The following is a 143505-nucleotide window of genomic DNA, read 5'->3' on the forward strand; positions in this document are numbered from 1 at the left end:
ACGTTTGTTTGTTTTCAGATCATGTGTAACAGTTCCATCCACCAACCCTAGCTGTAAAACAATGCCTTTGTGGACCCCATTTACCCATCAGTAACTGTTTCCTGAGTCCCTCTGTGTGTCGGATACTACTCTCTGCCTTGGTGCCTCAAAAGTCTACCTTGTTTTTGGTTTTTGTGTGCTGGTGCTGGACTTATCCATGCAAGAGAGGCACTCTACTACTTGAGTCCTTTCTCAACCACTACCGTTTTTTTTTTTTTAATAAATTTTCAATTGTCATTATAAAGGTGATATCTAGAGGGGGTAAGTCAGGTGATGAGTACATTTCTTTCTGGACAATACCACCCCTTCCTCGATGGTTGCTTTTGTGGGTTAGATCCGGTGAGATTCAAATGGCTGGAACAGGTGTAGGGGATGCAGATCACATCTCAAGACAGGACTGCCTTTCTCGAGAACTAAGTTGAGGTCCTCAAGAAGATCACAAGTTTCTTCTAAGGCCGGGGGGGGGGGGGGCCCATTTGCTAAGGATCTCTCTCCCACTTGACCTCACCGCTTAAAAGTCCCCACCACATCTCTTTTCCACACTGGGGGCCAAACTTCTTCTACTCGAGTCTTTGAGTAGTGAACTCATCCAGACCATAGCCTACAGGAAATGACCACTTATGTCCTGGAGTGGCAGATGGAGAGTGGCAGACGGGTGAGTTGTGCAGCAAACACGTCACTTCTCCACGTGGACACAGAAGTGAACTCCATGTCCCAGGATCCCTTGCAGCCCGAGGATACCATGCGACTGAATTCTGGCCAGGGAAAATGATGTCCAGTATGCCCTTCTACGCATGGCCCTAAAGCCTGATATCTACCCCCCACCATGTCATGCTGGTGTCCTCCTTCAAATAAATGCTGACTGGACAGTGAGGCCTCTGGGCCTGGGGAGGCCTGGGGGCGGAATGACTGCCCGGAGCCGAGTCCCTGTCTGCGTTGGCCCAACAGCCACCGCGGCTAGGACAGGGGCTGCTGAGGACAAGGGAAGCACACTAGGTCCCGGTGTCTGGGACAGAAAGGGGCTCACCTGCTCACCTGCTTGGTGGGTCAGGAGAGCTGCGCCCAAGCTTATGTCTCTCCAGACCTGCTAAGAACAGGCCCACGTCCTACAGCTAATCAGCGGGGATCCCAGCCTGAAGGAAGCCCGGATGCCGGGAGCTCTCAGCAGCCCCTGCGGGAGCAGAAGTGAGGGTGGAGGCCGAGGTCGGGGACTCAGCCTGGGTCCAGTCAGAGCAGCTGTGGGTTTGGAACTGGGGAAGGAGCCAGGCCCATGTTGGGTGCAAAGCCCATGGCCAGGGCCACGCGCCCAACTGCGCCCCAGGGAGGCAGACATTGTCATTCGTCATGTCCTACCGACTCCCTGTGTGTGTCCAGACCTGAGCCGGGGCCAGGCAGCCGGGCCAGCGGATCTCCGTTGGAGGGCGTGCAGAGCTTGGACGGAGGCGGGAGACGGGGCAGAGGAGGGCCCGGGAGGTGAGGTTGTGGACTCTGAGGCAGCTGTCTTGGATCGCAGCGGCTCCCCAGAAGTGAACCTTGGCCTTAGCGTGTCAGAGTGGGCGCACGGGCTCCGGGCTGGGCTTTCCCCCTTCCCCCCTCCTCTGCCAAGGACACCGTCCTGGCTGGGACCCTTGGTGCTCAGCAGCCAGACGGTAAATGCAATACAAGTGCTCGTTCTACTGCGTTTATGCCTGCCGGTGAGGGGGACACACGCACACACACACACTCACGCACGCGCGCACACACACGCACATGCACACACAAACGTGGGGTCTGGCAGATGTAATTAGCCTCTGGGTCCCTCAGAATTAGATGCAGGTGGCTAATTGTCCATGCCAGGAGGAAACGGTGGGCACAATTAGTCATGTCTCTAGCCCCCACTCGGGGCTAATAATGGGCAGACACTGGGGGAAGGGATCCCGGGGGGCCCCCCCCGTCTGTCTGTCCATAGCCCTGGGCTGCAGTAGCAGCATGGGGGGCTCTGCTCCCACTTTGGGGCTGGAGAGCACTGTGGTGCGGATGAGGACAGGCAGGGAGGGGGGGCCAGCTCTTGTGAACGTCAGGGCCCCGTGCTGCCCCCTTCGCCTCCCCACCATGGGGGCGGGGGGCAGCACACCGGAGGCGGGCCCCTCCCGGCCTGGGTTCAGCGCCCTTTGCTTCCATCGCTGGGTGGAAAGCCCCACACCTGGAAAGGGATGGTGACGACATCCCACGCCCAGACGAGCCGCAGGGTCACACCTGGCGGTTGACAGCCAGTCGGTGTCGGGGCCCAGGCTGGCCTGCTGCCCGGCCCGTGGCTTCCTCTTCCTGTCTTTGTCTCTCCTCCGTACCGGCCCTGTAAGGAACCCTCCAGTGTACCATCTGGTTCTCGGGGTCACAGTGGCCTGGGGCCCCAGAGAGGTGGAGAATGGAAGCCTAGCACCCATCTTGTGAGAGGATGCTCCCCTAAAAGTCCAGTGACTTGGCCACGGGGCATTGCTGTTGCCTTTCCGGGCCTCAGTTTCCCAGGCTGTTAAAGTAGGGGCTCCAGTCTCAGTGGTGGCTCCGGTTCTATCCGGTTTTTCCGGTTGATTCCCAACGGGGCTGCGGACTTGAAAAAGAAGAGGTGACTTCTGGGTGGGGAGTGTGGAGGTGGGGAGAGTGGGAGGGGGGAGTCTGGAGTAGGCATCGCCTGTAGCCACAGGGAAAGGGGTGGAGCAGGCCACACCCCGAGGGAGGTCGGGCTCCCTTCAGCCTGCGGCGCCATGGGCGCCACGGGGAATACGCTGGGTGTCAAATGGTGGTCCCTGGACTGAGAGGACGGCTTCCCCGCTCACCCAACCTCCAGGACTCACACCCGCGCGTAGGGGGCCCGGCTGGGGACTCGGAGAACGTGGACACAGGGTCACACTCGCTCTGGGGAAGGCCCTGCTGGCCTGAGGCCTCCACCCTGTGAGAAAGTCCAAGCAGCCATGCGGAGGGAGGGCTGTGTGCAGGACAGATGTCTGGTCGCCGCCCGCGAGGCTGACAGACATGTTAACAGACATCGTCTTTGCTCGGCTGCTGTCAGGACACAGAAAGCAAAGCCAGAGACCCCCAGCAAGAACCCCCTAGCTCTGCTCGCCAACCCACGGGGCCAGGCAGGAAAGAGCAAATTACTGCGTGAAGCCATCCATTTTAAGATAATGTGTTTTGCAGCGATAGGGGATCAGAATACATGTATTGTGCCAAAGCCCAGGTCAGGCTTGCTTCAGGTACAGATGAATCCAGGGGCTCAAGTCAGGGCAGGTCTTGTTTTGTTTTGTTTTCTTCTGTCTTTCTTCTGTGCTGGCTTCTCCCCTAAATCCTCACTCTCCACTGGTGTCCCCTAAAATCTCTACACTGCTACAGCTCCTGCTTCCAGCAGTATGAGTGGACAGATTTGCTCAGCAGTTCCACCTCGCTGGTGGGGTGACGTTTTCCCTCTGTGAATGGGGGGGAGGGCCCTGCGAGGAACACCTGTACCCTAGACGGTGAAATGTGTTTCAGCCCTGCCAAAGTCAAGTCTTGGGCATGGGGGTAGCTCCCCTACACAGTGAACCAGAGGGGCCGTTCATTACCAAAGAAGGAAAAATGAGTCAGCAGGACGGGCTATCCAGTTCTGTGACCCTATTCAAGACATGCTGTTTTCCTTAATCTTTCCTCGCGGTTTAGAACAAGTCAGGGAATGATTCTTGTCCTTGTCTGTGGCACCGCGAGGGCCGCACACGAGAACACTATAGCCCAAAGCTGTGAGAGCTGAGGAAGAGGTGACCTTCGCCACCCGGGAACCACCTGGGGACGCTCAACAGAGGTGCTTAACAGAGGCCGGGTAGGGTGGCACATGCCTGCAATCCCAGCTGCTTAGGAGGCAGAGCAGGACGATTGTGAGTTCAAGGCCAGCCTAGAAAATGTAAACCAAAGGGGGCACGACTCTCATGGTAGAGCACTTGTCTAGCACACGTGAGGCTCTGAGTTCAATTCCTACTATGAAGAGGGGGAGGAAGAAGAGGAGAAGAAGGAAGAAGAGGAGGAGAAGAAGGAAGAGCAGGTGGGGAAAGGAACCAAACTTAAGAGCAGGCACCAGTTTGTGCACCCCAGTGAGAAAGCCCTGCCCAGGTTTCCAGATTGGGGCTTCTGAGGACTCCAAGAAGCAAAGGTCTGGGCTAGGCTTGGTTGAAGAAAATGGGACAAGACTTGTAGGTACACAAGCTCCCTCCCGAGACAAGGCAGAGGTCACTGCTAGCTGAAAGGGCCCTGTACCTACGGGTGGTCAGAGAGACCCAGGACAGGGTGGATCTAGCATGTTCAAGTCACTAGAGGGTGTATTGTCCCGCTCTATTGATTATTGATTGAGGATTGAACTCAGGACCTAGGGGCTGTCCCTTAGCTTTTTCACTCGAGAAAGATGCTCTACCGCTTGAACCAAAACTCTACTTTGGGATTTTTGCTAGTTAAATGGGGATAAGAGTCTCATGGATTCTCCTGTGTGGGCTGGTCTTGAATCATGATGCTTCGATCTCAGCCTCCTGATTAGCCAGGTTTACAGGTGTGAGCCACCAACTCCTGGCTGCAATCAATTGGATATTCCCAAGGGTCCCCAAACATTGCTAAAGAAAAGGGGCTTTCCCGCTGGAGAGGGACACTGGGTAGAAACTCAAAGCAATATTATCACAAGAGAAACGACGTACTGGAAGTCAAAAAACAACACGGTGAAAAGAAACTTGAGTTCACAATTCTTCAACGCCGGGGGGGGGGGGGGGTGGGTGCGATGTGACTGTTATACTTACATCCCTCCACCTGACAATAAATGGTCTCATTCATTTATTCACCCAGCCATTTACCCATGGTTCCATTCACTCAACTATCCAACCTTGCTAGCCATACTAACATCAACCAGAGAAAAACTGCAAGGCCTGGGAGAGGCCTGTAGAGAAAGAAAAAAAAATCTCAGAGTAGGGAAATGGTTAAAATAAATCAAAATGAAATCGGAGTTGGCTGTGTGTTTGTTCTTAATGACACACAGGAAGCGATAAACCAGCCATGCTATGTAATTGACCACTGAGGGTTTTCACTCTCCGTTTGAGATGTACCGAATCCAATATCCTATCAGTGATTTGATTTGTTAATAATCAAATTGCAAATACCTTTTCATTTGGCTTCAAAAAGCAAACAGCCATTCGGAATAATTTTTATGGGTCTTGGAATGCAATATAAACTTAAAATATTGTGTTTGCAAGTCCTATTGGCATGACCGTATTATAATTTATATTGGCCTATTTTGATGTACAGTAGCATAATGAAACTTTAAAAAATAGATTCTGCTGAGCTGCATCTGAGTCCAGGCCTGCATCCCAGATTAATGTAAGAACATCATGGGGATTCTTTGAATTTGCTTAACAGAAATTTCTAGAGAAATCTACTGGAAAAGTTTAACTAGAGCAGAGTCTTTTACACTTCCACAGTTCCGCCCCATGTCCCCTGCCCCGGCAGGCTGCCGGCTGCCTTCTTCCCGCTTCATCTGCTGCCTCGTGCAGCCCACCTTGCCATGCCAGTTCCCATGTCCGAACCTGTCAAGAGTGCACTCGTCTGTATGTGGTTGTCTGTTTCCTCTGTCTGTAATGCCTTCTTCTCTTACCTGTTTGGAGACTAACCTAGACATCCTTCAGCCCCTGGCTAGAATGCCACCCTTGCTCAGAACTTTCTCTGACATTCCCAGGAGGTATCACATCTAGTCTCACAATTGGGGGGGTGGGATGCCATCACAGCTTTTATCACAGCATGCTACTGTTTCCCGTGAGTTCCTTGATGGCCTCATCAAGATAGGTTCAGTTCAAAAGCCTCAGCACCTACCACCATGCCTAGTGCATGATACATGCATGTCCTTCAAATGTTTGCTTTCTGGTGCTGTAGATGGGTGGATGGATGGATGGGTGGGTGGGTAGAAGGATGGATGGATGGATGGGTGGGTGGATGGATGGGTGGATGGGTGGATAGATGGGTGGATGGATGGATGGTTGGGTGGGTGGATGGATGGATGAGTGGATGGATGGATGGGTGGATGGATGATGGATGGATGGATGGGTGGGTGGATGGATGGGTGGATGGGTGGATGGATGGATGGATGGGTGGGTGGATGAGTGGATGGATGGATGGGTGGATGGATGATGGATGGATGGATGGGTGGGTGGGTGGATGGATGGATGAGTGGATGGATGGATGGGTGGATGGATGATGGATGGATGGATGGGTGGGTGGATAGATGGGTGGATGGATGGATGGTTGGGTGGGTGGATGGATGGATGAGTGGATGGATGGATGGGTGGATGGATGATGGATGGATGGATGGGTGGGTGGATGGATGGGTGGATGGGTGGATGGATGGATGGTTGGGTGGGTGGATGGACGGATGGGTGGGTGGATGGATGGATGAGTGGATGGATGGATGGATGGGTGGATGGATGATGGATGGATGGATGGGTGGATGGGCGAGTGGATGGATGAATGGATGGATGGATAGTTAGGTGGGTGGATGGATGGATGGGTGGATGGGTGGATGGGTGGATGGGTGAGTGGATGGATGGGTGGGTGGGTGGGTGGATGGATGGATGGGTGAGTGGGTGGATGGATATGTGGATGTAAATACGGATTGGTGAATGGATGGATGAATGGGCAGAAGGATGGGTGAATTGTTGATGTATAAATACATGATGGTTTGTTGATGAATGAAGGGTGGGTAAGTGGATGGAAAGATGGACTGGTGGATGGATGGGAGATGGATAAATATATGGAAGGGAGGATGATAGAGGAATCAGTGGATGCATGGATGGAGCATGGGTGAATGGAAGGAAGGAAGGATTGGTGGGTGAGCTGAAGAAGAGATCGTCCTGGAAGGTAACACTTGTCCTGCAGTCCCATTCAAGCATTGGCTTTATAGAGATGATGGAGTTAAGCAAACTTCTTAAGTAATTTCCAACCAGAGAGCTCCTGGGTCTGCTGCTTTCCTTTAAGGGCTATGCTTCAGCCCAGAAATGCAATAGGCCTACTTTACTTTTAGAGCCTGTTTTTTAAGGATGGGTCAGGAGGGCCTCTGTAATAAGACAATGAGACACCTGAGGTGGGAGCTCTCCTGGCGAGGAGCGCAAGGAGAGGTTTGACACCTCATACCCCACATAGGCTGCGTTGTTTTTATGTCGCTTAGAGAGCCCGCCCACCGGGCATTCTAAGGTATGTTTTCCTGTATTTTGTCCCTGTGTCTTTCCAGTTTAGAATGTTACTTGGAGCTCTTTGACTTGAATCTCTTTGACTAGAATCTATTATTGCATATGGTATGAGCTGAGGCTCTAAAAATATTTCTTAAGAGGCGAGCCATTATCCTGGGGTCACTCATTGAATAGAACATTTTCTCTTTTTGTACCACAAATGAAATTGTCATTTGCACAAGAGTTCTTTTTTTCCCCCCTCTCTCTCTCATTTCATTGATCTTTGTCAGTTTCTATTAGAACTTTAACCACGGTAACATTATTATGTCTTATATTTTTATTTTCCTTGGTTTCCCTCATGCTTTCTTGTATACACAGAGTTAGAAACCAGCTTATCAAATTTACAGCAATTTTGGAAGAGTAAATATATAACATTAAAAGATTGATTTGGGGAGCAGTGACATCTTTATAGTCGAGTACAATATGTTCTTTCTTCCCAAGACCTTCTTCCATCATTGAGAAAAGCTTAGTCTTTTTCTAAACAGGACATGTACTTCCCGGCAAAGCCCATTCCTATATGTCTGCCCATTTGTTTGCTATTGTTGTTTTGCTTTTGGGGAATAGGATTTTTTTTTCCTATTTTATACATTTTTTTTTCAAACTTCTTTTCCACTGTGCACCCCAACTCTGTTTACAGCACAGAGGGGGGACAGTGGCATCGAGCCGCCATTTGCTCTGGCATTGGGGCCGGAGGGGACAGGCCTATCTCATTTCCTGATTGGTCATGGGAAATCGTGTGTGTGTGTGTGTGTGTGTGTGTGTGTGTGTGTGTGTGTGTGTGTATGAGCCACTTATTAAAATTCATTTTTTCTAGTACTTTTTCCAAATGTGATCATATTGCCTGTATATAAAAGATATTTTCTCTCTTCTCTCTCCTCTCTCTCTCTCTCTCTCTGCTCCACTTTTGTTTTGTTTTTAGGTAATTGGAGAAAAGAGTCTCACAGACTTTCCTACCCAGGCTGGCTTCAAACTACAGTCCTCAGGTCTTAGCCTTCTGAGTAGCTAGGATGACAGGAATCAGCCACCCGCTCCTGGCTGATATTTATAATTTTTATTATTTTCTTCTTCTTGCCATTTGATTGTTGTGGCCCAGTCAGCCGGCAGTGTTGTGGTTTGACTCTGAAAGGTCTCACAGGCGCGTGTGTGAAAGGCCTTTGGCCAGGTGACAGAGCTCTTTGGAAGAGAATGGTTCTGAATTAGAAGAGAGGACTCTGAACAGCCAGTGGAGTCCTGAGGTGGTTGTTGGGAGGTGGTGGTGATTGAGGAGGCTGGGCCTCAGTGGCCGAGGCAGGCCATCCGGGGCGTGGCTTCGAAGGGCAGATCTTGCCCCCAGCCCCTCTGGGGTCTCTCTGACCCCTGGTCAACATGGAGGGTGCAGCTTTGCTCTAGCTTGTGCTCCCCCCCCATGATGCTCTCAAAAGCCATGGAGCTGGCTGACCACTGTGAGTGTAAAGAGAGCTTTCTTCTTTTAAGTTTTATTGATTTATTATGATTTGAACTCATACCCTTGAGCCATGCCCCTAGCCCTTCTTGCTTTTACTTATTTTTCAGATTGGGTCTGTGCCTTTTCCCCTAGGCCGGTCTCAGATCACGATCTTCTTACCTCTACCTCCTGAGTGCCTGAGAATACCAATGTGCACCGCTACACTTGACCTTTTAAGGGTTTTTGTTTTGTTTTGTTTTGCAGTTATTTGTCACAGTAACAGAACACGGACTCATAGAGCCAGCAAGATGTGGATTGAATAACAAAGATAATACAAAGAAACTTTGTTCTTCCTGAATGTAAAGAGAATTCTTCTAATGACTCACCACTGGAAATTATGTTGATGGTGATTTCTGGTATTAGTGGACGAGTTAAGGCACAGGGCTACATGGTATGACCAAGAAACTCTGGCTGAAAGAAGGTAGCTGTTAGTTTCTCTCTTGCATGAGAGCTTGCAGTAATAGCCCTACATGTAAGCAGCCTAGAGTTGCCACTGCTCTCCCCAGGTAGCTTCTGGGTTTGCTGTAGTCACTGACATTTCTCAGCCAGCTAAAGTCTGGGGCAAACATCATCCTCTTGGAAGCAATGGCAAGGCAATTCTAGATGTCACTTCCGCTCACAGCCTATTGGCTTGAACTTGATCATCTGGCCACACCTACCTGCAAAGAATGCTGGGAGTGGTAGTCTCTGATTCCTTGGCTATTGACCCTGCTAAATGTAGGGGTGAGGTCTAATTGCAAAAAGGGCCAAAGGAAGAAAGAATAAAGAAACTAGAATAATCTCTCACCACTCTCTACCAACTTAATTTCCTTCTCTTTCTAGTTAATAGGCAATCTGTTTTCACTTAGTCTACTCTGAGATTAGAGACTTGATTTTGCCAGAATATTTTCTCTGAGGTGAGCATAAGATTCTTCTCCTTTAAATTGTAAGTGAGGGAAATTTTCTAGTATGAGTCATATTTGCATTTACAGCGTTAGACGCTATTCCAAGTTGCATGGTTTCTGTGGCAAACCATTGATTATATTTTATGTAATAGTTGCTTCTATGTTTACAAGTGATATTTATCTGTAGTTTTCTTTATTTTTGTTTTTAGTGTCAGGGTTATGTTAACTTGGAAGGATAAACTAGAAAACTTTCTACCCTCTTCGATGTTCTATAATAGTTGACATGTCTGAAAGTATTTTTTGAAAGTTTGGGAGAATTTGTTCTTAAAACCATCTGGCATGGTGGTTTTATTTAGGGATAGATCTTTGGAAACTGTGGCAGCAACAGCTAATTGTGCTCAATATTGGTCCCCACCCTTTTCTGAGATAAGAGAATCCTGGATTTGTAGTACACAAATGCCTGGAATGAGACAGTTTTCCTGACTTTTCTTGTGATTAGCAGAGGCCAGATTTGGAATTTCAGCTGTGATGGAAAAGGGAGGTTTGCACCATGACTCTTGGCCAGGCCTGTTTTCTCTTTTTGCTTTTGATTGGTCATGAGACTTGAACTCAGGCCTTGGGGGCAGAACATAAGCTCTTTTGCTCAAAGCTAGTGCTCTACCACTTGGAGCCACAGCACCACTTCTGGTTTTCTGGTAGTTCATTGAAGATAAGAGGATGATGGACTTTCCTGCCTGGGCTGGCTTTGAACTACAGTTTTCAGTTCTGCCTCCTGAGTAGCTAGGATGACAGGCATGAGCCACCGGTGCCCAGCCTGGCCAGGCATTTATTTAAATGTGGATGTGGTCCCCTTCTTCTCTCTATCTTTCTCTCCATCTGTTCCCAGGAGGAAGGCCTGCAGGTGAGCTCAGCAGAGCATAGGGTGGGAAGGCAGATCCCAAAGCAGAAGAAGCCTGGGTCCTTAGAGCCCCCGGCCACTGTGCAGGCCGCAGGGCCGTTACTGAATGCAAAGTGTCTCCTCTTCTGTGTGAGTTATCTGTTCTGTGGTTTGTTCTGCCCACTGAAGATACCTATAGTTAATGTAAGCCATGTTAATAACACCTATGCCTGTTGGCCTATAATTGTCTGGGTGATACACACATTCTCTCTCTCTCTCTCTCTCTCTCTCTCTCTCTCTCTCTCTCTCTCTCTCTCTCTTTCTCTCTCTCTCTCTCCTGGGGATAGAATGTAGGTTCTTGTGCATGCTAGTCAAGGACTCTGCAACTCAAGCCACCCCTCCCCAGCAGCCCTTTTGCTTGTAGTCTTTTTTTTTTTTGCCAGCTCTGGGACTTGAACTCAGGACCTACATGCTATCTCTGAGCTTTTTTTCCCCCTCTCTCAGCGCTAGTACTCTACCACTTGAGACACTGCTCCATTTCTGGCTTCCCCCCACCCCGTTTTTTTTTGGGGGGTGCTTAATTGGAGATAAGAATGTCATGGACTTCTCTGCCCAGGGTGGCCTCAAACCACAGTCCTCAGATTTCAGCCTTTTGAGTAACTACAATTACAAGTGTGAGCCACCAAAGACTTTATTTATTTATTTGTATTTACTTTTTATTAACCCTCGGCTTCTATTTGCCAAGTAGCTTGGATTTCAGCTGCATCCCACCACTGTCAGATTTTTTTTTTCTGTAGAAAATATATTTTTCTGTAGAAAATATATTTCACCTAGACTTTCAAATTTATTAGGCTATATTTGATGAAGTGGCTATAATTTTACAGTAAGACCGCTTTCACAGTCCTCTAATACATTTACTCTTTCTCCTTGCTCCTCTGTATTTCTTCCTTGCCTCTTTTGCAAGCACGTGGCTTGCTCTTCCTTGGGATATTTGCCCTTGTGGCTCACTCTTCTGGGTATCTGCTTGGCTTCTGGGCTTTCTGCACAGGCTCCATCTTGGTGAGGTCTTTGCAAATGAGCCCCGGCCCAGTGTTCTGTACGGGTCAACGGTGCTGTGTTCCTTGGCACAGTGCTCACCATCTTCAGACGTGTTTCCGTTCTCTGTGCAGTGAGTTATTGCCAGTCAGAGGACAGCAGAGTGCAGCTGCTCCTCAAGTCTTCAGTGAATCCGCCATGACACATACTTACCCAAAGTAGGTCTGGGATATGGGTCTCTTTGGGTGTAAGCTTTCATTTTTACTTTTATTTTTTCCCTATGTAATCCATTTCTGCTTTTATGTTTGTTCATTTCTGCCTTTGACCACCTTTAGGTTTATTTTATTATCTTCCCACCTATTCAGGTTCCTAAGTACTTAGCTCACTTAGTTTTTATCTTTCTTATTCCAAATAGAAGGATCAAGGCTGTAGCTTTTCCTTGAAGTATTGTTTAGGCTACACACCACGAGCTTCCATTATATAGTATAGTGCTTTACTGTTCATGTCAAAATAGTTTTTTTCATTTCAGTTTACACTTCTCTCTATGAGTTATGTAGAAAGGTATTTTGCTATTTCAAGGTAAAAAGACCTTGTCAATCTATCTTCATTGTGACTGTTGTGTGTTCTTAGTTTTATCGAATTGTGGCCAGAAAAGTGGTATCATGTCTTGGTTTTTGTTTATAATAAGCATTTTATAAAATCTGACCACATATCAAATTTCATGAGTATTTCATGGCAAGAAGATACATACTTTTTAAAAAAAAAGACATGTTATCTGATTTCTAGGCTCAAGATTCTGTTTCTCTAGTATATCAAGCTTGTGAATTGTGCTATTTAATTCTTCCCCATTTTCTTTCTTTCTCTATCCATTAATCTTTGAGAGAAGGGTATTAAAGGCTTCTATTATGATTTCATAATAGTGAATTTCTTGCTTTTAGTTATAAATAATGCCATATGCAAAAAAATCATAACTACCTTGATATACTATACTTAAAAATCAGGATGAAACATTCATTTTCTTGCTTCCTATCTGGCTTTCCTGTAACATCACCACAAGTGTGTTCCTCTCCTGACTATGACAACATCTTTCTCTTGTCTTTATTTTCAGTCTTTTCTTCTCCCCTTCCAGATGTGCCCCCAATAAGTGATGTATGCGTGGATTTAGAAAGCACTCCCTCTAAACCCTTGGATTTTAATATAAGAATTTAATGCATTCACACTTAGTTCTCTACTAATGGAATTATTTATTTTCTAGTGATCATACTGTGTGGTAACCCCTCCAGCCTTTAATTGGAAAGCCTGTTATTGCTTTTCCTTTTCTTGGCACTTAGAATTCTATGTCTCATGCATATTCATTTACTTTTGCCCTTTCACTGTTACCGCGTATATGTAAGCTTACCAGCCTCGAGTAGAAGGAGTATTCTCATTCCTCAGATAGAGCTGTTGTCCATCATGAGTGGATCCTTACAGAGCCTTTCTGATACTTGAGATTCATACAAGCCTTGCCCTACCTGGCACAGAATTCCTAGACGGGTCTGTGATGACTCTCTCATGTAGAAGGAACCCGTGTGGCCCTGATGGCGTGAGATGGGCAATCACGCCTGTCGCTGTGTCGCTTTGAGTGGCGAAAGGCAGCCTGGTTCTTAGGTAGAGCTTCTTGCTTTGTTCTCATGAGGGGGCAAGGAAACTTTGTCAGCCTTTTTTTTAAATCAGGGCACTAATTCTGAAGTGGGGGTGGTGGCTCTAACCCGTGCCATCTTGGCCACGTGGTGGATAGGGAATTGGGTCTCACTGGCGCCATCTTGTCTTTCTGGTGGAGAAAGGTGAAGTCCCACTGCCCAGGTGATCGGTGTGCCTGAATTCCTAGAGGCAGGGGCGGGGACTTGGACAATAGGTGACTGGATCTGTCAGTCCTGTGCCTTGAACTTGGGGTGCTCTCAAGTTACTTGTAGTTTGTTCTTTCTTTCTGTCCCTTCCTTTTTCTTCCTTCCTTCCTTCCTTCTTGTGTCAAATAGGTTGATCTATAGTATATATGTATACATACATATGTGTAAGCTACGGGCGTGGGTCAAGTGGTAGAGCACCTCCCTGGTGAACACAGGGCTTGGAGTTCACCCTAAGAAGAAAACAATACACATATACTATTTTGAGTGCCAGTACTGGGTCTTGAACTCAGGGACTTGTACTCTTGCTTAGCTTTTTCATTCAAGGCTGGTGCTCTATCCCTTGAGCCGTACCTCCACTCCTGGCATTTTGCTAATTAATTGGACATGAAAGTCTCTTGGATTTGTCTTTCCAGGGCGGCTTTGAACTGTGATCCTCAGATCACAGGATCCTGAGTATCGAAGCTTACAGTCGTGAGCCACAGTGGGCTCCACTTACACCTGTTCTATTTTGAAGTACCAGCGCATTTCCTGTGGGCTCGGGACAGGAGCCACCGCTCTGCTGTGACTGTCAGCTGCATCTGCTCGGCTTGCAGGTGGCCTTGCCCTGTGGGAAAGTCGGCTTCCAGCAGGTGGTGGACCCTGTGGCCCATCACAGGGGGGAGCGCGTTGAATCCACACTGCCGCCACCATCGCCGCCCCCCCCCCCCCGCACCGCCCCGGCCCCGCCTCTGACCTTCTGCACCCACCAAGTGGACATGGGGGAGAGTGGGGGGTGGGGGGGGTTCCACAAAAGCAACCGAACTCAGCAGGGCTCCAATGGCTCGGGCCTTGTCCTCGCTATGCAGGAGGCTGAGATCTGAGGATCACGGTTCAAAGCCAGCCAGGGCAGGAAAGTCTGTGAAACCAGCAAGAAAAGCTGGAAGTGAAGGGTGGGGCTCAAGCCAGCACCGGCCTTGGGTGGAAAAGCAAGTGAGAGTGTGAGACCTTGAGTTCAAGCCCCAGTGTTGACACAGCAAAAGGAAAACTACTATTTGAACCACCTGCCTGAGGATTCATCTGCAGCTTCTAAGGCTGGCGGCTAAGACTTGGGGGATTATTCAACTTAGAAACAAAAAGAGGCGCGGGGGCTAGGGAGAGGGAGGGGGAGTCAGAGCTGAAGCACCTGGAGAAAGTCGAGAGCCCCAAATTGTGCCGTTTCTCCCTGGCATGTTTTACTTCTGAGACTGGTGCACAGGAATAAACAGATCTACAGCAAGGAACTAATAAGTAAAATGAGGTAAATTAACATAAAAGAGCAATTCACAATAGGCCTCTATTCCACAATACAGAATAAGTACAAAGGCCCCAGGTTATAGCTTTCATTCTGAATTTGTGGCTCTATAAGAATAACCTATATGAGGCTGGAATAATTGAAAATTCCCAATTACGCCCGATGCGTGGGGTTCCCCGCCTTTCGTGAGTGACGTTCCAGACAGTCTGGCTCACCCGTCTCCGAGGGAGGGGGCCCTGCCGGCCCCTCCTGCCTTTCTTCCCCAACAAAAGCCTCGCATCCCATTTGGAAACACAATATCAATCTTGCCTTATCCATATTACTGATGGGTTGTGGGTATTCTACTGTAATTATGTAAAAAAAAAAAAAAAACAGCAACGAAATATTTCAAAATGTGATTGGCAGGCTGATTACAGTAATGCATGTGATTAAACCCAGGGCTTGCTCGTGCAACCAGAGAGAATGTCAGTGACAATTAACTGTGTTTTCTTTAAAGTTTGCCAAGATTTCTCTTAGTTTTCATTGTGTTGTAAAATAGCCCACCGAGGCACCTGCAGTCCGCGTCCTTAGTACTGTCCCTTGGAGGAGCTGGGGGGGGGGGGGGGTTGGGGGAAAAACGATATTCAAGTGCCAGACAAACTTTGCCAGCTTAAGCCAGGGAACAAGGGCTGTTGTGCGTTTGTGTTTGTGCGTGTGGACATGAACATGTGTGTGCCCGCGTGCGTGGGTGAGTGGAAGTTGGTGTGAGCAGCAGTGAGCACGTGTGCAAGCCTTCCTACGTGTGGGGTAGGTATGTGTGGGATGCTGTACATGCACTTGTACACGTGTGTAGCGTGTGGATGTCATTCTTAGCCCCTCCTTCCTTCCGTCCCTCCCTCCCTCCCTTGCTCTTTCTTGCTTGCTCACTCGCTCGCTTTCTGTTGGTAGTAAGGCTTGAACTCAGGACCTGAGCATTGTCCCTTAGTATTTTCACTCAAGGTTGTCACTCTGCTACTTGAGCCACAGCCCCACTTCCAGCCTTTTGCTGGTTAATTGAAAATAAGAGTCTCGTGGACTTTTCTGGCTTAGTCTGGCTTTGAACTGGGATCCTAGGACCTCAGCCTCCTGAGTAGTGAGGATTACAAGTGTGAGCCCCTGGTGTCTGGCTCACCTCTGACTTAGAACCTGTGTCTGTTGTGTTGTCTCTCATAGGAGGACCTTATTGTTGCGGCGTGGGTCAAATTCCTAGTTGGCCTCTGTGGGGAGTGCTGTAACCCCTTCCCTCCCACGGCTGGCGCATGGCATTGGCCACAGATAGGGTAAGTGACCAGGAGGTCCATACCCAGATGACTAGTTGTGTCTCATTTCAGCTCGAGCAATTTCAAAGAACCTCCTACAGCCCAATACCCACGCTCTCCCGTTTCTGTGAATGGAGACCTTGCCTGCCCCATGAGGTCGGTAAAAGACCGTCAGAATTCCAGATACCGGAGAAGGACCCTGGTCCTGTCTGCACTCCTCCTCTGTAGGAGAGAGAGAGCGAGCTAGAGATCCCCAGGGTAGAACAGACAGAAGGGGATTATGGAAGAGGCACCTCGTGCTTCAGTCCTGGCTGACTAACCCTCACACCTCACCTCTGAGAACCCGGCCTGCCTCCCCTTCTTTGCAGGGCATGGCCCTGTGAATGCATGCATCTCTTGCTTTGGGCGTTGCCCTACTTGGGCTGGCCCCAGAGCAGTGCAGAGCAGGGCTTGAAAGGGAAGAAGTGTGTTCTCACGCAGCCCTCAGGCCGCACCTCTGAGAACAGTAGCTGGCGGGCACAGCTGGCTCCCACGAAGCCTCTGCTTGGCTTCTAGGCGTCCTCCTCTTGCAGTGTCTTCCCACGGCCATTCTGTGTGAGTCCCTATCCTCTTCTTAGAAGGATACGGGCACCCAGAGCCCACCCAATGGCTTTGTCTTAGCTTAACCACCTCTAGAAAGACCCTACTCCAAAGACAGCCATGTTCTTTGAGCTCAGTGCCTGGGAGGTGTCCCTTAGCTTTTAGGCTCAAGGCTAGCTCCCTACCAGTTGAGCCACCCCTTCACTTCTGGCTTGTTGGAGATAAGAGTCTCCTATGGGTTTTCCTGCCCAGCCTGGCTTCGAACTGCAATCCTCAGATCTCAGTCTCTTAGGTAGCTAGGATTACAGGAGTGAGCCACCAGCACTGTGCCAAGCACTGTGTTTTGTAATCTGCACGGTTCTGTGGGGGCAGGGCTTGCAGGACAGCCTGTCTCTCTCTCCCAGTGGCCAGGCCTCAGCGAGGCCTGCATGAAGAACTAGAGAAGCCTGGAATCTCAATCTGGGCTCTGAGACTTGACCTTGGCTCCTGGCCGCTGTGTGCCTTGATTCTCCAGTGTTCATTCAGGGCAAGATTGACCAAGACGGTATAGGCACTGATGGTTACACTGTGACACCTGGGTGGAAGTCTCCACGTGGCTAGCTGGGGTTTCCTTACCCAGGATGGGCTCAGGTAAATGGGCCAGCAGCCTCTCCCTGGAGAGAATATTCTGAGGACCTAGGTACAACCCACAAGGGCTTGTGAGCTAAGCTTGGAAGTTACACGCAGTCCCTTCTCCTACGTTCTACGGGCCAAGGAAACCAGGTAAAAGAGAAAGAAATTCTATCTTTTTTTTTCCTTCTGCCAGTACTGGGGCTTGAACTCGCAACCTAGATCCTTAGCTTTTTTGCTCAAAACTGGTGCTCTACCACTTGAGCCCAGCTTCATTTCCAGCTTTTTGGTGATTAATTGGAGAGAAGAGTCTCATGGACTTTTCTGCCTTAGTTGGCTTCCATCTTTGATCCTCAGAGCTCAGCCTCTTGAGTAGCTAGGATTACAAGCGTGAGCCACCAGTGCCTGGCTAGACTCCATCTTTTAGTGAATCAATTGCCAAGGAATTTGCAAGTTCTTAAACCTTTAAAGCACATGGTGCTACTAACGATGGACAACCATTCTAAATGGTTAAATGGTTGGTCCAAGATCAATCCACAGGGCCATAGAATCGCTGCTTCTTCTTCTTCTTCCTCTTCCTCCTCCTCCTCCTCCTCCTCCTCCTCCTCCTCCTCCTCCTCCTCCTCCTCCTCTTCCTCCTCCTCCTCCTCTTCCTCCTCCTCCTCCTCCTCCTCCTCCTCCTCCTCCTCCTCCTCCTCCTCCTCCTCCTCCTCCTCCTCCAGTCCTGGGGCTTGAACTCGGGGCCTGGGCACTAGGCACTGTCCCTAATTTTCTTTTGCTCAAGGCTAGCATTCTACCACTTGAGCCAAAGTACCATTTCCGCCTTTTTCTGTTTAGATGGTACTGAGGAATTGAACTCAGGGCTTGATGCATTCTAGGCAAGCACTCTGCCACTAAGCCACATTCCCAGAATTGCTGCTCATAACTCCAAATTTAATGGTAGCCCTTAAATCTCACCCTACCCCACGGGATATACATGTCCTCACTCTTCTCTTCCCATCCTTCTTATACTTTCTTCTAATTTTTTCATTATTAACTTTTTGTTTATGTGGTACTGAGCAATTATACCCCAGGCCTCATGCATGCCAGGCAAGCACTCTACCAGTAAGCCACATTCCCAGCCCCATCTTTGTCTCTCTCTCTCTCTCTCTCTCTCTCTCTCTCTCTCTCTCTCTCTCTCTCTCTCTCGGTCATGGGGCTTGAACTCTAGGCCTGGGCACTTTCCTTGAGCTCTTCAGCTCAAGGCTAGCACTCTACCACTTTGAGCCACAGCGCCACTTCCAGTTTTCTGGTGGCTAATTGGAGATAAGAGTCTCGTGGACTTTCCTGACCAGGTTGGCTTCGAACCATGATCCTCAGATCTCAGCCTCCTGAGTAGCTTGGATTTCAGGGGTGAGCCACCAGTACCCAACTTCTTTATTGTTCTTTGAAGGATACTTATGCAAGTGCTTTGACATGCACGGCTCAGGAAATACTTCATGGCCTGGTACTCACTTATCTTTCTATCCCTTGTCCTCTACTCTTCATTACAATTTAATTACTTGTAGTTCCACAAATCCCTGTTATCTTCTTCCTGGGTCTTTATACAGGATGCTTTCTGCTGTCTTTTGCCTTTGACTGTTTTCTAAGGGCAGCAATCTTGCTTTGGGAGATTTCTCTCTACCCCATCCCACCCCAGCCCTTTGTCCTTGTGTGTGCTCATGTGTCTATCAACCCCTTAGACGTGAATGTTCATGTGTGTATCTTCCTCTCTAGACGCGTGTGTATCTTCCCCTTTAGACAGTGAATTCTTTGCAGCCACAAGTTGTGGATTCGCAGGGGTTCTCTCTCTCTCTGTCTAGGAGGGTGCATGGCAATAGAGTGATGTGATCAATGTGGACTGCGTGTATGAATGGAGAATAGTGAACGGTATGGCCTAAAGAATGGTTTCATATTGGAATACCCAAAGAGATGTGTATGAAGAATTGGTGGGAATAGCAAAGGTGAGAAATGGCTCAGAAATTGCATCTAAACCCCGGACTTTTGTGGCTCTGCTCTTTCACTTGTCCTCTGCCTGCCTGTTAGTGCTGTTGAAATGGTGATAGACGTCACTTGGGAGAAGGAAGTCCTGTGATGGAATGTGTTGAGAAGGTCTACAGTTAACCAAGATTTATGTTCCCTCTTTCACTGTAGAAGTTAAATCTGTCTATGAGGGTTGGAAATCTTGCAGGAGGTACAGAGAAGTAATGTCTCCCTTATTCCATTTGGGAATGCTAGCTGGATCACTAGTCCTTAGTACAGTCACTGGGGAATGTTGCTTGATCTCTACAGCTTCATAAACCTTTCACAGGATACTCTTGTCTCTAGGCCCTGTTGGCGAGGGCTCCAGTCTGCCAAATGTCCCTGGCACTCAGCTATTAAAGAATGGCGGGGATCCGTGATCAAGAGTTGCTAGTCATAGTCTCTTTGTCATGCAGGTAACTGAGCTGCAAGGTCACACGGAATTGAAATTGCAGGTAGCCATGTTGGTCTGGACAGGCCTCCATGTTGGTCCAGGCACCATGTGAATATCCGACCACCATGTTGGTCCAGGCACCACATGACCAGCAGGCCACCATGTTGATCCAGGTACCGTGTAAATGACAATGCCAGTTCAGTGGACATTCAGATAGCCCCTTTGAAGGAGGACATGAAGGCTCGAAGAGAAGAATGCGCTGCCCAGGGTAAAGCTGAGGGAGCCTGGTCTCCCGCTCTAAATGAGGAATTCTTTCCATTGTACCGCTGCCTTAATGGGGTCTGAACCCCTCAGCCACTGAAAAAGCCCACCAGCCAGAATCAGAGAGCCTAGATTCATTGAGTACCCAGCAGACTCAGGGTTCTTAGCCATGAAATTAACAGACTCCTCAACAGTAGACCAGGCGCTGGTGTTACTGAGCTACGTAAAGATACACATTGGAAGTAATCAGGTGAGCTGAGATCAAGTGTCATGGGCTTGTTGTGAATAGCTCAAGCGTTTTTGCTCAAAGTGATGTGCGTGACGAAGTCTCTTAGGGTCTGTTCAGAAGGTTTTGATATCTTCACATGAGCACCCAGAAAGTTTAGTCCCTGAGAAACCATCCCACTACACGCACCCACTACAGCCCTGTTATGGGACTCACTACCACACAGGCTACTTCTAGAGCAGCCTCCAGGGAAAAGGATCAATGGCGAAATTGGTAGAGCCAGCAAGGCTTCTTCAATAAAAGCTTTTTATGCCACTTGTTCAAAGCATTTAAGTGCCTTTTAGATCACAGATTGAACCATCGGCATTATGCAGTGGAACCTTTTAATACCAAAATACACTTCCAGAGTAAAATTCCATTATAGAAAAAAGCATTTCACGGCACCAGCCTAGATAATAATTCTCTCACAGGTAATAGGATGTATGAAATGTTTGATGATAAACAGAGTTTCTCAGTATTGTAATAAGACGATTCACACTGCTCAGTGTGTACATGCACAAGTATTGTGTGTGCAGGTATGTGTGCATATTAGGTATGCATAACAAGTCACTTTGTTACATGTGGACTTGTGTGTCTTTGTAAGCAGAGGGATTAGATCTGGGGGTTTGGGGATTTCTTGCTGTCAGATCATGTGGCAAAGCTGTTTTTACTTGTTCATCCTTAAAACCAGGCTTTTATAACAACTAAAAAACTTAGATGAACAGGGTACTTAATGTGGCTTAAGTGAAAGCAGGTGTGTGTGTGTGTGTGTGCGTGTGTGTGTGCGTGCACACTGGTACTGGGGCTTGAACTCAGGGCCTGGACGCTGTTCTTTAGTTTAGTTTTTTTTTTTTTTTAATGCAAGGTTGATGCTTTACCATTTGAGCCATACTTCCACTTCTGGCTTTTGGTAGTTATTTGGAGGATGTTCCTGATTTGAAGACTGGCTTTGAATCTTTTTTTTTTTTGGCCAGTCCTGGGCCTTGAACTCAGGGCCTGAGCACTGTCCCTGGCTTCTTTTGCTCAAGGCTAGCGCTCTACCACTTGAGCCACAGCGCCGCTTCCGGCCATTTTCTATATATATGATGCTGAGGAATCAAACCCAGGGCTTCATGTATACAAGGCAAATGTTCTTGCTACTAGGCCATATTCCCAGCCCATGGCTTTGAATCTTGATCCTCAGATCTCAGCCTCCTGAGTAGCTAAAATTATAGGTCAGGTATTAGCTACTGGTGCCAGCAGTGTTTGCCTATTAGGATTACTATTATCATTCAGGAGGCTTGAATTCAGGGCTTGGGCGCTGTCCCTGGGCTCTTCTGCTCAAGGCTAGCACTCTACCACTTCAAGCCATATCTCTACTTCCTTTTGTTTGGTGTTTAATTAGAGATAAGAGTCTCACAGACTTTCCTGCCTGGGCTGGCATTGAACCGCAATTCTCAGATCTCAGCCTCTTGAGTAGCTAGGATGACAGGCGTGATCCCCAGTGCCTGGCTAGTGTTTGCATTTTAGCAATGAAGTGTAGAGAGCCCTGTGGCTCTGTAAACATAGTCGGGGGGGGGGGGTCAGGGGGGTGCCAGGCCCTGACTTGGGCCTGCATTCTAACCTTGGCTGTCGCATGTGACATGGTCTTAAGCGGCCGATCGGACCTTCTTTGGCCTCTGTGGAACATGGAGGCCTTCCAAGGTGGTTGTGAGGAGACTCCACAGCAAGCATGGGCCAGAGCAGCTTCAATCTGATGAACAGGGAGCAGCAGGAAAAGCAGGGCCAGTGGCGTGCAGGGGCTGGGAAGTTAGAACTGTCTCTTCTCTACAATAGTGGGAGTACACCCACTACGCGGCCGGACCTAGACATGCCCTTGTTCTCATTACACGTCCTGCGAAATGGGACATAAAGTTCTTGACGGGAACTCAAGCTAGAAGAGGCTGGAAGTCTCCTAAGGCCTCCGCAAGAAGGACAGCTCTGCTGCCACCTTCATTCCTCTGGGGGCTCAGCCAGAACCTGTGGTGTAGTCACAAAGTTTGTGTGACTTACCTGTTAGAATTCCATGCAACCACTGGCCTGGATTCGGAATCCAAGGGAAACCTTACAAGATCTGTAGGCCTGACCCAAACCGCCTTTCCAACTACAAAAAGGAATCCTCTCTCTGTCTCTCTCTCTCTCTCTCTCTCCCTCTTTCCCCTCCCTCCATTCACTCTCAGCGTGTGCCCTGTCTTGATTACCCGTGGAAATTTCCCCTACTGAGCTGATTAATCAAAATACTGACTCACTCATATCACATTTAGAAAATCCTGATCGCGTTTAAAAATAGTTGGTAACTGATATGTACAAATAAACCCAGCTACAAGCTGGAATGATTATTGGTGATTTAATTCACTCCAGGATCCCAAGAGAAGTGGGGAGTGGGGGGGGGTTTGATGTGAAATCATATGGCAAGAATGTGTTTTTAATGATATGTTTTTACTAATAGAAAAGACAATATACATTCTACGCGCTTGAGCTTTGGTAAGTGAGCCATACCAACCTCTTCATTCATTCATTCAACAAATGGTTAGCCAGTGTGTGCCAGGCACCGTGTGTGTGTGGGGGGTTCTCTCCTGAAATCTTCAGGCCAGGGCCTAGAATAAATAATGGATAATGCAACGACAACCGGACGCTGAATTTGACGAGCAGGGTGATGGCAGATGGACACAAGTGCTGAGAGAGAAGAGAGCCCACTGCGTGCCAAGGTTGCGGGCCTGGGCTTGAGCCAGACTGGCTGGGTTTGAATCCCAACCATCCAGAAATGCCTTAGACAAACCACTTGACAAAACCCAAGTCTTTGTGTCTTAGAACCCGGATGTGAATGCTTCCTGACTTCCCGCTCCCCCACCTTTTTTTTTTTTTTTTTGCCACTTCTGGGGCTTGAACTCAGGGCCTGGGCACTCTCCCTGAGCTTCTTTTGCTCAAGGCTAGCGCTCTACCACTTGATTCATGGTGCCGCTTCTGGCTTTTTCTGTGTATGTGGTGCTGAGGAATCGAACCCTGGGCTTCCTGCCTGCGAGGCAAGCACTTGACCGCTAAGCCACATTCCCAGTCCCCCCTCCCCACCACCATTTTTTGGTTTTGTTTTCGTTTCAAGGGATAGCCAGACATGTGCATTCAGTTCCTCTCAGTAGGAGAGCTCGTGTCAAGACCCCTAACGTAATTGCCTCAGCAACCATCTTATTTTCCAAGAAGATCACATTCGCAAAAACCTGAAGTGAGAACGCGGACATGCCTTCTAAATTCCGCTGCAGACTCGGTCTCCCTGGTAGTGGGTTTGTCAGCCTTCCATTTGCTACTCCTCCCTTCCTCCCAGCCCCCGGGGGCTTCTGGAAATCTTGCTTTTGTACGCGGAATCCACTAATCAGCCACAGATTTGGGGGGCTGTTTTTAATGGAGGATCTCCGGCTACCCCTCGTGGCTCTTTGCATCTGGGACGTTGACTTCATTCCTCCATTTCCAGCTTTTCCAGCATAGTGTTCAGAACTCCGTCCTCTGACTCAGATTTCCTCCCTGCGGTTGCAGATTGGCCTGTGAACTCGGTGACCACGAACAAGGGCCCCTCGGGGGACTCTCGCTCAAGGTCCGGTTCCCTTCGCTTCTGCCTGCTGGTGGCAGCTGCCATAGCCGGTAGGTAGTGTGACATCACTCACTCTGCCACCACTACCATATTGCTCCCCCCTGCCTCCCCCGTCCTTCCCTTCTACCTTTCCCTCTTCTTCCCTTTCTACCCTCCCTCCTCCCTCCCTTTCTCTCTCCTTCTCCTTCTTTCCTTCCTTCTTCCCTCTCTCCTTCCTTCCTTCTTTTATTCCTTTCTTCCTCCTTCCTCCCCACCCTCTTTTTCCCATCCTACCTTTTTCTTCTCTCCCCTTCCTTTCTCCTCTCCCCTCCCACGGTCCCTTCTTCCTTTCCTTACCTTCCTGCTTCCTTCCCTTCTTTCCCAACCTAGCCCTTCTTCCCTTCCTTCCCTCCCTTCTTCCCTCCCTCTCTCCTTCTGTCCTACTTTTATTCCTTTCTTTCTCCCTCCTTCCTTCCCACCTTCCCTTCTTTCCCACCTTACCACTTCTTTCCTCCCATTCTTTCTTCTCTCCCATTCCTTTCTCTTCTCTCTCCCTCCCTCCCTCCCTCCCTCCCTTCCTCCCTCCCTCCCTCCCTTCCTCCCTTCCTCCCTCCCTCCCTCCCTCCCTCCTCACTCTTCCCAGTCTTTATTTCTCCTTTACTTTGGAGGATAAGCTCACAGGACACCAAGGTTGCTGGACTATTTCTTGAGATGCTTCCCCATACTCTGTCTTCTGTGAAGCCTCGGAGAATTTGGACATCTTTCTTTCATTTTCTTCTCTAAAAGCATTTATATACATACATATGTACATACATGCATATTTTCCTTCTGGCTTCTTTCTTTCTTTTTTTGACCAGTCCTGGGCCTTGGACTCAGGGCCTGAGCACTGTTCCTGGCTTCTTTTTGCTCAAGGCTAGCACTCTGCCACTTGAGCCACAGCGCCACTTCTGGCCGTTTTCTGCATATGTGGTGCCGGGGAATCGAACCCAGGGCCTCATGTATACGAGGCGAGCTCTCTTGCCACTAGGCCATATCCCAGCCACCCTTCTGGCTTCTTTCGAGAGTTTTGTTTATTTGCAACGTTCTGCCACCTGACTATGCCAAGCCTATTGCTGTTGTTGCTGTGTGCCTGTGTCCTGCGTGGAGCCTTCCTGGCACACTCCCAGATCATTCTTCCTCTGCACCCCCTTCTTGGAGAGCGCCCCCCATTCTCGAGGTGTCACTCCCACGTCCTGCGTGCCAGCCAGGCGCTGATAACCTCCCATTGCTGCTCCCACCTCTGAGATCTGCGTGGGTTGATCCAAACACGAAGAACCTAGAGAGCTTGGAAGCGGAGGCCAAGAGAAGCGTCTGACGCTGTGGAGGAGCTTTCTGAGAAGTAGTGAGAGCTAGGGCGGAGCCCGGAGAAGGAGGAGGAGGGGAGGAGGAGGAGGAGGAGGAGGAGGAGGAGGAGGAGGAGGAGGAGGAGGAGGAGGAGGAGGAGGAGGAGGAGGAGGAGGAGGAGGAGGGGAGTGAACCACCAGACACAGACTGTGACAACAGAGCTGGGGTGTGTGAAGGGGCAGACTTTAGTAGAGGAGGGGCAGAGTGTCACAGCAGCTGAGGAAGTGCACACACACACACACACACACACAGATACAGATACAGTAGTATCAGCCCTTCAGCTTCTGGAGGTTCCAGCTCCCCCCAGCCAGACACTGCCTGAAAACATCACATAGAAAGTTTCAGAAATAAATGTAGTTTTAAATGGCATGCTGGTCTGTGTATTGCAAAGATGTCTCTAGACATCTTGCTCCATCCTACCCAGGTCATGAACCGTCCACACGCTATATGCGAGCTGCTTGACGTGGTTGGGGCGCCCTGATCCAGCGTCACCTGAAGCAGTGTGTGCACTGATCTCGAGACTTGAACTCAGGGGCTAGGTATTGTCTCTTAGCATTTTTTTTTTTTTTTTGGCCAGTCCTGGGCCTTGGACTCAGGGCCTGAGCACTGTCCCTGGCTTCTTCCCGCTCAAGGCTAGCACTCTGCCACTTGAGCCACAGCGCCGCTTCTGGCCGTTTTCTGTATATGTGGTGCTGGGGAATCGAACCTAGGGCCTCGTGTATCCGAGGCAGGCACTCTTGCCACTAGGCCATATCCCCAGCCCCGTCTCTTAGCATTTTTGCTCACGGCTGGTACTCTACCATTGGAGCCACAGTTCAATTTTGAGCTGCTTTTTTTTTTTTTTAATTTTGTACTGGTTAATTGGAGATAAGAGTCTCACCGACTTTCCTGTCTGGGTTGGCTTCAAACATTGATCCTCAGATCTCAGTCTCTTGAATACGTAGGGTTACTGGTGTGAGCCACTGGCGCTTGACAATGGTGTGGCCTTCTTAAGGACGCAATTCCATCTTACCCATCCAGGCTTGAGAGTCTGGCGCAGTCCTAGGGTGTAGTAGGTGCTCAGAAAATATTGGTTCATAAATGGACGAGCTTCCAATTTAACATGAGCACCACCAAGCTCTGAAATACATCTTGAACCCCCTCATTAAAGTAGCTTCATTGATTTTTAACATATGTGGGGCTTATCTTGATGTTAAGGGAGGACTAATGACAGCTATGGGAAATAATGATCCGTTGGTTTATATTTAAATTCCCAAAGATAAATGTTACCTCAGGTAAATCAGGCTTTATGCCTCTGACACAGGTGTTCATGTAGGAAAGTATTGGCTGAGCTCAGCTCCCTGGTGTGGAATGCAAGTCCTGGGAAATTCAAACCTAATTGTGAGTTGTAACCTGGGTTTCTTTTATTAATGGTCACTAATAGTCTGCAATCAAGCCACACCTGTGAGAGGCGAACTAACAACAGGCTTGTTTGCCTGAAATGAGCATACTTCACCAACCTGCCGATTCTTGTTCTCTCTCTAGGCATTACCCAGAGACACTTGTGCAGGAAGGAGAGAAAAATGCCCACTTATCCAGTTTTCGTAGGCAACGTGGAGTTATCACGACCTTGGAGTCCTGCTGTCTCAGCTGTAAAACCTCACTCTGTCACTAACCGGCTCGACGAGTCTATTTTATGTGACCATTACACAATACCCGAGGCTTGGCATTGCATGAAGAAGAGAGTTTTACTAGCTCCGAGTCTTGGAGGCTGAAAAAAATCAAATGGAAGGGCGCTAGCAGGGGTTCCCATGGCTACATCGCCTCATGCCAGGAGGCATCCAAAAGGTGATGAAGACAGGAAGAATTCCAAGACAAGAAGTCACCGCCTGGAAAGGGGGCAGCCATGTTTCTCCACGCCAGCCCTCTTGTGAGCCCTCACTCAGGGTCTTGCCCTACATCAGCCCTTTCGCAGGACGACGGTCCCAGCCCCACCTCCTGTTTGTTTGTTTCAGCACTGAGGTTTGAACTCGGGACTTTGCACTTGTTAGGCTAGTGCTCTACTATTTAAGCCATGCTTCCGTTATTTTTGTTTTCAGGGAGGGTCTCACCTTTTGATTTGCCAGCCTTGGGCCATGGTCTTCCTACCTGCCCAGCTTGGATTATCAGCACGAGACACCATGCCCAGCCCCAAAGCGAATAAGTGTGTGTGTGTGTGTGTGTGTGTGTGTGTGTGTGCGCGCATATATAAGTAGACACAGGGTCAGTACTTCAGTATGTAAATTTGGGGTGGTGTGATACAATTCAGCTCATAGCACTACAAAATCATTGTCTGAGGGACAGTAAGTGGCTCAGTGTCCAGGAGATGAGATGAGGCCGCATATTCTGAGGTACATCCAGCGTGTCCCATGTGGGGGTCTAGCTGCACCACTGTCTGGGGCTTGCTTTCAGGGTGGGGCAGATACACCCGGAAGTCTTCTTGGGTAATTCAGTGTTGCCACCCTGTCATTCTCCTCCTCCCGCTGTCTTCCACTCCGGGAAACATCCACGGGTGAATGGACAATGATCTGAAAGTTTTGCTCCATTCTGGCTTTTCCTCCAAAGCCCTCTTCCCCTTTGGCCTCTACTACACCACCTTCCTAATCAAGAAAATCTTGAATTGCTCTTGTTTCTGCCATGAGTTCCCAAAGTGCATTTTCAGAGTCCGCAGGTGAGAAGAGCTGGGAGGAGCGGCTGGTGTGGTAGGCTGCCTGCCTAGCAAGGGCAAGTCCTTGAGTTTGAGCCGTGGGTACCAAAAGCAGAAAGTCTAAATTAAGAACTGCCGTCTTTGTCCCCTCTCTTGTGGCAGTGCTGGAGGAGGCCACAGGGTCAGAGCATCTATCTGCTGGGGAGATAGGACAGAGACACGGTAAACCACAGGAGCAAAGCCAAACCCCAAGCCCTGAACTCCCCAGTGAACCCTGCTTCACTGAGATTCTCCACCCTTGATCTGTGACAGTGCTCACGGCTGGGATGTTTAGGTGATCCATTACCCCGGGGACTGCACGATGGACTTTTAAAGATCATGCAGCCGTGTTCGTTGTGTAATCTCATGGGCCTTTGACCCAGAGGGAGACCAGGATCATTGCTCTCACAGCACTGAGTTCAAATCCAGCCTCAGTCCTCATTAGCTGTATGGGTTTGGGAAGTTTACCTTGGATCTCCAAAGCTCAATTTCCTCATCTGCAAGTTGGGCCGATAGTGGTACTTTACCCTACAGAGTTGCTAGAAGGACAGAATGAGATGCCAGCTATTAGGTACTTTGGACCATGCCAGGCACGAGGTATGTGCAAAAAAAAAAAAAAAAAAAAGCATTAAATCTTATCACTGGAAAAGATCTTCTCATATGTTATTGGTAGCATTTGGTTTAGCTACAGCGTGATGATGGCGATGTGTGAAACAAAAAATAGAAAGGAAAAACAATGTCTTTTCCAGGCAAAAGCTATATTTAGCACCAAGCCGAATTCTCTTGTAAGAAAAGGACTTTGTTTCGCTAGAGTCCCTTTGAGTTTCATAATACTGCTTACATATATAGTGCCTTTTGTCGCAGAATCTTGGAGCAGCCCTGAAATCAAAACATGACAAGCATTGGATGGTTGCAAAGATAAAACTGACAATTTGCTTTTGTTTTTGAACAAGCTCTTATCCCTCTCCCTTTAAACCAGGCAGCTGGGTATGAACGCATAGGTATATTTGGCCTGAGTCTGGGTCCAGCCACTGACAATAAATCAGGACAAGCTATTTGCAGCTCGGCTGCTCTGCCATGCTGTTCAGGAGGACTGGAAGAGAGGGCTGCATAGAAAGCGAGGAATCAACCTGCACTGCCTCCTAAGGACCAAGCATTTTACATAGGTTGAATGGTAACTCCTCTGTACAGCTACTTAAAGACAATAAACATATAATTAAAAATAATTTTATGCTTAGGCCTGGGAGCTGTTCTCATTTATGGATGAGGGGTTGGGAATCATCAAGGTTAATAATTACACAAGGTCACACAGCAATGAAGGGGCAGAAGGAGGTTCTAGGCTGAGTTCTGGTTTATTCATAAAACTATGTCTCGTCACATTGCCACACAGCTTCTCTTTCTCTAAGGATGTTTGTGATCTCTTGCAAAAAGTATGAAGCAAGACAAAAGAAGCAAGCTTCGGACTATGGGGGTTTGGGAATGCACAACATGGGGAGTGAAGTGAAGACGACGGAAAATCGGGAGAGATGTTCTAACAATGAAAATCTAGAATTTCACGTCTAAGACTTCATGGAGGGTACAAAGCCCTCTTGTTTTATGTGTTATCACTAGAAAGACAGTAAATCCACTACCAGTTACGAGGTATGGATTGCAAGACATAACCAGATTTCAGAAGGATTAAAATGTGAAGAGCTTGTATTTTAGTTGTCTATTGTCCATGTGTGTGCACCTGTGCACCAGTGCTGGGACTTGAATTCAAGGTCCTGCTTGGCTTTTATCTCTCGCGTCACGTCTCCACTTTTGGCTTTTTGCTAGTTAATTAGAGATATGAGTCTCAAAGATTTCCCTGCCCAGTCTGGCTTCAAACTGTGATCCTCAGATCTCAGCCTCCTGAGTAGTAGCTAGGATGATAGATGTGAGACACCAGCTCCTAGCAGCTTGCATTTTACAACGGATGAGCAATTGCATTTATTTGGGCCAGTCTCTCCTGCATCAAAGTTTACCATGGATCACCATAAACTCTAGGTCTTCTAGAGACTTAGCATGGAGAGTTGATTGCCTGTGAAATCCCTGAAGGCCTGAGCTAGCAGGCACTCACTAGAATACTGCAGAAGCACTGGAAGTCTGTGGGCCTCCTGTTAGCTCTGACCGCATCACATTTCCCAGCACGAGCAGCTGTGATTGGTAGCAATGGATTTGGAGTAGCTAGCTCTGTTGATTACTAACAGAGTGACCTTAGCAGTTAGATGGTCATGCATCTATCTGGTCACTGAGCTATTGTCTACCTGCAGGGTTGTGTGAGATGGTCTTCCCACTGCCTGGATCTCCACCAGGTGAGAAATGTATTGAGGCTAAAGGTGAATAAATGCAACAGTGGTATTCACTAGACACTGTGTTGAATGAACTATACAACTGTGGGTGGGGATGGGAGGGAAAAACTGGGAGAGCAAGAGAAGGGGTGACCTTGTCCAAAAGGAAAGGTACTCATTACCTGACTTATGAAACTATAACCCCTATGTACATCACTTTATTTATTTTTGCCAGTCCTGGGGCTTGGAACTCAGGGCCTGAGCACTGTCCCTGAGCTTCTTTTCGCTCAAGGCTAGCACTCTACCTTTTGAGCTACAGCGCCACTTCTGGCCTTTTCTGTTTATGTGGTGCTGAGGAATCAAACCCAGGGCTTCATGCATGCTAGGCAAGCACTAAGCCATATTCCCAGCCCCTGAACATCACCTTTATAATAAGAATTGAAGAAATGTATTGTGGACTTGGTGTCTACACGTGGTAGATGCATAAAAGTAAAAGGACTGTGGAGAGGGTGTATCCCAGGGACAGGGACTCAGGACACCTCTGAACACATCCTGCTCCTCACTTCCTTCTCCTTTTTTCTCTGGAGGTGGCACTTCCTTGGGATACCAAGATGGCATCCTATGCATCTGAGGAGGCAAATTGCTGGTTGGTCCAGGGTAATTGTTCCCATTTTGCAAACGGAAATGAGGGCAGGGATTCATTACCTGACTCACGGTGGACTCGCAGGCTTCCTAGTGACTCTCTTGTTTATTTGAACCTCGCAGCTGGAGGTTCTGCCACACTGGAGATCATGCCAATCTCCCCACATTTCCCAAGTGCCTTTACTCTCTGTTGTGTCTCCAGGCCTTTATGCTAGAATAAACAGTGTTGAGGAGGCTCCAGAAAGAAAAATGGTACCCCAAGGCCTCGCTATGGGGCAAAACCAATGCAGAGTCCACATCTAGAGAGTTTTGGTTGGTCACCCCTTGCTGGGCACTTGGAAGATTGTTTACAGTGTCCGTCTTTCAAGTCATTCTGCTTTTGCCATCTGATCCCTTTCCAGGAATCCCGCTACTTGGCTATGACAGTATAGCGCACAAGTCTCTGTGCTGAAACTTTCTTTACAAGAACTGTCCTCATCTACTGAGGCCCTGTATGAAAAGAACATTTAGAAATAGATCCAGGGGACTAGAGTCACATTATTTGATCTGTTTTCTTCCCTGTCAGAACTGGGGAGATAATGTGTATGCAAAAAGCACAGTGCCTACTTAAGGTCTCCTTAAATAACAGTTAAAACGAGAATCCCTGTAGTTTATTTAGTCCAGTCCCTGGCTTACAGGAAGTGCTTGGTAAACATTTGTTTGGAGTGGACTGGTGTTTCTAATACATGACAGGATAATATTGTGAACTACCCCTCCCTGTTTTTTTTCTTATTGTCCCTAGTTCCTTGCTCCTGACCAGTCAATCTTTTGCACAACCCTGGTCTTGATAGTAAGCTGTCAGCGGGTAAAACGTTGCTGAGGGTGTCCTAAGTCCCAGCATTGTTTTCTCCACCTACAGCACACAGACGCGTGGTCTCCATGACTGCAGCCTGGGCTGATGTCCTGCAACGCTCTGCACTGGTAGGACATCTCGGCATGTGTGGGTGGTGTTGGAGGTGTTGGCAATTGCTTGGGAACATAGCTGTATTTAAGCAGCATGTCACTGTAAGCCATCCATGGAGGGTGCCAGAGCCACGAGCCCTGGAATAAATACATTCTCTTCTCACCTCAGGCTCTGTTGCTGATTTAACTGTGCCTTAAGGTCAGCCAATTGTCAACCCAGCATGGAAGCTGTGACTTTTCTCCTGCGTGTCTCTAGTGGGATCAAGGGGACATGGTTAAGCTGTAACAGCTAAATCCCATTCCAAGTCTTCTTAGTGTGTCTGCACATGCACATCTCTCTCTGTCTCTGTCTCTCTCTCTCTCTCTGATTTTTTTTTTCCATTCAATGGATTCTGGCAGCAGAGTCTTTCTGGGAATTCTATACTCATGGGCTGTGTGAATCTTGAGACCCCTTGGTTGACAACTCTTCATCAAGCGCTTACCTCGGGCTGTGTTTTCATCAGGGTCTTGACGGAAAACAAACGACACAGGAGGAAGAAGTTAGTTTGATGAAGGTTGGATTGCAAGGTGACTGTTCACAAAGGTGTATGTTGGGAGCCACTAGGGACGGACAGGGGCAGAAACTGGAGGCTCAGCAGCAATCAGCTGTTTTCATCTCTTGAAATCACATATGATGGGTAAGGCAGACAAGGCGACCCACACACTTACAAAGAAGGGGCTGATGTCACTCACTGCAAAGCCAAAAGAGGCCCAGGGAATTGTGAGCTTCTGCTGAAGGACCTAACGACCTGGAGGTGACTCTTTGTCTTTCCTTCCAGTCCCCTGTGGGGTCCGTTGTTCCCCTCATTCCCCCCCCCCCCCAAACACAATAGAAGTTAGGGAGTAAGGATCACTTGTAGAGAGGCCAGTCTCCTGGCTGGGGGAGCAGGGAGGGTCTGTCTGAAGGGTCAGCCTAAGACATCGGGGCAGAAAACAGCACTGTTCAATGGACAGGGAGATTGAGGTCTTTAAGCAGACTGAAATGTGCCCAGTTTTGGGGGGCATCTATCTACTTTAGGAAAAACACACAAAAATATCTTGCCTTGGTACACAGAAACCCCTAAAGTCTCTACAAACATCCAGTTAAGACTTGTTCCAGGGCTTCCGGAGGTGTAAGTGGTTTAAGAGCACCAGTGCAGGTGCTTTAACTTAAAGCCTGGCGTTTGGTTTTAAGAGCTTTGTGATTTTTAATCTAGAACCGCCCCAGTCCACAGGAAGCTTACTTACAGTCTCATGGGTGACATTCATTCACAAGTGAATAATAAATACAACGCAAACCGGTATGAGAGAATTACAGCTAAAATACTACCAGGGGTTAGGTCGGCTTTGAACGTGGGAACCTTCTAACGGATCACGCCATTCACCACGCGAGCAATGTTAACTTCAGTTTCTAGGGCACGGATGTGGTCGGAAGGGCGGCACGGAGGCTGTAAAACTACATTTCCCAGAAGCCATCGGGGCCCCCCCCAAAGGGACGGCATCCTACTTCGCCACGCAAAGACTCTATTTCCCAGCATGCAGCGGGCGCGCGGGCAGCAGCTCCCGGCAGGCCTTGGGAGGCGGCGGGGACGCACGGCCCCGCCTGATCGCTTTCCGTTCGTCCCGCCTCCCCTGTCTCTCAGGGCCAATGGGAAGGCTCCGTACTGGGGAGTGTGGGGGAAGCCGGCGTCGCCGTGGGGTTACGAGTCGGCGAAAGCGGCGGGAAGTTTGTCCTGAGCGGAAGGCGACGGGTCTTCTCCAGCTGGGGTAGGCTGGCCGCTGGCCGCGGGAAGTTCGTCCTGGGCGGAAGGCGACGGGTCTTCAGTAGCTTCGTGAGGCTGGCCGCTGGCCGCGGGAGGTTCGTCCTGGGCGGCAGGCGACGGGTCTTCCCCAGGTTGGGTAGGCCGGACGCTGGGCGCGGGAAGTTGGTCCGGGGCGGGAGGCGACGGGTCTTCTTCTGCAGCCTGGCTAGGCTGGCCCCCGGGCGCGGGAAGTTCGTACTGTTCCTGCTCGGCGGAAGGCGACGGGCCGTCTGCAGCCTGGGTAAGCTGGTCGCTGGCCACGGGAAGTTTGTCCTGGGTGGAGGGCGACGGGCCTTCTTCTGCAGTCTGGGTAGGCTGGCCCCCGGGCGCGGGAAGTTCGTACTGTTCCTGCTCGGCGGAAGGCGACGGGCCGTCTGCAGCTGGGGTAGGCTGGCCCCCGGGCGCGGGAAGTTTGTCTTGGGTGGAAGGCGACGGGTCTTCTGCAGCTGGGGTAGGCTGGTCGCTGGTCACGGGAAGTTTGTCCTGGGTGGAAGGTGACGGGCCTTCTGCAGCTGGGGTAAGCTGAATGCTGGGCCCGGGAAGTTTGTCCTGGGTGGAAGGTGACCGGCCTTCTGCAGCTTGGGTAGCATGGCCCTTGGGCCTGGGAAGTTTGTCCTGGGTGGAAGGTGACCGGCCTTCTGCAGCTTGAGTAGCATGGCCCCTGGGCCCGGGAAGTTTGTCCGGGGTGGAAGGCGATGGGCCGCCTGCAGCTTGGGTAGCATGGCCCCTGGGCCCGGGAGGTTTGTCCGGGGTGGAAGGCGATGGGCCGCCTGCAGCTTGGGTAGCATGGCCCCTGGGCCCGGGAAGTTTGTCCGGGGTGGAAGGCGACGGGCCGCCTGCAGCTTGGGTAGCATGGCCCCTGGGCCCGGGAAGTTTGTCCGGGGTGGAAGGCGATGGGCCGCCTGCAGCTTGGGTAGCATGGCCCCTGGGCCCGGGAAGTTTGTCCGGGGTGGAAGGCGATGGGCCGCCTGCAGCTTGGGTAGGATGGCACCTGGCTACGGGAAGTTTGTCCTGGGTGCAAGGCGATGAGCCGCCTGCAGCATGGGTAGCATGGCACCTGGCCACGGGAAGTTTGTCCTGGGCGGAAGGCGATGGGCCGCCTGCAGTTTGGGTAGGATGGCACCTGGCCACGGGAAGTTTTTCCTGGGCGGAAGGCGATGGGCCCTCCGCAGCCTTGGTGGGCCGGAGGCTGGCCGTGCGAACTTCGTGGTGGGCAGGAGGCGACGGGCCCTCTGCACCCTTGGTGGACCGCAGGCTGGCGGTGCGGGACTGGTTTACCGGGCGGGGCGCGGGGACCGGCGTCTGGGACTGGCGGCGTGAGCCTCGGGATCCCGTGCGGCCAAAGCTCCTCCGCGGCGTCCGGCTATCCCGGATCGACTTCCCCGGGCGACACGGTGTCCGGGCGACCCGCGACCCTCGCGATTCCCGCAGGACCAGGCGGCCCCGCAGGGCCATGAGGCCCCGCATGACCAGGCGGCCCCGCAGGGTCAGCCGGCCCCGCAGGGTCACGCGTTCTTCTGCCCCGTACCACGGTGTCCCGGCCCGCCCCCACAGCCCCCGCAGGCGCAGGCGGCAGCCGCGGCTCCTCCGCGGCGCCCCGGCATCCCGGTCCTCCCCGAGGGTTTGGCTGGACTTGGGGCCCCCACCGCCGTCCGCGGCCCGGGTCTGATCGGGGCCATGGGGGCCGCGCCGCCTCGCGGGGCCTCGGTTCCTGGAGCCCCTCGAGGAAGATGTGCCCTCACTCGTCCGCGGGCCCGGCGGCGGCCAGATGGTCCGGGAGGACCCTGCGGCGGAGGTGGCCGTGGTCCCGACCTGCTCCGGCCGCCGCGGAGCAGCACCGGCCGGCCGGCTTCCCCCCCTCACCCGCCCGATGGGGCGCGCGGGGCGGCGCTTGGGGGCAGAGCCGCGCGCGCCCGGGTTCCGAGCCTCCTCCTCCGCCGGCCCTCCCGACCCGACCCGCCGGCGACAGGGGCCACGCACACCCGCGTCTGCCTGGCACCGAGGGAGTTTTTAGCTCCCCTCTGAAAACTTGAGCCGATTTAGCTCGGTTTGACCAGTAAATAGCTCGACTGTCAAAGGGGGGAGACCGACCGACGGACAGACCGACCGACAGAGGGATGGACACGTTCCCACCGAGCCCACCCGTTTTCTAGTAGCATCCCCTCCCCCTTCAGTCTCCCTGTCCCGACCCCAGTCACTAGGTACTCCCTGCTTTGTTTTTGGGAAGGTGGTGGTTAAATTTAGGCCAACTGTTCAGGATTAATACGTTGTTCGTCTTTTTTCTTTCTTTTTTTAAAGGCAAGAATTGTCCCACTTTTTGCAAATCATATGAAAAGTTAAAGAAGAAAACCCAGACCAGCATTTGCTTTAGAGATTTCAGAATAAGGGCGCGCACGCGTGCTCGTGTGTGTGTGTGTGTCCACGCACGTGCCCGGGCACGCGTGCTGGTCCTGGGGCTCAGTTGAAATCAGGGCCTGGGTGCTGTCCCTGAGCTTTTTTTTAAGCTCAAGGCCTGGTGCTCTACCAATTGAGCCACAGCTCCACTTCCAGCTGTTTCTGAGTGGTTAATTGGGGATAAGAGTCTCACACGACTTTCCTGCCCGGGCTGGCTTCAAACTGTGATCCTCAGATCTCAGCCTCCTGAGTAGCTAGGATTCAGGCGTGAGCCGCCCGGCAAGTAGTTTCCTTTCCTGACAATGCCGAGCATTGAACTTTGTGGGAGAAATGAATCTTCGGTTGGAATTAGGTTTTCTGGTCAGATAAGATAAGGCTCATCTTCTTGCCAAGGGGAGTGCAACTTCTTGTAGACAATAGTAGCTTTCTGTGTCGTTGCAGATGGTGCTCTGTTCATCTTACCTCTGCCCATTCCTGTTCTGTGTTGCTACAGCATCGAAGGTCGAATTTAATAATAAGCTTGTGTTAGGCATTACTGACCTAGTACAGTGCTAGTGTCCAGTCCAGTCCTGTAGTGTGATGAATTTTTGGGCTCAGTGCTGCAAAATTAGGAGTGTATTTGTTAAACAAATGAGATTAATGGAAGGATGTGTTAAACATAAAGCCTGGCATATAGGAAGTTAGTTAAGTGCCCAGGAAATGGTTATATGGAACGTTTTTGCTAAGTTTTATTCCAGTATGCAAATGTATATTTTAAAAATAACAGTAATGCAATTCAAGATGTTGATAGACCCTAAAATTAAATTTCTTAAAGGAAATAGGCCAGCCTTTTTTTTTCTTAAAGTTTGAGAACTAATGTGAAATAGTAAATAAATGCATGTCCCAGATGTCTAGAAAAGGAAAAAAAAAGCAGGGTTTTAATTTTGACAATTATATATTTTTTTCCCTAAAGGAGTCCCTTAGTATATACATATATACATGTACACACATATATATGTATATACTATGAATAGGACTTTGATTTGAAAGATAAAACTTGAAAAAATAGTTTTTATTTGAAAAGTGAAACTTGGAAATGAAACAAAGCTTTGAAATTTACTGTAAGTGGAGTGAAGCAGGATGAGTCCTGGATTTATGCAAATGTGCAAATGCTCTCATCTCCATGTACAGGCAGCGAGCCTAATGGGGATTAAATGCTGCTGCTTTGTGTGAGGAGAGTGAGTGAGGCTTTCAGAAAATTGGTCTTGATGGGTTCTCAGACTCATTGGTAACTGAATAGCACCAGAGAATATTTTGTAGAGTTTTTTTTTTTTTTTTTTTTTACCTGCTGGGCCAGGTTATTTTTCAGTGAGAAGAAATGGACTCTCTTATTCAGCAGAAGTCCTTGTGCCTACTGTTGACCAGGAATTGTGCTAGGTGCAAGGTCTGTGCTTGCGATTTTCATGTTTCCTTTGTTTTAAATTAATTCGGACTATTCTTCTTGACTTCACTTAGGTCCAGCATACAAGCAGTCAGTGTGTGTGTTAAAGCACATACTTCACTATGATGAAGTGTAGGAAATAGGGAATTTTAATAGGAATGGAAGACTAATTTAGGAGGTTGTAGAATCTGCGTTTATTTTCTCTTTGTGGGTTGGCTGTCTAGCTGCTGTTTGCATGCCAGCAGCTTTATCTATTTTACACTTAGCTCCTGGTTTTAAGAACCCAAAAGAGACTACATCATATAATTGTCAGTTTTCTCTGAGATTTTTTTGTAAGAAAGCTTGAAGTTAAAATCTTACAGCCAAGATAATTATAGCTTTATTTCAGGTTTTTATTTTATTTTTGTTCTTCCTTATGCCCTTCTCCCCACTTTCATTACCTGACATGAGTTGGGGAGGCTACTTACATTTCCACACACTTACAATATATTTCACCTCTATCATTCTCCCTCTTTAAAACAATTCCAACAGGTTTCAACAATCTATTCTACCTATCCTCCTTGTTAGTCCAACTCCTCCCGCTAGGACCCTTTCTTTACAGAACCTATTTTTCTTTCCCTGTCCTCAGGTTGTCTCAAATTATTTCACCAAGTATCAGCTGAATATGTCATGTTCTGATGATACTGCATATTAGTGCATTGTGATCACATTTCACAACACAACTGCTACTAAGTACTATTAAACCTCTAGTCTTCACAGACTGTGCCTGGGGGAAAACACTTAATGTTGCTACTCAGGGCATGTAGTTTACTGTGTAATATGGTAATAATCACCAGCATACAGGTTACAAATAATTATGAATTCTTATAAGCAGTAAAAAAGACAATTTGAAATCAGGATAGTTTTAAAAATTTATCTGTAAATGGTTGTACATGGGGCTTACAAAATTTGACATGTCCATTTTTGTGCGTAGTGCATCTAGATCATTCACCTCTCCCTCCTTCCCACTCGGACTTTTCCCATCCCCCATCCGTCACGTTTCCCACCTTTTCACATCGGTACATCAAGTATTACAACTGCATTTGTGTGCCATTCACTATTCCATTCACCTGCTTCCTCCCACTAACCTCTTCCCGCTTCATGTTTTAGCTTCCTGATACTCACTTTGTTAAACCATGTTAGCTGCTCAAAGGGTTCACAACATGGCGTTTCACTTCTGCATAGATTATAGTCAGCTTGGTTATGTATGTATGCATATGCTCTTGTGCATTTACATTGGAGGTTGAATTTTGGGCCTAAGACCTATATATGAGAAAACGTGTCCTTTGTCTTTCTGGGCACAGTTTACTTCATTTTACTTTTTCCCAGGTTCATCAGTTTCCCTGTGAATGATACCATTTTTGGAACGAGAAATTAAAAAAAAATTTATGAAAATAGTTCAGGTTATAATAGACTTAGTCTTGTTTTTTATAGGCTTGTGGAAAATATTTTTGAAGTAATAATTACTAAATTTATATTTCATGTTGCTGATAGGAATATGAAACTTCATACAAGTATAGCCACTCTGAAAATTAGTTTTACAGTTTGTAAAAAGTTAAGCATGTACTGAACGTATGACCTAGCTCTTTCACTCTTGAGAACTTACGTTAGAGAAATAAAATAATTCACTAATGTAAGAACGTATACATGGATGCTTGTAGCAACTTTATTTATAATAACTCCAAGCCAGAAACCATCCATGTCCTTCCATGGATTAGTGGTTAAATTGGATTTCATACAGCAGAAGGCACTCATCAACAAAATGGAATCAGCTACTGATGAAGAGGCCAGTCACAAAGGTTGTGTGATTGTGGATCTGTAACTGCACACAGTGGTAGGTTTGCTTTTTTAAAAAAATTTATTTTATTTTACTTCCAACAAGGAGAGCATCAGTTTGGGTTTGCAAAACTTTTCCAGGAGCAAAGAAAACAAAGGACTCTTACTGGGGAAATTACCCATATTCATATAGGGAAGACTCAGTACTTATGGAGAGGGTACATTCCTGGCATGCTCAGTTTGAGGTCATAATCACAGTGTCAAAAAATATGCCTCACAGCAACAGTTCTGAGCAGAGAATTTAGTATTATCATGAGCAAAATTAACTCCACATCATTAAAAAATGAATTGATTCTGTGATTTTTGGTTGGTTTCTTGTAAGTTTCTCTAATGCGCTTAAGGTAAAACCAGAAGAAAAACACTGTTGAAGTCTGTGAGGCAGTCTTAAAAAGGGTCAGCCCCCCATCTGCCAAAATTATAAGAGCTTATCCCTAAAAGTGGCACCCACCTATAATTCTTGCTATTCAGGAGCCTGAGATCTGAGGAACGTAGTTTGGAGTCACTGAGCAGGAAAGGTGGAAGTGGGCTATGACTCAAGTGGTAGAGTGCTACATCTTGAGTAAGAAATCTCAAGGACAGTGGCCTAGCTCCCGAATTCAAGCCCCAGGACCAGCACACACACACAGACTGGCTGTGTAATGGTTCCAGTTACTACATTCTGAGGATGACTTTAGAATGGGAACAGAGCAGTGTCTGTTTCTTTGGGATAATGGAACAGTCTTGTATTCCTGATGGTGGTGATGACTGCAGAGTGTGTGTGTGTGTGGGGGGGAGGGTCAGAAGGTGGTGTATATATGTACACACACTCTAAAAACTGACATTGTCCATTTCCTAGTTTTGATAGTTGTACTATGCCTGTCCACTGTATAACATTTTATGTAATCATTCACCCATTGAAGGACATGTGGGTTGTTTCTAGTTTCTGGTGATTACAAATAAAGCTGCTGTGAGTATTCATTTTCAGATTTTTTTGTGTGTGAATGTATGTTTCTATTTCTTCTAGGATAAATGCCTAGGAGTGTAACTGCTGGGTTGTGTGGTAAGTGTATGTTTAACTTAGGGAACTGCCAAACTTCCAGTGTAGCGACATTTTACAGTCCCATCATCACTCTACGAGAGATCCAGTTTCTCTCTGTTGCCACCGTTTGGTATTGGTTTTGTTTTTATTGGTAGTGGTCACTTTAACGTGTACCTTCCTAATAGCTAATCTTTCCATGTACTTACTGCTATTGTATCTTCTTTGATGACTTGTCTGCTCAGATCTTTTGCCCTTTTTGTCAATGAATTGTTTGTTTTCTTATTGCTGAGTTTAGAGCTTTAAAAAAATATGTTCTGGATAGTCCTTTGCCAACTATATGATTTGTTAGTACATTTTACTCAGTCTCTGGCTTGTCTTTTCATTCTTGTACAGTGTGGTTCACTGCACAGACATTTGATAAAGCCTAGGTTGTCCGCTTATGGATGTGCTTTGAAGCCATGCACATTGTAGATTTCAGTGCCCAGTCCTTTGTTAGGAAGATGGCCTTATGTTTTCTTCTAAGTGTTTTCTATTATTATGTCTTACATGTATATCTGTGATTCTCTGGGAGTTGATTTTTTTTTACACAAGATGTGGGTTTAAATGTTGTTTACTTTTCTTTTCCAATTATAACAAAACCATCTGTTGAAAATACTATCCTTTCCCATGTAATGGCTTGTTACACCTTTATCAAAACATTTAGTTGCCATTTACTGTAAACAGTGCCACAGGAAGAAATGAATGAACAGTTAAGTAAATGTGAATACACATTCATCAAGGTATGATGTGGTTTGAGTTTGGGATAAGAGGGAAAACATTTTAGAGAATAGCATGAGCAAAGATATGTCCTAGACAAATAGGAACTGGATGTTTTGGGGAATCAGGTGGGCGAACGGGGTGTGGAACTTAAAGATAATTCTGGACTGTTGAAATTGCTGGCTGAAGAGTATGTAATTAATTTCAGTAGTGGCTAGGAAGATACTGGTTTTGAGCAGGAAACAAATGGTATTTATTTAAGAGAAGTCATTTTAGGTGTGTACAGGGCTGTAAGAGGTTGGTAGAACGAGTGGGATACATTCATAACCCTTGACTTATTACTTTGTGTTCCACCAGTCTGCCAGAACGTGATGTCCTTTCACAGTGTTCTAAGTTGAATGTGTGTGTTTGGCTTTCTGTTACTGACACACTGTCTGACATGATCAACTTGTAAGGGAGAGAGGGTTATATTTTGGCTCCTAGTTTCTGGGGTTTCAGGTCATGGTTTGTTGGCCCTGTGGCTTTTGAGATTGTGGCAAGGGAAAACCTCAGGGTGAGAGTTATGATGGGGAAGCTGCTTACCTCATGGCATCCAGGAAGCAGAGAGCCAGGAGAGGATGGGTTTCCCTATACCCCTTCAGTGGCAGGGCACACCAGGAGCCTTACTTGCTTCTAACAGGCCTCACCTTTACTAAGAGTGCCACAGGCTGGCGATCAGGCCTTTAACAACACAGGCTTGCAGTGGGTATGGTACATTCCAGACTTTTGCCACTCTTCAGTGATAGGTATTGAGAATTCTGTTAGACTTTCAAACTCCTTCAGAGTAATGGTACTTTCAGCAAGCTGCTCATGTGGGAGAAAGTGTAGTTTCCATTGGCCCATTGTTGATGTGGATGGTAAATTTTTTTAGTCAGGCCTGGAAAATGTCTTGAGTTGAACAATGAAAGTAATTAAAAGAAGAGTTGATAAACTGGTCCAGTGAGGAAAAGTTAGTGGAATAAGAATCATTTATCATGGCAAAGAGGGTAATCATTGTACTTATACTTAGGAACTGCGGAGAGAATTATGATATGAACTGTGCAGAGAATTGAGGACATGCTGCTCTGCAAAACCCCTAACAATGAATGGTTCAAATCACAGTACTAGGGTTTTAGTCTTGGGAAAGCGTTTCCAGATAGTTGTCATTCATACCAGCGATCTAAGAGGTTTGTAAGGGCAGAATAGTAACCTGGATGTAGTTCAGAAACATTTTGTTTATAGTGAGGGGGTATGATAGGTAACAGTACAGATCTGCCCTTGGGTCTTAATTTTTAGATTTGTGACTATACACCACACACCTATATATACACACATACATATATACACGTGTGAGTGTGTGTGTGTATTTTTTTTTTTTTTTGGGTTGGTTGTGGAGCTTGAAGTTGGGACCTAGGCGCTATCCCTGAGTTCTTTTGCTCCAGGCTAGTGCTCTACGCTACTTTGAGTCACAGCTCCTCCAGTATTTGAGTGGTTAATTGGAGATAAACAAGTTTTATGGGGACTTTTCTACTTGTGCTGGCTTTGAATTGCAATCTTTACTTCTCAGCCTCCTGAGTAGCTAGGATTACAAGTATGAACTACTAGCATCCAGCTTAAAATATATTTGTTTTCTCATCATCACCCACTTGAGTTTTTTCTTTCTTTTCCTATACAAATTAATTATTTAATCCATTTTGCATGTGGGAATCTCATTTACCTTCTGCATGTAAAAGACAACACAGAAAGCGGATATATGTAGTACAGTGGATGTAGAATAAACTTCTGCCGTTTAAAAACCAGCTAGCTGGGTGTCGGCGGCTCATACCTGTAATCTTAGCTAGCTGTTCAGGAGACTGAGATCTGAGGATCAAGGTTCAAAGCCAGCCTGGGCGGGAAAGTCTATGAGACATTTATATCCAGTTCAACACCAGAAAACTGGAAATGGCATTGTGGCTCAAAGTGATTGAGTGCTAGCCTTGAGCTGAAGAGCTCAGGGGCAGTGACCAGGTCCAGAGTTCAAGCCCCACGACTGACAAAACAACAACAAAAAACAGAACAACAACAACAAAAAAAACGGCTGATGAATAAGAACCTACACTCTATGAGGCAGACTGCAATCAGTGCATTTTTACACTTACTTGGGACATGGGAAATGACTTGTTGAGCGGGGGATTTTATGATGACATGTAGAAATGCAGGGTTGGCAGCGTGAAAGCTCAACTGCGAAGACTCACTTGTTCTCAAAGTACTTTTTGTTTTGTTTGATTTAACTCCGTAGTTTGATTCTTTGCTACTAGTGAATTTTTTTTCTGTCTAATCGTGGAGATTGATCAAGACTGTATTACACTTGTGATTGCAGCCCTTCAGTCATACCACAGAGGAATTTTTTTCCTACAGAAGAGCAAGCTCTTACAGTGCTATGCAAGCTGCCCATTTAAAACTATCATTGCTTGGCACCTATGCCCTAGTGACAGTTTGACCAACATGTGAGCAGGCACACTGCCATCCTGACAGATGGGTGTGAGTAGAGGCAGCCAAGAAACCATGTATCTGCATCTAGTGTATTTGTTAAGGGCAGGATTCCCAGTCAGGGACGTTCAAACGTCTGTCCATCCTGAGCTTTCACTCCTGTGGATAAAGGGATGTCATCATTAATCCCAGCTCTGACTGAGATTCCATGGATATGTAAGAGCTTCTTGGCACTTACAAAAGTAGGCAATTGGGGACAATCAGGATAATTGTTCTCTCCTCCATCACAGGACTACTTCAGATAATCCTTTCCTCTTTCTTGTAGCCAACTAGATTTGTAAGGAGTATAAACCTGTTTAAGTATTGTCCTGATACATCTGCAATATGTGTTTTTTTATGTGTTCTCTAGAGTATGAAAGCTTTGCTAGTGATTTAATATTTATCTTTTGTACAAAAGTATATAATTCTAGCCAAGTAGATCTGAGTTCTAATATTGACTGCTGTACAACACTAGGGCAGTATAATTTAGCATCAAATCACTACCTTTGATACAGGATTGATGTGAGAACGAAATATGGATTATGCATATGCCATTTATATAAAGGTCTGGCCCACAGTAAATGTTCTGTAGATGTCTTCATTACTTTAATATTTCTTTAGCACACTTGGAGGTAGATTTTCTGTTGAGTGGTATCTGAAGCAATATCTTTTTTTCAGCTCCTTTCAGTCCATGAACGTTACTTAGTGGACCTTATGCAGGCATTATATGGAGAATAATAGTAGGGGACTCCAATGATGCAACTCATGTCTAGGGCTGTTAGGAAGTTCTTTTTAAACAAAAATTTAAATTGTTATCATAAAGGTGATGTACAGAGGGGTTACAGTTACATAAGTCAGGTAAAGAGTGTATTTCTTTTTGGACAGTGTCACCCCTTCCCTTGTGCTCTGTTTTTCCCCCATCTCCTCCACAAGTTGTAGAGTTCATTTTCAACATACTGTCTAGTGAATACCACTGCTGCATTTGTTCACCCTTTGTCCCTCCATTTCTGTCCCCCCCCAACCCTTCCAAAGACAGATAAACAAACACACAAGACAAAAAACCCTCATATTTCCATTTCCTGGAGTTCATTTTGATAAATATTCTTTTATATGATCAGATAAACACTTTGTGTTCCTCTCCTAAGAGTGTCTTCCTTTGGTCTCACTGTGTATGAAGGCCTAGAGTCCTGTAAGAAAGTTCTTTCTTACTGTGAGTGGAAATCTTATTTCTTCTACTCTATCATGTGGAGTCCTATAGAACAAGCCAAGTCCATCTTCCACGGAGCATCCTTTCAGATATGTAAAAACAGTATCAAGTATTCTCAGCCCCTTTGAGTTGAAACATCTCCAGTTCATTACCTGTTCCTTACATGTCACATTCATGTCAGATCTCCACATTGGTGGCTTTTCTCTTTTGAAATTTCCATTTTTAAACTATAGCTTATAGTTTAAAAATCATGGCTTGATGAGTAAAAAATAGATATATCTCTTGTGGATATATCTCTTTTTCTGTTAGTGTAGTGAAGAATCTTGCCTTTCTCTGCATACTCTTTTTATTAATAATGGCTACTTTCTGTTGACCACACCATGCTAGAGGTGAATAAAATTCCTCTATCTACTGAAGCCATCTTTTCATGCTGTTGCTCTGCAGTAATTTTGGGTAGCAGTCATGGACAGAAATTATGTTTTACCATGCTGGAATTCTTTTTATTGGCTAGCTTCAACTTTTTAAGATACTTTGGAAACCTTAGTCTCAGTCAGATCACAAGTTACTAGTTTGAAAGAACAAATATGTGGTGATGTGATGCCATCAGCTGAGATGGGAAATACAGGAGGAAAAAAACGTGTGTGCAGAATGAGAGGATTGAAGATGAAAGCCTGCAGAGTACCCAGGTTTAAGATGCAGCAGGGCAGAAATGTGGGACCATGGGACATCTAGAAGGTGTGGTCATGGCGGTATAGTGAAAACAAGAATACTGTTGTAAGCTGCAACGGTGGTCAAGAACTGTGATAGGTGTTTGAATGCAAAGTGAGCAAGGCATGGTTTCTGCTGGTTTTTTTTTTTTATTTGCCCCATGATTTAACTGTTGAGTCAGTGGCAGTCCTTAGTCAATGGTGCGCATGGAGGTGTCCCTTATTTCTCCTCTGTGCACTTGGATCTATTTGGTTACTAAATTCTATGACTTAATCAATGGATCTATTGACAGATCATAGTAATGAGGTTTGAACTCGGGACCTTGTTTTTTCAGGGCTGGTGTGATAACTGCTGAGCTGTCCTTGCAGCCCTGTTTCCACTGGTTAATTTTAGAATGGGATCTTCCTGTTGAGGCACGTGCCTGAACTTACTGTTGCTGGGATCACAGGCACGTATTACTGTGTCCACCTTTCCTGCATGAAAGTGTCTCTTGGGCTTTTCTGCCCTCCTGGCCTGGCACCGGACATGTGTCTTCCAATCTCTGCCTCTGACTCAGTTTAGGATGACAGGTGCACACCACTGAGCCCAGCTGTGAGTTGAGAAAGGGTTTTCTGAACTTTCTACATAAGTTGGCCTCAAGCTTTTGATCCTCCCATTCTTAGTCTCCTAAGTAGCTAAGATTAAAGGATGAGCCATGGACACTCACCTAGCAGGTTTTCTTTTAAGTGTAACAGAAACATGTACAAATCTTACCTAACAGTGATTTTTTTTTTAAACATAGTAATAACTACTAGGCAGATGTCACTTTTCTAACACTCCAGAAACTCTGTTGTGCCCCTTTCTTGTAATTTCTCCTGCTGAAGGCAGCTGCTGTTGTGAGTTCTGGAACTGTAGATTAGTGATGCCTAGCTTCAATTTACCTGTATACGGGTAATGTCCTGTTCCTACCTTTCTGCCAGTATTCATCATGGTGTCTGAGGTTTACTTTTGTTTTTAAGTAACTGGTTCTAGCTATCCATTACTGCAAAACCCACTAGTTTTGGTCATTGAGGTCCACCTCACACATTGGTGCAAAGTCAGTGATGCAAAATAACATGCATTTTATCCTGATTATGAATTGTCTGGGGGTTGGGAGTTTGGTGGGGATGGCTTATCTACAGTGGCTGGGCTTTGAAAACGTTTAGCGGCTTCTTCACCCCTATGTCTGTTGCTACGACTGGGATAAGTGGAAGACCGGAATCATCTAGCTGGCCTGTTGGCTGGAGCAGCCGAGCCTCCCTGTGGGGTCATGAGGGCTTGGCTTCTCATGACCCTCGTCAGAAGTCATGCCTTACGTCCACCCTTCTCTCTTGGTTGAAATAGACACTAGCCTGCATGGCCTCATGAGAAAGGAGCATAGACATTTCATCCTTACAGATGGCACAAATTACATACTAACATCAACCCATTTTATTTTAGGTACACATGGAAGTAGTATATACTTCGGAGTAATTGTGAACATGGCTCTAGTTTTGTTTATATCCTTTGGTACACACGTGTTAGTTGGGGATATATCTAGGAATAGGACAAAATGTCCAGAAAACCTAGATGTAGTGAGACCCTTGAAGCAGTGTCTCTTAGGGCCCAGAGTTTGGTCTTTGAGTACCGTTATCAACTAAAAAGAAACTCAGAGGTTCTTGTATGAGTGACTGATTTTAGATTTGGAACAGGGAGCTGTATAGGGGGAACTCAGAGCCTCCTTCACTAGGAAGCAAGAGAAAAATCTCAAAGACGGTTGTGAACCCTTTGAAAGGACACGGTGGCCGGCTCCAAGGGGCTTCTGTGAACTAGCGTGAGACAAGGGAGGGCCCTGACATTGAGACATTGGCTTGCACTCACAGGGACATGTTGGAGAAACCCAGTCTTTTTAAAATCTTGATTCAGGCTTTATTCTCAAGGAATAGTCATCCCTCCTTGTCCAACTGCAGGTGTGTGTCCTGGGTAGTGGGTAGTCTTTGGCTGAGGGAAAAAAAAAATGTTAGCTGAGCAACAATTAAATAAAAATAGGGATTTTTGGCATTATGAGGTCAGAGTCAGCAAAATTCAAGACGAGAGGAATTTTGCTGAAGAAATGCAAAGAGGAAGAGAAGAGAATAGGGAGACCGCACTCCTACAGAGATCTGAAGACACACCAGCCAGCTGCTGAGACTAGTCTTTGGTCGTGAGTATAGGAAAACACGTCAAAGGGTATATGACAAAGCTGGGGAGATTCGAACACTTACTAGAGGGCATGAAGAAAGTATTGTTAATTTTGTCAGACAGTGATATAAAGGTATTGGCAGGGAGCAATACTATGTCTGAGATGTGTTGAAGATCACCGCAGCAGGGCTGGTGGACTGGGACAGTGGGACCTGCTGGCCAGGTGTTGACAGGTGTTGACTTGGGTGATGAGCATGTAGGCGTGCATTGTGTCATTTTGCTGCTTGTTTGTATTAGAAGAGTTCTATAATTAGAAGCTGTTGTTCTTAAAAACACTGTGTTGCTTTTCTGTGAATTTGTCCATATTGTTTTTCCAGTTTGGTTGAACTTCTGTCCTTTTTTTTCCCTTAATACTTTGAAGGGAATTTTAGTATAAATATAGTCTTTTTTTTCCTCAAGATATTTTGTACTTATCTTTTGAGTTCATGTGCTTTTTTCCTTAACTTATGGACTAATTCCCATTTTTATTTTTTTAGCCCCTCCCTCCCTCCCTCCCTCCCTCCCTCCCTCCCTCCCTCCCTCCCTCCCTCCCTCCCTCCCTCCCTCCCTCCCTCCCTCCTCTTTCTTCTGGTTTCTTTCTTTCTTTCTTTTTTTTTTTTTTGCTGGTTCTAGGGTTTGAACTTGGGGCCTGGGAGTGGTCCCTGGGCTTTTGTGCTCACGACTAGTTCTCTACCCCTTGAACCACAGCTCCACTTTTGGCTTTTTGGTGGTTAATTGGAGATAAGTGTCTTATGAATTTTCAGGGCTGGCTTTCAACCACAGTCCTCAGATCTCTGTAATCCTGTGTAGCTAGGGTTACAAGTGTGAACTACTAACACCCAGCTACCAGTTTTCTTTATAGTTTAAATGTTTTGTATCTTGCTTAGAAAAAGCTTTTCTCTGAGATTCTGAAAAGTTTTTTTTTAATGAACATTTTAGTGACTATAGTTTGCTGTTGATGTACTTTCATTATTTGATCATCCTACTTTTTTCAACATATTTAGGAATATTCTCTAGAGCTTTGCCCCAGGAAAGTATCTGGGAAAATGTCCAGTCAGTTGGTGGGTTAAATAGCGACCGTCCAGAGAATGAACAAAGTTTGATTATTTGCAAAAAAAATTGAAAGGGTTATATGAAACAAGAATATAGATCAATATTTTACAGATGATGTAGTGTTTGCTCTACATAATTCTTATCTTGGTGTATGGCAGGACCCCTGAGTCCCCCCGCTCCCTGGAAGCCAGCATCCTTAGCTGGCTTCTCATCAGTGGACTCTTGTACAGGCATTTGGTGTCTAGTTACCCTAGTGCCTTCTTCACTGGTAGGTAGAGTGTGTGGATGGGTCTGTCTTCCTCTGCATCAGGTCAGAAAGCATCCCGAGTCCCTTCTCTGCAGGGAGCGGTGACAGTGAGCTGGCAGGGGCTCTTGCATGTGCTCTGTTGGGTGCCCCTTGTAGAACTTTAGACATCATTTAAGGAGCAACACAAGTTGGGGATGTATCTGCTCTATCAAACATTTTTCTCTCCCAGAAATTTTTACAGTCTAATGATAATTAATTTTCTAATTCACGTGAAAAACTGTGACTGGGGGAAAAAAAAAAAGACTCCTTGTCTGAAGATAGCCGCCTCCTTTTTCAGAGTTTGAAGCGTGAGTCTTCACCTAGTTCTTTCCAGCTTAGGTGTGAAAGCATGACGAGTGTGACAATTGCTGCTAAAGATTGTGTCACAGTTTGAGTTTAGCCTAATGTTTTTTAGGAATAAGTCTATGAATTTATAGGTTCATTATCTCTGTATTCTCATGGTTTGTGTTGTGTTATATTTTGATACTTGGTTAATGTTACAAAAGGTACCATATAGCTATGAATTGTACTTTTATTGATTTACATGGTCCTCTGAGTAAAAGGGGACTGATTAGGTGTCCTTAACAGGAACCTAGAGACTTTTGTTTAACTTCCTGGTGCCTCAAATTTTTATGTTAAATGTATTAGTGATAAATATAAATATTTAATCTTTACCGAATAGTTTTACAGTTCTGTCTCAGTGGTAGGATTTGCAGGGACAAATCAAGAAAATAAATGAAGGCTCTTACTGGAAATTGGCTCGGTACATTCAGAATTCTGCCTTTTACTTTTCAGATGATTTCTTAGTGTTAATCAAACGCATTAATCAACTTCAGATTAGCTGGCTCATTTTGGGGGCCTTGTCTTTAGATGCATTGATTTCAGATTGTTCTTGATATAATTTAGAAGAGAGGCAGTGAAATTCTTTGTTGACCAATTATATAATTTGATTTTGTTCTTTTACTGTAGTTTGGCAGGCAGCCATTTATACCAAAATATGTAATTTTTTTTTTTTGTTTGCCATTCCTGGGGCTTGAACTCAGGGCCTGAGCACTGTCCCTGGCTTCTTTTTGCTCAAGGCCAGCACTCTTCCACTTGAGCCACAGTGCCACTTCCCGCCTTTTCTGTTTATGTGGTGCTTAGGAATCGAACCTAGGGTTTTATGCATGCTAGGCAAGCACTCTACCACTAAGCCACCTTCCAAGCCCTGTGATTTCTTTTGTATCCCAAATAAATTTGAAATACAAACGAATTCTTTTGGCCCAGAAGTATGATGGGATGGGGGAGAAAGCCTTATTTTTGACTTTTCCTGAATCATTCACTCAGTAATTTATAGTTTTTACTTTACTTCTAAGATGAACTTGGTGGAACTTTTGTTAAAATCTCCCAGTAGAGTAGAGGTGTAAATAACAGTAGTCGCACAGAACATAACAGTGGAAAAAGGGTGTGCCAGAATGTCTAGCCTAGTGGACCACCTTGTGCACTCTGCCCTTGTATATAGCACTAGGATGTACAAATCTCAGGGCCATTGTGGAGTGGGACCTTTGTTTTTCTAAAATGCTGCTGTGATTGTGGTAGATGCTAGGATTGACAGCTCCTGACTTAGATAATAGTAGTGATAAAATCGACTTTATAATTTTCCTCCAAACGTCCTGGCAGTCATTGTAATGAAGAGATAGAAGTTTCCAGGCTCTTGATAATATAGAAACCCGACACAGGGGAAGAAGCACTTTATTTCTCCTGCATAGATCTGATATGCTTTGATTTTGTAGATGTGTACAACTGTTCCCTGTCTTTCATAAATAGATGGTTTAAGAATTCAGAAATATTCTTTACCTGAAAGGCTTTGTTGTGATCTTTGTTTGAAGAATGGAATACTATTAAATCATAACTGATGTGATGGTGGTCTTCAGTGGAGCTAAGTGCAGCATCTTGAGGCCCAAGGTTGCATTTTACCATCTTTGGATTTCCAGTCTCTCGCCGTCTCTTGCACATGCTTTGGAAGAATATGCCTTTGGAGTAAATGGTTCAAGTGTTGAATTTCCTGGTGAACTGATTTGCTAAAAAGAGAGCTTAGCAAAGCTAGAGTAAGAGATGATTAGCATGCTTCCTAGACCATCTGTCACTAATATCAATTGTTTCTGCTTGGCACTGTAGACTTGTTTTTTGAGGGGAAAGGCAGCTTGTCTACCGTTAAAACAGCTCTCTGAAGTTATTCTGTACCCCTCTGTGAGTGGCTAAAAGTCAGCGCAGTTATTTTTCAGTGACTTTCTTATTCAGTAAGAATGAATACAGTCATTTCTTGTTCCAGTAGCAGTGCCTTTGTATAACAAGGGTCTCTACCTTGCCCTTTACCAAGGGGTCCTTTTAAAATGCAAGTGAGAACAGGGTATGTCCCCTTCCAGTGTGATTTCCCTTCTTACCCAGACTTACAGTCCACCGGTGGCCCAAGTGTGGCCATACTGTCCACCTTAGTATCCTTGTATGTGTGGCCGCAGTCCCTGCTGTCATTTCTCTGGCTGCATGGCCGCCTTACTGTTTGCTCGGCAAGTCTGGCACATTCCTACCTGTGCACTTGAACATTTGTTCCTGTCTCAGTGAGGGATGCTCTTTCTTCAGAGCATCTGCATGGCTAGCTCCTCTCATTGCCTCTGCTTAAATGCCACTTTCCTGTGCAGTTTTAGGAGGCCATGCTTTATATTCCACTCTATTCACTTCTCCAATTTCTACATATGCCTTTCCCTCCTCTTAGCTTTTGTAACCCCTTGGACATATGACATGTGTTAGTTAAAAGTGTGTGTGTGTGTGTGTGTGTGTGTGTGTGTGTGTGTGTGTGTGTTCTGAGTGAAATACAAACTCCATGAGGACATTTTGTTTATTTTGTGTTTGGTGCTTTAGCCCTGTGTTCTAGAATAGTTTGTTTCACAGTATGCTGTCCATATATACTTGTTGATCAAATGATAAATGGTGACACCATATACATAATAAATAATTCTGTGGGAATTAATATTATGTTTGTTTTAAAGTTAAAAACAAACAAAAGTATTATAGTGTTTGCTTTTTGTCAAGCAGTTGTAAATCATTCATTCCACCAGTGCTACTCAATTCCTGATACTTAAGTTAAAGGAGAATAGGGTCTATACCTAGTTTCTACTTTTCAGGGATCCTTAGATCTTAGCTTCCTGAATAGCTAGGATTACATGTGTGAGTCTGTAACAAAGGTGCCTAGACTTCTTTTTTTTTTTTTTTTTTGCCAGTCCTGGGGCTTGAACTTCAGGTCTGAGCACTGTCCCTGACTTCTTTTTGCTTAAGCTAGCACATTACCTCTTGAGCCATAGCACCACTTCTGGCCTTTTCAGTTTATGTGCTGAGGAATTGAACCCAGGGCTTCATGCTTGCACTCTACTGCTAAGCCACATTCCTAGCCCCTGTTTGTTTGTTGTTGTTGTTTTTCAAGGTCAGAATTTCCTTCTTTTTTAAGGCTAAGTGCTATTCCAACTCTCTCTCTCTCTCTCTCTCTCTCTCTCTCTCTCTCTCTCTCTCACACACACACACACACACACACACACAATCAGCTGGCTTTTGTGATGTGGAGGCCACTGATGCTCTTAGCAAGAGCTCTGGGAGTGGAGTCTCAAGGGAGGATCCAGACACAGTGAGCAGAGTGTGTGAGGAGGGAGGAAGTGCAAGGGCAGATGTTTATGGAGACATTGATATTGGAAGGGTGCTAGTGGAGGGGGAGTGAAAAGCATTTTTTCTTTTCTCTCTCTCTCTCTTTTGTCTGGTCGTAGGGCTTGAACTCGGGGCCTGGGCACTGTCCCCGAGCTTTTTTGCTGCTCAAGGCTAGCGCTCTACCACTTTGAGCCATTGCAGTTTTTGAGTGGTTAATCGGATATAAGAGTCTCATGGGGACGTGGGCTGGCTTTGAACCGTGATCCTCAGATTTCAGCTCTGCACTGAGCTAACGTTTTTTTCTCTTAGTGAAGAACTTGGCCTGAATGTGAAAGCTGAGGGGAAGGACACAGTGAGAGATTGCTATGTACGTCTTAAGGTGGCGAGTGGAGTGTGAAGTAAAAGTGATGGACTTGGTATTTGTTAACTTCCTCAGTGTGAGAGGAGAGGAAGAAAGCTAGGGTTCCATGCTAAGCTGGGTTTGAAGTAAGTGCAGTGGTTTACGTGGGAATTTATTTTTTTGAAAAATCTGTTTCTTTTGGGACTAGTATTAGGCATCTGTTGAGAAAGGAAGGGGAATTGCCGTTTTGAGGAAAAATAATCATGGTCCACCATTGTCCATATAGAGTGGCTGCTGAGCTTTTTAATAAGAGTGGCAGTTGGTGAAGTTGGACACCAGGTACTTGGATGAAAAACAAATATGTTTATCAGAACCAGGGAAGGGAAGGTGAACAACAATGGAGAGACAAAGGGTAAAAGATGAACCAATGCAACAGCAATACTTACAGAAGTATATGCTGTAAACCAACTGTACAACTCAGGGCAGGGGGAGAGGGAATCGGGAGGTGGAAGGTAGGAGAAAAATGAAGGAGGAGGTAACAAGTGTGATAAGAAATGTACTCTCTGCCTTACGTATGAAACTGTAACCCCTCTGTACATCACTTTGACAATAAAGAAATGAATTAAAAAAAAGACAGACTAAACCAAAACCATCATTTTACTATATAGTTTTAGAAATTATTGAATACCTAAAAAGTATAATGTATTGTAAATAAGACCAGTCTTATACTAAAGGTGTTTATAAAATTATAGGGACCATTTCTTGTTTCTTATGTGCAATGAGAGACTGAAACAGTGCTAGAGAGGTCCCATCTAACTGACCAGATAGCTGTTGGGTGTGAAAGAGATTTCAATAGGCATGTGTCGTGTGTTGGAGACAAGGCCAATGGCAAGAGTGGAGATAAGAGAGTTGGGAACATACTAATGAGATCGTCAGTAGCCACCTTGTCCTCAGTTATCCTTGAGTCAGATGTGATGTGATTCTGTGCAGTAGGAGACATACCAGAGAAATTAGGACGTTAGAAAAATAAATGACCTCCTTATAAAAGAGCTTACATGCATATCTGTTTTAGGATAGTTTCTGAACAGTCATCCAGTATGTAATAAGTGGTTTCTGGTATTGTCATTTCCCAGTGTGAGTGTGATGAATTCGTTGAGCTCATTAAGTGTATGTGTCATTGTTGTGATTCACTCAAGCCTTTTGTCCTCTCTAGCAGAAAATTAAAAAAATTCCAAATTTGAATCCAGGACTTGAAAAAATGCCAGTTGTCTAAATACAGTACCATAGTGTGATAAATATAGCTATTGAAAAATTTAAAAGTCTATTCACAAAACCTTATTTTAATATTCATAGCAGAACTTTTTTGGAATGTTATCTGAAAAACAAGACCATTTTATCATCAGAGCTGACTATTAATTAGGGTATTGTTTCAGATATAAAAGTTGATCTGTCACTGAAATTCTATTTGAATATGTATAGACCCAAGCTTGCTTTGTGTATTTAATAACTTTAGTACCATAATTACTCTTGTTTACAATTAAATTTTGGTGAATATGCTAATACAGAATATAGTAGTGAGTAATTCCAGCAAAGGGCAGTATTGATCTGCATCTTGATGTACTTTCCAGTTGCATCTGCATTTCCTTTAGTATCACAGGAAAAGAAGTGGTCAGGCTATGTAGTGGGTTATGTGATGATCAGTGATCTTTGTACTTGAAACTCCTCTGGTGGATTGGCTACTGTAGTAGTAGATTTGAGCCAGCTGGGCTGAAGTTATATGCAGGGAGATTTTATTTGGTTTCATTTTGTACCCTCCGATATATTCTTCAATAGAAACCTTCATGCAGGGATTGGTGGCATTATTAGAAGAAACCTAGAATGTACTAAAGCAGTCTTTAATTCAAATTAGTATTTTAAGTTCTTTAGAACCCTCACTAGCTTATTAAGTCAAATACTGTGGTCATGTTACTATTGGAACCATGGACTTCTGGTTTTGAATAATTCCCCTTTTCAGAAATTGCCTGAAAAGCAACAAGATTGAGAAACAGTTTGAAATTCTCGGAAAGTAGGAGATTTCTTGTAACCCTTGCCCAGAAAATAAGATCATGTGTATCATGTGACCAGAGTATCATGTGACCCATACTAAAAGTTAAAATGCTCAGGTATTGACACACATCTCAAAGTTGGCAAAAATGGTGTGTTCTCCCAAATTCATCTCCTGAGGTGAATTTGTTTAGGAGAATGGGAGTGAATCTTGAGAGAAAAGGGTCTTAGGGAACTTTATGGGATCATGAAGTGGTTTTATATGCTGTTGGGCAAGTGTGTGATACTTAAAAAATACATGCATGCTTATACTGGCATGCGATGACTAATAATTTATTGCTTCTCAGCTCTGAACTTAACCTGTCTTTGTTCTGTTATACTTGAGTTAAACCTCGTAAACCTTTTCTTTCTGGAAAGTGAGGTGAGCAGGGGAGGAATATATCATTGAGGAAGGAACTTCTCCTGGCACTGCAGTGTCTTTTTCTCCCCCCCCCCCCCCCCCCGCTCCCTTCCTTTTTAATGTTGGCTTGTTTTTTTCTGTCACAAGGTTTGACTGCGGGCTGTACTGTACTCTCCTGTCTCCTGTGAGTTTCGTCAGCTTTGTAAAAGGCGGCTTCTTCTCCCAGTGTTGCCGTGGGCACGCAGCAGTCATGCGGCCCCACGCACCCCCATTCCAGAGAACTTCTTGACGCCCAGGGGACTGTCACCACAGCTTGTCCAGCAAAGCGTTCCTCTTTTGGCACCTCCCTTAGCCTCAGAGATGGTGGCTGCACCTTGTATTTGCTCGTTTCATATTTCTTTGAGTTGTCTTTTACTCCTTTGAGTAGCTGATCACTTATTAAGTCTTTTGTTTAAATTCTTTGTATGTTTTTTTTTTCTTTTTGTCACCCAGATGGATCCTGTTCAACCACAGGACTTGTGTGATTTACTGTGTTAATTTTACATAAATAAGCAGACAACTTAGTTTTAAGAAAGTGAATGCACAGTTTAAGTACCGCCAGGATTGGGATGTAGAATACTGCCAGAGTCTCAGGACCATGGCTGCTGGCTCCTGCACCTTCTTCCAGCTCTCCGCATTTCTGCCCCAACGCCATCTGCGTACAACTGTATCTATCTCCAGTGGTCATTTCTGATCCCTTTGGGGAATGTTAACGATTGGAGCAGTAATGCTTCTAGTGTTTAAATGTGACACGATACAAAAAAAGTTCTCCCTCAAGCCCTCTCTCCTCATGAAAGTGATGCTTATGGTGGGTGCTCTCTCTCATCCCTTGCCAGGACTTTGCAGCACAACTCATGTGCTTTCCCAAGTCACTTCTAGCTTTGTGGTGGTAACCACTGGCCTGTGGTTTAGAGTTGCCTGCTTTTGTTCTGTTTTAGATGTGTTTAAGGACTTTTTTTCTCCGTGAGATGTGTCTGATTATGTAGCCTAGGCTGGCCTTGAACTCCTGGTCTCCTTTGTCAGCTTTCTGAGTACTGGGATTATAGGCATGTATCAGTGTGTCCAGTTACAGTACAGCTTGTGTTCTGTCTGTCTGTCTGTCTGTCTCTCCTTCTCTTTTCCTCTCCTTTCTTTCTTATACCAGTACTGGGGTTTGATGTCAGGACCTGGGTGCTAACTCTGAACTGTTTTTTTTTCTTTTTGCTGAGGGCTAGCACTCTACTACTTGAGTTACAACTCCACCTCTGGCTTTTTGGTGGCTAACTGTAGATAAGGAGTCTCATAGACTGTCCTACCCAGGCTGGCTTCAAACCCCGATCTTTAGATCTCAGCCTCTTGAGTCGCCATTAGCACCCAGCTGAATAGGCATTTTTAACTGAACCAGTTCTTTCTCTTATTTCTACCTCCCATCGTCCATATTTGAATTGTGATTTTTAGGGACACAGGAGATAAATAGAATGTCAACTGATATGGTAGTCTTCCTTTGCCCACACAGAATCATTCTAAGACACCCAGGAACTGCCATACACTGTATACACACCAATAATGAGGCCTAATTTATAAACTAGGCATCATAAGAGATAATGAAATAAAACAGTTGTAGCAGTATACTGTGATAAGTTATGTCAATGTGTTTTTTCTGTCTCAGAGTCTCTTACTGTGCTGTACTTGCTTTTCTTGTGTTGATAGGTGGTGTGGTAAGTGCTTACCTAGTGAGAGGAAGTGAGGTCAGTGGTGTGGTGGTACTGTTAGGCTACTGTTGACTTCTTCCTTGAACACAAACACTGTGATTTGACATTCAATCTGACAGCTAAGATGGCTGCTGTGACCAGTGGGTGGGTAGCCTATACAGCATGGATGCTCTGGGCAAAGGGACGAGTCATGTCCAGGATGGAGCTAAGGGAGACAGCTCAAGGTTTCTATGCTGTCCACAATGGCCTTCAGTTTTAAAACATAAGATTTATTTCTGGAATTTCCCAGTTAGTGTTTTTTGGGCCTTGTTTGGTTTTTGGCTAACTAGAGGTTATGACTGGCATTATGTGCATTATTCCATAGTTGTGCACACAGTACCCGTGTTAACAGAGTGTTGGAGGTTGCTGTTTGGACAGATGTTCTCCCCATTTTTATAGTTGTGCTGTGTCAACATAGCCAGAACAAGGGCTTGGTGAATATTCTCCTTTGTAACCCTTTCCCAGTCTCAGGTCTAAGTAAAGATGTGTGTTTACTGTACAGGAGTACTGATGTTTCCTTAGTGTCCTTGCCTGTTCTCTAGTAGGTTCTCACTTTTTCTATGTTCACAACACATAACTTCAGGTTTGTTTTTTTTTTAAATAGGGAGAGTGCCTTTTCTTCTGTGTTTTCTTTTGAAATAAGAATATCTTTTAGCCCCTTTTGAATTTTTTTTTGGGGGGGTGGTACTTGGGCTTGAACTCGGCCCTTGGGCTTGCTAAAGGCAGATGCTTTACTACTTGAGCCTTGCCCCCAGCTCTTGTTTTGCTTTAATTTTTCAGATAGTGTGTCATGTTTTTGTCTCAGGAGCGCCCCAGTCTGAGATCCTAATACCTATGCCTCCAAGTGTGCACATGTTCAAGCTCAGCTTTGTTGAGATACGGTCTTGCTAGCTTTTTGTTTTTGCCAAGGCTGGCATCAAACTTGGGTTTTTCCCGGTCTCGGCCTCTGTGTGGCTGGGCTTTTGAGATAGTCTTGCTGTTTTAGCTCTTGATAGCCAAGAGCTCACGATCATCCTGCTGTAGACTCTGGTCTAGGATTCCAGGCCTGTACTACCACCCCTGCCTTCTATTTCGATTCGCATTGACTTTTTCAGTTAAAAGGTTTTATTCACTTCACGCGCGTATGTATGTATTTGTGCTGGGGCTCCAACCCAGGCCTTAAGTACAGCATGCTAAGTGAACGTGTGGTCTTGCCACTAAGCTACTATCTAAATCCTTGTCTTTTGTTTTTGGTTATTTTCTATCACTTAATTCTGACTTTTTTTTTAATAATTCTGATTCTTTTTTGTCTTTGTGTATGAACAGTTTTGCCTCATTTAAAAATATTTATGACTTAACTTTTTTAAGGCAATGTTTTTTCAAGGCACCTTTTTTTTTTTTCATAATCATCTGGCATGCTTGTGGGATAAGGCTGTGGTTACTTTCAATTTCTGTGATTCACAGGTGGCTGTTACCCAGTGTGTAGGCTTAGTTTTAGTTGGCATTGTTCAGGCTGATGTTATGGCATTGCCTGGTACTTGCTCTTCATTTGGTTTTGGGTTGTGTTCCAGAATCTGGAGGTTAACTCGCAGAATTCACTTTATTTGTGTTGTCCTTAGGATGCTCACTTTGGGTGATTTCCCTAGCAGGTTGTGTTCAGAGTGAGGCTTTGACCTATGTTTAAAGTCACACAACACATGCATGTGTGTACTCACGAATACAGAGTGAGTTCCTTTCCACAGTGGAGTTAGTTGACTTGAGGGGACTTGAAACTTAAGAAGTGACTCGATCAGGATTTCCCAGCCACAACCAGTAACATACTTGGGGATTCCAGTCCAGGTCTCCCCCCGCAACACACACACACACACACACACACACACACACACACACACAGAGTAAAAGCATTGCTTTCTCAGAATGCTGTGGTATACTTACCTTTGTGAGAGAAAGTGGGTTGAGTCGTATCTCTTGTTGAAGCCATAGGGGGAAATGAGCGTAGGAATGCTTGTGTCACCAGCTCTGCCTGGTCTGTGGGTCTGAACAGGTTCTCCCCATCACTCCTGGAAGGTCACTTCCAGGTGTGTGGACCATGTGGGTGAGGCTGTAGCATCCCATAGTTACCTGTATGAGTTAAGCGTGGATGGTAATTCTGTCTTCACACAGCCTCGGGGCTGAACAGGGTCCTCCCTCCGCACCTCCTCTGAGTGTGTCTGCAGGCTCTGTGCTGTGTACTGAGCACTGGAGGGTTGTCCTTCGTGAGGGCCTCGTTGTACTGAGGAGTGTGTTGTCATGCATGTATTTTGCTCCTGACCTCAACACATTAAAAAAAAAAATAGCCCTTCAACCGTACACGATATGTCACTGAAACTTTAAATATTTTCTGGAAAGTAATTGCATAGATTGCCTTCTTTATTTCTTTTGCAAAACTAAGAGATAAGCAAATAATACTTGAGCCATTATAAATCAGAATTAGCTGATACCCCTCTCGTAAATTTTGGAGTAAGTCGGAATTTGAACATTCACACATCAGCTTTATGTAAGGAAATTGATTGGAAGCCGGATGGAATGATAACTCCGAGTATTGCTTTGTTTTGTACCACAGTGAAAATGCCTCGTGTAAAAGCAGCTCAGGCTGGAAGACAGGGGCCTGCGAGGAGGCGCCTTGCAGAGCAGTTTGCAGCTGGGGAGGTTGTGACCGACATGTCAAAAAAGGAGTGGAAACTGGGATTGCCCGTTGGCCAAGGTGGCTTTGGCTGTATATATCTTGGTAAGTTCCTGACTGCCTCTGTCATTGTTACTCCAAAGGCTTACTGGCTTTCTTAGCAAGGATGATTCCTCCTTTGTGAACTGTTCCGAGATGTTTCTTATGACTGTCAGTCTCCTCATGTATGATTGCACAAAAATTCATCTGACATAGAGGAGTAGAAAAGTGTTCATTTAATCATAATAGAAAAGATTAAATTATATGTAATATCGTCATAGCGGAGCACTACAGCTATAGATTTCTAATGTATTTATGACCTTAATGTCTTTTGAGATCGAGCAGAAGATGTGCGCATCTTTCCCCCTCAACCTCCACTCACATAGAATATACTTTTTGGCTAGTTTAATAGATCTTCTATAGGTCTAGATTTCCTTTTTCTTCCAATACTGGATTTAGGAGAATGGCCTAGGCAAATGCACCATTAATTAGCATACTTACCTTGGAAGGTTTTGGAGACCTGTGCAGAGCTGTGAAATCAGAATGCTAACTAAATTGTTGATTTCAGAAGTACTTTGCCTGATTGCTTGCTAAAGCTGCTGCTTCTCTGGGAGCGTCAGTGCCTACTTCTCTAAGAGAGTCAGTGAGGCTGCAGTGCAAATTGGTATTTACTTTCCAACTTTTCTAGTTTCTGTTCTTATTTCACTTCTCATCTTGATGTAATTAGTTAACTGTTTAATTTCTCTCATGGAAGTTTATATAGCATTTTATTTTTAGCACTGAGTGGAACTTTTTTCTTTCAAGGAGTATCTTAACCTACGATACTAAGAGTGTAGTATCGATTATTGCTACCTGGAAACTTGTTAGACCTGCACCTCCCTGGACCCCATCTCAAACCTGAACATCCAAACCATATCAGTGGTGCTCACCTGTTCTTCTGGCTACTTAGGAGGCTGAGATCAGGAAGACTGAGGTTCCATGACAGCAGAGGCAAAAAAAGTTCAAGAGATTCTCATCTCATCAGAAAAGGCGAGGTGTGGTGGCACACACCTATCCTGCCAGCTTTTGTGGGAAACATGAATAGGATCTGGTTTAGGTGAGCCCCCTGGCACAAAGTGAGGCCCTATGTAAAAAGTAACCAGAGCCAACAGGGCTGGAAGCATGGCTGAAGTGGTAGAGTGTGCCTGCCTAGCAAGCCAAAAGCCCTGAGTTTAAACCCTCGTACTGACTGACCAAAACAAATGAACACCTTAGGAAGAGGCCCACCAGTGTGGGCCTCCAGGTGAACCTGGTGCGTGTCCAGGTCTGAGAACCACTTGGGTAAATAAAAAAGCAGCTGCTTTTACTCAAGGAGCCTCACCATACCTCATCACCTGTGGGGCACAGTTCGTCCACTGCACTGTTTGGTCTTGTCTTCATGAAACATAGCTTCTAAAATTCAGCGTTTGCCTGTGGGTTTGTGTCACTTGCCTTTGTGAGAAATAGGTGTTGATTCTCAGTCCGGTTTGGAGCCAAACCCAAAGCTAGTCTATATTTGACTTCAGTAGAAAATCTTGCAATTGTCAAAGAGTAGTAGCTATACTAGATGTATGTTTTTGACTGCGATTTTGAGGAGATGCTCGATTGTATAAGTTGCCTCTATTGTGGAATGTTTGAACTTGTGACATGTTAGTGGGCACTTGTATCTAAGTAACATGACTTAATTTGCCTTTGTAGCCTCCTACGATGGAACTTACCATGTCTGTGTGCTAGCTGTTTTGTATTTATTACTAAGAAGTACTGTCTGACAGTGTTTTTAATATCCTGTGGTTTGACAGTTGTTCATTACAAGCTTTGCAAGTGCTCCTATAAACTTGCATTGATTAGCCTGAAGAAGGAGGGATTTGCTTACGTATTGTTGCCCACAGTTTATCTTTCTGTCCGCAGATATTCAAACGGCCATTTTCAAGATCACCAGCAACTCCTGTTAGCGAACTAAAATTTTACTTTGAGTTTGCTGTATTTATTGGTTTACTTTTTGTTCATAGCATTTGATACTAAGTATCTTTCTTTCTCATAAAAATTGCTCCCATTTCTTATCTTTTTGGTAACCATCCCTCCCTCATGCTTTTCTCCTCTGGCTGTGCTTTGTCTTTTTTTTGTGGGCTACGGCTGTATTCTTCAGCTTTCCTTCCCTGGCCTGATTTTTCTTCTCTCCAGTGATGTCACTCTCTGCATTGTTGACTTTGGTTATCTTTTGTCTGCAAGGAAGACTTGGTCTCTTCCATCCAGGCCCGGGGTTTTCAGCAGATCTCTTCTTAGACGTTCCCAGGCACGTCTGAAGTTTATTTTGTCTTTCATTTTGTGGTCCTTTTATAATTAGAAGGTGATCTATGTGAGTGACACTTGTTAAGCTAGAAATTGGAAAACTGTTCTTGAATATTCTTTAATGTTCGCAGCACCAATAGTCCTATTGTTTTAACTGTGATTGTCTCAAATCCATTTCTCTCCTACCACTACCTGGGTCAGGGTAGCCTTACCATGTCTTGTCTGGACTTGTATTATAGCAGTCGATGTTCTTCTTTGCCCAGTTTATGCCCTTTGGATCTCCCTGGTCATGGTATGGGGCCTAAGTGATCTCACATGGTAATCAGACCATCTTATGTAAACCCCTTCAATGGTTCCTGAGTTCCCCCAAAGCCAAACTTTTAATAATGATGTACAAGACTCTTCCTATGTAAGTTCAGTTTTCTTTTTTTCAGCCATCATGCCATCCCTTTGCCTCGATCTTTGTATAGGCCGCTGTTCTCTCCCCCCCCGCCCCCCCCTCCCCCCGCACTAAGGTTTGAACTCAAGGTCTCATGCAAAGAATTAAAGCTTGGCATCAGAAATAATAGTATTTATAGTTCTAACATAATCAAAAATCATTCTTAGAACGTAAAATTAGAAGAATTTTAAGAGTTTATAGATTATGGAATCTTTTGTCCCTACTAAATGGCTTTTTTTGGGGGGGGGGTGTTGGTTGTGGGGCTTGAACTCAGGGCCTAGGTGCTGTCCCTGAGCTCTTTGGCTCAAGGCTAGCACTCTTAGCACTTTGAGCCACAGCTCCACTTCCTGTTTTCTGGTGGTTAATCTCATGGATTTTTTTTCTGCCCAGGCTGGCTTTGAACTGCAACTGTAATGACCTGGGGTGAGAAAATCCACTGAGGCACAGTTAAAGGCCACAAAGGAGTTTTATTAGTTGGTCTGCAACTGCCTTGCCCAGGCTACCCTGGAAAATAGGAGCAACTGCAACCTCCAAGGGAGGGGGGGGGGGCGATTTTTTTTTCTTCCCTTTCTTCCTCTCCTCAGGCATCTCCTTCCACAGGCCTCTCCACAGGCCTCTTGCGAGGCCTCTGGAGCTCTCTCCGCTCCACAGGTCTGGACTCAGGCCTCTGTTCTCTGCAGGCCAGGACTCGGGCCTCTTCTGTCCACAGGCTGGGCTCCAGGAGAGCCAAGGCACTGCTCAGCTTCACGAGGTGCCCCTTCCCGCCTTCCTCCCTTTCCTCCTTCTTCCCTCCTGTGCCTCTCCCTCCTCCACTAGAACCTGGCCCTCTCGTGTCCATCCTGACCCCCTCCAGTGGGAGGGCAGAGGGCCACTTCGGTAGATCCCCTTTCTATACCCCTCAGGTTATCACACAACCCTTAGATCTCAGCCTCCTGAGTAGCTAGGATTACAGGCGTGAGCCACTAGCAACTGGCCCTACTAATTTCTATTTTCAAGATTTAGTGTATTTGTATAAAATGATTCAATTTTTTTCAGTTTGGGAGAAACAAAGTTAATACATTTCTTGTCTTCAAGTAATGGGCAGAGTGATTTAAAAAAAAACCCTCAACGAATAGCATGCTGATTAGCATGCTAGATCCTTTGTTTAAACAATATATGCAACATAATTAAGACATTTTATGTTATTTTTTATTCCTAGAAAACATTATTGTAGTTCTACTTGAGATATAATTTCCATACTACTCTATAGTTCAGTATAGTTCAGTGAGTGTAGATATCAGTAAACACCTGTGACTCTATTACAACAATGCACCTAGTAAACACACTGTTACTTCCAAAAGTATCCTCTTGCTTTTTTTTCTTTTTATCTTTTCTTTCTTTCCTTTTCCCAAACCAAGTATAGGGCAGATACTATATTTCCTTTGTGTTTACTTTCTCCAGTAGTTTCTACAGTGCAGTGAAATTACTTTTCTTAATTCCATATTAAACTTGTTTTTGACAGTGGGATAGCTCGTCTTGTTTTCTTTGTTGCTGGCATATTTTGCAGTAAATACCATTTGAATGAATTATTGAGCTTCCTTTCCTTCCTCCTGTTCTCATTTGAATGTGCAGTATTACTGAAATGCTATCTTCATTTTCATATTTTGTTAAAAAATCCCAACTGCATTATTACTAATTCAGTATCTAAGTGATGTTCCTTGGGGCTGTTTCTCTCTTTCCCAAATTAGCCATTTTTATGGGTAGACCTTTCTTCTTTGGTTTGAAGTACTTTAACTGCAGCCCTTCCAGACACTGTTGCTTCCCAGCTGATTGGCAGGCAGTGTTTTGGGTTCCATTGCTGCCTTCTTCATCTCTTCTACTTCTATGGGAGAGTGCCTTGGGCTTAGTTCTTCTTTTCTTAGTCTACCTTCATTCTCTAGGGATCTCTCTCACTCTTGAGGCTTTAAATATATAAGGTTTTTAGATTTTATTTTTTTTGGCAGTTTTGGGGGTTGAACCAAGTACCTTGTGTGTGAAAAGTATGTACTATAATCACTGAGTTGTATTTCCAGCTCTCAAAAATAGCTTCCCTCCTTCCCTCCCTTCCTCCTGTACCTCCCTCTCTCCCTCCCTCCCTTCCTTTTTGTTGCTGTATTGGGTATTGAACTCAGGAGCTCCTTAGGCAAGTGCTCTGCCACTTGAGCTATGCCCCTAGCCCAGTAAATAGCTTTCTGTATAGACAACACTCTCTCACTCTCTTTTCTCTCTCTCTTGCTCGCTCACTCTGTATGTGTATATGGCCATTTTCACACATATAAACATGTGAGTATATATGTGTGTGTATACATACATACATTTTTTCCTTTTACCCCCTTCTTCCCTCACCGCCTGTAGCAGCCTTCACTGAGCTTCCTTGTGTCATCATATGCAGACACTAACTGCCTTAATATCTGAACAGCATCTCAGACTTCAGACACTGTCAAAATGGATCCACATCCAGTTGTCTTCTGTCAGTAGCAGCTACCTCGTTCTAGTTGCATAGGAGCCATCCATACCTCACCAGGGCGAAATTCTCATACTCTGTAGGGACTCTATCAACAGATCCTGTTGTCTGTCCTTTGAGGGTCTGGCCATAATCTGACTAATTGGCACTTCTTGTCTGCTTTCATGCTGGCTTGACTAAACCACCTTTGCTTACCTGGAGTACTGTTCAACTGCCTGTTCTGCCCTTGCCCCTGTATCCATTCTCCAAAGGGAAGTCTTCTAAAAGGTTGTATTTTAGCCCTGCCCCTTCCCCAAACCTTCTAGTGACTTCTCATCTCCTTTACAGAACCAGCCAGAATCATGGTATCTGTCACCTGGTGAGCCCATTGTGTCTCTTCTTTGCTCCCTTGTCCTCCTGACTTCAGACGTTTCTAACTTGCCCCTGCCACAAAGCCTGTGCTCCAGTCATCCTGAAATGCAGTTCTGCCTGTCTTCCTAAGGTTATGAGAGTACTGTTTCAGTAATCCCCTCTCGGGAGACCAGTACCCCCCTGCCACCCTGCCAGCCCTCCTTCCTCCTTAGTCCTTCCTTCACCGCACTTAGACCAGCACCTTCCAGCTTGATTTGTTGTCTACCCTACTTCTCAAGAGGATGAGGTTTGTAAGAGTAAAGATTATTCTTTCCTCTGCACCGCTGAATCCCTGTTTACCAGAAACTAGCATAGAGTAGCTATTTGGTAAATATTTATCAACGCGTATGAGCAGCCTTTCATTCCTAATTCAGCATTCTGAGGCTACTGTGCCGTACTTGTATGAAATAAGAGAGAGCCACATTAAGATTATTCGATGGCAGAACTCCCAGCGCTCATGTCCTGAAATACTGTTCTTGATGAATTTTTCCAAAACTAAACTGGTACTTTTTAGAACTTCTGTTCCAGATGTTCCTTTTCAGGTTGTATAGTTTTTCAAAATTTAAGAAATTGTGTTAGTTACCATTTTCTGGGGGTTCACTATATATATATATATATATCAGCATATCAAAGCCCATGAGTACTTTTGGGCTAAAGGAATGCTTAACTTTGTTCAACATGGGCCTTTCTGTAGATCACTGATAAGCTAATAGGAAGAAACAGAACACGAGATGCCTTCCAACTTCAATATTAAAACACTAGAAGAGGATTAAAATTGATGAGATACACTTTAATAATATTCTGAAATGTATTTGGGAACTGGAATTTATAAAGGTGTTACAGACATAGGGGTGTAAATATGCATACAATATTCATAATAATGCTTTTTCATACTATGTATTTCGCTTTTTAAAACAGCGGATGCAAATTCTTCAAAATCAGTTGGCAGCGATGCACCCTGTGTTGTGAAAGTGGTAAGACAATATTTCAGCTTCTTTTTTCCTTTCTTTTTTTAATAAGTTAATATAGTATTTATTTTGTAAACCATCCTTTGATAACTAGGCTTAATTAAACCATAAGGTATTACATTTTTAATAATGTTTCATAAATAGTTAATGAGACACGAAAGTAGCTTTTACAGTTTTAAATAACTTGAGTTCAAAAAGTCTCTGTGTTCTCTTGGGTTAGAGTGGCATTAATGTTTGGGGCAAAGTCACTGGAAGTGTAGAGGAGCTGAGCAGTTGTGGTTCCTGCCTGTCACCGTAGCTACTCAGGAGGTAGAGAGGGAGGGTCAAGACCACCTTGGGGAAAAAAGTCCACAAACAAGACTACCTCCAAATTATCCAGCAGTGAAAAGCTGTCCTGGAGGAATAGCTCAAGTGGTAGCGTGCCAACTGAGCAAGCAATGCTGAATAAGCATGAGATCCTGAGTTAAACAAAAAAAAAAGTGTACAGGTATGCAGATGTAGAACAAAACACCAATTGATCCTTTCTTCCAGCTGTTTCAGTAGGTGAGATGGTGTTTGTATTATCCTGCAATACTATGCTAATTTGGTTTAATTCTATTTTGCATTTGCTTTTGGACTTTCTGTTGGTTTTCTGTTTATTCCTAGTTTTCTTCCCTTTAGTAAATTTAGTTACTTATTTGTGATTTAATTAGTTGTGATTGTTGCATTTACTATACTCAAGTTGAAATTAGCTCATGATAAGGAAAGATTAGCAGCATCCTATTTAACATGAATGCATTTTGAATAGCCAGGCCATTTTAGGGATCTATCAAATAGTGGACATTTTAATTATTTAAAAAAATCTATTATGCATCCTTTTGTGTACTAACATTTACATCTCCTGTCTACTTAGTTCTTGGATACATGTGAAGAACTTGTTTGTTAAAATAGAAAAGAAAAAAAATTAAAAGAGCCAGCAGAATGTCCTATTTGGGGAAATTAACCATTAAGTCCTGTTCCCCTATTCTTCTAACAGTCTACATAAATCAAGAATTATCTCACTGTTTTGTTGTGGGCTCTTTTCAAACAGAAGTATATTTGACCCTTAGGTGCCAGTTTCTTGGTGTAGAATTGTTTTAGTGATTCATTTTTTTAAGATTTTTTTCCTAGAAATAGTTTGAAGACTTCAGACATACACATGTAACTGTTTAACCCTCACTAAGATACAGAACATTTCTGTCATCCCCAAAAAGATTTCTTGTGTCCTTTGCAGTAGAGTGTCTATTTTCCATTCCCACACCCTTTAGAGGCAATTGTTTGTCTGAGATTTTTTTTTTTTTTTGCCACGGATCAGTTATCCTGTCCTATAGAGTTACAGAAATTGCACTATACATATACGCTTCTTTATGTTCCCCATGATGTTTTAGAGGTTCATGCATACTTTCGGTGTATTAATCATTACTTCCATTTTACTGCTCTGTTGGATAGGCATTGTTTACAGTTTGGAGCTATTATGAACAAAGCTTTATAAACATTCTTATATAAGCATTTTTTTTTTTTTTTTGGCCAGTCCTGGGCCTTGGACTCAGGGCCTGAGCACTGTCCCTGGCTTCTTCCTGCTCAAGGCTAGCACTCTGCCACTTGAGCCACAGCGCCGCTTCTGGCCGTTTTCTGTATATGTGGTGCTGGGGAATCGAACCTAGGGCCTCGTGTATCAGAGGCAGGCACTCTTGCCACTAGGCTATATCCCCAGCCCCTTATATAAGCATTTTTGTAGGTTTTAAAAAATTATCTTGAAGTTTGAATTGTTGGTTTAGAGGAGAAAAATACATTTAAACTTAAAAAAAGTTCTGTAAAGATTTCCAAGGCAGTCAGTTTTTCATGTCCTCAAGAATGAAGGGAGTTGTCATTGTGTCCTCTTCAGCATTTTCTGTTCTCTGGGTTTGTTTCTTTGTTTTCTCTCTCTTCAGTGGATGGAGCATTGTGGCATTATATAGTTCCTGTCTGCATTTTCTTGACAACCAGTTTGAGTACATCCTTACTGTATTAACTGGCCGTTCATATTTATTTGTGTCTGTGGAGGAGCACCTGCCTCTTTAGTCTTTTGCCCAATCTCTTTGAAATGATGTTTTAAAAATAACTGAATTTTTTTTATAATTGTGTAATTAAGAGTTATTCTGAATACCAGTCCTTTTTCAGATATGTGTTGGTAATATAATTCCTCCAGTTTATAGTTTGCTTATGTGTTTTGAATGCTTTCAGTGCATCTTTTGAGATGGATCATCCTTTTATTTTTATCCTGTTACTTGGTAGTTAAGTTGATATTTGAGCCAAGTTTGCATTTATAATACATGGTCTACTTAGTCACATTGTATCTGCTTTTTACGGATGCTGAAATTGCTTTGCTAATACTTTGTGAAGGATTTTCATGTTTTTTATTCATTAAGGAGTATTGCCCTTTTAATTCCCCTACCCCACTTAGTATTTCTAAGTTTAGAATTTTCTAGCCTCAGGGCTTGGTTTTGGGTATCAGGATGGATTGGTCTTCTTTGTACCCTGTGGTCTTCTCACTCTTTGAGCCTCTAGGAGAAAAGCCAGGGCTGTCAGGAGGCTCTCTCTGTTTCATGTCTTGTAGAGGAAAGGTCCTGGGCTGGGAATATGGCCTAGTGGCAAGAGTGCTTGCCTCATATACATGAAGCCCTGGGTTCAATTCCCCAGCACCACATATAGAGAAAATGGCCAGAAGTGGTGCTGTGGCTCAAGTGGCAGAGTGCTAGCCTTGAGCAAAGAGAAGCCAGGGACAGTGCTCAGGCCCTGAGTCCAAGGCCCAGGACTGGGGAAAAAAACACCAAAAAGGAAAGGTCCTGAACTACCTGTTGTCTGATTTGTGAAAATAGTACTTTCTTATTTTATTCTCCTTTGATATTTATCCAGAAGGTGATCAGGTTTTAATTTTGTGATTCAAGTTTAGTGCCTGGACTTTGTGTTTCCTGCCATTCTCCTTTCCTTGGTGTCCTTTTGCTTTGGATTTCTTTTCACTGTGGAATAATGTTTGTTGAACTATTCAGTTTGCTGCTGAGGCAGAGGAACTAAAGTTCTTACTATTAAATTGTTACTTGCATGGAATCTCAGAGAATATTATCCACATCTGATATATACAACAAATTAAGACTAAAATTTATAAAGAATAACACATTGAAACAGTATTATTGACTTCCCCTTTGCTCTTTGCAAAGTTATTGTACTAGCTCTAATTGTACAGATCACCTCTAATAGCCTTCTCATGCCTCTAGGTTTTATCTTTTATCTCTACTTGATGTGAAATTATCTAGTAATGACCTTATTTTAAACTTTGTTTTCTTTGCATAGTCCTTAAGTGCCTATTTAGTTTCTTTTAAGTATTTTTCATCCATAATTTTCCACCACCTTTTATTTCTTTCAGTTCATTCACTCCAATCTTCTTGATGCCCTTTTCATTCCTAGGGCAGACCCCATTTTGCCTTCTTATAGCTTTATCATGTGCAAAGTTGAAGGGGTCATCAGTTACAAATGTGGAGAATGAGTATCACGTCTCTCCAGTATCAGAACTGTTTGTTGAACATTAAGGGCTATTAAAGGTCATGCTTCTGATTTTCTTGTTTTAGTGTTACTGGGGATAAACCTTGAGTCTCATTAGCAAGTGCTTTATTGTGGAGCTATACCCCGTTCCCAAAGATCATGTTGTCAGGGATCATGTAATACCCATTGAGAAGTTTTAATAATGATTAAAAAAGCAGGATCAAAGCCCTGTGTATGGTATGAAGATTGTTTTATAAAATGGCTGTATATGAGGAAAGTATATCACAGTGTTGACAAATTTTCAAGAATAAGTATGTACTTTATTTTTAGACAAAAACCTCAAATGTACATGCAAACTGATGTGTTGGCATATGAAGTAGTGGTTTTCAATCCTGGTTGTGCTGTAGATCATAAGCTTTGCTGTAGGGCCTGGTTATTGGTATTTTAGTTACATTCACCAGGTGATTCCTTTGTTTATCAAGGCTGAGAACCATGGAAAAGTTGGTGTTGAGGGCACCTTAGGTATTTTATATGGAGTTATATGTGCTTACTTTTTTATTCTTGTTCTGAGATCCTTTACCTAGGCGATTGCTTCTGGTATGGGTTTTTATTTTCATATGGAAGACTTGTCAAAGATTGGGTTATTGTTGATATATCTGCTTTATGAAAAAGCTCTAAATGGTTAACTTACAACATCTTCTATTTGGCTTTGGAGTGCAGTTAAGACATACATATTCAAGATGGATGTTTATATACTTACTATGAATATTCTCCTTGAACCAGTGGTGAGATTCTTTGTTCTGGGTCTTCAGTCTTGGCTCATGCAAGCAGCTGTAGAACTGTGATGCTAGGTCACCCTGGCCCATCTGTACTTAGCTTCTAGATAATGGAGACACTGTATTTATTTATTTATTATTTATTAATTTATTTATGGGAAATTGGTAATAATAAGTTGGATAATGCATGTGGAGTCTCTCCCTTTCTTCCCTCTGTCTCTCTCCTCTCTGTCTCTCTCTCTCATCTCATCTGTCTCTGTCTCTCTCTCCCAGCTACAATCACCCCTAGCAGTCATGTTAGGAGCAGATCTGGAGGTGGAGGTTAGGTTATTTTGGGCTTATATAAACTAAGTGTCAACTGGTAGGAATTTGTATTCTAAAGCTCCTGGCAAGGAAGATTGCTGACTGATGTTTGATTTTTTTACCTACTGATGTTATGAGAAGTGACCCAAATTTTTGATTCAGATATATTTTTTTTCTAGGAAGGAGAAACTTTGTACATCTCCGTTTTTAAATGGCAGCCAGTTGCTTTTAGATGGTGCCATTGAAATGTATCACATTTTATTTTTTTTCTGTTGTCATCTTCATTTTGACACTTAGAAGTCTTAAGGAAACGTTTAGTGATATTCTAGTTAAAATGTCAGTCCCAATTTCTTTTCTAAATCTTGGCTATTACGGAGTTGGCAAAGTATTTCAGATTTGAAATATGTTAATAAAACTTTAGTTATGAGTTAAGGTATTTTCTTCAACAGAAATAGCTAGCTTTGGCTAGAGTGCAGTGGTAAGAAGTAGTAACTCCTTTATTTTCTGATAATGGAAGCTTATTAGATTAGTAAAAGTATGAAATGAGCTCAAAAGGCCTTCATTGTGGTAGGGCTTTCATTATAATGGCCTGATGGGTATGGTTGATTCTCATTATTGTAAGTTTAATAAATTATTGCTTGAAGGAAACTTAAAAATTAAACTTGATATGACGTAGTTTGGAACTGAATAAATCAAAATTTTATACTGATGGTAGTAATAAGCCATGAGTTGTGTTATGAAAATCCCTTTCCAAGCTTAATTTTATTAATGAGCTATTCCAAAAGTTAACCAAAATCCCTTCTCTTTGATTATACCTTCTTTGTTCCTTGCCTTGGTTCTGCGATTCTTGCTCAGTTGTTTGTTTATACATTCTCTGATGTCTTTGGCTACTCTGTTGACAGGAAAGAAGTCACAGGATATGGGTAGGTCAGAATGGAGTCTGTGGCTTGGTTCTGCCTTGAGGAGCCAGTGACTTCAGAGTCCGTGTACACCAAGGCTGGTATCTTACAGTACCAGGCTGAAAGTGTAGCTGTCACGAGGAAAGCTTATAGCTAGGTTCTTCTACAAGTAAGTGCATGCAGGTGAACCAACCTGCTGTGAAATGCTCATCCAAAACTGGGTGCTGTCCCACTGTAAGCACGGATTTATCACTTACATAGTTTTTGAATTACAATAAATCTGAGGTAATAGAACTGTATGGCTTTACATAAATCTCAAGGAGCAAAACTGATTGGTAGCTAAGCTGATTGAATAAAAAAGAAAGTGAATATATTTTAAGTATTTGCAAAGGATGTGTCTAATACCAAAAGAGTACATGTTTTCTCTCAGTTAAGATAATCAACTTTAATTATCAGTTCCTTTAATGCTCTAGTAAATCTCAGTACCATCTACACAGGTTTGCTGTCCAGACTCATTTTCTTCTCATACCTCCTAAAAGAAAAGCAACTCATAGCCTTAAAATGTTTGCTTTATTTGAAGTTTCAAAAATTTTTTCTAGATCCTTAATTTAAAATGATTTCTAATCCCTTAATAAAGTTGATAATAACAAGCAATAAACATAAAAATACTCACCTTTATTAATAAAAATCTGCTCACTGAAAAACCTACAGAATTATAAGCTCTTTCTCTTCTTTGTTTAACAAGGCAAATTCTTTACAGGCTGTTTGTTGTTGTTCAGATACCTTTTTTCAGATGTTTGCTTTTTTGCAGGTAGTTTAAATTGCTAATAATCCTCAAACTGGGAGAGGAATGTAACTCAGTAAAGTTTGTGGAAAACGGCTGTTACAGCTTCAAATTATCATGTGTTGGAAAACATGGGAATTCATTTGAGAAAGGAAAGTTCAGTGGACAGGGTCGGGCTTGCTCTGGAGGTCAGAATGAATAAGGCCTGTTTCTACTAGTCCTGGCCCACCAGATAGAGCAAGCAGCAAGAAAGAACAAAGGAATAGGATTTTGCCACTAATTGGTTAATTTGGGTATTGACATTTTATTAAATCTCAGAAATATCTTGTAGCCCTTTGGTGATAGAGCTAACATGGTTGCTGGTCTTTGCTTAAGGGAAAGCTTAATAAAGATAAAATTAGTTAAAGCGTTTTTCTTAAACTTCTGCAAAGACTGAGCTGTATATCTGATTTTGTATAATTTATCACTTACAGAAATGGAATTTGAGAGGAATTTAGGGCTTAGAGGCTATTCTGAGAATATCTGAAATAGTTCTAAGGAGTTGCTTAATGTTTAAACAGTTATAAGTTTAAGTATCAAATTGCAGTCTTTTGAAAGAAAAATTGATTAGTCTGTTTTGAAGTTTCATTGAAAATAACTCAGTAGTTTAACTAGCACTAGTACTAACACACTCTTGTATTTTAAGGAGCCCAGTGACAATGGACCTCTTTTTACTGAATTAAAGTTCTACCAACGAGCTGCTAAACCAGAGCAAAGTAAGCAATATAATACATATGTTTGCACATTTAAAACACCTTTTCATTTTGTTTTGCTTGTATAGGCCACCTTGTTATTTTTTTCCCCTTTATACAAAACTAAATTTGGGGTTGGGGGCATGGCTTATTTGGTAGAACTAGCCAGTGAGCAAAAGTGTCAGGTACAGAATTTGAGTCCCAGTCTTGAACCAAAAAAAGAAAAAAAAAATCTTTCATGTGACATTTCTGTGAGGTCATCTTGATGTCTTAATAGTTTTTTTTTTGGTCATACTTCACCTGATATTAATGTAAAGAGTGATACATAATTTAGAAAATATTGTTCAGCATTGAAACTAACTTTAGTCCTTGAGTTTGATGGTAGAGGGTCCACATTGTCTTGAGTGTTCTTCTCAGTGGTGGAGAACATGCCATCACTGATGAGATGGCGTCTACTGAGGGTCTAGGTGGAGAGCAGAGCCCCATCCAGCTGCTCTCATCCACGTTAGCTTCCAACTGAAATCCTCAGATCTCGCCGTCTCTTGCTTCTCCCTCTAAGAACTCCAGAGCTCTGCAAGGGTGGGAGAAAAGCTTCCCCATCTTTCCTACATTTTGGTGATGATTGAGAAAAGATATAAAAATTGTAGAGGAAATCCCCAGTTTGTAGAGTAAAAATAAGTCTTCCTATGGAAGCAGGTAAATATTGAAATAGAGAAAGAGGATTACTGTAAATAGCAATATGGTTTTCCTTTTTTTTTTAATTCCTTCTTGTGCCAGGACTGAGACTTGAACTCCAGCCTCACATTCTCGGCTTTTTGCTCATAGCTGGCACTCTACCACTTGAATCACACAGTTCAATTTCCAGTTTTTTGGTGGCTAATTGGAGATGAGAGTTCTCTTAGATTTGTCTGGCTTCTGACCTTGATCCTCACATCTCAGCTTTCTGAGTAGCTAGGCTTATAGGCCTGAGCTCCTGGCTGGTTTTGCAGGTTTTATTTATTTATTTATTTTTGTCGGTTATGGGGCTTGAATTTAGGGCCTGGCCATAGTCCCTGAGCTCTTTTGCACAAGGCTAGCACTTTACCACTTTGCACAACCCCACTTCCAGTTTTTGAGTGGTTAGTTGTAGGTAAGAGTCTCAAGGGGAGTCTTCAAGGGGGCTTTGAACTGCAATTCTCAGATCTCAACCTCCTTAGTAGCTAGGATCACAGGTGTGAGCCACTGTTACCTGGCACTTGGTTTTGCTTTAAAAATAAACAACAACTGTAAAAAATGCTTTTTGAGCCAGGTGCTGATAGCTCATGCCTGTAATCCTGGCCACTTGGGAGGCTGAGACCTGAGGATCTCAGTATGAGTGAAGCCAGCCAGGCAGGAAATTCAGTAGAGCTGTGGCTTAAGTGGTAAAACAACAGCCTTGAGCAAAAAAAAAATATCAAAGGAACAGCACATAAGCCCAGAGTCCTAGCACTGGTGTGTGCATGTACGCACATACATCTAAAACAAATAAGTGCTGTTTGCATATTTAAAAGAATGTAACAGTTTTGAACATTAATAAAATGCTTTGATTATAAAATACTTCATGTTATACTATTCCTTTTTTGTAAATAAAGATGAAGTCTTGTATTCATAATTGCATTCTGCTCTTAATGATTTTAAAAAAATTATCATTTACATATAGCAATTGAAACCAAGTATCCACTTTAACTTGCAGTTCAGAAATGGATTCATACCCATAAACTGAAGTACCTTGGTGTTCCTAAGTATTGGGGATCTGGTCTACATGATAAAAATGGAAAAAGGTAAAAACGGCGTGGGATTTCCCCCCCTTCTTCTTTGGACATTTCCCATCTTTAGTCAGAGTTATTTACTTAGCATCCACCTCTCTATAGACTGACCTGGCCAATGTGGACTAACCGTGGTTGGAATAGATGAATAAGATACTATCTCTGCCTTCTTCCTATAGCAGTAGATAAATGCTGGGTTAGGATGGGAAGCCTCTCAAGCCTGGAGGGCTTCTGTGGAGCAATATCACCTGACCACAGCCCACTGACAGGAACAAAGTCTAAGCTAAGGGGCTCTGCCTTTCGCATGTGTGTATGTGTATTTGTGAAACGCTTCTCCATGTCTTTTGTACAGAAGAGAGCTCTTAGGATTCTATGTGGTATTTCATGTTGGATACCTAATCTGCCCATGGAAAAAATCAGAATCCTGTTCGTTATGAAAGTTTTACTCTAACTAGGGAGGAAATATAAACATGTTTGAAACATTTAGAGAAATAACTATCTGCCAACCTGTGTGATTTTTTTTTTGTTTTGACTCTTAAATGTCTTAGGACTTGAGAAAATAAGAATGTTGTTCACATAGCTAAGTTGGAGAAAACCTCTATTATTTTAATGCACAATTGGCATAATTTAAATATTTGAATGAATGAATGGAACTTCATGGCCAGGTTGGTATTGAGACCTCAAGAATAGATTTAGGGCTGGGCATATGACCTGGTGGCAAGAGTGCTTGCCTCATATACGTGAAGCCCTAGGTTTGATTCCTCGACACCACTTATATAGAAAATGGGCAGAAGTGGTGCTGTGGCTCAAGTGGCAGAGTTGTTAGCATTGGGCAAAAAGAAGCTAGGGACAGTGCCCCGGCCCTGCGTTCAAACCCCAGGACTGGCCAAAAAAGAAAAAAAAAGAAAAAAAAGAATAGGTTTAGTTTGAAATTAGGGGTATATTGGTTAATATGCTCTTAATTCCAAGTAAAGGAAAATGGATTCAGCTATCTGAAGCAGTCATCAGGGGCCCTGGTTCCTTGTCTTGTACTGTCAAGACGCAGAGGCAGGGTTGCTCTGTGTAGCTCAGGCTGGCCTTGGGCAGTCTGTCCTCCAATCTTAGCCTTGACTACTGGGATTAAGAGGTGTATGCCATCACACCTGGCCTGACTTGCTGTTTGCCTTCATCTTGCTCCTCCTCCTCCTCCTCCTCCTCCTCCTCCTCCTCCTCCTCCTCCTCCTCCTCCTCCTCCTCCTCCTCCTCCTCCTCCTCCTCCTCCTCCTCCTCCTCCTCCTCCTCCTCCTCCTCCCTTCCTCCCTTCCTCCCTTCCTCCCTTCCTCCCTTCCTCCCTTCCTTCCTTCTTCCTTGAAAGACTTGAGAGCTAGGGCAGATGTTGGGTAGCTGGCTGCTAGTATTTTATTAGAGATATGCGCATCTCTCACAGAAGTGTGGACACTCCTTGTGTCATGTATGCCACATTGTCACTTACAGTTTCACAGGAATAAGTTTGCTTTGAGTGACCAGAGCCCAGGGGAGACAGTTGAGGCTGATTGTAAGTGGTCCGGTGAGGGCACTGTCCCAGAGAACCTCTCAGGGGCTGGAGTACCGATGGGAGTCATGTGTGCTCCATCCTTAATCTCAATCACTGCTTCCTTGTGGTGCCCTTACCTCTGGCTGCTTCTGCAGATTGAGGTTGCTATAGCTGTCTGCTTCAAAGAAGTATGTGACACACTAGAGTTGCATACAATGTACTGATTTCCTTTTCTGGTGGAGGCTCTTTCAAAATAATCATTAAAGGTCTTTGAAATGGAAGAAATAGGAAGTAAGATTATTCTCTGCAATCCCCCTTCCTCACCAGAAATCCTGTTAGCCGTTATTACTATGAAATCAGTTAAGCTGGTTTATGTTTTCCTGTTACCTGAATTGTTTTAAGTCCCTAGAAAAGTATGCACCAAAGGTTTTGCATTAGTAGAGTTACTCAGAAGTAATGTAGATCACAACACTCGGTGATGTGATGGAGCTAACTTTCCAGAAGAATGTGGTGACAGTTTCTCTTAATTTGCTGAAGCTTTAGCTGATATTTGTTACTTAGCTATGATGAAATTAAAGGATTGTTTAGAATGAGACGCTATGTGCATAAAAGACCTGCTTAATATAGTTTATTAACAGACCTTATGCTGAAGTAAGCAACAGAGTTTTAACCTTTCAGACTATCACAGAGGGGGTAAAACATATGTGTTATTATAATTACACACATCATTTATTTGTAAAATCTTATTTGCAAGATATTTGTTATGGTCTCATTTCTGAACCTTTCAAAGCCAGTTATTAAGGAAAACAAGGAAGTAAAATTACTGTTTCTTTTTTATCTCAGAGGTCCTGGCAACAGGAAATATTACATGAATGATAATATTCTGCTATGTTAGAAATAGCTTGAGATGTTGGGGCATTACATAGGAATAAGAACTTGGCAAGGCAAAGTTTACTTGTGTAGAAGAGTGTACCATAAGCCAAAATTTTGGCAAGCAAGCACAGGGAGCAGGCAGGCTGCTCCCTCTTTATCCCTAACAGTGCAGTACCCCGCCCCTCTGCTCAGATTGGCTGAGCTCAGATTCACAGTCTGCAAAAGGATGTGGCTTAATTAACAACATGCAACTAAAATTCAAGGAACTCCTAACAAGATGCAAGATGCCATAATTAAAGTGCTCAGGAAAAGGATGTGTGTAACTACAATGTAATGAACAAGGATCAAGCCACTTGGCCCAAGTGGGAACCCTTCAGATAATTCTTTCAATATTAACAGAAAGAAAGCAGACTACTTTGGCAGAAAAGATACTTTTCTCACACCACTAACTTTGCCTTATTTTGGACAAAACACTTTACATTGTCCACATTATTTACTAAAGATGTGCAGATGTAAAGAATCCCCAATTTTGTATTGTCCTGTTTTTTTTTTATGAGTTGGTTCTTCCTTCCCTATTAAAATAATCATACTGTATTATTGTCCAAAACCTATTACTTGTAAGTGGGGTTTTGTGTTCTGATAATACAGCCTCAGTGGTTAGAAGTGAGGGCTTACCACTTCCCTAGAGGACAGGAGACTTGCCAGTTTCCTTCTGCTGTGAACTAGAGGTGACAGGAGCACCCCCTCTTATTGGTGGTGTGAGGTTCAAGTGCTCTGAACCAGTGCTATGTTCATACCAAACATTTAGCCAAAGCTGCCACTTAGTGTGACTCGTTATGCCATCCCTGTTGGAAGACACTCTGACACGTTTTGAGCATGATCTTGGTTTTTATTGATAGCTTGGAAAAATTAACCAGACAAGTTGGAATTTGGAAAACTGTTGAAGATAAAAGTGATCTTCAGAGGAAAAGCTAAATAGTGTTACTGCAAGCCAGGCTCTTCAGTATAGACCACGTCTTAGAATTTGAGGGTTCGGAAACATATTAGAAAGATGAGCCCCTCCCTCACTTCACTTTCGTCACCAATGCAGCCAAGGAAGTAGTGTTACTTGGCCAAAGTGACAGCTGTTTGGTGGCAAAACCAAAAATCTTTGCAGTTTTTCAGGGCATTTATTTTCTCCATCTTGGCTGATGAGTGTTTCATGTCTTAACGATCCTTCCTCATCACTTAAACGATTTTACTGCGTTTAGATGTCACGGCTGCTCTGACAGCCTTGATCATCATAGCAGACAGTTGATGCTGCTCAAATGTGCTCTGGAAGTAGAGGAGCAGCCAGCCCAGGAAGGAGGCTGCTGTCCAGAGACAGCCTGGACTTCAGGAGAGGGACCAGTGCAGGGCTCACATTCTCATTCAGATAATGTTGTTTTCACCGGAGGGGACTGTGTTAGGCAGTCCGTGTGAGTGTTATCTTAAGTAGAAAGTTACCTCCTTGGACTCACAGACCTAGAAGAAGCCCTGGGAGTAAAGGCTGGGACAGGAAATAGGAATTCCTGATTGCTAATTGGTAGGAATGTTCAAAGCTTGTACATATTTTTTTCTTCTGTTTGGATTTTAAAGAATACTGCCTTAGTAAACATTGACTTGAAAGAAATCATTTTGAAAGAATATTTTCTGTAAAATGTTGGAATATTCTGTTTTATTGTCTTCACTGACCTTTTTTTTTTTTCTGGTCTTCAGTTACAGGTTTATGATAATGGATCGCTTTGGGAGTGACCTTCAGAAAATATATGAAGCCAATGCTAGAAGGTTTTCTCGGAAAACTGTGTTGCAGCTAAGCTTAAGAATTGTATGTGAGCTACATTCTTCTTGTGTTGAAAACAATTGTTTTTAATACAGTGAAGGCAACTTTCTGTTGACGCTTGGTCCTCTGCTGGCTGCTGTTAGGTATTGCATTAATTTATTGTGTGTGATATTTTCATAGCTGGAAATTCTGGAATATATTCACGAGCACGAGTATGTACATGGAGATATTAAGGCCTCAAATCTTCTTCTGAGCCACAAGAATCCTGACCAGGTAGTTTCATAACTTTAGTTTCTCCTATTTAAATGTGTTGTTTGAAAACAAATATGGTTGTTCTGAACTCTTGAACCCAAGCAGAAGTTTTACTTTATGAAGTAGATACGGTAATAATATTTCTTTTTGACACTTTTATCTAGTTAACATTCTACATTTTTGATGCAATTTGCTGGCACTTTATCAAGTTGGCTATTTTGCCCTAAATAATATTCAGAAGAAGTGCTTGTGATACAAAATGAATTTCAAATAGCTGTTTGGGGGTGGGAGCTTAAAATTACATAGTACACCAATGAATTATGTTTGCCTGTCTGCGTTGTCACTTTTTTTATTTCCTTTGTTCAAGAAATCCATCAAATGTAAGTGTTCTGTTACTTGGAAAATTTGGTCTTTAACATGTTGATTATTCAAATCAATTGGTTTACAGAAATATCTGAGCTGTCTAAATTTGTATACCCTTAGTGTTTGGAATTCAAATGCTCATTTTTAAAAGTTTGCTCCATGCCTTTCTACTTTGTATTGTTCAAGAGGAGAAAAGCTAGCACTCGGTCTTCATTTGGGTCAGCTTACTTGGAATGGAGGGAGGGATCTATACAATTTTCTTGTGGCTGTTATTTATGGGTTTTGTAAAGTTCAGTTGTCATTCATACTGGGGTCATGGTACTTAACCTGCATTCACTTTTTGATCTTGTATGTAGTATGAAGACTTTATAAAGCATTTTAAATGTGTTGAGTACTTTTCTGATAAAAACAGAGTTGGGTATGGCGGTGCATATTTGTATTCCTAGTACTTGGGAGGCTGAAGCCGGGCGTTCAAGATGCCAGGCAGCCGTGTACTACATAATGAGATGCTGTCTCAAATAGCAAAAACAAAACAACAGACCAAACATACCTACCAAAGTAAAGTGTAAGGGTCTCACTAATCGAAGAAGTGTGCATTTGTATAATATGGAAGCATAACTCATGTTTGCAGGCTTATGCTTTGGATGGGGTTACTTTTCTAGTGTTTGATCCATCCTTACACTTGATTTCAGTTTTGCCCTGTCCCCTGTACACAGTTACCCAAATGAGAAATGTAACAGGGGCTATGGGAAGTAGGAAATAGGGGAAATAGGGGAAAGACAAATGTATTGTGGGCTAATCAGAACCACATGTATGTGCCTTTGAGATGTGTAGATACACTGTGCAAAGGTAGGTTAATTATGAAGTAGTTAATATTTACTTATTAATCTGTAGTATTTAAATGTAGATAAGGAGCTGGATGCTGGTGGTTCATCCTTGTAATCTAGCTGGCAGGAAGCTGAAATCTGAGGATCTTGGTATGAAGTGGGGCCAGAGTTATCTCGAATTAGCCAGCAAAATGCTGGAAGTGAAACTATGGCTCAAGCAGTAGAGCACCAGCCTGGAAAGAAAAGCCAAGCAAGAGGCCTGAGATCCAGAGTTCAAGCTCCAGTACAGACATAAAAATAAATTAAATATAAATAAGAGTCACATCTGAAAGTTCTTTTTTTTTTTTTTCCCTTTCCTTCTTTTGAATACACTTTTTTTTTTTTTTTTTTTGCCAGTCCTGGGGCTTGCACTCAGGGCCTGAGCCCTGTCCCTGGCTTTCTTTTGCTCCATGCTAGCTAGCACTCTACCACTTGAGCTACAATACCACTTCCGGCCTTTTCTGTTTGTGTTGCGCTGAGGAATCAAACCCAGGTTTTCATGCTTGCTAGGCAAGGACTCTACCACTAAGCCACATTCCCAGCCCTCTTTCCTTCTTTTTGATGATACTGTACTGGGGTTTGAACTCAGAGCCTTGTGTTTGCTAGGTAATCATTCTACTACGTGAACCATATCCATATCCCTAGTCATTTTTGCTTTTAGTAGTTATCTTTCAGGTAGATTTCATGCTTTTGCCCAAGCCTGGCTTTGGGAGGCTTTGATCTTCCTAATCTCTGCCTTCTGCATAATTAGCCTGCAGCTGTGTGCTATGGTACTACCTTGCTTGCCGAGGCAAAGTCTTGCTAGTTTTTTTGCCCAGGCTGGTCTTCTTGCTGTCCCCTGTCTCTACCTGATAAATAGCCGTGATTACAGGCCTACCTTGCAGTATTTTTATGTAGTAAATTGATATTTGACCATTTTACCACTGAAGCAATAGGAATAGAAGATAACTGTTGCATCATGTGTTAATTATGTTAGCATCTGTTTTGTGTGCTTCATGGAGAGTGTTATTTGTATTACAATATGTATCGATGGTTTATTTTTGTGCTCACTTTTGTACCAGACCTTGTGAGAAAAGTGTATGATCTATGAGCCTTGTTCAAGTTAACAAGACAAGATTAATTATAAGTTCATCATATACTTCTCTAAAGAAAGTACATATCAAATGATATTATCCAGAATATAGTCACATGGTCATTTAATGTTTTTAGTAAAAACAAAAATGCCTGGGCTGGTTTTGCAGATTAGAAGTAGAGTTGTGGAAGAGCTAGTATGTGCAAGGGTTTGATTTCGATATCCTTAAGTAAATGAAACGATATTTTAAAAATTATTGTAGCGTATGTGCAATGAGTTTGGCTTTAAGTTGTCTTGATTACTGGAAATTTATAGGTATACTTGGTAGATTATGGCCTTGCTTATCGCTACTGCCCAGAAGGAGTTCATAAAGAGTACAAAGAAGACCCCAAAAGATGTCATGACGGCACTATTGAATTCACCAGCATTGATGCTCACAACGGCGTGGGTAAGGCCACAGTTCTTGAATGAGAAACACTGCTAATGTTTTCAACTGAGTTCTTACACAGTTCTTGGTGGATGCAGATAGACAAGGAATGGAAGAGACAGAGTGGGGATGGGAAAGGGGTCAGAGGTCATTCTCCTGCCTTTGTGGGACAGGGTACTCTCCCACCCGCCGTGCTCCTGATTCTTGAAGGTAACTGAGCAGTTTCATCCAGCTGCACTCAGGACTTGCACTTGCTTTTTATGTAGTGTGGTCGAAGGTTGCTGGGATCTGTAGCTTTCTTATGCAGTTTCATATCAGGTTGTTTTTAACTGATTAAGCATTTCTTTTTGCTGTGCTTAGTACTATGGAGGGTCTCAAACATCCAGTTCTCTGGGCCTCTTAAGAGCGTTACACACTTGTAATTGGTTTTCCATAAACAATATTAAATGTGTCATAGTTTCGGCTTCCTAGATTAGTAATCTGAGTTTGAAATCCTAAAGTATAATTTTGGATGATTGTTAGTGGGAGATAAGTTTGTCGTAGTGAGCTCACACTATGATGGAAAGAGCCTGGAGTAGAACGCTTCACTTCACTGACTGCTTTATATACACCTGAACTTGGACCTTGAAAGTGATTTTAGTATGCCTAATCTTCTTTTGTATTTGTAGCGCCTTCGCGACGTGGTGATTTGGAAATACTTGGTTATTGCATGATCCAGTGGCTTAGTGGCCATCTTCCTTGGGAGGATAATTTGAAAGATCCAAACTATGTTAGAGATTCCAAAATTAGGTAAAGGACAACTTAAAACTTTGGGGCTAAGTTATGCTAGGGAAAAAGATTTTACTCAATTTCTAGACAGGAGCTGTAGGGTTGTTCTGTTTTCAATTTTGTATGTATTTTTTCAGTTTTGAGAAGGGGTCCTACTATGTAGTACAAATTTCCCTGGTACTTGAGATCTGTTCGCCTCTGCCTCCCAAGTCCTAGAATTATAGGTATGCACCAACATTTCCAGCTCAGAACAGTAGCTTTAACTGACACCAATGTGGAAATTAGAAAGTACAGGTTAGATAGTAAGGTTCTTTGGAGTTGGCTTGGTTGATTTTAGAAAACCCTCTGGAATCATATGTGGGATATAACACAGTGCTACTTAGTGTGCTCTTTACTGTTATTAGATAGATAATCTATGATACCATGCTTCATTGTTTCCTTTTTAACAGATACAGAGAAGATATTGCAGGCTTGATGGAGAAATGTTTTCCCGAGAAAAACAAGCCAGGTAGGAAAAAAACTGAGATGTTGGTAGGGAGGAGAAAAGTGTGATGCCCATACACAAGTTCTGGGGCATCTCAAAGAGGCCCTTCCTACTCCACAGATGGGTCGTTTATGGCTGTGTGAGCCTCACTTGGTTATCCAACTCATTGTACTTAAGGGCGTTTTATTTCAGTAATCTTCCTTTTAAGCCCAGTGTGGTGGCTCATACTTAGAATCCTAACAACATAGGCAACAACGATCAGGAAGATCAGGGTTTGAGGCCAGCCCAGACAATAAGTTAGAAAGATTCTTCCTCCTCCCTCATCTCAACCAAAGGAAAGCTTCATGTGGTCATAGATGCCTGTCATCTCAGCTATGCAGAAAGCATCAAAAATAGCACCCAACTGGCTAGGGCACAAATGAGAGACTATATTTAAAAAATTAACGAAAGCAGGAAGGAGTAGGGTTCTGCTCAGGTTGCATAGCACCTGTGTCTGGCTAGTGTGAGGTCCTGAGCTCAGAACTCAGTAGTGGGAAGTAGAGTTGTGCCTCCAGTGATAGAGCCTGCCATGAGAAACCAAAAGGATAGCACTTGGGCTCAAGGAACCCAGGCTCAAGCCTCAGTACCTGCACAATAAACAAACAAAAACAAGAGTAGTATCCTATTCCCAGTCTTTACTCCAGTTCTTTTCGCATTTTTAATATTTAAAATTTAAATATATATCCTTTTGTCTTTCAAAATTACTTTCTTTTACATTTGGTCTCAAATTTTTTTAAATTAATTTTTATCTTGCTTATCTGGCAAAATTAAAAACATACTTTTCATTGGACAATTGACTGAAAAGACTCTTTTGGATAAGATGTATACACATACACACACACACACACACACACACACACACACACGATCATTTTACAGTAGCCATGCATTATGTTCTTACAGGGAGGAGAAATAGATCGAATGTTGATTATTACTAAATTATTAGTTTAGAAAATGATGGTGTTACTCTTTCAGGTGAAATTGCCAAATATCTGGAAACTGTGAGGTTACTGAATTACACTGAGAAGCCTCTGTATCAGAATTTACGCGACATTCTTCTGCAAGGGCTAAAGGCCATAGGAAGCAAGGATGATGGCAAACTGGACCTGAGTGCCGTGGAGAACGGAGGCCTGAAATCCAAGGCCGTGACAAAGGTGAGCGCTTACGTTCTCCTCGGGAGGGGGAAGTACAGGAACGGCCCTGTGATGCCGGCAACCTGGCAGAGGGATTTTTGGTGGCACTGACCCCATTGATTAGCTGCATCTTCCCCTCAGTCATGCCTTGGGCTTGATCTTAGCTCAGTTTTTCCATGTGGATGGTGTGGTAACATTTGACCTCTTCAAACTGGGCAGATGTAATTGGTCTTTTGTTGGTTTGTTCTGTCATTTGTTTAGGAATTTAGATTATATAGACCTGCATTAACTTCTTCATGAACTGTTGATTGTTTTTGTAATTAGTTATATTTATTGGCTTGGCTTCCTTAACTGAAATGAGTTTTTATTCTTTATTTTTCATTTTTTAAGACAAGGTCTCCCTTTTGTAGCCAAGCTAGCCTCAGACTTTCAGTCCTCCTGCCCCAGCCTCTGAGTGCTCAGTTACAGGTGTGTGAGGTGCTTGGCTGTCATCTGAATAAGATGCTGATTTTATATGGGACAGGCAGTCTTGTTAAAGAAAAATCCCTCTTGCATTATTAACTCTGTGATTAGCTGCAAACATCAGCAGATTTCCTTGGGTATCTCCTAATTCTAAACTATGAAAGGCTGGAAAACATATTTTCTCTTTAAAATCAGGAGCAGCCTATTAAGAGAGATTCCTATCTTTAACTGACAAAGGCAATTAGTATCACAAAAATGGGTCAGGAGAAGCTGGTCTTCTGATAATGTCATTATACAATGTCAGATACTCACATCTGCATACACATTGTTGTTTTTAAGGTTTTGGTCCTGAGTTGCTCCTGTTTATGTTGGGGGTCTGCAAGTGTGCTGGGGGCCAGATCCAGGACTAAGGGAAAAGAAAGTGTGTGTGTGTGTGTGTGTGTGTGTGTGTGTGTGTGTGTGTGTGTGAAGTAGACCTATGGTTCACACGCAGGCTTAAACAGTGTCCACTTCTTGCTCTGTCAGATTCCTTTGCGGGAATATTTACAGCTAGTTTCTTAGTGTTTTCCCCTAAAGTTTGCTAACTGTGAAGTCAAGATCTCTCCTGAAGTAGGAGCTTGTCCGTTTGTAACTCCCTCTTTGTGCTTACGTGCTAGGGCGCACCTGGCTTCCACAGGCTGTCTTCCATTACACCAGAGTTCAGGCTGCTGCAGAGCTTACCTCGGTAACCCTGGAACTCTGTTTGTCCTGGTGGCCCCTGGAGCTGGAAACAAGCTGCTGGTTATCTGGATGCAGCTTCACTTAAAGCAGAAGAAAGGCTGCAGTGTGGGAAGCTCAGTTGATTAACTGACTGGGGTGGGGGGGGTTGGTTACTCACTGCTAACACAAGGCTAAACTTTGTAGTAAAAAGAAGTTAATAAAAATTCAGATTAGATCGGGGTAAGACTATGAAACTGCTTGATAGCCCCACAACTGATGTGAGATGAATTTTGTTAATTTTTTTGTCTTTTGTTCACAAAGTGAAGTAGTTGGACCAGACTAACTTTTAAAGCAGAGCTCTGCTGATGAAAAAGCTACAAGGGAAAAAAAACTTTTCCTCTTTGGGAAACTAGTATGCTGTTGTTTTTTTTTTGGTATTATTTTAAAGTAGTGGTGCAAAGGGTTACGATTCTGTAAGTACAGTGTTTCTTGGTCAGTGTCACCCCTTTCGTTTTTCTTCTACACCTTTCTCCCATCCCTGCTCTCCCGTAGTTCAGTGTTTACATTATGTACACTGAATATAATGACTGCATTTGCTCGCCATCCTGTCTCCATTCTGTACTGGCCCTTTGCTCACCCAAATTGTTTCCGCTTCCTGACACTTGTTTTGATAATAGTATATTAGTTGTTCAGAGGAATCATACCTTTGCATTCTTCCCCTAAGTATACCATTTTTTTTTTCCAGTTCTGGGGCTAGAACTCAGGGCCTGAGCTCTGTCTTGGGCTTCTTTATGCTCCAGGCTAGCACTCTGCCACTTGAGCCACAGCACCGAAGACTTCTAGCCTTTTCTATATATGTGGTGCTGAGGAATCGAACCCAGGGCTTCATGCATGCTAGGCAAGCACTCTACCACTAGGCCACATTCCCAGCAATATACCAGTTTTTAAATTTTTTAATTTTTATTTATTTATTTTTTATTTTTATTTTTGGCCAGTCCTGGGCCTTGGACTCAGGGCCTGAACAGTGTCCCTGGCTTCTTCTTGCTCAAGGCTAGCACTCTGCCACTTGAGCCACAGCGCCACTTCTGGCCATTTTCTGTATATGTGGTGCTGGGGAATCGAACCCAGGGCCTCATGTATACAAAGCAAGCACTCTTGCCACTAGGCCATATCCCCAGCCCCTATACCAGTTTTTTAAAAAGCAAAGTTTATAGTAGCTTCCCCTTCCTCTGGTTACTAGGAAGCTGTATTTTCTCCCTGTTCCTTTTCTCCTTTTGAAGTATAAGTTACGAACTGTATACTTAGCAGGCTGAAGTCTTTTCTGGAAAGAGATAGGTTTAATACACTCAGTGTATATTTCTGTGTTCCTAAGAGGTGTCCTTGATGGTAGAATTTGTAGGAATTGGCCAACAGTGGAGAGAAGCAGAGTTTTTTTTCTGTTGTGTGCAACCATGCTTCATTATGGTGCTATATATTTGGAAACTAAAGTGAAATAGGAATATATCCACTTGGAAATATGGTTAGCTAAACAGCCAAAGAGTTTTATTTAAAGCACATAACTTTGGAATGTTTAAGCTAGAGAACACAGAGACCAAGTATGAATCTTGCCTTAAAAAAGTACAGGGTTGCTGAGCACCAGTGGCTCATGCCTATAATCCTAGCTACTCTGGAGGCTGAGATCTAAGGATCTCGGTTCAAAGCCATCCTGGGCTATGAGACTCTTATTTCCAGTTAACCACCAGAAAATCGGAAGTGGCACTGTGGCTTAAGTCGTAGAGCGCTAGCCTTGAGCTGAAGAGCTCAGGGACAGTGCCCAGGCCCAGAGTTCAAGCCCCACACTGACAAACAAAAAAGTACAGGGTTAGCCAGACTGGTGGCTTAGCCTGTAATCCCAGTTACTTAACTGGTAGGCAGAAATGAAGAGGATTGCAGTTAGAGGCCGCTCAGGCAAAAAGTTAGCTATACTCATCTTAATCAATAAGCTTGGTTATGAGTGTCAGCGAAGTTAAGATCATGGTCTTAGCCTGGACAAAAAAACATGACACCATATTTGAAAAATAGCTAAAGTAGCATAGGGTTGCTGGATTTAGGTGGCTATTTCAAGTGATATTGCAGCTGCTTAGTAAGTGTGAGGGCCTCCTTAAGTTCAAATCCCAGTACCACCAAGAGATAAAACCCCCCACAATACCCCCCCAACCTGATATTACAAGGCAATAGATATAGTGTATACTAACACTGAGTAGTTATGCAGAAGGCCTAATTTATGTAACTAGTCTGAGCTAGGTCTCTGGAGCCACAAGGATCAGCACCTTAAAAAATTCTTCCCTAGCTGGGCATTGATGGCTCACGCCTATAATCCCAGCTAATCAGGAGGCTAAGGTCTGAGGGTTGCAGTTCGAAGCCAGACCGGGGAAGAAAATCGGTGCCTCTTATATCTCTAATAAACTACTGTGAAAAAGCGGAAAGTGGCCCTGTAGCTCAAGTGGTAAAGCACTACCTTGAGCAAAAGAAGCTCAGGGACAGAAAAAACAAAACAAAACCTCTTCCCTGTAATGTTAGCTAAAAATTGCTTAGTTTACTGGAAGAAGCTCAACAAGTAAGAAGGATGCAGCTACTGCTATTAGCTATCTTTTTTTAGGGTGTTGACTGAGTTGCCTATACAACTCCATAGAAAGGCTGCTGACTGCAGTCTTGGGTCTCTAGAGCATGGTCCTATGGTTTATATGGGTACCTTGCAATTTCCCACTGTGTATTAGCCCTGTCAGTGATGTACACTTACTCTTCTTGGCTTTGCCTTTCTATTTTATTTCCCCTATTATATGATGGTGTATGTATGTATGCATGTTATGTATCTCTGTCTCTATCCATCCATCCATCCATCCATCCATCCATCCATCCATCCATCCATCCGTCCATCCATCTCAGTTATATTTGCTGACTGGACTTGCTAGCATTTCCTGAGCAAAATTACCTCCCATAGTTAAGTAATTGCCTGCTGGCGCTGAGCCTGGAACCAGGCATAGGATTGAAGGAGAGGCTACGGCTGCTCTGGTGGGTGGCTTCCTCTGTCTCCCAGGGGGGTGGCATTGCACATTGTTCATGACATACCATGTGGCCCTGAGCGGATGTCTGAACTCATCCCAGGGATGACTTGGTCATGGCATACGATTGTTTTTTAAATGTTTAATTCTATTTGCAATGATTGGGTGTGCACGTGTACATATGACAGCCTGGGGCCTGGATACTGTCCTGGAGCTGTTTGCTCAAGTTTTTGGCACTCTACCACTTGAGCCACAACTCTTATTTCTGGCTTCCTGGTAATTTGTTGGAGGTAAGAGTCACATGGACTTTCTGTCTGGTCTGGCTTTCAGCCATAATTCTCAGATCTCAGCCTCCTGAGTAGCCAGGATTACAGGTGTGAGCCCCTGACACCCAGCTATCTCAAATGTTTTTTTTTATATTGTGAATTTTTGCATCAGTATTCACCACAGAATGGGCCTATAATTCTCTTTCTTCTTGCTTCCGGTTTTGGAGTCACTAAAATACTGGCTTTACAGAATGAGCTCGACAGCATTACTTCATTTTCTATGTCATGGAAGAGTTTGGAGTATTGGTATTCTCCGAGGGCTTGGTAGTATACAGCCACGAATCCATCTGGCTCTGGGCTCTTCTTGAAGGTGGAAGATTTTTTTTTTTTAATTACTTCTTCAATCTCATTGCTTGTTACAGCTCTGAAGAATATTATTGTAATTTATATCAGGAAGTGTACTGATTTTAGAGTAAGTCTGTACGTAATGCCACTGCTGTGGTTATATTCAGCTTCTCCAAAGCTGCCTCTTAGTTTATATCCACCACCCCCCAGCAGTTACTGCCACTCACTGCACTAGATATTACGTTATAGTCCATTTTACCAGTTTTAGTGTATGTGTACTGGTTCTTTTTGTGTGTGTGTTGCCAGTACTAGGGATTGAACTCAGGACCTTCTGTTCTCACTGGGCTCTTTAGCTCATGGTTTGTACTCACTATTTTAGCCACACTTCTAGTCTAGCTCTTTACTGGTTAATTGGAGGTGGAAGTCATGGACTTTTCTGCCCGGGCTGGCTTTCAACTGAGAACTTGAGATCTCAGCTTCCTGAATAGTTAGGATTGTAGATGTGAGTCATTGGTTTGATTTCATTGAAGAATATTGATATGATGTACCTTTAGTGGCCTTAAGTATTTAATTTTATTATTTTATATTTTGTGAAGTGCAACTCAGTTCTTTTGCCCGTTTAAAATGATTTGTGGAGACGGGTGCTCGTGGCCCATACCTGTAATCCCAGCTACTCATGTGGCTGACATGTGAGGATTGTGGTTTGAAGCCAATCTGGGCAGACAAATTTGTGAGACTCTTACTCCAATTAATCACCTGGAAGGCCCCGGGTTCAAGCCCCAGTAATAACATATACACAATATACATATATCATGTTATCACCTTTTTTTTGGTTTACCAGAGTTTGAGTATGTGTGCTGTACATTCCACCTTCTAGTCTGTGGTAAATCTTTTAGTAATTGTGTCTGTTGATAGGCAGAAGTTCTTTTTTTTTTTTTTTGATATTTTTCTTTTTTTTTATTTTTATTTTTTATTAATTGGACATAAATTTTTTTACAAGGTGTTGTGCAAAGAGGGTGCAGTTACATAGTAGGGCAGTGTGTACATTTCTTATGATATCTTACAACCTGTTTTTCTATCCCTTGTCTAGGTCAGGTTGACATATATGCAATATACAATGTATCAAGAACATATACAGTATTCACAGACTTGGTCTCTACTGTCTCTCCGTCTCCCTTTGTTAACAGTCATATATCAGGGAGATCATGCCCCTTTGTTTTCTGTGTTCTAGGCTTGTCTCACTCAACATTATTTGTTCGAGTTCCGACCATTTCCCTGCAAATAACAATATTTCACCATTCCTAATCGCTATGTAGTATTCCATTGTGTATAAGTACCATATTTTTTGGATCCATTCGTCTGTGGAGGGGCATCTGGGTTGTTTCCATATTTTAGCTATTGTGAATTGTGCCGCGATAAACATGGTAGTACAAATGCCTTTTTGATATCTTGGATTTTGCTGTTTAGGATAGATGCCTAGGAGTGGTATGGCTGGGTCATAGGGTAGGTCTATATTGAGCTTTTTGAGAAACCTCCATACTGTTCTCCAAAGTGGTTGTACTAATTTGCACTCCCACCAACAATGGAGAAGGGTTCCTCTTTCCCCACAGCCCCTCCAGCATTTGTTGTTTCCTGAGTTCAGAGTATAGGCCATTCTAACTGGGGTGAGGTGGTATCTCAGGGTTGTTTTTATTTGCATTTCCTTTACTAGCAGGGATGTTGAGCATTTCCTCATATGTTTCTTTGCCATTTTTATATCTTCTCTTGTGAAGTCTCTCTTTAGCTCTTTTGCCCATTTCCTAATAGGTTTATTGGGCTTGGAGGGGCTTAGTTTTTTGAGTTCTCTGTAGATGACCGATATCAGGCCTTTGTCTGTTGCTGTGCTGGTAAATATCCTTTCCCATATCGTTGGCTGTCTTTCTATTTTGGTGGCTATGTCCTTAGCTGTGCAGAAACTTTTTAATTTGTAGTAGTCCCATTTGTCGAGTCTTTCTCCTATTTGTTGTGCCCCTGGGACTCTATTCAGGAAGTTCCTTCCTGTGCCTATAAGTTCTAGTGTCTTTCCTACTCTGTCCTTCAGTAGTTTCAAGGATTCAGGTCTGATGTTGAGGTCCTTGATCCATTTTGAGTTGATCTTGGTGCATGGTGATAGGCTTGGGTCTACTTTGAGTTTTCTGCATATGGCTGCCCAGTTCTCCCAGCACCAGTAGTTGAAGAGGCTATGTTTATTCCATTGTATATCTTTAGCTCCTTTGTCGAATATCAGTTGGCTGTAAGAGTGCGGTTTTATTTCTGGGTCTTCAGTTCTAATCCATTGGTCTTCCGATCTGTTTTTATACCAATACCATGCTGTTTTTGTTATGATGGCCTTGTAGTAGATCTTGAAGTCAGGTATTGTGATACCTCCTGCATTGCTTTTTTTGCCTAGAATTGCTTTGGCTATTCTAGGTTTTTTGCTGTTCCATATGAATTTATGGATTGGTTTCTCTATTTCAGTGAAGAATGTGGCTGGGATTTTGATAGGTATTGCATTGAATTTGTATAACAATTTGGGCAATATGGCCATTTTCACTATATTGATTCTGCCTACCCATGAGCATGGGAGGTCTTTCCATCTCCTTGTGTCTTCTTTGATTTCCCTTATTAGATTTTTGTAGTTTTCATTGAATAGGTCCGTCACGTCCTTGGTTAAGTTGATCCCTAGGTACTTTATTCTTTTTTTGGCTACTGTAAATGGAATTGTTTCCATAATTTCCTTTTCTGTTTGTCTATTGCTGGTGTACAGAAAAGCTGCTGACTTTTGTGGGTTGATTTTGTATCCTGCTACTTTGCCAAATTGGTTTATTAGGTGTAGGAGTTTGGGTACTGAGGTTTTTGGGTCCTTCAGATACAAGATCATGTCGTCTGCGAATAGGGATAACTTGATTTCTTCCTTGCCGATGTGGATCCTTTTGATGTCCTCCTCTTGCCTTATTGCTATGGCTAGGGATTCCAGCACTATGTTGAACAGAAGTGGGGAGAGTGGGCATCCTTGTCTTGTTCCTGATTTTAGGGGGAATGACTTAAGTTTCTCTCCATTTAATATGATATTAGCAGTTGGTCTGTTGTATATTGCTTTTATTGTTTTGAGGAATGTTCCATCTATTCCTGTTCTCTCCAAAGCTTTTAATAGGTATGGATGTTGTATTTTGTCAAAGGCTTTTTGGGCATCGACTGAGATAACAATGTGATTCTTGATTTTAGTTCTGTTTATGTGGTGAATTACGTTGATTGATTTACGGATGTTGAACCATCCTTGTGACTGAGGGATGAAGCCTACTTGGTCATGATGTATGATATTCTTGATCACTTTCTGGATCCTATTAGCTAATATTTTATTGAGGAGCTTTGCATCTGTGTTCATTAGTGATATTGGTCTGTAGTTCTCTTTTTTTGTTGGGTCTTTGCCTGGTTTGGGAATTAGTATGATATTAGCTTCGTAGAATGAGTTTGGGATTTCTCCCTCCATTTCTATTTCGCGGAAGAGTTTGAGGAGTATTGGAATTAGCTCCTCACTAAAGGTTTTGTAGAATTCGTTGGTGAATCCATCTGGGCCTGGGCTTTTCTTAGTAGGGAGGTTCTTGATTACCTCCTGTATCTCACCGTAAGTTATTGGTTTATTTAGCTGATTTATTTCTTCTTGGTTCAGTTTGGGCAGTTTGTACTTCTCTAAGAATTGATCCATTTCTGTAGAATTATTGTTTTTTGCTGAGTAGAGGTTTTGGAAATAGCTCCTTATGATTGTTTGAATATCGTGTGTACTTGTTGTAATTTTTCCTGTGGAGTCCCTGATTTTACGAATATGAGTCTCTTCTCTTCTTTTTTTTGTAAGTCTTGCAAGGGGTCTGTCAATTTTGTTTATTTTCTCAAAGAACCAGCTTTTAGTCTTATTTATTTGTTGAATGGTCTTTCTATTTTCAATCAGATTTATCTCTTCTTTAATCTTTGTGATCTCTCCCCTCCTAGTCGTTTTAGATTCTGTCATTTCTTGTTTCTCCAGTTGTTTTAGTTTCATCGTGAGGGTATTCACCTGCTCTGCTTCCATTCTTTTAATGTGGGTGCTGAGTGCAATGATCTTGCCCCTCAGTACTGCCTTAGCTGTGTCCCATAGGTTTCTTTGTGATGTGTTTTCTTTGTCATTGTGGCTTATGAATTCGTTGATTTCATCTTTAATTTGATCTGTGGCCCAAGTGTTGGATAGCAGCGTGGGGTTTAGCCTCCAAGAGTGTGTATAGGCTCTGTGGTATCCTTTGTTGTTGAGGGTTACCTTTAATCCACTGTGATCAGATATAATACATGGGATGACGTCAATACTTTTGTATTTGCTGAGGTTCTTTGTGTGGGCTATGACGTGGTCTATTTTGGAATATGATCCATGGGCTGCTGAAAAGAAGGTGTATTGGGTCTCTGTGGGGTGAAAGGTTCTATATAGGTCTGTTAGATCCATTTGGGAAATGGTGTTATTTAGGTCCTCAGCTCCCTTACTAATCCTCTGGGTGTTGGATCTGTCTCTTGGAGAGAGAGGAGTATTAAAGTCACCCACTATGATTGTGTTTGCGTCTATCTTGCTCTGTAATTCTTTGAGAATTTGCTTGACATATGTTGGGCCTCTTTTGTTTGGTGAGTATACATTTATCACCGTGATTTCTTGATTCTGTATTTTTCCTTGTATTAATATGTAGTGTCCTTCTTTGTCTTTTTGAGTGGACTTTAAAGAGAAGTCAAGCTTGTCTGAGATCAGGATGGCTACACCTGCCGTTTTGGTGGATGCATTTGCTTGGTAGATCTTGCTCCATCCTTTCACTCGAAGCCTGTTTTTGTCCCTTGCTGTAAGGTGGGTCTCTTGTAGACAGCAGATGTCAACTTTTTGTTTGCGAATCCATTCTGCCAGTCTGCTCCTCTTTATTGGGGAGTTTAAACCATTTATATTTAAAGAGATCAAGGATAAGGGTGTTTTTTCTCCTTCCATTTTCTTGGTGGGCTGTTTTTTCTTCTTCTTCTTCTTTTTTTTTTCTTCTTGTCTTTAGTGAGCTTGTGTTTCTGCTGGACTTTGGCTATTGAAGTTTCTTTCTGATTCTGTCTGTGTGTCTTTTACGATCTCTGTTGGGTGGGGTTCCCCTCTTAATATTCGCTGTAGGGCTGGTTTTTTATTCACATACTCCTTTAGCTCCTCTTTGGTGTGGAAAGATCTGGTTCTCCCTTCGAATGTGAACTCCAATTTCGCTGGATATTTGATCCGAGGTTGTAAATTGTTATTCTGGAGTACTTGGATGGTGTTCTTCCACTCGCTTCGAGCTTGGTAAGTTTGTGTGGATAAGTCGGATGTTATTCGAATCCTCTTCCCATTGAAAAAAGTTTCCTTCTTCGCTTTGGCTGACTTCAGAATTTGCTCTTTAATCTTGAGGTCTGTAGTCTTGAATATTATGTGCCTTGGGGTGGCTTTCCTGGGGTCTGGCCTGCCAGGTGTCCTATAGGCTTCGGTTACCTGGATGGGGTCCCCTGTGAGATTGGGGAAGTTTTCTGCAATAACTTTATTGAGAACATGATTAAGCCCTCTGCTCTGGTATTCGGCTCCTTCTTCTATTCCAATTATGCGCAGATTATATCTCTTGTCTTTGTCCATTAGTTCCTGGATTAGTCTTCCCTGAAGCTTCACCTTTTCTTGGAGTGTGGTCATTTTCTGGTTGTTGTCAGCTGCTTCATCGTCCAGGCGAGAGATTCTGGATTCTATATGGTCTACTCTTTGTGTCATGGTTTCAATTGCGGAGTTTATGGATGTCAGAGAGCTATTTATGGTTGTCATATCAGCTCTGATCGTGGAGATTTCTTCCTTTAAAGAGTTGTATTTTAAATCTATTTTTTCATGCATTTCAATTCTTAGGATGTGGAGATTTTCTTTAAAGGCAGCTTGCATTGTATCCATTTTTGCTTCCATTTCTTTAAAGCAGGTTTGCATTGTATCCAGTTTTGCTTCCATTTCTTTCTTGGCTTCCTGGGTGTCCTTCCAGATTTCCGCTCTAAATTCCTGGAATTGTTTTCTGATTTCATTTCTGATGCTTTCGATCATTCCTGTTAACATGGCCTCATTTGCTTTTTTAGTCTCCATCTCCTCTTCAGTCGTGCTGCTTTTTGGAGCTGGCGAGTTGGCTTGCCCTTTGATGAACTGAGTTATGTTTCTTTGTGATTTGCGCATCTGGAGATCTTGATGGCTTCTCAGGTTTGGTTTGTAGCTCCTCCCTCCCTCCTGTGTAGATGTGTCTACGGCAGCAGGTGCTGTCGCTGTGTCCCCGCCCACCAGTGCAGGGTACGCCTACCAGAGCGGGCGCTGTCGCCAGGGGCCCCGCCCTCCTGTGCGCTGTGCGTCCAGTGCAACAGGCACTTCGGCGGGATATGCCTCCCAGAGCAAGTCCTGGGTTGTTGGGTTGTGCTTGCGCCCTCCCACGAGTCCGTTGGGGGGGGGGTACGTGTGGGGCCCAGTGGGATCGACTTTCCGGGTGTGGCTTGGCACCTTCAGACCTCACCTCCGCTGTGAGGAGGGGGGACGTGATCAGGCTCAAGTGACCCTGCTGGGCTGGTATTGCCCACCAGCGCCTGTGGTTTTAGTTGTAAGAGTCTGCGAGGTCCAGGCGCCTCAGGTGGGGTTTGCACAACCGGCTGTCTCCCGGCCCCTGTTGGGAAGGGGGTGGGGCCGGTTCTGCCAGTTCAGGAACCTGTGGGGTGTTGGTGCTGCTGAGCCCTTCCCCTGCTAAACTGACTTCCCAGCGCCTGATGGGAGCTTCCCCGCCTGATTTGTGGGTTCTTTGTTCCCTCAGGGGTGGGGGAGGGGGGAGGGAGGGCACTCACTTTTGCTGCTTTGTGTGTGTGTCCCGCGCAGCCGTTGGCCCTCCAGGGGTTGGCTAAGTGTCGTGGTGGCTTCCCTGGTTCCCGATTTCTGCCGCGCTGGGTTCCCTTGTCCAAACCCGGTGTGGACCCGAACTTCTCGTCGCTGCCGGTGTGTCTTGGTCCACACCCTGCCTTGTGTCCGTGGGGTCTCCCCCTATATGAATTCTGCGCTCCTGGCAGCCTGTCTGCCGATCGCCGGGTTCCCCTTTCCCAGCCTGACCCTGTTTGGGCCAGGGTCGGCTGGAGGGGGGAGGGTGCCCCGGTGAATCTCCGGCTCCGTGTAGGTTTTCGGTTCTTCTTTTTTGCTCCTTTTTGTTTTCCTGCGTTTCTCCACTGCTTCTGGCTGCTGGTTTTGCTGGGTTCTTGATGGGGTGTTGGGTGTTGGGGTTCCCAGCTCACTATGCCGTTGGAGCGAGTCGGGGTGCCTCCCTTTTCTATCGGCGCCATCTTTCTTCTCCCAGAAGTTCTTTTAATGAAGTTGAATTGGTCAGTTTTAATTTATGGTTAGTGCTTTTTATATTGTATTTAGGGAAATTTTACCAGCTTCAAGATCGTGAAGACCTTCTTCACATTATTTCACAGAAGTAGATAAATTATACATGGTGTAAGTCAGTGTTTGTGTTGGGTCTGGTTAATCTGGGCATGTTGAGAAGACCATAATGTCAGAATTGCGGGGTAAATATTTGTTCCCTGACATCGGCCTGGTGTGGATCAATCCTCCCACTAATGCCATGGGGCTTCATGGTTCTTTCTCTCCAAACATGGAACTCCTCCAACATTGCCCCTAAGATTGTCTTTGCTCTTCTTGGCTTCTTTGAGTTTCCATTTAAACCTTAAAGTCAGACTATTAGTTACCACAAAAGTAGTGTTGAGATTTTGCTGGTTCAATAGACCAGTATGGGAGGAAGCAACATGTTTATAATATCCTTTTCCATAAACATGGTCTACTCCTCTCTCCATTTCCATGTTCTTTCACTTAGTTCAGTTATAGTCGTGCTTTTTGTGTTGGTAGAATGGTCTAATTGATCCTCTTGTTTCTTACCTTTTGTATTATATGTGATGATCCCAAATTTACCTTTCTCTTTCCTTCTTTTCTTCCTTTCTCTCCCTCTCTCCCTTCTTTCCTTTATGAAGAACTGTGTTGTCTTCCAGAGTAGTTTTCAGATGTATATATGTGTATATGTACAAATTTTTTCCCCCCTTTGACTCTAGGCTGGTCTAGGCTGGTCTTGAACTGACTTTTTGGCCCAGGCTGACCTTGAACTCATGATTTTCCTGCTCATGCCTACTAATTGCTGTCATTACCAGCATGTACCATCAAATCCGGCCTTTCATGCTATTCATATGTCTTTTGTTTTCTCTTTTTGTCTTTTAACTTGATGACATACTTTTTCTCTTGTTCTCATTCATGTTGAGCTTTATCTACATGTGAAATATTGGACTTCCACATCCTATGAGCTGTTCTGTTTTCCTCATAGTTTGGACTTGTGGGCTTGATGTTGTCTGTTCATTCTAGTTGCCTAACGCTGTGGAGTATTAGCAGAGGATCTAGAGAGCCATAGGGCAGAAGATCCAGTGTTTTCTTATTTCCTTTCTCTTCCTAGCTAGAAGATACAGAAATTTGAGTGATTGATTTGAGGTATTGTTAATCCACAGTGAAAGAAAGGCTTCATTGTTTTCTTCCCCATAGTTTTAGCTCTTTATGTGTTTCTTTTTTCTTTTTTCTTTTTTGTCATCTGTTCTGGTAATTCCCTGCTGATTGTTGAAAATACTTAATCCTGAATGGGTTCGGTTATTCTGCCCCTTCTGTGCAGGCTGATTCCCAGGCAGGAAGAGACAAAATGTCAGATCTTGCTTTTGGTGGATTTCTATGGGGATCTGAGGGCCTCCTGTTCCAAAGGCTTTTCAGACCTTATTTTCCAAGCTGCCTTGATTACACCTTTGAATTGAGATGACTGTGGAACATTTTTGAGTAGCATTTCCTCACCAGCTTCTTTCCCAGTGTGGTTTGGTGGTAAATGGCAGCCATGGTATTTGCTAGAAGTGGCTTGCAGACTTCTTGGCCAACACCATGGAGGCTGGCGGTGTTAAATCCACACCAGGCCTGCTTTTAATGCTTATTTGCCACTCATTTCTAAAGGTTTTGGTGGGGTGGGGGAATGGCGTGTGAAACTGTGAAATCTTATCCCTTAAATGTCCCCACTCTTTATTATTTTTTTTAAATTGTAACTTGTTTGTGTGTGAGCATTTTGAGTTAATTAGGCTTTGTACCTTTTCCCACAAGAGACAACAGCTCAGCAACTCACAGAGCATCTCATATTACAATCAGTGAGACTTTAATTCTAATTGTTTTTGTTTTATGCAGTATGTATCATTAATTACTTAAAGTTAATGAGAAACTGATATTTTGTTGCTGTTTATTCTTGTTATTTATTTCCTTTTACTGGGTTAATTTTTAAGAGTATATGCTCAAGTAACTTTTTTTTTTTTTATAAGAGGACTGGTGAATGGTAAACCCTGAGTACTGGAAAGTTGAAATAGGCTATATTTTGCCCCACTAAAGAGAAATATAGGGGCAACTATAATAGTTCCCGACAACTAAGTTGTCTTCTAGCATCTGCCTTTATTGGTATCTCCATTCTTGGTACTGGGAATTGAACCTAGGACCTTGTGCTCTTTAGATAAACGCTTTACTACTTGCCCCGTGTCCCCAGCCCCATTGGTTATTTTTTTTTTTCAAACTAGATTTGTCTTTTCCATTCTTGAAGCTTCTGGTTTTTCCCTTTATCTTGGTATTCTCTTATTTTTCACAGTGTGTTTCACTGGTAACTCAGTGGATGCTCAATGCCTGTCTTCAACTCTTGAAAAATTTATCTTCATATTCATGAGCTCTTCCTCTCCTGTCTATATCTTCCTCCTCTGGAACTCCTGCAGTGCTCTGTGAACTCTGAAAGCTGGCTGCTCCACAGCTCCTATGTTTTCTGTGAACTTGAGTGTTCCATCTTTAGTATTGTCCTGGATAGAACATTTCTTCTGGCTCATGGGCTTTTATCTACAGTCGTCCTCACCATATCCCGGTCACTTGCTGCAGCTTCACTGTATCTGGTTTAAAAACAAAACAAAACAAAACAGGAATGTCAGTGGTGATCCCTCAACTGTGGTGGGAGTTACCTTCCAGAGACCCCACGATAGATGAGAATCCACGAAGTAGCACTAAGTGAACCTCAGTACAGCGAAGGTTGACTAACTCCTGTGTGAAGGATCACTGTATTCTACTTTGCAGTCATAGTTTAAGGAACTGGTTATTTTCTTTATACATTAGCTTTTCCTTGTTTTACTGGTATGACGGCCTCTTAATTTTCTTTGGGATGACAATTATGATTTAAAGCAAAAGACTACTCTGGTATATATTGGGTTTTTTTTTTTGTTTGTTTGAGTTCAGTGTCCTCTTTTTGATTCCATAATTTCCCTTAGTATTTGCCAGTCTTTGTTCCTTAGCTCAGGATGGAACGCCTGTTACTGTTAGTTTGATGTTTGCATTACAGATGCCTCCTGCCAGTGATTTCAGTGGAAGGGAGAGACTTGTGGCCAGATGGCTGGATTTCTGGATGTCAGGACTCCCCGTTCTTCTGTTCCTTTGTCTAGTCTGTGAGGTCCTTTTCACACAATACATCAGGTCATTCTAATGCAGATTTTTATAAGACTAGCTGTCATCCTGACATGGGAGACGCTGCATCCCTGAAGTCAGTGACAGTTCACAAATAAGAAGAATAAGGATTTGGAGAGAAAAAAAAATAAGTTTTTTCATCTTGCCAGGGAAAATGAAGACCATTACTTTAAAAAACAGGAACTACTCTCTGAAAAGCCGCAGTCGTGGCTCCCAGGAGTTGGGCTTCCAGACGGGCTGACCTGTGACTTGGGGAGGGTGGTGCAGCTCCAGGGTTGCCGTCCTTGCTGTCCTGAATGTTCCTTTACTCTCGGGGTCAGAGAGACTAGGAGAGAGCGTGATGACCTTGCCCGGAGCCGTGAAGACATTCTTGAGTTCTTTACACGGAGGAGTCTGGTGGTGGGAGGGGAGGAGGAGGGATAAACAGTTTTTGCAGTCTGTGTCGCTGAAAACAAGGTGGCTAGTGAAGTGAAACCGCAGCCAGGAGCACATCAGTGTCCTGCGACAGGGCCTGCAGATTGGGGCCACCTAGGAACTTCCAGCCTCCAGCCACCTGAGCCGCCCTGCTCACAGAAACAAAGTACAAGCTGTGGGGGCTGGGGAGGGAGAAAGCTCAGAGGGAGATGCTGGCGGACATAAAGACCCCAGTCGATCCTCAATTATGAACAATAAAAGGCCATGAGGGGGAGAGGGGCAGGCCTTAGGATTTCAAAACTTCCTAGCTCAGTCCATCACGCAGACAGAGTTGGGAAACAGACCCAGTCAAAAGCTGAGCGTCTGAATGCTAACTTCTAGGCAGAAAATGATCTTTTTATAAAGTGGCATAGAAGACACTATGCATTTTAGACTCGGAATGGTAGCATTTATCAGCCCTGTGACCAGTTTTTGTGTGTGGGCAAGTGGTGCACACATATCCTGTTTTGATCTGTATAAGGACCTTGCTGTAGGAGAAGGAATTTGGGTATGGTATGAATTCCTTGAATGATGCCCAGGGAAATTGATTTGATAAAGTAATGAGAGGACATGCTTATGAGGTACTCAAAATTAGATGAGTCCAGTTTCCTGTGACATCACAGTTCTAACTTAGAGAATGTCAAACATTTCTGTACCTTTATCTTTAATAGGACATGAATACAAAGACTTTCTGTGGAAATAATAATGTAATCTACCTTGGTTTTAAGATTGCTTTGATGGCTAAAAGGGAAGTGTAAGGTGCGGGGAGCAGCAGCAGATACATAGCACATGAGTAAATGGAAAATGCAATATTATTAGTGGTGCTAAGGTTATGTATCCTTAAAATATATAAAATATAATATATCCTTAAAAATAAAGTTTTAGGGTATTAGACAGATGTGACTACTGCCTGGCTTGTATTCTGGTTGGTGAATATATATGTTGTAGAGTGTTGTAAAGGCTTGTGAATAATTGAAAGTTAATTTCCCAATGGAAAGCAGGATGGTGACTCCTGTGGCATAAAAGCTTCCGATGTAGCATCGTGAGTTTGTGCTTTTACCCTGGAAACTGCCCATCGGTAAAGCATAACAGGTAGCCTAAAGGAGAAGGCCTTTGACCACCAGATTTTGTGGCTGCTCTTTTTGCCTCTGTGCTAACTAATTAGGTGTTTTGTGGATATAGATGTTCTGAGTGAAAACCCGTCCCGCTGTTAGCAGTAATTCCAACCAGGCTGTTAGGTTTTGTAAGAAACTTGTTCATGTGTGGCTTGAGTCCAAACCTGCAAGACTGGAAGGGTTTGTTTTCACTGAACTGTTGATCCACTTGAGTTTCCAGTGTTACAGCTTTCCAAAAGTCTTATACTTCGAAAGTTCTTTAGAAAACTTCTGTTTTGATGGTAGGACATGCACCCTTTACACTTTAGGTAATTAAACGTGAATGTAGTACTTGATATTTTGCGAGGACTTTAAGATAACTTTATGCATACTTTGTGGCATTTATACCTGACATGTGCTCCTTTACAAGGTAGAAACGTTCAGGGTCGTGCAGCTCAATACACATTCAAACAACGGTTTTTCTCAGAGAAATTAAAAGTACTTAAAAAAAAATCTCCTAGTGATTTTAGGGATAAATTGGATGGCAATTAAGGCATCACTAGATACCCGTTTGCGTCTTCCCACAAATTGTCCTTAAAATGTGTTAGCTTGCTAAAAGTTTTTGACACTAATGGTGCCAATGCTGAAGCCCTCTGAGGGAAGCAGGAATGAGAGACATCGTACTGATTCTGACATCGTAGCGAGTACAATGACATTCTAGCATCTCTGGAAATCTTTCAGCTTGGTAAATGACTGCTAGTTCGCTTGAGTGACATAGTGAATGATGTTAGGATCACAAAAGGCCACAGATGACAAGGAGTTGGACCTGTTGTCTTCAGAAGTGCCGTCGCTATTAGTATCTGTAAGGTTGATGAGATTAAGTTCTGGCGGGAATAGTCTCCCTGTAGATGTGTGACCAGGGCCTACCCTTCTCTCAGGTCTTCTGCCCATTCGCTGTGTACTTAGGAGGAAGACAGTGACAAGAGAGCTCCAGAGCAGCTAGCTCTTCCTCTGATTCCTCGGCAGGCCAAACTGGAGGGCACAGGTGCATTCCGCAACGAGTGTGTCCACACAGCCTGCTCCTTCCATGAAAACAGTGCTTTTGTTAGTTCTGTAGCCACTCGGCCAGTGCTCTTCTGTTTGTGTACTGTGATGTGACAAACGCATTCATAATTTTGGGCACACTTGTGTATGGATTAGTGTTCATTTTGGTACATGTAAATGAGAGAACCTTAGCGTGAATGGTTAATTCTTCAAGATGCTATAATAATACAGGGATAAATGAAACTCGTGAAGAATATTTGCATTCCAAACTTTATATTTAAATATCTTGCTAAACTTTCCCCCAGAACTGTTAATAGTTGACAAAATTACTTGAGTAATACTTCCTCTCCATCTTCTCATCTCTAGAGTAGATAGAACCTCAAAATGTTGACAAGCGAAAGATCTAAATTTAAACAAATAACAAAATCAGGTATTGACTGAAGCCATGTATATAGTGTATGTACCTAAGAGTTCTCAAGGGCACTGAAAGGATTTCTTAGACAGTTTCTACAAAAGGACAAATGTGTAGAAATTGAGTGTGTGTGTTTGGTTTTCCTAGAAGCTTCGCTGGGTGTCATGGTTGAGGATGAAGCCTGCCTCAGTGCTCGGCACAGAGCACATTCTTTTTTTTTTTTTTTTGTAATTTATTTATTAATTAAACAAAATTTTTTTGACAAGGTGTTGTGCAAAAAGGGTACAGTTACATAGTAGGGCAGTGTGTACATTTCTTGTGATATCTTACGTCCTGTTTTTCTTTCCCTTCTCTAGGTCAGGTAGACATATATACAATATACAATGTATCAAGAACATATACAGTAGCCATGTGGCCACGCCCAAGAAAATTCGCCTAGGGCTTTAAATGTAATGTCGACATTAGACAATATGTCGACAGTAGTCTTATATGAAGATACATAGCTACATACATAGCTTTTGAGCTATTGTGATCCACTGAGAGGTCAGTTTTTTTTTGGCCAGTCCTGGGGCTTGGACTCTGGGCCTGAGCACGGCCCTTAGCTTCTTTTTGCTCAAGGCTAGCACTCTGCCACTTGAGCCACAGCGCCCCTTCTGGCCGTTTTCCATATATGTGGTGCTGGGGAATTGAACCCAGGGCCTCATGTATATGAGGCAGGCACTCTTGGCACTAGGCCATATCCCCAGCCCCTGAGAGGTCAATTTTTGACCTTTATATGTTGAGTAGTTGTTTGGTTTTAGTTACATAATGTTGGGTCGCTGACCCAATCCTGTGGAAAAGACCATTTGACAAGCAGTTTTTGGTTTCACAGACCTGGTCTCTACTGTCTCTCCGTCACCCCATCTTGACAGTCATATATCAGGGAGATCATGCCCCTTTGTTTTCTGTGTTCTAGGCTTGTCTCGCTCAACATTATTTGTTCAAGTTCTGACCATTTCCCTGCAAATAACAATATTTCACCATTCCTAATCACTATGTAGTATTCCATTGTGTATAGGTACCATATTTTTTGGATCCATTCATCTGTGGAGGGGCATCTGGGTTGTTTCCATATTTTGGCTATTGACAGAGCACATTCTTAGTAAGCATGTGGCCGTCCTCTCTGGGCCTGTCCAGGCAGAGATCAGTGCTGCGGTGGAAGGACGTTCCAGCAATCTACATTCTCATTGCAGTCTTCATCACGGAGCTCATTTGAAAGAATGCAACTGCTTTAGTGCATTGTGGTAGAACATAACATTCATCTCCTTGCCCGTTTCCATCCCCTTCTCCTTCCTCTCACTAGTTCTACGTTTTCTTAAATACATCTGTATTTCTTAATGCCCGTTCAAATACTTCAGTTTTTGAGTCACTTGAAGGAAAGATGTCAAAACCGCTCTGTGCCAGTATAACAATAGTTGAGTAATTGCTCTCTGGGTTCAGATCCACAGATAATTTCATGTAATCCTGTTATCCTCACCGGGGGTTAGAAAAAGGACAAAGACTTGTCCTTGCCCTGGAGAGCATGCATAAGGAGGAAGGAATGAACGTAGTCTTCAGCAAATACACACCTCTGTATATACCACTCACACCTGTACGGTATGCCTCTTAGAGAGCCTGTGAGAGCAGAAATATCCCTGGGAAAGAACGGTCCTCCCGAGGAGGCCGCGGCCCTGGTGTGTGAGGAGGGAGTGCTGGGGAGGGAGTGCTGCGGAGAGCAAGAGCTCGGACTGAGCTTCTCCGCGGCCCTCGGCTCTCCTGCTGATTGGTGGGTTCTAACCAAATCCTCTCATTTTTAAATATTGTGTTTTCCTTTCAAAGAAGACGTGTCTGTCCTTTTTTTTTTTTTGGTCCCCTGTTACTCGTGTAACCAGTGCCTTGTTTTTAGTTAGAAGTATAATTAATATGAGAATTATGTACATTTGTATGGTGATGTCAGGTGGCCCCGATCAAATAACTGGGTTCACTGATGGAGCAGTCTAGTATTTCTACGCAGAGTTCTTTGGCACCTATGTGACATCAAACATTTGAAAGTTGGGTTGAATATTCTCGTCTTAAAAATAAACATGAATGATGTTTGTAACTGGGGGGCGGGGGGGGGGGAGTGGGGAACCTTCAGAGTGCTCTGTTTGGAGACCGTGCATCCGATTGGCTTTTCTTAAAGGTGATCTTTGGAGACTTGACTTAGGAAACTGAAAATCAGTCTGGTTTTACCTCTGAATATTTTCACTCTTTTTTTTTTTTCCTCCCCTGCATTGAAACGGCTTTACTTGTCTCCAGTCAGTGTTTAGAATATAAGCAAATTGTTAGTCCACATCCATCTAGCTGATATGTCTTCCTGTTCCTCAGTTAGAAGTGAGAACCTGCTAATTAGCTAAATTTTAATCTAGCAGATCTGTATACTTGAAAAATACAAAGCATAAAATATATACTAGTGCCCTTTGAAGTAAACCTAATTTTGGAAGATAATTTAGTTGTTCTCAGTTAAAAGAAAAGCCTACTCTAAGTGTATTTTGTGTTTTCTTGTGTGTCATGCAGTATTTTGCTTTCATTTATAAGTGCACATAAAGACCCCTGGGAGCCCCAGTAGAGAATGTGACAAAATCAGAGACTAGCATAGTCACTTGGTGAAGCCATTTTCAGTTCAAAGGGAAGGACACACGAAGCATCTGAAGCCTAAGGACGCTGCTAATTAAAAGGAAGCGTTTGGAGATGTTGGATGGAAGGAGCTTGCAGCACACTGTTTGGAATCTCCCTCATCGCCTTATAAAATGAACGAACAGCACACTTAGATACTGTTAAATACTTCAAGGGTTTGGTTTTGTTTTGGTAATTGGTGGTCTTTAGAAATACTGGCCCTTTCTATCCAGACTATATATGTTGTCAGAAAAGTTGAGCCCGAGCTACCTGGCTGTAGTGTGGATTAATGTAATCGCTGCTTTTCTCTAATACATGCTGTTTAAAGCACAGGTGTTTCTTTGTTGGGTGAATACTGTCTGATTTCCATTCCTATGTAATTTACCTGCATGAAGATTAAGAAAGCTCCTTCTTATTAAATAAGCTTGAAAACAAGATGAATGCACTAGGTTCCTTGGTACAAAATATTGGATAGCTCCTTTTATAATGAGCATTTAAAAACTTGCCCTCCAAAACCTAGAAAATGCATTCTCTCTTGTATGGAAAGCGATACAGGACTGAAATATTCCTCCTTAATTTTGGTCTGAACGAACAAAAGTGTCTGTGTTTATTCCTGCCTAATGCATCACAAATCTGCTGACATGCTAACCTTGGAGTCTTGGCTGGCGTTAATCAGGCCTGCGCACCGGCAGGAAAGATGTACCTAATGCACTCCATCAGTGCAGTTTGCATATGGAAGTTCTCACAGGGGAGCTGCCCTGTGCCAGCTGAGGGTTACCTGCCCACTGCAGTTATTGTATGTAATTATCGAACCAATCTGTTCAGCCCAGCAGGGTTTAGATGGTAATCATGAAGCAACACTTTGGAAAAGAAAGATGGAAGGCACTCTCCCCTCTCTCATCAGTTATGTGAAGTTGTAGTGACTCTTATAGCTACCATTGAGAAACAATACCTTCATACACAAATCTGTTAAACGAATGCCTTTTAAAGTTACTTAGGGTTTAATCAAGTTATTAACTTTTGAATATGTGAAACCTTTTCTTTAGGACCCATGGTGGGTTTCCCTGAGTCCTGATCTTTCCACAGCCACCTCAAGCATGTTGTAACCGTAGGATTAATTGTGATGCGTAGATAATAACAGTTCCGACCATTTGAAGGCTTTAAGTTAATGGAGCTTGCACAGGCTCACCCTTCCCACCCAGGTCTCTGTGGAGCAGGGCCCTTGTCTGCCCTCAGGGAGCACAGTGTGTTGTCAGCAGGTTCATCTTCCTTTAGAGCTATCACAGAGTGGCCACAACAAGAAGCCTTCTCATACAAAGTCTAACATGTCCGTGGTTAGGAACTACAAATGGGACATCCGTGTTGCGTTGTGATCCTGTGAACTTTAAGACATACTAGATTGTTTCCTAAATGGAAACATGAGGAAAATGAGATAAATTATGAATTATAAAAGTTGGGGCTTTGCACATTGAAATTTGAAACAACAGGAGATAGAGTTAGGGCAAATACAAAAGTTTTACATTTGTAACTGATGTCTTTCTATGCTTAGACAAACATTACATCATTAAAAACTTGACTTGGAATTGGACTAGGTCGTGGATGTTGCGCTGACAGGATTTAATACAAAACAAATACACACACATTTGGGAAGGGATGGAAAGTGACAGATTATCAGTACTGTCTCCCAAACAATACCCAGCCAGGAGAATAATAGGAAGAGGAGTGGCTGAAGGGAATGGTGGGAAATCCACATGATTTTTAAGGTTTTAGGAGAGTGTTGTACTTTGATGGTTATTCATTTACTATAAAGCTTGTAGCCCTCTTACTTAAACATTTAGTAAAATGTAATGTAAAAGAGAAACATTGGTTAGAAATATGTCCTTGCTTATTAGTGAGTAGGACTTTACCACCACTCTTAGGTTGTGTATGTGAGGCGAAGCCTGGGTTATTCCTCAGGTAGTTCTCCTGTCCCTCTCATTCTCCCCCCCCCCCCCCCCCCCATTGTGGAGAGTTGGTCTAATCAGCAGCCTGATCAGCAGCAGCTGACATAGTTCTTAGTGATGAAGTTTGAGCTGATCACCAGCAACACTCAAAATCCAGACTGACTGCATATGCAACTAGAGGTTCTCTTCTGTTTTGTCCCCATTCCCATTTCTTCCTCACAAACCATTGTATTGAAGTTGGGAATATTCTTCTTATGTTTCATCACAGCCCTAATTAGACATATTCAACTATGTATGATATTTGTGTATTTACTTCTTTGACCATCAGACCACATGTCTCTCTATCTTTTGAATTTTTATCCATAGAAGCGAAAGAAAGAAGAAAGCACAGTTTCCAGTGTTGAAGATATGGAATGCTCAAGCACACAGACAGAGGAGGCCATCCAGACCCGTAAGTTGAACACGTGTGCTTCGCTTCTTACACACATAGGCACAAGTTGCATTTCCTCCCACCAGATGAGGAGGTAACCACTTGGTTTATAGTACTATCATAAATAGAGCCTGTATCTGCATAGCGTGTGCTGGGGTGTCTTCTATATACACTCTATGGTGTCCTCTTCACAGCAGTCATGAAGTTGGGGTGGGGGTTGCCCTCCCTTTGCAGACCTGGAACCTGAGGCACTGACCATGTAACTGTCAGTGCCAGTGTGACAGGGTGAGGGGGAGAGACCGGGACTCCTCATTGTCAGGCCGTAACTTGGCTCTCCCTTACACTAGTGAAGTCAGTCAGTACCTGCGAGCGTCTGCTTGCCTGAGTTGCCTGATCTTTCCCCATAAAGTCTACCTATCTGCTCTTTTCTTCACAAGTCATGACGCAAGGGCATAGAGCTTGGACCCATCACTTCTCAAAGCTCTCGAAATGAAGCAGGTTGTTTCTTAGATGGCTTGTCAGCAGGCACTGAAGGTACTTCCCGTGGAGCAGGAGTTATAGAAATGGCGTTAGCAAAGACCACACACATCGTCAAGTGGCAGAACTAGTCAGTGTGTGCCAGGCCCATGAGATGTTTTCCTTCACACAGTGAAGACATGCAGTTTTGCCTACATCATTCATGTTTGGGTGTGTGTGTATATATATTGTGTGTGTATATATATACACACATATGTAATTTTATTATTATTAAGGTGTTATACAGTGGGATTACCATTTCATAAGTCAGGTAATGAGTTCATTTTTGTTTTTGGACAATGTCACCCTTTCCTTTCTTTGCTTTAGACCCAGTTGTCATCCTACATACCTCCATGTCTTTTTTTTTTGCCAGTCCTGGGCCTTGGACTCAGGGCCTGAGCACTGTCCCCGATTTCTTTTTGCTCAAGGCTAGCACTCTGCCACTTGAGCCACTTCTGGCCATTTTCTATATTTGTGGTGCTGGGGAATGGAACCCAGGGCTTCATGTATAAGAGGCAAGCACTCTTGCCACTAGGCCATATTCCCAGCCCCCTCCATGTCTTTTGTTGGTTCTGATACAGTTTTTGATTTTTAGTGAAAAGACTTTTAGTTTTGGTAAAAATTTTATTATACCATGAATGCCTTTATTGAGCTTGGCCAACACTGCATGTCCTTCCTTCTTTGACAGTGGCCCTGGTGTATGTGTGAGGAAAGTAAAGTATTGGAATTTCAAAGACAGTGGTCTCTGTCCTGGGTTTGTGAATGTTTTGTACATTCTGTACTAGGGAGAGGGCATCATTCTGTTGATAGGCATTTGCTCAGAATCCTTGGGATGTCTGAAGAGGAAGTGCATACCTTCCCTCTGGAGGCCCTAAGTTTTTAAGTCGTCCCCCTCTTTTTTTTCTGCTGCTGTCAACCCATTTGCTACTGTTGTGGTTTTTTATTTCCTCCTCCCCTGTCTTGTTCATTCTGTTACTAGGAAGTGAGGAGCCCCAAGGAGCAATGCATGGAAGCATGTCTCAGCCAGAGGCTAGCAGCAGCAGCTGTGACAGTGAGTGGGGACAAAATAAGGAGCCAGGTGCTCACTCCTCTAATCCCAGTCACTTTAAGAGGCTGAGGTCTGGAAGATCATGGTTCAAAGCCAGTCGGGCAGAACAATCTTGAGACTCCCATCTCCAGTTAACCAGCCATGTCAGACTGCAGGCATGGTTCAAGTGGTAGAGTAAGAGCCCACGGCCCTGAGTTCAGTCCCCAGTACCAGCACCAAAAGGGGGTGGGTGGCGGGGAAGATGCAGGAGCACCTGTAATGTTCCTTCTCTTAAAGAAGTCCCTTGAAATTTACAAGTGGCAGTTTGAGTTTAGGAAAGGCCCTGCGTGGTTAGGAAGGCTGGTACTGGGCCTTCGCCCTTGAAGACACGTCTTGGCTGCGCACTGAGCAGTCTGAGGCTCTCTAGTGACTACAGGTCACTTGTTACCTGAGCTTTGCTTAGTGAGCACCGGAGCTCCAGCCATCTGAAGTGAGTTTAAATCTAGTTTTAGCTATGAGAAAGGTTTCTAGTACCTTAAGTTTTAATGAGAGTTCCTCATGCTGATTGTTTCTCATGTCAGAATAGGATTTTCACTTTATTAATGAAGAGACTAGACACATAACCGAAGAGAACAATTCGGACTTTTGATACTTCATCTTTAAGATGATATTCTCTGTTACGCATATAGAATCTGAGTTTCTTTGTTTGGATTTAAAAAAATTTCCCCTAGCCAAGCGCTAGGTGGCTCACACCTGTAATTGTTATTGTAGCTACTCAGGAAGCTGATATCCTCAGATCATGGTTCAAAGCCGGCTCAGGCAGGAAAGTCCCCTGTGAGACGTTTATCTCCCAGGTAACCACCAGAGAACTGAAAGTGGCACTGTGGCTCAAGTGGTAGAATGCTAGCCTTGAGCAAAAGAGTGCTCAGGCCCCGAGTTCAAGCCTCATGACAGAAAAACAAAACAAAAAAATCCATTGTAATTTTTTTGTCCCCCTAAAGTACAGGCCAGTTATGGTATTTAACATCAAAACATTCATAAAAGGGAAATGGTTCCCCAGTTGGTAAGATGTTATTGTTTCTAGCAAAAAAGGGAGGGGGAGAGGGACTTGTATGAAAAAGTATATATTTTAAAAATACAAATCCATATATATATTATATATTCACTAGCTTAAAGTAACTTGAAGGAGCAGGCTTGGTACTACATTTGGGGTTTTTAATTTTTATGACATATGTAATGCAATTTAGTGCATTTTGTGGTTGAGAGCTCTTAAGATTTCATGTCAGAAATGTATTTCAAGAGTGGTTACCTCTAACAACAGCTTTAGAAATGTCAGTTTCTTCATTAACAATTTTATTTTCAAACACAGTTTATGGTTTACAATATGGTGAGAGATTTTTCTCACTGTGTGATCTTTCAGAATGCTGTGCCTAGCAAGATGGAGCAACTTTCCTTTAATATCTATTTAGACCATTGTAAAAGCGTGTATAATTTTCTTGATACACCTAAACTCATTTTGAATAGCTGGGGGTCTATTGTGTGGGAACATATTCTGAAAGCTTTCCCCGTGTGTATTGTGTAGGTTTTCTCAGAGAAAGAGAGGGGTGATGGGGGAGTTTTCGGGAAGAACAGAGGCCTCTAATCCTTTTATTTTTATGCAAGGCATAATTTTTACCAATTGAGAAAATTTGGTTATTTGCTGCAAGTAATTTCTCTCCCTCAGAAAATGATTAGCCTTGAAAAAAACCATGTATATTCTGGCACTTCAAACCATACCAGTATTTCAGAATTGTACTGAAAATTAGTTAGTGTAGTCATGATATTTATGGCACTCCTGTGCCTGGGAAGGAGTTGGTTTTGAAGTCCTGTGGGTTTGGACATCTTTGTGTGTTCCGTGGAGATGGGACACTGCACCAGGAAACCCCCCGCTCGTAGGGCCCGCCCTTCAAAAACCAGAGAGGAATGTCCCCAGCCTCGTTTAGCTTATTTTTCAACCATCAAATCATCGACATTAGTTTTATGATTGGACTCAGCAGCAGCAGCAGCAGCAGTAGTATTTTATGGACATGGTTATTTTCATCTCACGAGACAAGACAGGATTTATTTTATTTGCTTTTTTTTTTTTTTTTTTGGCAGCAGTTGGCATTGATACGGGGAAGTGTTGAATCGATTGATGCAGGCAGTGTATCCTTCGGGGTGCTCAGCCCAGAGTGTGCCCTAAGTCCAAAGTGGTCACAGTGTTGGGAATTTCAGTGGGAAACACTCAGTGCAGACTGCAGGGGATAAGCAGCAGTATTTAAGAGTAAAATGCCGCGTTAGGGCATTGTGGCGCTATGTGAATTAGTGCTCTTTGTCATGTGCAGATAGCTTGGTTTGTGATCACCATTGACACCGGTCTAAAACACCATTTAAAAATTTTCTTTGTAGAGTTAACTGCAAAATCCTCCAAAGAAAATGCTAAAAATCCACCATGGTTTATTTCAATAGCTATATCACAAAAATTAAAGCGAAAACCTCAAATTGTTAAATCATCCATAGCGCATGTTCTGAATGGCAGGGATTTGAACTTTCACAATTAAATTGAAACGGTAACTTGGAAAAATGAAATGAAAAGAAATGTTCATTTGTAAACTGATCATCCAATTGAGTAACTGTATAAACCCACAATCAGAACACCTTTAGAAAGTATTGTGCATGTGTCATTTGTTTGAGTCAAAGGTTGGTGTGTGGTTAGCACATGGGGCTGGCCCTTTGTGGTTCCTGTGTGTGTCAGTGCCCTTCGCTGGGGTGCCCAGCTCCTTCCTGGAGAGAGAACACAGCTCACAGCCCTAGCGCACTGGAGCCAAGGGGCCACGTGGGAGGCCAGCCCCGGGCCGTGTGCTCTGGTGGAGGTGCATGAGTGGGGGTGGTTAACCTCCTTGCTGGGGAGGAAACACTTCTCCACCCCCACACTGAGAATCCTTCAGTAATTCCAACCCTGGAGAACTTGGATAGGAGCTATTTATAGTAGCCTTAGACCAGGACCAGCTGTGGGTTCCTAGTGAAAAAGACTTCTCTTTAGCATATCTCAGTGCTCTGCTGCCTAAAGAGTTTAAGAAATAGGCCTTTAAAAAGCAGCTCATTTTAGAATAAATAAAAGCCCTTGCTTTTCATGCCACGTGGTGACCTCGGGGTCTCCCGAAGAATAAATGCTTGTAGCCGTAGTTTATATTTGGAGTTAATGACTGAAATTTTGCAATAACAATATTGAGGGAAGTATTTCAGTAGCAGTGTATATTGGTGTTTCGGTATTTTACCAGTGGAAAAGCTTCTACCAGTTAAGATTAGGAAGTAGAGGGTGTTAATTTGTGTTTTTTAATGTTAGAATATTAGAATAGTGGACACAGTTTCCTAAGTTTTAGGATACTAATATGCTCCCTTTGGGACAGATTGCATCTCCACAAACCATAAGTCAATGATATTTTTAAAACATTAGTAACTAATATAGCAGTGTTTGTATTGCTGCTCTTTCATTTTTATCAATTAATGATTGGTTATTTAAATTTCTTTGATTTTTAAGGTTCAAGAACCAGAAAGAGAGTCCAGAAGTAACTCGTGCTGGGAACCGACCTTTCTTCTGCTTGTTTGACTTTTTCTCCTTTTCTATTTTGTTTTATTTCATGTGAGTTCTTGTGGGGTGGGAGTAATAATTAAATACTTGTGTTTTTGAGAAACAAATTATTTTATTAAAATGGATATTTTGTACAATTTATTGAGGACTAATTTATGACGTTGCAGAGTCTTACTCTTTACGTTACCCCAGTCTGTTCCAGACTTTTCTAATCATTGTGTATTTCTCAGAGTGGGTGGAAATGGTTGACAAGTCTGTGTCACTGTTAGGGAAATGCAGCACTTAAAGGTGTCCTTGGCTTGAATACAAATACACAATTGGTTGTAACAATGAAGTTTGGTTTGTATTGATTTCGTTCTTCGCCACAGCACTTGTTGAGCATTCGCTGATGAGACAGGAGTTTCAAAGAAGGGCCAGAAACACATACCTGTGTGGAGAAAAGTTAGAGGACACGGGGTAAGCGTGCCAGCTCTAGGACAAGAAGATGGACCAGAAATCGTCAAGTGCAGTTAGTCACAGATCGCACCAGGCCTGGCTCCTGTTAGGGGAGTCGGGTCCGTGAGCTAGAGTACAGCTCTTTACCAATTATTTCCTCACAACTTTGGTTGTTGTAGCAAATGATATTTGGACAGGAAAACAAACACTGTTGAGTTTTCGTGACCAGAAAATTTATAATAGTGTTTCTTTACTTGGGAATAAAATCTAAGAAATTTTAACATTTATGGACAGGATATGTTCCTCAAAGTTCATTACTTTGTTAAAGAAGTTGACATTGGACATATAATGGAACACTTTTTCACTTGGCGTGGCATATGGACATTATTTAGACGTGTAAGAATTTTAAGATATATTCAGAATACAGGGCTGGGGATGTAGCGTGCTTTCCTAGTGTGCGAGGCCCAGAGTTCAATCCTTAGCACCACAAGAAACCATTTTATGTGTAAGAGAGAGAGAGAGCGTATGTGTGGGTGCATGAGATAACTGCTCAGGGCAAACCTGAAGTAGGGTATATCAGTTTTTTATTTTTATTTTTTGTTTATTTATTTATTTATTTTTGGCCAGTCCTGGGCCTTGGACTCAGGGCCTGAGCACTGTCCCTGGCTTCTTCCCGCTCAAGGCTAGCACTCTGCCACCTGAGCCACAGCGCCCCTTCTGGCCCGTTTTCCATATATGTGGTGCTGGGGAATCGAATCGAGAGCTTCATGTGTAGGAGGCGAGCGCTCTTGCCACTAGGCCATATTCCCAGCCCAGTTTTTATTTTTTTATTTTTTAAAATTTATTGTCCTTAAGCAGTCATACAAAGGAGTTGCCATTCAACAAAGCAGTTTATGAACACAGTACGTCTTGATCAGTGTCATCCCGTTCAACATTCTCAACCAACCTTTCCAAAGTAGTTCAGTTTTTATAAGGTAAATTGGTTTGGAGAAAACATTAAACAACCATGTAAATGGGGTGTGGACTGAGAAACACTGAAAACAGCACCAATGACGTAACTTTCGGCTCTGTAGTGGGAATATTTAGTTGTCAAGTGAAGTATTTCAACACTGTCATTGTCCTCCAATAAAAGCGCGACTCAAGTCTGCGGACTTCACTTGCAGCTCAATGTCCGCTTGCCTCCTGAAGGTCTAGAGCTCTGCGTTACAGAGCGGAGAATTCGGATTGGGCCAGAGACTCCAGCTTCTTGAAAATGTGGATTTTCATACTCCTCAGTGCTGTGCCCTAAGTTTATATGCAACACCTAAATCAACTCCAGAGTTCCGTTTTAAATACACTGGCGCTTAAAATAGGATAACATGTGTGTGGTGTGTTTTGTATATATGCCTTAGCTTTTTTTTTTTTTTTTAGTTTTCAAAACACAAAATATAGCAAAAACCTGTTGGTTAAATATTAAGAAAACAAATATTCCCTCACATATTGTTTTAAACAAGTGCTGACATTTTCTCAAATGTTACTATATTGGCATAGCTACAGAAATTAATGAAAAACTACTAGCCAGAAGTAGCCCGTTTGATTTATCAGCTCCGTCCCCCATTCTGTGCGCTTTCATTCCTGCCGTACACGGTGACAGCCTTTATTTTTGAAGACATGGCTAAGCAGCCTCCTTGTCGTTTTGAGATGTTTTGCCCTTTCAGTTTCGTATTTCTTATTTCTATCTTCTTCCCCGTCCCGAGTGGAGGGTATTTGCTGTCGTCTCTGTTATCCCTTTGAGTCCGGGTTCTCAGGTGTCTTAGGTGCCGTTAGTCCTGCCTTCCGCTGCCGTTCTGTTGAGGATTTCATGGGGGCTTCCTCGTCTGATGAGGGTCAGCACTTGTAGCGGCCTCTTGTCCTTCTCTCAAGAACATTCCAGTGTGTTCTCCGTTTTCTGCAAAGCAGCTGATGAACTGTTGGTTCCCCCCTAAGCCCTGAAGTAAAATAGCTTCTCAGTGTTCTTTTATAGTGGCTTGTTGAGACAAAACCCTGAGTTTTACAATTCTAAAACTGACTTTCAGTGACTAAATTCAAGGTGCCCATAAGGATCCAAATTGCATAGCAAGAAATTAGTGGTGAAAATAGAAGTAACTTGTGTCTGCATACATGTTCCCGAGCACTTTGTGGTTTAGCCTTTAGAATCCCGTTGTGAATGCAGTAGCTCTTGGTGTCCCTGGGCACTGCCCCCCCCCCCATCCTCCCCATCCCTGCCCCAGGACACAGAGTTCTCACTGTGCTGCCAGAGACTTTCACTTTATCTGTTATTTATTTATTTATTTTTTGTTTAATTTTTTAAAAAAATGCTATTGTCAAACTGATGTACAGAGAGGTTACAGTTTCATATGTTAGGCATTGGATACATTTCTTGTACTGTTTGTTACTTCCTCCCTCATTCCCCACTCCCCCCTCTCCCTTTCCCCCCCATGAGTTGTTCAGTTCATTTACACCAGTTTTGCAAGTATTGCTTTTGTAGTTGTTTGTCTTTTTTACCGTGTGTCTCGATTTTGGTATTCCCTTACAGTTTCCTAGTTCTAATACCAGTGTACACGGTTTCCAATTTACTCAGATAAAATACAGAGATAGTGCAGGTACACCACAGGAAGGGGATACAAGAGGATCATCAATAACAGAAGCTACGGTTACACATAGCACATTGAAAGTAGTTACAACAGTGATATAACAATCGTTTTTTATCTGTTATTAATCACATCCACTTTCACCTTCCTTTGGGGGCACTGTTTGCTCTTTGGCAGGGAGATTTTCACGAAACTAAAGACAAGGAATTCAGAACACAAAATGATTTCAACATAGCTGATGACTTCGCAGGACTAACATTCGCAGAAGCTCTCATCAACTGAGCTATGTAATAAGTCTTGAGATTTAAAATTTTTGTCCTAAAAATTCATTCATGCCAGGTGCCAGGGGCTCATGCCTACAATCTCAGCTACTCAGGAAGGAAGCTGAGACTGAACATTGCGGTTTGAAGCTAGCCTGGCCAGGAAAGACCACGAGACTCTGCTCTTCAGTTGGCCTGCAAACATCTGGAAATGGAGCTGTGGCTCTAGTGGTAGAGCACTTGAGTGGAAAAAGCTGAGGGGAGAGTGTCCAGGCCCTGAGTTCAAACCCCAGGACCAGCACACACACACGCACACACACACACACACACACACACACACACACACACACACACACACACAAAATCGATTCCTTCTTTCATCTCCCAAATCCTTCCTTCCCTCTTTCCATACCCCCCCCACCTCCCATGCTTTGTCAAAACTAGGAATAAATCAACAATGTAGGCTTTACTGTATTCTAATTAACAAACTATTGATAATGTATGGTCACTGTGGAAAATTTTGAGTGCATAGGAGTCATACTTGCCACAAAGCAGCCACTGTTAATCTTTTCTTCTAGTTTTTTTTTTCTATAGATTTTATTTATTACCTTGGACCCCAGAACTGTGAGCATCCTGTAAACCACTCTGTCTGTGGTACTTTTGTTACAGAGCCCAAATAAAGCACTGCTTATTGTTATTTGATACTGTGGTGATTTTTTTTTAATTCTAGTAAATCTGGCCGACTTATTGTTTGTAAACTAATCATTCTCTTTTCTTTTTAGTATGTTGGTTCTGTTTATGGAATAATGACTGAGATCCTTTATCCTGTTTTGCTGACTTTTTCCTGATTATAATTTGTTGAATACTTTAAAAAATTTTGTAAAAAAGCTCAGTTTTTTGTCTTTAGTTCATTGATCTTTTCATTGTATTTCTGCCACTGTTTTAAAAATATTTTCTAACCAGAGATCAGAAATATTTACCGTGACTTTTTTTTTTTTTAGGGTATTGTTTTAATGCTTCTGAACTTGCAATTTGCTTGGACAAATGTATATGTTGAGGCAAGGATCAGTGTTTTGTTTTTCTTTTCCTTCGCACAGTTGACAGTATTCCTGTACCATTTGTTAAATAAGTGGATTTCCCCAATCCTCCTTCGCCATGGTTTGTGCTGTTTCTTTATTCCTACTGAGTTCTTGTACCAGGTCTGTATCTTGTTATTTGATTTCATTTATCTGTCCTTACACTAGCAGCGCTGACGGAATGAATACCATTTACTTATTTTTATTATTGTCCAAATAACATTGAAAGAAATTTTTTTTTTTTTTTTTTGGCCAGTCCTGGGCCTTGGACTCAGGGCCTGAGCACTGTCCCTGGCTTCTTCCCGCTCAAGGTTAGCACTCTGCCACTTGAGCCACAGCGCTGCTTCTGGCCGTTTTCTGTATATGTGGTGCTGGGGAATCGAACCTAGGGCCTCGTGTATCCGAGGCAGGCACTCTTGCCACTAGGCTATATCCCCAGCCCTGAAAGAAATTTTTAAAAAAGGGAAATCTTATCTATGTCACCACCACTACCAGGTCGTCCCTCCGTCCGCATCCATCTGCATCTGTCTTTTTTTTATGTGAATTCATCAAAAGTTTACAATATGGTGTGTTTTCCAGTATTTTTTGTGTTTCCTTATGTTTATTTACTTTGAATATTTTACAATAAAAATGTAGAATGCGTCACAAACCTGTATGTCATCCTTGTTTGGAGCCCATGATAATCTTTGTATCTTTCAAGTTTTAGTGCTGCCAAAGCAAGCTCAATACCTTTCAATATTAACTCATTATATGAAGCAAGTATTGCATTCATTCCAAAGCCAGATAGAATACAACACCACCAATGAAGAGTATTCTAGACAAACCTCACTGATTAACACTGATGCAAGAAGTCTCAATAAAATCCTTGTAAGCCAAATTTTTTTTTTTGCCAGTCCTGGGCCTTGGACTCAGGGCCTGAGCACTGTCCCTGGCTTCTTCCCGCTCAAGGCTAGCACTCTGCCGCTTGAGCCACAGCACCGCTTCTGGCCGTTTTCTGTATATGTGGTGCTGGGGAATCGAACCTAGGGCCTCGTGTATCCGAGGCAGGCACTCTTGCCACTAGGCCATATCCCCAGCCCCAAATTTTTTTAAAAAGCCACGTTAAAAAGACCATATATCAGAATCAAGTTAGTTTCATCCCAGGTATGCAAGGATGGTTCAACATATATAAGTCAACAAATGTAATAATCCACACTAACAGAGCCAAGAACAAAAATCACACCATCATCTCCATCAGTGCTGAAGAATCCTTTGACAAAATTCAACATCTCTTAAAGATAAAAGTTGTGAAGAGGGGCTGGGAATATGGCCTGGTGACAAGAGTGCTTGCCTCATATACATGAAGCCCTGGGTTCGATTCCCCAGCACCACATATATAGAAAATGGCCAGAAGTGGCGCTGTGGCTCAAGTGGCAGAGTGCTAGCCTTGAGCAAAAAGAAGCCAGTGACAGTGCTCAGGCTCTGAGTTCAAGGCCCAGGACTGGCCAAAAAAGCAAAACAACAAAAAAAAGTTGTGAGGAAACAGGAATAAACCAGGCACTGGTGGCTGACACGTGTAACCCTAGCTTCTCATGAACAAAACCTCACATCAGAAGTCAGTTTGGAATGATAGAATGGATATAGAGAAAAAACAACCCCGTGTTCCACAGCTCACGGATGCTGTCGTAGTTTCTTTATTGGTGGCTTTATCGGGGCTACGCAGAGAGCACCACCAGGATAATTAACAATTCTAGTGTCAACAAGTTGATTATCTCAAGGGCAGGCTGCTCTTTAAAGATGATAGCAGAGACATTTACAGCAATCCATGTTACTGCGCGGATACCGCACGTAAGTAGATAGGTCGGAATCCAGCCCAGTCGTCCACGAGAGCCACCAGGTGAGACACGGGAGTGGCCACCCCTGGGAGGATGCACGAGAACATGTTCCCGACTGGGCCAACGGACAGAATTTACTCTCAGCTGTGTCGAGGCTCTCCTGTGGCCTGGCCCACGTGTGACGGGAATCTCGCGTGGGCGTGGCCCACACATGAGGAGAATCTTGCGTGGGTGGCCCACTCGTGACGGGGTTCACGGGCGGTATCACCCACGTGTGACGGGAATCTCGCGTGGGTGGCCCACTCGTGATGGGGTTCGCTCGTCGGTTGGCCCACGCGGAGTCGGGGATCTCCTGTGGGAGAGTTCATTTAGAGGATAGTTTCTTCCTTTTTCCTTTTTTTTCATTTTGTCTGAGATGGGGACTTGAACCCAGTACCGGATGCTTTTTCTTATAGTGTAGTGCTCTGCCAAGTGAGCCAGGCCTCTAACCCCTCTATTTGATAGTTTTGTGGGGTCGCCCATGGGAGGCCCCCGTCACGCATGGGTGAACCACGCGAGATTCTCGTCACTTTCACACGTGGGGCTGCCCACGCGGGATTCCCATCGTGTGTGGGCCATCCCACGGGAGAGCCTTGACACAGCTCAGAGGAAATTCTCTGTCCTGCCACAATGGGCTGTGGAAAGTCCGTCCACCCACACTGTGGGGAACGTGTTCTCTCGCGCACGTCCATCCTCACAGGGGCGTCCACTCCCGTGTCTCACCTGGTGGCCCTCGGGGACAACTGGGCTGGATTCCGACCTATCTACTTACGAGCAGTATCCGCGCGGTAACATGGATTGCTTGTAAATGTCTCTGCTATCATCTTTAAAGAGCAGCCTGCCCTTGAGATAATCAACTTGGACTTGTTGAAACCAGAAGAATTGTTAATTATCCTGGCGGAGCTGTCTCTGCGTAGCCCCGATGAAGGATGCGGTCACTGGGTGGGTTTATGGCAAGGATATCCTTTTCTGACTGTTCTCTCCCCCGACCCTTTCTGGTATTTTCCCTTTCCTCACACCCTCTCTGCCAACCAATCCAATCCAACAGGCAAGAAACACTCATTGTCGAGTGTAAAAGGGGATCCCGTCCCACGTTGCGGGGGAACGGAACTACCAGCCCCAGACGAGGGCGGGATTTCCGGGGGGGGGGGGGGCGGAAAAAGGGAAGAGGTGCGGAGAAAGCAAGGAGGTGCCCCGTGGAGCTGAGCAGTGCCCGGGTTCCCCTCAGGCCCGTCACCCCGAAGGTCCCTCTCCCACTGGGGACACCTTGTTCCCCCTTCCCTTGAGGACCTTGCACACTTCCCAGGTGACTTGTCCCTTGCTTGGCCTCCACATCTTGGTCCACATCCTTGCCGTCGCTCTTTCTCTCTGGAACTCCTGACGACACACAAACCCTGTGTGGCTCTCAGCTGCCACCTGCTACCCAGGAGATTCTCCGCCTCTGAGACTCCTCCCTCATCTGTGTCCAGAAGGGACTGCGGCCAAGCACTGGTGGCTCACGCCTGTAATCCTGACTACTCAAGAGGCTCCGTTCTGAGGATTGCAATTCAAAGCCAGCCTGGGCAGCAAAGTCCGGGAGACTCACCACCAAAAAGCCAGAAGTGGAGGTGTGGCTCAAGTAACGGAATGCCAATCTTGAGCAAAAAAAGCTCAGGGACAGTACCCAGGCCCTGAGTTCAAACCTCAACATTGGCATGTGCACACACATGCACGTGTGCGTGCACACACACACACACAGACACACACAGAAAAGACGATGCTTCTGAGCTCTGTCCATCTGTCACTCTATCTGGTCCTAATAAGCCTGGAGAGGAAAGGGAAGACTGAGGGAAAAGATGTGGCCAGAAAAGTCACCTAGTCAGGTGGCAGAGCTTCCGGTCCCAGTGGTTCCACAGAAACCCAAATGTCCCAGCTCTGGGACACTTCCTTTAATGCAAAATAGGAAGCCAGATCTGCACCAGGCCACCTGTCCCTCTGCACAGACTCTGTCTCCCCTGCTGGCTTCCTGGCTCCGGTCACTGCACCTGGCACGAGCAGGACATCGGGTCTGTCACTGTGAACCCCACGGCCCGCTGTGCCCCAAATGTGGACTCAGACCCTCCCTTCCCTCCCTGTAGGGCAGCCAAGGCGGCCGTTCCTGTGGACGTGGCTCGACTGAGGAGCTAAGGACAGCAGACACTCGGGGCATGGAGAGCGGAGGGGTCATCGTGAGGTGGGCCTGCCCTTAGTAGTAACAGGCCAAGGGGACACCTCATTTCCAAGCCCAGTGCAAGGGACACAGGTCACCCAGCAGCCATTTATCCCCTTCCCCTGCCTGGTCTCCGCCTCCGCTCCTTAGGCCAAGGGAGAGGAACAGACAGACAACGGGGTCTGCCTGCCTGCCTGCCTGCCTCTGTAAAAGGGGAACTGGCAGTCGTGGACAGTGTCACCCCCAGTGTCCCCTCTGATGGCCTTCAGAAGTTCAGAGAGAAAGGCACGGGGAGGCCGGGGAGTGCCCTGCGTGGCACCGCGCTGGTTGGCCGGTCCTTCTGCATCTGCAAAGACACTGTAACTCTCGGAGGCTCGAGTTGCCTCTCCTGCAGAATCTGGGGTGCAGAAGAACGAAGCGTGACCCCCAAGGGAGGGCCTAGCACATTCCTGGCAGCCTGGATGCTCCACACCCAGAGGATGCTGGCTGGGTCCGAGTCACGGCCGCCGCTGAGCCAGCGTGGGTTGCGGGCGAGCATTGCCTGCTGGGCCCCAGCTCCGTCCCTGTCTCTGAGTTTCTGTTGTTTGAACATGAACTAGGGGACATCCGCGTGACAGCCACCCCACCCCACGCTCACACCTGACACCTGGAGAGGCCGGAGCCGTGTGCAGGGCCCCACGGCTGGCCACTGTGGGAAACACCCAGCTTCTCTTGGCGTCTTCTATTAACTTCCAGGCGGTGCTGTTAGCACGAGTCAGTTCAGCCAAGGAAGCGTGCGCATCATAATATGCGTAACGAAATGTGGGTGCGGAAGGACGGTCGACCGCCCCCTCCCCCGTATGCCTGCCCCAAGGTTCAAATACAACCCATCCTTCACAGATATTTAAAAGCTTACGGCAAAAATCGGGCGGTGCGGGAGGGAGCCAATAAGCTGATCATTGGTGGATCACGCCTATAGCGGTCCAGGAGACTGAGATCTGAGGATTGCGGTTCAAAGCCAGCCTGGACAGCAAAGTCCAGTGAGACTCGCCTCCAGGTAACCAACTACCAGAAGGCCAGAAGTGGAGTGCAAAAAAGAGCTCAGGGACTGCCCAGGCCCCGAGTCCAAGCCCCATGACTGACAAAAATAAATAAGGAAAACGGGAATTTATCCTACTGTTAAAATTGAGGAAGGCTCATTTGGATGTTTCTTAAGATGTACGTAACAGCCGCTGAAAAGGCTCATTGTTTTCTTTTTTCAGGGTTTTAACGAGGCATTTGAAAAGCTGTATTCCGGGTGCTGCTGTCCTAATAAAAGTATGTCTTCATTGCTATGTCACGCCAAGTGTTCCCAAAGAGAGATCGGAACGGTTTCCTAGGTCCGTCTGTTCTGGGAGAGGTCAGAGAACCACAGCCTGCAAAAACACAATTGCAGGGTCAAGAAGACCAAACCCCTGCTGTTCCCAGTGAGCTGAAGGATGCTCATGGAGCGTGCCGGGGGCGGAGGGCCGCACGAAGGGAACGGTCCTGATCATCTCCGGCTGGTCTTCTTCCAGTGACAAAATTGAGGGGAAACGGGAAACTTTAAAATGGGCGACATTTTTTTTCCCCCCTTTTTCTTTCTCTTTTGGTGTCATTGTTGATATCCCTATTTGAATGTAAAGTCCCATACACAAAAGAAGCATGCTGCCGTTCCACCGCACTTACTGCTTGCAATGACTCCAGTTGTGTGTAAATATTAGAAAACAGCGGGGTCCTGCATTCCAAGAATCACTTGAGCAGTGCCACGAAGACAAGTGTCCTTACTGGTATTGTAGTCATACTACCCAGCTCTCCTGCTGTTTCTAATCTGTGCGCACAGCCGTGAAAAAACTGGACTGACATTTACAGACACAGCAGGCAACACTTGACTGGGGAATGTTAAAGACTCCGGTCCTTCCGATTCAAAGTGGCCACCACGCACGATACATCTTCACAGGAGAGCCGAGAGCGGGGCCCGCACTCAGCTGATGGCGTAATGAGGGGATCTGTAATGAAGCAAAGGAGCAGCACGTTGCCCCTCGAAAGCCCAGCTTTTTAGCAGGCAGGTGTTTTATTATTCAGGCCTCTCTAAAGCAGAACGCGACCACGGGAGGAAGGATTTTCCTGTAGGGATGTGCTTTCTCGGGGCCCTTGCTCCCACCATGCTTGTGCCTTCGTCCTCACTTGGGTCTTGCAGGAATTGTTTCTCAGTAAAAGAGCGCTTACCCATCAACTTGGAATAAAGATGGAATGCTCTGGAACCTGCCCTCATGTGCTATGTCAAAGAGGATCGGTCACCTCCTGACTGGAGTTTGACAGACTTTCCTCCCTATGTTTTTTTATGCCGGTGAGTTGCCAGATTTGTAAGCCGTAATATCGGTAATGCAATTAGGTTTGCTGCACATTGTCTGGTTGACTTCTCACTTAAGAGTTTCTTTCCCTATGGGAATAAGACTAGACAGACTGCCATTTGCTTTTTACTAATTCTGCTTACCATTATCACTGGAGCTGGAGCTCTTTCTCTCTCTCCCCCCTCTCTCTCTTTTGTAATTAGCTATCTTAGTTGGCTCTTAAATTTTAATAGCCAATTGAAGCTACGTTTTAGCCAAGTTCCATATCTAAATTGCATTCAGTCCATTAACAAAGTTGGTTAAAGGGCTATTAAAACGAAAGCCAATATATGGCGACTCACACTTGCCTCTTCTTCGCCACCACGGTAGCAATGGCAGCTGCCCCTGAGTTCCTGAAGGAGGCAGGTGGGCAGAGGCTGCCCCCCACTTCCCTGGGGCACAGAGAGGAGGCTGACAAGGCATTGTGGGTACCGACATGAACACCCTGCCCACCCCCCCCCCCCCCCGTCCCCTTCTTTGGGGGTTGGATTTCTTTGGTTCATGGTGATGGAGGGAGGAAGAAATAGGCACTTACTCTTCTAGATTAAGATTAGATGGACAGTTTTTTGAAAAGTGAATCATGGAAATGATTTTCTCCCCCCCCCCCATTTTAGTCGATCAAAATCATTAGCAAAACCATCTGAGGCACCTTCTGGTAGGATTGCCGCGTGTGGGTTCGGTCTGTAAAACGTCCTGCCAGACGTTAAGGAAAAGAAGAACTGTAGCTGAGCCAGCACACAGGCTCCGGGCCCCCCGCGACCCCCAGATGGCCCCCGTTAGAGCTGCGGTTCCACGCAGGCCTCTTCCTGCCTTCCTCGTCCTTGGCAGGTTGGGTGGCCGTGGCTTCAGCCTCTGTGCCGAGCCCTCCATCCTCCACACTGGGACACGGGGCGGTTGTTGTTGGGTGAAACGGGCTGTCGAGAAGTGTAGACCGGTCCTGGGTGAGTTCAGGCTCTGCGTCTCAGTCGTTAGGACCCTGGGAATGAACGCGTGGAGGGAATCCAGAAGACCACCTTCACTCCCCCATTGCCGGGGCCATTCTGAAATGCATAGGCTTTTCTCTTCCAGAAATAGGAAGAAAAGAATGTCGTCCCCACGATGGCCTTCTGTTCCTCCATGAGACCTGCAGCCGTGTCCTGGGAGTAGGAAGGGTGGGCATGGGCACTTCCCGCTCCTCGGCCCTTACCCCTCTATATAGCTTCCCTCCCACTGCAGAGCCGCCTCCGCTCGCCCTGCCCCCCTCTAAAGAGCACGTGGAGACGGAGGTGCATGTCGAGAACCCTGGTGCATTGTGGGTTGTAGTTGTGTCCTTCTGCGCTGTCAGGACCAGTCCCTCCTAAGCAGGTTTAGTGGCCCCACGGTTCCCTATCACCGTTCACCTCGTTTCCTTCAGCCTCTGCCTGAGGGCCCCGAGCACCGGCGAAGGGGTGACGGAGGTGGAGGGCTCCTCGTGTCCGCGGAGGACCTGAGGTTCCGGAGAGAGAGGCTCTGCGTTCTGGGCCCGGAGGCTGATGGAAGAGCGCAGAAGAGGTTATTCTAGCCACTTAGATTCTGTGCAGCGAAATTAGTACACATTAAAAATGTATGTGTAACGAATTGGCCTTTGGTTAAAATAGAAAATTGGCTCTGCAAATCAGGTCCTCAACCCTTGAAGAGGTCAGCTTGGTGGCTTCTGTACAAGACTGAGGCCCGGTCCCAATTCTTCCACGGCTCCCGCAGCCGTGGTGCACGCGGAGTGCGGTGGTCGACACTTGTCTGGCATGGATTTGATTCCCTGGCACCATAAGAACAACAACGACAAAAACAACAAAAAGGAGACACAACCCTTGCCCGCCCCCCCAACCATTTTCTGTGCGTGTGAGCTTCTGATAATCAGGGGTACATTCCGACCGTCCTATTTAACTTCCAGGGAAATGGGCTGAGAACAGCCGCCAGTGCGTTTGCCCGCAGCGTGAGGCCTCCAGTCCCATGGGTAGGCTCATTTGCTTATCTTCACCATGGAGTCCTCTGCGCTACTCTTAGGGTGCAGGCACCTTATGCCACTCCACCCCCCCCCCACCCCGGAAAAGAAAGAGCGGCTGAGCCCAGAAAGGCAGCGGAAGCCTAGGTGGGGTTGGTCTGTGCCACTGGGCTCGACTGAGGATTGGACGTGAGGCGCAGGGAATCCGAGGGACGCTGACTTTTCCTCCCACACAGTTCGTCCAGTTCGTTCTTCCTGTCTCTTGCGGAGCTGAGATTCAGCGTGTGCACGGATGTCCTGTAACAGCAGGAAGCTGTTTCAAAGACACTCTTCTCCCCCATTGCACTGATTTTTGTCAAAAATTACTTGGACGTATTTATAAACGAGCCTTTTCTGGAATTTCCGTTCTGCTCAGCCATCCTTGTGCCAATACCACAATTTTTTGATTAAATAATAAGCCTTAACATTACATTGAGTCCTCCCACTTTGTTCTTTTTTAAGATTACTTTAGCTGCTCTAGATCCTTTGCATTTGACATAAAGTTTAGAAAAAGCTTATTTGTGTCTACGAAAACCTTGTTAGCATTTTGATAGAAATGACATTAAAACTTAGAGAGAATTGACATCTTTACCGTGTTGACTTTTCTGACCTACGGCCACAAAATATACCCATCTATTTATTTAGAGCTTTGATTTCTTTCATTTGGACTTCGCAAGTTTCAGTATAAATCCTGTATTTACATTTCAAGTGTATGTTTAAGTAATTTTCTTTGAAGCAATTGTAAAATTTTTTGTGGGTTTTCTTTTCTTTTTCTTTTATTGAGATCAAGTAACTACATAGCCTTCACAGTATACAGTTTAACCTTCCCAGTGATGGACATCGTCATTCTAATCCACAAAGTTTATGAACTCTATCAACATTAACAGTAAGACCGTTTCTTCCAGGTCGGGTGCTATGTCCATTCCTTTCCTTTTGCTTAGTATCATCTGTTCCTCTTCTTCTCTCGTTTCTTCCCTCCCGCCACCGCCCTTGAGTTGCTCAGTTTGCTCTTATCAATGTCCATTGAAGCTGTTGGGCCCCCTCTCCTGAATTTTTTTTTCCACCTGCTTTCCACTCATCCTGTGCCCTCCTCCCATCTTCCCCTAGGGAAAGCCTAGTGCATTCTGGTTTCCTCTTGTGTAGCATGCAGGCACTGCTCTGTATTATGATACTGTACTATTGTACGTTGGTATCCTTCGAGGAGGGGAAGGCAAGGGGACTGTGTTTAGGACCTCCTCTGCTATGTGGGTCACTTTTAGCTCTTCCATCCTTCCTGCATTAAAAACAAGCTACGAGAACTGCTCAACTCTTACCGGGTATGTCGGCAGCCGGAAGGATTCCAGAAGCACTTACCTGTTTATTTTGGTTTTCCCAACAAAGGCATGTTTGAAGCTCGAGGGAAGTATAGGATGTATGTGTTGGGGGGGGGGGGAATAATCGGATGCTCCCTAAGCTGCAGGTGCCCCGCCGCTGACCGGCTCACACCCCGGGACAGCTAGAACCACTGGCGTTGGTGGCAGAGATATTACCCTGACTTGTGGGTGGCCATCGAACAAGCGAGACGCTCCAGAGACCTGGGACAGCGAGACTGTGCTCATCTTCACATGTCGTCACGGAACTATTTAACTAGGCGATGCCAAGCTCAGTCTTGCCTTTTCTTCACTTCTTATGTTTCCTTTTCCCTCCTTCTTCGCACTAAACCCAGCGCACCTCCCTTTAAACAAAGCATTGGGCCTGGGGCAAGTCCAGAGCCCACGTGGCACGCTGAGGGGACCTCGGAGGGCTCCCCGGGGGACGGGGTGGGGGGACGGGAGGTGGGGAGAATCCTTTATCCTGATCTTTTCAGCCTTGAACCGGCCACGGCTGGGTACCCACGGGGAGGGAGAGCCGCCGGTTACCTGAGAATCGGACGGCGGTGGGGGAAGAAGAGCGGGGGAGGCTGGGGCTCACCACGCCTGGGCCGGGCCTGCTCAGGGTACTCAGCACCCCTGCCCCGCCCCTCCCCCCCCACATCCCGGGGCCTCATCTGCGTGCACCTGGCCGGACGGCCAAGCTTGGGAAGGAGGCGGTCAGCCTGGAGGAGGAGGAGGAGGAGAAGCCATTACGGGGGACACGGGCAAGCGGGAAAGGGGGGGGGGTGTAGTCCGGAGGGGAGGACGGGCGATGGCTGGCGCGGCGAGGAGATGGGCATGTGCGTCTGAAACTCCGTCGTGCGGAAGGAGAAGACCACTTTCCTGAGTCACCGGAGGAGGCAGAAGTAGAGCCGGCGAGGCGGAAGGTGAAGGGGGATGGCCGGCACCAGGAAGTGCCCGAGAGCGATCTCGGGCACACGGATGGCGGGAACTTCCAGCGGAGATTGCTAAACACGGGGCCGTGAGCTTCTTACACGAGAACCCCACGCCCCTTTCTGTATTCCAGGTGCCGCGGTGCTCTGCGTGCTTCGTTTCCGTTTTTCCCTCGTAACAACCCAGGCAGGCAGGGTGAGGCGCTGGGGTTTTCCTGGAATCTCAGGCTGAACGGGATCACGTGACGTACCCGGGCTGCCCAGGTACCGAGCTCTCCTGGGCGAGTAAGCTAGCCCTTTTCTCGGTTACCCCTGCAGCCCCGGGGGCACGGTGAGCAGTAGAGAGGGAAGAGAAGATGACCCTCACAGCGAATGCACCTGTCACCCCGGCTACACAGAAGGCTGAGGTCAGGAGGCTCATAGTTCAGGCCAGTGCAGACGGAACAAGTGGGGAACAAGACCCCACCCCACCCCAACAGGGAAAACTGGGCATGGGAGTACACGCCTTTCCCCCCAGCTACCGCAAGAGGCACGAACAAGGAGGATGGCCTTCTAGGCCCGCCCCAGCAAAAAGTGAGACCCAAAAGGGTCAGGGGAGGAGGGCGCAGCTCAAGAAGTAAGAGCCTGCCCAGTAAATGCAAAGCCCTGTGTTCAAAACCCAGCACCGCCAACCACTACGGAATCACTCCCTTTCTGTGGCGTTGCTGTGAAGACAAAGTATACACCACGCTGGTTCTGACATGAAGAACGGGCTTCTTAAGCTGGGATTCAGTTACTCAGAATCAGCCGCCCACCCAACATGGCTGTGACGGTCTCTTTGTTGGGTGAACCTGTTCCCAAAACTCATCTAAAAAGTTCTACCTCAAGGTGCGAAAGACCTCAAAAGTCATCTGACCTGCCCATGGTACGGATAGAGATGTCCCGGCCATTCAGCCAGAGTCGGCAGGACTAGGAGTACAACTCCAAGTCCGGAGTTTCCCTCGTCACTTCCTAGTGCTAGACATTCTGTATTGGTCGTTCATGCTGCGTAACAAGCACCTCCACAATAGAATGGCTCAAGGCAATCTGGTGATGATCAGTACTGGCTTCCTAGGGCTGCTGTGAAGACAGACATGGAACGGGTGGCTTTAAGGATGGAGATGTATTTGCGTGCTCAGGGCTCTGCTGTTAAGTCCCGCTGTGGAAGCCAGAGGAACGTTCTAGACGCCGTGGCTGAGGCAAACATCACAGGGTCATGGCCACTCCACTCCTTCTTAAGAGAAGGGCCAGGCTGGAGATGTGTCTCGTGGCCGTGTACAATCACTGCTTCTTTCGCCTGCACCTGCTCCGGAGGCCACAGCCAGGAGCGCCCAGGCAGAGGCCCAAGTGCGCCCCAGCTTCCCACCGCACCCCCTTCCTGCTGCCTCCCCCCTAATCCCCCCACCCACCCCCGCCCCACCTTGCTGCTTGATAAACTAGCACAGTCCTCCTTCCGAGGAAGGACGGCTATCTTGTCAGTCTTCCCAGCACCCTCTGCTCGAACTCAACTCGTGAGCCTAGCTGGCGACCATGTTGCCTTAAGTCACTCTTACGTGGAAAGCGATTCATTCCTCTTTCAATTCCCAGATGTGTTTTCTACCCAGGTGTGTCTTTGAAAGCTCCTTTCCTCTTTGAAATGTGAAGGGATTTCTCTGTGCAACACTACCCAAGCCACACGCGCTGGCTTCTTTCTGAGTTATCCAGCCTCGTGCCCTGGTCAGACCCACTTGCTCTGGGTCTCGGGGGAAGAAAGGAGGCAGCTGCCCCACACTTAAGCAAGAGAACGAATGAGAGACCAATGGACAGGAAGAAGTTAAACTGTCCGTTGCTGACAACACGATCCTATATATAGAAAACCCCCGAAAGCCCTCGGCACAAAAGCTGTTAGAACTGATGAATGAATCCAGTAAAGCTGTGAGATACAAAATCAATGCACATAAGTAAGTAGCATCTCTATATACTAACAATGAGCCATCTGAAAAAGAAACCAAGGAAGCAATCCCACTTACAGTGGCTACAGGAAAATTAAACACTTAGGGGTAAATTTAACTGAGGAGGTGCAAGGCCTGTTACACACGGAGAACTATGGGAGGTGGATGAAAGAAGACACAAACAAATGAGCAGGCATCCCACGTCCATGGGCCGGAGGAAATAACACACCTGTAATCCCAGCTACTCCGTGGGCAGAGACCGGGAGGATGGAGGTTTGAAGCCAGGCCGGGCAGAACAGTTGCAGGGCCTCTCATCTCCAGTTCACGAGTAAAGTGCCAGATTAGAGGCGTGTCTCCGATGGCAGAGCAGCAGCTACGGGCAGCAGAGCTGAGAGCACCGGGCCCTGAGTGCCGGCACCGGTTAATTCATTTCACCCGCATTAAAAAACGGGGCCTGGAATGTGGCTTCGTGGTAGAGGGCTCACCTTGCAAAGATGAAGCCCTGGGTTCGATTCCCCAACACCACATGTACAGAAAATGGCCAGAAGTGGCGCTGTGGCTCAAGTGGCCGAGTGCTGGCCTTGAGCAAAAAGAAGCCAGGGACAGTGCTCAGGGCCCTGAGTTCAAGCTCCAGGACTGACTGGCAAAAAACAACAACAACAACAACAACAACAAAAAGAATGAAATTCTGTCCCTGGCAACATGGATAGGATTGGAGAACATGTTAAATGAAATGGATGAACACAGAAAGACAAACTCCCCATGTTCTCACTCGCCTGGGGTCCGGAACGAGTCGGGCTCAGAACAGGGGTTAGGAGGGTGGTTACGGAGGCACAGGTAGGGAGACGGGAGGTGACAATCAGGGGATGCAAAGTCTTGGGGGGGAAAAGTGGCTACAGACAGATACCACAGTGGTGAATACGGAGAATCGTGGAGTATTTGTGCATTTCAAAGCTGCTAAGGGAGTAAGTGTACACTCTTCAACCTGACCAAAAATGTCAAGAATTTGAAGCAGTGGACGTAGTAACGGGCGTCACGATTCCACGTTCTGCTCCTCATCCGTGACGTCACACCAGGTTCTGATGTCTGGTGCGTGCAATCCTAGCTTACTCAGTTGGTGGTCGGGAGGTTCGAGCTCAGCCAGGCAGGTTGAGATAGGTTGGTACACCTACGCATGCCAGCAGACGCTCGCCATTTCCAGCAGGGAGGAGGCTGACGGGGGGAGGTCATGACTTCAGGCCAGCCCCGGACTGAAAAAAGTTTACAAGACCCTGTCTTAAGAGAAAAGCTAGGTAGGGGTAGACACGCCCGTCGCCTGTCATCCCAACTACTGGAGGAAGGACAGGAGGATGTGACCCAGACCTGCTTGGGTGAAAACCAAGAACCTACGTCACAACTCACCTGAGCGGAAAGGGCCGGAGCAAAACCAAGCGCAAGCATGGGTACTGAAAAAACAAGCAAACAAAACCAACCTTAAGCTCACTTGGGGTTTCATAAATAAATAAATACATACACACATATATGTATACAACTTTAAATTGTTGTTTTATAATAAAAAGTTTAAATCTAGCACGAATCAGCCAACCCCATTGAACAGCCATAGAAACAGGCTGGACCTCTTGCTAGGGACCTCTTGATCTGGGGCCATCTGCGCGTGCATGTACTCGCACACGCACGTGTGTGCGTGCATGTGCATGTGTTACGATCTCTACTGTCATAATTGTAGAAGCTCCCCAGACATCTAAAGAGAACCCAGGGAGCCTCTGCCACTCGCCAGGTGTGATGGAATTCCAGGGGGTGTGAAAACCCCCCATTCCTTACCCTCTCCGTGACAAAAATAAAAAAAACAACCACAGCAACAACAACAACAACAACAAGGTATTTTACATGGGAAACATGCCAATGCCAGGAATAGGTTTCTGCCTCCAACAGCCCTGAAAGTTTTGTTGTGGTGGTGGTTGGGTGGTTTTTCTGTTGGTTAGCTTGTCTTGCCGGTCCTAAGGCTTGAACGTGGGGCCTGGGCGCCATCCCTGAGCTTTTGTACTCAAGGCTAACTCTTGAACCACAATTCCGCTTCCACTGGAGGTAAGATTCTCAGAGATATTTCCCGCCCGGGGTTGGCTTCGAACTACGATCCTCAGATCTCAGCCTTCTGAGTAGATTACAGGCGTGAGTCACCGGCACTCGTCCGGGCCCCGGACGTTCTGAGGATCTGGGATACAGCACAGACCAGCAGGGGTCTGCTTGCAGCCGAGGGTCAGAGGCCTCTGTATGAGGGCCCCCCCACCCCCAGAGTGTATCTCAGTGCCCCAAACCCGTGTGGGGAGCCTCTTCTCAATCACTGAGAATCCATGCGCCCCACTCGCCCGCCTTCCTCCTCCCTCCTGGTTACTGGGAAGAAGGCAGTTCTCCAAGCCCTCCACGACGAGCAGTTACAATGATCGCATCATGGTGGCCGTCAGAAGCAGCCGTGCCGCCGGCTGCCAGACCACGCACCCTTCCCCTCCGCCGGTGCTGGGTTCCGAGGCGGGAAGACGAGGACATGCAGCCCGCTGGGACGAGAGGCTGTTCAACATGGCTTTCTGATTTTCCACCCCGAGTTCCCTTCTGTTCGGCAGTGGTCTCCCTTTCGGTAACTGACTTTCAAATACTGCTTGTGACACATCACACTTAAGCGGGGTGGATCCGGAGGGAAATGTGGCCCTGCGGATCCGAGCCTCCCACCCACAGTCCCTGCCCCGAGGGCCACGTGACACGGTACCACGTGATACGGTGTCGGTCCCCCCCCCCCCCATCCCGCCAACAAGCAGGGATCACGGTGCTCTCTGTGTGGACATCGAACACACCCAGGCATGCGAGTGCTCGGCCTCTACGCCTGTTCCCTCACTTTACATGACTCGGTGGGTTTAGGACAAGCCATCGTGGGAGATTGAAGATCATCAAGTGTTGGATCCATTATTCACAAAATTCATACCTCGGTGCGCTTCCACGAGCTCTCGCTCATCGGAAAATAGACACGAATAAGGCAGCCCCTGCCTTCAAATCTCAGGCGATGGGGGCGGGGGGGAATGACTGAGGGGCGGCGGGTGCTGGTGGGGGGGGAGATAAAGAGCAAATTATAACAACTCAGTGGGAAAGTCCACATCATAGAGATGCATACACACGCAAACACGGGGCAGAGAGGAAAGCAACTCTCCTCTCCGTAGGGACAGAGGGGATGAAAGTCACATTGGGGTTCTTGAAGGACCCCTAGAAGTCCACCCATGGTTGGGCAGGTAGCTGAGCTGGCCCCGTGAGCACGACAAGCAAGGGCGCCTCCTGAAGTTTTTTGGGGCTCACACACCAAGGTCATGGCTGAGTTGGGACTGACCCCCCCCCCCCCACGCCATCCGTGGATTCGTGCGTGCGGCTGTCCAACCGAGCAGCCAACATTATGTCCATTTGGAAAGCCACACAGCCATTTCATCGGGGCTGTCAGTGCTCCAGCCTCGTTTGGATTCTTGTTAGAATTGCCACTGGAGTCCATTTGAAAGCTATATAATGGCGTTGCTTTTATAGCAATGCATTGCTTTTGATCCCAAGTGCTACATTCCTCAGCACGACCAGCCATTTGGTGGCTAGATTTGGCTCCGAAGGACTGGAGCTATTTCCGAGCATTAGCTACCCTTGAAGGTGGACGATGGCCGCCGCGCGCTGGGCACGTGCAAAGCGGTGTGCCCTTGCGGGAAGAGTGAGCATACCTCGCCCCTGCCTTCCTCACCCCTGCCTACCCCACTCCCGCCTTCCACTGCCCTGGCGTCCCCAGCCCTGTGTGTGGAAGGCACTGGCGACTCGTGAGTCGGCTGCTGGCACCGACGGGGTGGCCCCGGGCCGGTGCTGCAGGTGCCTGCCCTCCCTGCAGCGGGGTGATGAAGCTGCACCCACCCGTGCTTCACTCCACATCCCGTTCCCTCAGAACCGGGCCAGAGACGGGAGCCCGAGACGTGGCTGAAGGAGGCGTTGGAGGAGGCTTTGCTTACCTTGGCAGACAGTAACACCGTTGCCAGAGAAAGCACAGCACATCCGTCCTAGAGAGTCCGACTCCCCGTCACGAGCCGGACGACACACATCGTCACGGGGCCTTTCCGTGTGAAGGTCCCCAAGGGGCTTTATAAGAAGGAGCGTGATCCCGACGCTGGACGGGTCTCAGGAGCAAAGGACAGCAGCAAGGCCGGCGTGAGAGCCGCTGGCCTCCCTCCTTCCATGCAGACGGGGGGGGCCTTCCCCACCCCCCACCCCCACTCGAGACCCCTCTGCACCCCGGCCCAGCCGCCTGCCCCCCGGCGCCCACCTCGGCTCCCTCCGTGACACGCGCTGAACTATTGAAAGTGGAGCCCCGGAGCCGCCGGGGGGCATGGGAGGAGAGGCCTGGCATTTCTACGCCGGGAATTACAGACGGGGGGCCACGGGGGCGAGGTCTGGGGCGCGGCTCCCGGGGGCCACCGGGGCACCGGGCTCTCCACAGGACTGTCAGTCACCATGGCAAGTCACTTCCCCCAAATACCACCCGCTGCAGGGGAGCGGAAGAAAGGTCAGGACGACGGCCTCGAACATAAAAGTTGCCTAATGGCTGAGATGCTGTGGAAGAGCGCGCACTGGCCCTCCCGGCAGCGAACACCTGAGCCGCAGAGGAGGGCACCGCTCAGAGCGGCCAGAGCCCGGCAGACCGTACGCCCTCCGTACTGCACGCCCGCCCCTCCCCGCCCCTGCCTCCTCCCTTCCGATCCAGCCGTCTCTCCAAAGAGCATGAACACATCATCAAGATCTGAATCTCTGTGTTCATTTCATACTTAAGTAATGTGACAAACCCCCGTTTCTGATCCTGGGTCGTTGAATTTCCATTTTGAAGACTCGAACGGTATAAATTAGGTTCGAAGCATACATAGTATGTTATTTGAATGAATTAATCCCGTGGACTTCCCGTCTTGTCAGCCAGATTTTGAAGTAAGATGGGGCGACTATCACGTTCCCCGCCATCTCCCTTCATTTTGCTGGGGACGTAATCTCTGTGGCCTCCACGCCACCGATACGGGTTCCTTATCATTCCAAGATCAAATCTCTTTGGAAGTAATATAATTCCTCTTAAAAAAAAAATCATCTCATAGATGTAGGCGTAGCTCAATGGGAGAGGCCAGCTTCAGGATGTCTAGGCCCTGGGTTTGACCTTCAGCACCACAAGAGAAAAATAAAGCAAATAAACACTCCAGAAAAATGAAAGTCACTTCGGAATTCATTTATTCCATGGCCCTCAAAAAAAAAAAAAAATTCACTGGTGGAGTAACCCTTACGGTCTAGTCTAGGCATTGAGCACCGAGAACCAAGATGGAAGATGCTGACTGTCTCAGGGTTTCTATGTGCTTGGGGGAAACCCACAACACACACACACACACACACACACACACACACACACACACACACACACACACGGTGCTCAAAGCCGCAGTTAGTACACACGAGGCAGGAAGCAAATGGGAGGGCTATTCCAAGTCAGACAGGGGAGGTCAGGCCTAGCTTCCAGGAAGAAGTGAAGCCTGGTTCTTTACGTAGCAGCATCAGTGCAGTAGGAGGCGGAGGAAGGCTTTCAAGAGAGTGTCGTGTGCAAAGACAAGGCGGCAGGGCAGGGCAGCTCATGTGAAGAGCAGTCTGCAGCTCCAGATGTAGTGCATCACAGACAGCCCAGAGAGGACGTCCTTCAATCTCTTTCCACATGCCCAGGGTGCACTGGGAACCAGTCATTGGGCCTATGCCTTTGTTCCAGGTGGGACCCGCCACTGGCTGAGCTGGAGGCCTTGTAAACGTTTCTGCCAGGGCTGCCCGGAATCCACGTACTCCTGCTCTCAGCTTCCCATGGAGTTAGGATTGCAGGTGTGAGCCACGGGTGTCGGCTCGGGAGGAGTGAGTTCTAGAGCTAAGACGTCGGAACGGAGAGGGGAAAATGACCTGCCCGGGTGACAGCTGGCATTGCGGGGTGGCTGGGCTTCGAGCCGTCGCGGGCGTAGCTTCCTTCCAGGCCTGTCTCCTGCAGGTCAGCAGGGCCTTAAAGGCAGATGAGCCTTGCCTGTCACAGCCCAGGTCTGCCCACGAGGCTTCCTCAGCTCCGTCGGGTGCTCCGTCGGGTAGGGGGCAGCCTTGCTGTACCGATCTTATGTCTTAAATAGGAACAGACCGGGCCTGTGTGCGGCGCCCTGGAGGAGAGATTCCGTCCTCCCGTAGGGTCCTCCGAGGGCCCGGCCCTGGGACAGATGGCAGACTGCTGTTGCCGGATCCGGAATTAGGCCAAGGCTAAGTTCAGGTTTCCAGGCTGCAGTTCAAGTTTCCATCCAGCTGTCAGGAAAATGAGCCCCCGTGACAAATGGGCTCCCCGGTCACTCACCCTCCTTGCCTTTCTGCAAACAGCTCGTGGATCTGATGGCTTCTTTTTGATGATGATGGGGGCGGGCAGTGGGGGTGGGGGAGTAGGGCTGTCGAGCTGGCTGCCTGTACAGTGCACCCCCTCTGTCCCACTTCCTGCGGGGGGGGGTGGTGCTGGAGCACTGGACGAAGATTTACATCCCAATAGGAAGCGTTCATTTCATGTCAGTTCTCTCCCCCATTCAACAGGCGTTTATTGAGTGCCTACTAGATGCTTTCTTCTGGGTGCTGTGTCCTTTGGGACCCACGGATGGAAGGGACCAACAGTTCTGTCCATGAGTGGGGGAGTCAGACAAAGAAAAGCAGCCGCTATTATTAAAAAGAGGAGAGCAGGAGTGAGAGAGAGAGCTCGGTCATGGGGATCTCTCCCGCGGGGCTCTTGGGGAATCCGATTCTATTCCCGAATCGCTTTCCCGTTTCAACAAGAAAAGCTTCTAGCAATTTCTTTCACCGCGACCAGGAAGGCTCTTTTTCCCCTTCCTACACCTGTTCTCCTCCGCGCTTCAGATTGCATAAAGTATCTTTAACACTGAGTTCAGCCGGATTCCTTAGGAGGAGGAGACACGGTGCTGTAAGTGTTCGTAATGTGTTTGCATTATGGAATAATTATACATAATTGCTCTGCCTTGTAAATAAGTATAAAACATTTACCAGTCGCCCGTGGGAGCACCCACAAACCCACCTTCTCCCTCGGAGGAGCTGCTGGTGGGAAAGGCGCCCGCCATCTTGGTATGCGGCTGGGCACGGCGAGTGCGGGAGCCTCGCTGTGGCCTGCAGGGTGAGCCCGCCTCCCGGGCTGGCCGCCCGACTCCCCCTTCTTCCGTGGTCCCACCACGCGTGACTTGGAGGCCCACGGGGTGTCGGGATCTGGGGACGGAAAGGCCGGGACCCATTTCAGCTTTGTGAGTACTGTGTGCTGGAGGTGCCCCGTCTGTCTGTCTGTCCTCATGGTGCTCATCCCGCACACAGATTCATTGTCCCGTGTGTGAGCAACGCACCTTGCAGGTGCTAACCATGCGCCCTACCGCCGGGCCACACCCCAGCTTCTCAGTTACCTTGGGGGTTTGACTTCTGGTGGGCTACGAATATTCCAAATTTCCCCTCCTTGAGCTGTTTTCGTATCTTTTTAGAAATCGATTTCTAGATTCTGTGTACACGCGTCCTGCTTCTCTTCTTTTGCTAGTTATACGGGTGGCAAATACAGCCATCCCTCCGTACCAGGGGTTCCAAATCCTCCGCCCGCGTCCCTTCCGGGGCGTGCAGTGGCGTTGGGGTGTAGTTCTCACCCATCCTTCCACGCACTTTAGAGTATTACTTGCAATACCTAAGGTAATGCCAGTTCTGGGTAAATAGTTGTTGTTCTGTATTCCTTGGTGTATAATTACAGGGAAAAGACTGCCCATGCTCGGTAGAGAGTCATTTGGGGGTGGGGAGTGGTTTGGACTCAAGGCCTCCATCCCTGCGTCCTTCCTCTTCCTCTTCTCCCCGGACCCCGAGACGCCGCCTCTCGGCAGCGACCACACAGGCGCCGCCGGCTCTGGTGGCCACGCCAGGGGTGGTTTGTCGTCATTTCCATCCCGGCGGTGTGCTGGTTTTATGAGGCGGATCTCGGTTCGCTCCAGGACAGGACGATCAGGTCCAGAGGAAAGATGTGGGGGTGCGGCTCACACGTGCCCCATGGCCCCCGCTGGACACTCGCAGCCACGCCAGGGTCTCAGCGGCTGGAGCAGTGGCCGGTCCCACGGGGGGGGGGGCACCCAGGGCCTCCCTTGTGGCCTGGGAGAGCGCGGGGGAGCACGGGGACTCTGAAGTGGGAGGCTGCGCTGGCGCTGGCAGCCGCCCTTCTCTGGGGCAGGCTGGAGGCGGGGGGGGGGGGGGAGCGGTGACAGGAGGAGAGGGGCTGTCGGGGGACACATTTGCACGGGAACTGCCCTTGAGGGGGACATGAGCGCAGGGAGCAGTTGTCCAACTGGAGGTCTGGGGTTTGTTTTCCTGCACATTCTCGTTGATTTCCCCAAACGCTTGGAATTAATTAGGTGGACCAGAGCCTCTGTGAGTCTTGCTCTTCGCTGGAGCCTCACCCCTGCCAGAGCGGGGCTCGGCACCGGATCTCATGTCGGGTACCTCGGCGTCGGCCTGCTCCTTGCTGTGCTGGTGGAGAGTGTGCCCACACAAGCCTGTGTGTCATCCTTGCACACCTGTTACGTGTGCCGATGCCGGGCCACGAGGCTCTGGTCCCATAGGGGGGAGAGGGCAAGGCCACCCACAGGGAGTGGCTCTCCGGGGGGAGAGGCGTGCCCCTCGGCAGGTGGGTTTGGATGTGGAAGTGGCCCCCCGTTTGTGGGCTGAGTGGCCCCAGGCTGGGAGACAAGGCAGCGTGCAGCAGATCTGCAGCCTCCGAGGTCCCCGGTTTAGAAGCAGGTGTTCAACGCACTTTCTTCCACCGGAAGCTTCTATGATTAACAAAGACTCTAACGCTGGGTCTCCATGCGTCTGATCTGGTTAACGGCTTCAGTCAGCCGAGCAGTGTCTGGAAGGGCAAGCGTCTGCCTGCAGGAACGGGACCGGCTTAGGTGCCTGGAAACCCAGCTGATCTCATGGCTGTCCCAAGCCAGCAGAGAGACTGAGCTCCTCTCTGGCTTGCTGGGGCACTCTCAGGGTGGGGTGCGTGTGTGTGTGTGTGTGTGTGTGTGTGTGTGTGTGATTTCCCACACGTGTATGCAGAGATCTCAGTGATACTATCAATTATTGAAGATGAATAGAAATGTTGGCATGGATGCTTTTGAGATGGGGTCTCCCTATGTAGCCCTGGTTTATCTTAAACTTTCAACTCTTCTACCTCTATGTCCCTGAGTGCTTGGATTACAGGCATGTGCTGCTGAGACAGCTTTTTTTTTTTTTTTTTTAAATACAGATCATGCATCATCTTTTGAATAGATTGTGGTTAGACTTTCCAGAGGCCGGAGAAGGTAGCAGTGACGATTGCCCTTCTCGTCCCTGAGTCTCAGCCGCTCATTCCCGTCCATTGTCCTGTGTGTCTGATCCATTTTCACAAACACACAGTGTGTATATAGCCCCTGCACCCACCCCCAGATTCTGCACCTTTGCTTCTGCGTGACGCTTTTCCCTCTTCAGAATGTGTTGAGGTCATCTCATACCAACACATAGGTGCAGGCGCTGTAAGAATGCAATGTATGCTATTGACGGGTGTAACATAGTTAACTATCGATGGGTATATGAGAGTTAATTAACTATTGATGGGTGTAACAGAGTTAATTAACGACATCCCCCACGGAGGGCCATTTAGGCTGTTCCTGATCTTTTCAGAGCACGGGAATTTCATGGAAGGCTCACCTCACTTTCGTCATCCAGTTTGGGGGAGCTCGGGTCTGCTATTGACATCGTGGCAGACACGAGGGACTTCTCCCCTTTGCCCGCTGTCTCCCCGCACTTCCTGGCAGTCGAACAGGGTCATGTGACTAGTTTGATCGGGAGAAGGATCCAGGGGAGGTCCACGGGAGTCTCCAGTCTCTCATCTCCCACCGTGCCAGCTGAAGAGATAGAATGTTCTAGGTGGTAGGAGTGCCAGATGGCGAGCCTCTGTCAGCCTCGGTCCCCGAGGCCCTGTACGGAGTTGAGTCCCAGGCAGACCCACAGTGGACTTTTGAAAAAAAAAAAAAAAAAGCAAACTGGCTTTGCTCAGCCACTAGGAACTGGGAATGCTTCCTCCAGAGACCTCCCTTAAGACACAGAGCCAATCACTATGGGGATGTTTGTGGCGCTGAGTTTTAACACGCGACGTCTAAATGGATGCTTTGGGAACATCCACAGAGCTGCGGTGCTGCGGGATGCAGGTGGGAATTGTTAGCAGAGCCACCGCTGGGCCCAGATCACGCGTGACCCTGAGCTCCCCTTCGGGCTCGCTATCCCCCATGCTGGCCCGAGCTGTGAGGCTCAGCGTCTCCCGCACCCTCTCTCGGTCCCCGGGGGAACACCCTGAAAACCCAGAATCTTACAGCCAGGATCACAGGGAAGTGACAGAAACTCAGGTATAATCTAGATGTCCAACAGTAAGGCATTCAGTAATTCATGAAACATTGAAGTGATTTCAAAGATAAAAGGAAACGTCCGTGGTGTGTTCACTAGGGAGAAAGTAAAGGTGGCGACAAACCGTGAAAAGCAGGATTCCGCTGGAAAAAGGAGATCTGCGGGGCACTCAGAGCTCTACGCGTGGCTGCTCAGGAAGCTGAGATCCGAGGGTCGCAGCTGGACGCCGGCCCAGGCAAACAACTCGGAGAGATTCTTATCCAGCTAGCCGGTAAAAAGTCAGAACAGGCAGCATGTTTCAAGTGGTGGAGCGCCAGTCTTGAGAGAAAAAGTGGAGGGAGAGCACAAGGACCTTGAACTCAAGCCCCAGTACACACACACACACACACACACACACACACACACACACACACACACAGAGTCTACAATTAGAGTCCTGTCTTCTACCCTTTCCGTTTCATTTCCTGCCCATGTGCTCAGGGCTCCCAACCTGGATTTCTTTCTAAGCCTTCCCCATGGTCAGCTGATGAGTGCCTCACTGCCTTCCAGGCCCCCGGTTCCTCTGCTCGCCGTCCCAGCCTGTGGCTGAGAAACCTGCAGTCATCTCGCACTTCTCTCTACTTGAGGATTCCAACGGGCTGCCGGACCATCTGACACCGTGCGGTCCACCCACGTTTCTCCCTGGCGGTCTGAGGACCGTTACGTCATCCATGGATGTTTGCAGTGCGCTCCTCCCTGGTTGCTCGGCTCCTACCTGTCTGCCTCCATATGCTGTATGTGGTGAAGCCAGGTGACTATGCAGTGCAGGCCTGGTCACTCCCAGTGTCACATCCTAGGATCCCAGAGGGACCCCTGCCTTTCTCAGGATCTGCAGCAGCCAGACCAGTGAGCCGTCAACTCGGGGCTCACCTCTGCTTCACTATTTCCCCAAATACCTATCCATTCTCCTCCACCCACCTATCCATCCCCCATCTGTTCACCTGTCCGTATTCAATCTGCCCACCTGTCCATCCTCCACTTGTCCACCTATCCATAGTCAATCTGTCCGTCTTTCTATCCTCCATCCATCCACGTTCCCATCCTCTGTCCACCGCTCATCCATCCCCATTCATTTAGTAAAATCCAGCCCTACATCTTCATGCACCCTTGTGGCTTGTGCCTAAATCATCCCTGTTTGTATGGGGATAGTGTGCAATTCCAGATTCTTCACCTGAGATATTGACAAGCAGAACGAAAGGACACAAAACAAAGCAATGCGGACTTGATCTCCCATTTCTAATGTTTCCTATGTTTGTGGTCTCTTGAGTTAAAAATTTTTATAATTATTTGCCTTGAACCTTCCAACACACACACACACACACACACACACACACACACACACACACACGGGGTTGCTTTCTGCTTGAGGTAAAAATGCCCATCATTTGCCCCTGGGACCAGGAGGAAGTCCGCTTTCTCCGAGCCTTTGTGGACTCTCTCTCACCAGACTCCTTTTCTCTCAAAGCGATTGTGGAACTATTTGTGCAAACATCACAGGGACAACCATTTCATTCCGAGGTGGCATTTCCTCGATCGTGGAGGAATTCACGGAATAAATGTAGAAACCAATCATGGGGCTAGAAGAAGAGACCACAAAGAAAGCCTTTCGTTTATTTTTAAATAACAACAACAACAACAAAAATCAGAAACATTTGAATTTTCCTTTCCCGTTGTTCATAAATTCAGAACAGGTCTTTGTCCGTGTGTTGTTCATTGAGGAGCTTCTTTATTATTTATTTATTTTAACGACGGAGCCCCATCCGAGGAGGAGCATAGCTCTAATGAGAGCGAGGCTCCGAAATGCTTCCAGCGTTCGCCCTGAGCCCCGCGCGTCCCCGGCTGGCTGGCATGCATATGCCTCATTACGGACACATGCCCTGTCATGTGTTATTCTCACTTAGTGACAATTTGTCACTGTCACCCTTGACATGTCACTCCTCGGCAGACGGATTTGACTCCCGTGCCAAGTCTGACACTCGGATGAGAGGCAGCCGTAATCTGAATTGAAATAGCGGGTTGAGAGCGGCTAATTTCACTCTGACATAATTCTAATACCACGTAAAGAGAGAGAAGTGCAGTATTTAAAGGAATTTTTTTCCCTAAAAAAAAAAAATAGGCTCCTTACTCTCCCCCCGCCACTTCCCATATTCTCTCGTCTTCTGAGCCGTAGTATTCAATTATTCTTTAGGATGATGCTTTTATTTTTGAAGGATTAAGTTTTGCATTTTAATAACATGCATTTTCAATTAAGTGCACTAAAATCCACGGATAGAACTATTACTTAAACTATAAGTAATGGTTGAATGTAAAAAATTAGGAAACACTGTGCTTTAGATAAATTACATTTAAATTACTTCTTATTATAAATGGGATAGAAAATGGATTTTTTAGCTCTGGCTGGCCAAAGAGCCAACATTTGTATCTACTTCATTT

At 45.3% G+C, this 143505-nt stretch overlaps 2 protein-coding genes across 4 annotated transcripts; one reads left to right on the plus strand and one right to left on the minus strand.

Annotated features, from left to right (window-relative positions):
• The first annotated feature begins 33421 nt into the window (after positions 1 to 33421).
• On the plus strand, positions 33422 to 113634 carry Vrk1 (VRK serine/threonine kinase 1). 3 transcript variants are annotated; one of them, XM_048362131.1, is made up of 13 exons: positions 33422 to 33500; positions 59801 to 59965; positions 66436 to 66491; positions 73470 to 73539; positions 75227 to 75314; positions 79423 to 79531; positions 79667 to 79759; positions 82355 to 82487; positions 83135 to 83255; positions 83684 to 83742; positions 84733 to 84911; positions 108277 to 108361; positions 113443 to 113634. In XM_048362131.1, the coding sequence occupies exons 2-13, from the start codon at positions 59806 to 59808 to the stop codon at positions 113472 to 113474; spliced, it is 1185 nt and encodes a 394-aa protein (XP_048218088.1). In that variant the 5' UTR covers positions 33422 to 33500; positions 59801 to 59805; the 3' UTR covers positions 113475 to 113634. The 3 variants fall into 3 exon arrangements, with proteins under 3 accessions (XP_048218088.1, XP_048218089.1, XP_048218087.1); XM_048362132.1 differs by lacking the exon at positions 33422 to 33500 and adding an exon at positions 34099 to 34118; XM_048362130.1 differs by lacking the exon at positions 33422 to 33500 and adding an exon at positions 53108 to 53153.
• Positions 33434 to 38491, minus strand: LOC125363048 (collagen alpha-1(I) chain-like). Its single transcript, XM_048362024.1, has 2 exons — positions 38477 to 38491; positions 33434 to 35527 (listed from the first exon to the last, which is right to left on the minus strand). Exons 1-2 carry the CDS (start codon positions 38489 to 38491, stop codon positions 33434 to 33436), a joined length of 2109 nt encoding a protein of 702 aa, XP_048217981.1.
• Positions 113635 to 143505: the final 29871 nt, after the last annotated feature.

Source organism: Perognathus longimembris, chromosome 14, assembly GCF_023159225.1.
Source record: "Perognathus longimembris pacificus isolate PPM17 chromosome 14, ASM2315922v1, whole genome shotgun sequence".
In the NCBI taxonomy this organism is placed as follows: domain Eukaryota; kingdom Metazoa; phylum Chordata; class Mammalia; order Rodentia; family Heteromyidae; genus Perognathus; species Perognathus longimembris.

What these genes read in the sequence shown, in the direction of transcription:
- Vrk1 (XM_048362130.1), top strand. An exon ending in CTTTGGCTGTATATATCTTG is followed by an intron (nt 59,966 to 66,435) that starts GTAAGTTCCTGA and finishes TTTTTAAAACAG; the next exon opens with CGGATGCAAATTCTTCAAAA. An exon ending in GCCACAAGAATCCTGACCAG is followed by an intron (nt 79,760 to 82,354) that starts GTAGTTTCATAA and finishes GGAAATTTATAG; the next exon opens with GTATACTTGGTAGATTATGG.